We start from the raw sequence: 144,179 nt of genomic DNA, 5'->3' as shown, positions 1-144,179 counted from the left end.
ATTCCTTTTATGAAATTAATTATTCCTAATATATGATAATTTATTTATAAAATTAATTATATAGGATATTTATAAAGAATTAAAACATAACAAATTGAAATATGATAAATTTTACAAGTATTAAACATGGATATATAATAATTTTTTTAAAATATGAATATTAATCATTAATAATAAATTAATAAATTTAATTATATAAATATAAAAATTAAATATATTATGAAATACCATAAAATATAATAATAGTATTTTAGAATATTTTTACTATATTGATATGTATTTGTAGTTAAATATTTAATAGTTATTAATTATATTTAATGGTTTAAAATTATATATTAATGCAATTAGATATTAAATGAAAGAAGTTTATTTTATTAATTCTTGAGTTCATTTCATTGTGTTTAATTTTTTTTATTATTATAATAATTTTTAAAAATATATTTTAGTTTTTAATTAGTATAGTTTGCATATCAGTGCATACTAATCTGAGATGCTGAGACTGAGGTGCCTTAGGAGCTCCCGAGTCAATGACCGATACTGCGGCTTTGAACCATGGTGTCACCCAAATATGTGACATGTCAAAATTGATAACAGTACGCATATGGTTGGAAACCATGACCCCTCTACCAAGTAAACCAATATAAGTAACATCAGAAGTGGTCAAGGAACTTGTCTTGATCTTAAGGAAGCATGTGCTTGCTGAAGTTGGTCTAGTAAAGAACTATTGTTTGGAGTGATGGCTTTTACATTGAGCACCAATTCTTCCCCTAATAGCTAATATGCATTAGCTCAATCTTATGGAAACATACCTGGATGGGATTACTTAGATTCTCTGACTGGTTCTTTTTTCTGGGTGCCTACCATGTTTGGACTGGTTTGAACTGGGAACTTACTTTGTATTTTACTTATCTAAATTGATTTCTGTCCATATATTCCATTACTTTGAATGGTAACTTAGTATTTTACTCTTATGCTACCTTTTTTCTCCTGATGACTGACTGCATTTTGTTTCATTTTTCTGGAAATAAAAAATAGTGGGCCGATCAGTGTTTGGGGGGCTTGGCAACATCTCTTCTGGTTCACTGAGAACATCACTTGATAGCACATGGAACAATTTCTTGTCTCAGGTTAGCATGTTTCTTTTTGATTTGATTCTTCCAAGTTTTTATAGAATTCAAGTTGCAATATAATTCTCATTATTGCAAGCTTCCAGGGATTCCATGCATCCCAGTTTTTACTTTCCTGGTGTGACTCATTAATATCTTGGTTTATATCCTTATTGTACATGGCAGGTTCAACAAACCATCGTTTATGTTTTAATATAATACTTTGTTCTGTGACTGGAAGTGGTTGAAAACTTTTATTCTTCAAGATTCTCTAACACTTTGAATAATAGAAGTTTTCTTCCACATTTCAAAATGGCTACTACTTGATGTTACTTACATTCATTTAAAATGGCATTAAGTAGCCATTTTATGCATTTCATATGATTATTCTAGTTAGAGAATGTCTGCAGAAACATGCTCACTGTTGGACATGGGCATGTCTGAAGAACAGCTATGAGCATATCCCAATTTTGATAGAATAATCCAAGGATACTTTCTTGCAGTGTTCCTTTGTCATGTGGTGCTATGTTATACAATAATTTCAAAATGAATGAATTGTCCATGTAGGACATGCTATATTCACTAAGCACTTAATTTCACCCAAGAGTGTGGCATGACAAAGGAAAATTGAACAGTTTCAATTTTCTGTAGATGTTTTTTTGTGTTCTAGCAATTCTGGTTGGATGAATTAACACCTAGATGTGTAACTGCACACAGTACATATTCTCAGGTTCACCATCCATTTAGTATAGAATTAGCCAGCTTCTACTAGATTTCAAGAACTTAGGTCATTGAACAAGTTGATTAATCAAGTTAACAAATTTCATCTTCTTTTTCAATAAAAAAAACAAAAGGAAACCCCTGCAAATGAGTTCAGCTAAATTAGTTGCTTATAGTTCCACCTCTGATTTGCTCCAATAGTTGTGTCGTTGATTTGTCTTACAATTTCTACAGCAGCAGCAAAGGACTTTCATACAGATGAGGACCGTTCTCAAAGTTGTGGACAACTCAGGGGCAAAAAAGGTGATGTGCATACAAGCTTTGAAGGGGAAGAAAGGAGCAAGACTGGGCGATACAATAGTTGCATCAGTGAAGGAAGCTCACCCCAATGGAAAAGTGAAGAAAGGAGAAGTTGTATATGGTGTGGTTGTGCGTGCTGCCATGCAACGTGGCAGATGCGATGGTAGTGAGGTCAAGTTTGATGACAATGCTGTAGTACTTCTTGATAAGCAAGGCCAGCCAAGAGGGACTCGAGTATTTGGGCCAGTACCCCATGAACTAAGGAAGAAAAAGCACCTTAAGATTCTAACCCTCGCAGAGCATATCGCTTAATGTCAGGATGTCTCCCAGGGATTATGAATTTTCTGTTTTTTGGTGTTTAAATGTTTTAGATTTTGTTGTTTAAGAGGAGGAATTTTGCCCATAGTCTCTTGGAAGCTGAATTTGATCATGGTCATTGTTGGAATACTAGCATATGATGCCCTTCTCTACACATTCAGGATTGTATCCACTTAATAATTTTGCTTATGATTCATATTTCTGATACTTCAACCGTCCTGTTTCTGTGCTAAGGATTAGCAGTGCAGTCCAAATCATGCAGAGCAGAATGACCACAACTCAAACTGCTCGTGATAAAAAATTCTCCTTTGCTAAAGGAAAAGAAGCCAGGTAGCAGTGGTTTGTTTGACATTAATTTCTTAAAGCAAAATGAAGTTAAAAATGCAGCAAAATAATGAGTGCACACCCATGGTAAATCTAGGAGTAGACACCCCCACTACTCCCTGCCAATTCTTTTTACCTCTTTCATGTTTAGTAGGGCTTTACTCTGGACCAAATGGTCATCTAGGCTTAGGAATCTTAATTGGGGCAGTGCATTCAGGCTTGTGCTTGCAAAGCATTTCTGAAAACCAAGTTAATAAAACACTAAAAACAAAGAGGTAAATGCTATAAAAAGAGTTGTGCCCTTTCAACCTCAACGTAACCCAAGGCAACAGGGTCACTAATCCAACACAAGTATTTTAGAAATGGCCTTGTCCATCCAGAGTTTGATATTCTTGTAGTAGGGGTCCTAATAAAGAAGGCAAGGTACTCATATCAATCTCAATTTTATTGAACTAATAGCAGTTGGTAGGATTCACACCACCAAGTAAGGCAGTGTGACACTAGCCCTTTACTCAAACTGCATGTCTTTATCTGTCATGTGTTCCTTCTATTTTCATACAGCTTGGTTCTTTTGTAACGAGTCTGGCCTTTTCTCCCAAAACCTTAACTGCAATGTTCTCATCTCCAACATCTTCTCAACCTCCTCAATTGGAAGCCCTTTGGTTTCTGGAACATAAATTATCACAAAGAACAGGGCCACAACTGATATTACTCCAAATAGCAGGAATGTCCAAGACGTCCCAATGGCTTGTGTCAAAGAAAGGAAGGACTGGGCAACAATGAGGTTGGAGACCCAGTTTGCAGTGGCAGCTATTCCCCCACAAACCCCTCGAAACCTTAAAGGATATATCTCTGAATTCACAATCCATGGGACAGTACCCATTCCAGGGGAGAAAAATATGATATAAAGAGCCAAGCCAACTACTGCAAGCCACCCGTATTTGCTTGGACATCCGCTTGTGTACCATAGACTATCTTCTTTATGGCACAGATCCTTCACCGTGTCGTTTGAGATCAAACATGCCCCTGGAAGCAGCTGCAACAACAAAAGTAATAATTATTATCAATAACAAGAAGAGCAAACAATGGATTTTTTGAAGCTATAGTATCGTGATTTTTTTTTTCTTTATTCATTGCATGTGTTGTATTCATAATTTTTTGCTAACTCAGCGGGGAATGGAAATTCTGAAAATAATGTTCTCAGTTTTGAGACAGGACTTCTTGCATAAAAATTTGGGAAGGAACCAATTCTGTGAAGATTTCATTCATGTTTAATAGCAACCAAGAAGATAGAAATACATACAAAAAAATGTGTTTTACCTTGTTAGCAGCGGAGGCGCAGAACCCACAATCTGGAGATGAAGCTTTCAAACACTTCATGCAGTCCCAAGTAGCATCTTCTTTGGCTGAACTGTAATCCGGGCAGGTGTAATTTGCGAAGCGTGATGTTGCTAGCGGGCTAACATCTGGCGAGTGTGATGTTGTCTCATGGAAGATTGCTGATAGAAGCCCAAGTGAGATTATAACACCAATCAGACTGATGACCAAAAGCTTCTTCCTTCCAGTCCTGTCAATGAAATATATGCTAACAATGGTGCCCAAGGCATTGAGTCCAGCAGTTACGAGCGAGAGAAGGAGTGCAGTTCGGTTTGATGCAAAACCAGCAAACTGGACAATGGTGGGGCTGTAGTACATAACTGTGTTTATGCCCACAAACTGCTGGAAGACTTGAAGCCCCACCCCTGCAATGAGTCCCCTCCTAACTGTTTTGGTTCTCCATAGTTTGATGAAGTTAATCTTCTCAGAAGATCCCTCTTCGTCAATCTCTTTTTCAACCGACTCCTTTAGATCTTGGATCTCTGTTTCAACCTCGTGGGCTGGGTATATTTTCCTTAGTATGGCTTTGGCCTCTTCTTCTCTCCCCTGTTAGATAAGAAAATATTGATTATGCTGGAACTTAAGGTTATGTTTGGTTCTGGAAAGTACAAAAGAAAGAAAAAAAATGTTAAGAAAAATGATTTTTTCATGATTATCCTATAAAATATTCTAAAGAAAATTAAATATAATTAAAATTAGTTAAAAATTTATGCCTTTTAAAATTATTTAATCTTTATATTGATGAGTTAAAATAAATAAAATGAGTTTGAAATAGTAAATAAAAATAATTTATCATTTATAATTCTATATTTTATTTTTCTTCACTTTTTCTTTCCTTTTACATTTACTCTCTATTTTCTTTTCTTTGCATTTTCCCTCTCCGATAACCAAACTAAAGGAATAATTGATTGGAATTTAGAAGCTCTACAGTTTTGAAGTTTGTGAAAGGAGAACCTTGCGGAAAAGCCAACGAGGGGACTCTGGAAGAAGGATCATCAATATGAACTGCACCAAAGCAGGGACTCCAGCAACTCCAAGCATCCATCTCCATGTCCCTGGTGCCTATATTTTGACACAAACAAGGTGGATTAGTGTCTTCTCATATGTTTACGTCTTCATGCTTTGAGCAAACTTCAGGAACAAACAACTTCCGATTCTTACCCCATTTACATCATCTTGTAAACTTTACTGATAAGTAATAAGGTATCCAGTTGTTCAATGGGAACCAAACCAATCCAGTGTATGCAGGGTTCACTTTTCCATAGCTCAGTTCTACTTGATCTAGTGGCCCATAAACATAAATGATAGACTGAATTTGAGAGGAAGTAGCAAATTCAGCTTTCAAAATATCGATCAACCAAGATTTTCTGACACTTCCTAGAGGATTTCATCAATTCCTGTCTTCATATTTTTATCTTTGACCGGGTATTGATAGTTCCATATTTAACAATTATGTGATCAAATAAATATTTCAAACTCCTTCTCCCTAGGTCCTCCAATTCATGGAATTTAATGATCAGAAGTAATTTCTCAAAAAGAAGTCTCTACCTGAAGTGGAAGGTTTTAAGTTCAGTTTCTGTGAAGTTGCTTACCGTTGGAACTCAATATTTTCAGCCATTAGAAACCATTCCTCATGGTCGACGGCCATCTTGATTAAGTGGGTTGTATTTCCTGACTTGTAAGAAATAGAGAGAAAAAAAAAAAAAAAAAACAAAACAAAAACAGAAAGGAAAGAGTTTTTTTGGTTGCTTACCTTGGTAAAGGCCAAGTTGATAAGGTAAGCCAGAAACTGGCCTCCAGTGATGAGAAAACCATTGGTACTGACCAGGGCACCTCGAATTTTTGCTGGAGAAGCTTCTGAGATATACAGTGGGGACGTCATGGAAGCCATTCCAACACCCAGTCCAACAAATACTCGTCCAACGATGAGCGTAGCTGGGTTTTGAGCTGAAGCCATGATCACAGCTCCAATGAAGAAGAGGAAGTCTGCAATTAGAATTGCAGTTTTCCTTCCATACCGGTCGTTCATCCATCCACCTATTGCAGCTCCTATAATTGCTCCGGCCACCGCCATGCTCACTATGCTTTCCTATATATACATATTTATTGTCATCCATACTAATCTGTCAAGTATATTCATCAATCCCCGTGGAAAATTTAGATGGCGTAGGAAATTTAATCAAGAAAGACATTTTTTTGGCTGCATAATGTGGGCTTCACATGAATTCTTCCTTGAGGATCATTGAAAAGGGTATTCATCCTGATAATTTACTCAATTCAAAAATTGATTTCATTTTTTTTTTCACGTGTATCATGAAAACTCCTCTCATTTAATATTTCATCTTGTAGAGAAATTTATTAACTTACAAATATGAACACAAAAATCCCAGAAAGACCTGGGCAGCATGAGTCTTGTCATAATTTTTTCCTTTCCTTTTCTTTTTTTTTTTGTTTGGAAAAAAAAACCCATCACGAGTTCATGAATCCAAAGTGAACCAGTGGAAAAAGCTTAGATGAGGGAGTTGGGCAATGAGTGGAAATTGAGTGGCTGCTGCTTCTGAGGCGTAAAGATTGGAGGGCAGTTGGGTCAAACAGAAAGCCGACAAGGGGTAGTAACGTCCAAGAGGATCAATATATAAAAAAGAAAAAAAAAAAAAATTGAAGACAAGTACCTGCAACACAGTCTGCTTATCCACAGAATCGAAGTCCTCTTTGATATAGAGAAGCGCTCCCGATATCACTCCTTCAAAGTTCAAACCCATCACAACGCAGTGATCAACATCTTTCATAGATGTAGTAGAAGAAGAAAGACGAAAGAAGAAAGCAGAAAGCAGAAAGAGCTTCTAAAAATTGTACCAGTATCATATCCAAAGAGAAGGCCACCGATGCCGGCGGAGAAAGCGAGACGAAGAACATACGGGTTCTTCCAAGCTAGAGAGAAGCAGTCCCTGAAAGCCGACGTTTCCGCAGGGTGTATCCCTCCTTCCATTTTTTTTTTCTTTGTTCTCCTGTTTATGAAATGTATCCAAACACACCCTTAAGCTACCATGAAAGGGGGTGAGAGAGAGACAGAAACGGGAAGCAGAGACTAAGAGAGTGTTTGTTTGATGGGGAGTCAGAGAGAGGAAGCAAGGAGAGCGGCCACTTTCCAATTCTCAATGCCCTCTTCCAGCTTCTCACTTATACTGGAAAAATGAGACTTTCATTTTCACACGACCTTATTATTATTAAAAAATTATGTCATTTTTTAAGGCCATTTAATTAAAATAAATGCGGATAATGTTGATTTCTGTTCCGCCCGCAGTCAACAGTCAATTAACCTTGTCGTATGCTAAACAGGATGACGATAATGATTGCCCCCAGTCGACCTTTACGGCGCGTGCGATGCACCCCCAATCATACCAAAACTCTCACCCCCAATTCCCCACTCCCAAAATAATTTAACAGCCCCCTGTCCTCACAAACCGAAACGCCTTTCAGTTTCCGTTACGGCCTTCTCAACATCTCCTTTTGGATTCTCCCTTCTTAATTGCCTCCTCATTTTTCAAATTTCTTTTAAATTTTTTATTTATAATTATTCTATTTTATAAATTAAAATTTTGATTATTAAAGAATTTCATTCACTCTACTAATTGTTTTATAAAATAAATAATTAATGATAATAATATTAACAACATATATAAAAACAACATCAATTTTTTTTTAATTAAATATCTAATCAAATTTATTATGTTTAGTATTGTTAAAGCTTTGTGATCGGAATTCTATTTAGTCCAATCTAAAAAACTCGTGGTACAACATATTTAATAAAATTAAAATTATGATATTTTTTGAAGAGATCGGCCTTATCTCCCATCCCTTCTTTTCTTTTGGACCAATTTTTGATATAATGAATTTTTTTCTACTCTATTCATAATTTTTTTTATTTAAGGTTTTTCATTGTAAATCATAATATTCTTATTACCTATTCTCGTTATTTTATAACAAGTATTATTGGGAACCTATTATTGTAAATATATTTATTTAATTAAAAGTACTATTCTTAAATAAAAATAAAATCATCAAGGACTGGTTTCTTAACTATTTTAAGTTATAATTAATATTTTTAATGATATATTAAAGTGGTTTGTCCAAAATATATAATAATAACAAACTAAATAAAAAATGTTTTCAAATAAATTATACTAGAACATAGAGTTTAAAAATTATGACAAATTTTTTTTGTGTGGGACCATGCATTTTTTATTTTTTGTTTGTATAATAATAAGAAGTTCTTAAGTTTGTCCAATTTTCCTGCTTTTTCTTGTCCATACCCAAACAGTGTCTCAAATTTTGTTTCCCCTAAAGTGAAACTGCTTTAAATCAAAAGTAGCAACATGTTTTTGACAAATTTAGCAGGGTGGCAATGATACAAAAAATTTATTCCTGCATCCACCATATTTTATTCTATCATAGCAAACTTTATGTTCAAAGCATATGTATGATATTTATTAAATTTTAGATTTTAAAAAAAAAACAAATAAAAAGAAGGATTTTTAATTGACATTGTTAGTGACATTATAAAAAAAAGAAACCAAGGGGCTGTTTGGTAATTGCCTTTGAAAACAGTTGTGGAAAATAATTTTTGAAAACTGTTATTTGATGTTTTATTGAAAAAAACCTATTTGGAAATCTAAAATGTTTTTAACTTATTTTTAATATTTTTAAAAATAATTTTTACAACTATTTTTTTATTTTTAATCATTATACATATTTGTATAATTATTATTTAAAACAATCATCTAAAAATAAGTGAAAATAACAAAAAAAAAGAATTAAAAATTATTATCCAAAAACACCACATTTCTGACCTTAAAGAACAAGAAATAGAAAACGGCTTTTGATTATCCAACATGTTTTCTTGATTTTTTGATTTCGAGAATAAAAAAAACAGTTGCAAGCACAAAAAAGTTAGGTTGCTTATGTGATCATTTAGGCAAAAACAAACAACACAATTTTTTTTTTTAGATGGAGGCAAGTTAGGAGAAATGAATAATTTAGGTGAATGTGTGGAAACATTGCAAGTATGAGTAATATAATATAATTTAATGATTATAAAATTGTAGCTACTGTTTTGGGAAGAAAGATGACTTCATTTAAAGATTAAATTAACTTGAGCCTACATTTGATTGATAACTGCCATGTGAATCCACTTTCCTCTTAACAATAAAGTTGTGATGAACATGGCATGGGTTAAGTGTGACCAACATAGTAGCTTAAAATTTGGACTTGTAACTTGGTCACAGAGGCCATCCCATCTACCCTCACCCCCACCATTTAATCCACTTTTGACTAGTCCCACTGCTAACATATGGGGTATGAGGGGGTTTGTAGAAATTTAGGGATTTGGCAAAGATAATCCCCATATGTAACAAATGGAGGTCATCAAGTAAGGGGTCTCAATCCTCTTTTTTCAATGGACAAAATATCTAATATTCTACACCATATGCAAATGTCCAAATAGTTGCCTGTACATGAATCTTCCCAGAGTGACAGGTCAGGGTAATTGAAGCCAAATTTCAAGCCAAAAGAGCCTCTTAAAAACAGACATGTCTTTCTCTTTGCTCAACCATGACAGCCACCATATATGCCAAATAGGTATTACTTTTCTTCTATTAAATAAAAAGCAGAAGCAAAAGCAAAAGCAAAAGCAAACGCAACGGTGCCCCCTCTTCCCTCTCCTTTGGAACCGAACCATTTTTTGAGATCACCTATTAGGAGCCAGGTCAAAGATGGTGTGAACCCTAGTTGGTAGATGTCACCATCCACCTCACACACTTCATTAGAAAAACCCACTTGATCAATGATATAACCAGAAAGTTGTCAGAATGGATATGATCACCTTGCTTGAAAGCAAGCGTATCTAAATTTTGTATTAGAAAATTTGGAAGAAAGCCCTTTGATGGAATTCATCAATGATGCCAAGAAAAAATGGGGCACAAATAGTAACTGCAAGGGTATATGTGATATGATCAATTGTAACGAGAAGACAAACCATGTGGGGTAATTATGATTGGGGTGGGGGTCTACCTCAATTAGATTCAGCAATGGTGTGGTGGTGGAGAGAGAGCCCAAAGAACTTTAATAATATGGAGTCAATTGGGAATTGGGATAGAATGGTGAAAAGAGAGAAGATGAGGACCACAGCTTTTGATTCATTAGACATTATAATTGCAGTATCACTACCTACCATTCCATTTTACATGAAGACATTCATGTGCTCTCTCAGTCTCCCTTTTGGTCTTGATATCATCTTCTCTTCTTTGCTTAAAGTTGCTTTGGAATCTATCATTCAAAAAGGTCATCCTTATTTGCATGAGGATCATGAATGTGATTAGTGGAAGTTACTTTATATTTTTCAATTATTCTTCTAAATGTGTATTTATAAATGCATGAATTTATTTTTTGAAAGAATAAATTTTGTTTTGAGAGTTGATTCGAAGGAATTTAAAAGATTTGACTAATTTTTAAAATTGTCTTTCACATTTTAAAATTACAAAAAATTGTATTTTGTTTTTTTATTAGATAATTTAAAAACAATCCATTGGAAAAACAAATTTTGGTGAGGAGTGCTGAAGTGGTCCTTATGAGCACTGAAGTGCTTGTAATCAATTTACATATTTTTGTTAATTTTCTTGTACATATTTTTGTTCTTACAAGCATTCAAGTGCTTTGTTATTAGTTCACACATATATATATATTTTAAATTGTAAGTGTATTTTGTCTTTTCTTAGACAATTTTTAAATAACAGGTTGGAAAAATGAATTTGTGAGGAGCGCTCAAGTGGTCCTGTTAGCTTTAAGTGCTTGTAATCAGGTTACATATTTTTGTTAATTTTCTTATTCCAATTTTTTCATGACATCGGCCCAACTTGTTAGGTTTTTAAGACTATAAATATACCTTATGTTATTGATGTTAGGTGCACATCATAGAGTAGGTGCATTTCTAACACTTTCGAGAGCTTAATTTTTGATCGAGTTTAGTTTGTGGATATTGATTTCATCCGCTCAAGTTGTTGAGGAGTTCACTTAGGAGCATGAAACATTGCAACATGAACATGAAAACAAATGTAGGTACTAGCCGTGTAAGACCTTTAGAAAAAGGAAACATGTAGTCCATATAAATTTGAGTACTTGATTTTTCATAATTAGTAAATTTACTCTAAAGTTGATTAAACCTATAATTTTTATATCTATAGGTTTTCTAGTGGACCTTGCAAGTGGGTTTTTCACGTAAATTACACACATATATATAGATTAAGAAAAATTACAATTATGAAAAAAATTGAATTTTTAGGCTTAAATATCATAACAACCTATTCATTCCCTCGCTTAGCTAGTTTTAGAATCAATATTGAAAGTTTCAATTAGTATTAGAATATGTTGAATTTAAAAAATTAAACTTTTTCCAATTCTTGCATAATCTTGATTCATGGAATCACAAGAAGTGGGAGCATTTGTAAATAATCCAACCTACTTTAGTGGAAATAATTATCCCTATTTGACATATGAAATTCATTTTGAAAAATGTAAGAATGAATTTAGAATGCTGTTGATTTGAGTTAGTGACTTTCATTAAAGTTGTATAGAACTGGTAGATCCATAGGAGAATTAAAGCCCAAATAAGAATGAGATAATCTTGATAACAAAGGCAGTTAGACTAACGTTAGGGCCCTTTATAGCATCTTAAATGGTATTAGTCCTATAAGATAAAAATTAAAACTATAGTTTAGATAAATATTTGAAGAAGATCTTTGTAACTTGAATTACAATCCTTAATGTTAATAACTTTTTGTAGGGAATTTCAAATTTCTCCATTCTTTATCCCAAGCTTAGGTTAGGTGCATGAAAACTCCTTAGGCTATGGAAGCGAAAATGCAAAATAAAGGATTAGAAAAGTGTTATAGAAAACTTTAAGTTTGATTTTAATGTTCTTAAATCAAATTCATTTAGAGAATATTAAATTCGAAGTCGCCGAAAGCCTCATAAACCCATGTTCTTCCACCCTATGATTTTACCTTGATCCTTGATACTCAAGTGGTGAGGTATTTAGAATGGTGCTGGCTAAAGCTTTCTCTTCTTTTTGGATGGTGAAAGACGACTAATTAGAAACTTTAACCTGCTAAGGAGGATATTTATAGGGTTCTTCATTAGATTTAAATGACTTGAGTCACATGAGCTTAGATCACTTAATATAACCTAAAAAAACATCCTAATTGATTAATTTACCAAACAAGGCTATCCAAGTAATTAATTAATCTAGTCTAGAGATGTCGTTCACTAACCCTTGTGTAACCTTATGTAATTACTAAAATGCCCTTATGCACATAAGTGGACTTAGAACTTATCTAACCCTCATCAGCTATGTCATCAAGGTGTATGAGTTCGAATTGGGACCATTAAGACCCACATGAGTACTGACTCTATTAGAATCCAATTCTAAAGTTGATTCAACATCTTACTATAAACAATCAACTATACTCCAATATCTTATGTAAATAATAACGAAATAAAGTTCAAGTTTATGACTTACTATCCATTGTATGCAGATTTCCTATGAATTGGTGCCATAATCTAACAAAGTAGTGCTATCACCTATTAAGATTACCTCTCCAATCCTTAAGTTATAGATCTCACCTATTATGTGGTTAATTAACATACTTTACCTCCAAAAAAAATATGTCAAATTTTCACTAAAAGAAATGCTATGACCATAGTTTACTATATCACATGTCAATTAGACCACCAAAAGGAACACACAGTCTTAATCCCCATGAGATATCATGGTGCCTTCATTGAGAATACCTGTTGCTACTAGTTTCTATTAATAGTGACCCAATCCATAAGGATGTATAACCACCTTATCATCCATAAGTCAAAACCTCTCGTTGACTTTAACACATGCTCAATATCCTCTAAAGATAAAAAATCCATGCAATATAATAGTTTGGTCAATCATAACAATTGATTCCCTAACTTCATGACTCACTATAAGTTCTATTCAATGTTTAACTATATATAATAGTACACTCACTACGAGAAACTCATCTCGAAGGTTAAGACAAACCATCATTCTAATTAAAAGGTAGTGCACTATAGTTTTTTCTTGATTGCCACAATCCATGAACTGAATATGAATGACTTATCATTTTGCAAGAAACCTATAACTTATATTCTCTGTGCAACTCCTAATGCACCAAAATTATTTATAATAAAAGTTATATGATTACGTATGCTCGGATAATCAATTAATGCATATGGGATAGTAAAGTGAACAAGATACATAAAAAAATAAATTTATTAATGAATTTAAAACTATTACATCATGTCATGCTTTCCAAAGCTTTATCCCAATACTCCATTCTTTAAAGAAACTATTAGAGTTTCTCATTATTCCACCTTCCATATTTTAAGTGTAGATGAACAACAAGAACTTGATTGAGAGAAAATAGAAGAGATATGAAGAAGATCAAACCTTCTGGAGTAAAGATTTTTGGACTCACCTATGAGCTTACTATTTATAAGCAACATTTTTTTTTTTTTTTTTGTGAAAGATAAGGATTCCAAATTGAATGGATAATTATCTCCGTTCTATTTTGAACCAATTTAATTCAAAAACAAAATTTGAATTTCATGAAATCTTATCTACTTGTTCATCATCCTTTTATTTATCCCACATATGGACGGTGAATTTAAAATAAAAAAACATTCAAAATTCTAACATCTCCCACTTGTCCACATTGGATAAAATCTTTATTTATTTTTTTTAAAATCTTGCATCAAGTCCTTTTCTTCATAGAAAAATTGGAGTGTGCGACATGATGAGAAGTTGTAAAGTAGGAGCGTTTATGACAAGTGTCCATCTCACTAGCATAACACATCACTCAAAATAAAATTTTTTGTTTATACCTTGGCTTGTCAATCACACTAGTTCAAGCACCTTCAAAAACCCTTAAATGAGTCATATCTCAATTAAAAATGCTTAAACCTAACTTACAGATATATTTATATTCATAATTATATTGAATACAAAGTTAATATAATTGTCCAAACTATGAGCTATAAATAGTGGTGTGTTACTAACAATTTTCCCTAACTATTCATGCTAATTCATTTAGGTTTGACCGCTTTCCTGACATATTCCATTGGACTATATCAATCATGATCCCTCGGTTACATGTTAAAGTAGTGACATCTTACCCTTACTTAATGACATAGTCCTAGGTTCAAGGGTGTAGAGTAGACTTTATAGTAGTAAGGGTTCACATAGTGTTAGAGCAGAGATCCATTTAACCACTCATTTTAATAATCGCAAATAGCACATATAGTCTGATATCTATGTTACGACAGAGTTTTCACAAGAGTGGGTGTGTCACTTTCTAACACCGTACAAATCTTAGCTAAGTCACCTCCTTAAGTGCTTATTATGAGTTTCTTAGCACAATCGCTTATTAGACATTTGCCTAATATCTCACATTCGACTTTGTTAAGGCAATATGAATTTATGGAATAAAATCATATTTGACTTTTATATGTCTCATCTTAGCCTAACTAAGGTGATGTTCCAAATATATAGTTAGCATAAAAAGGAAAAAAAAAAAGAAATCATCTCATCCTACTTGCCATCTAAGCATTAGGGTGATTGTCTATGTGAATAGACCAATCTAAGCCTGGTGACAATCAAATAATGTATGTTGTTGGTATTAATCAAACTAAAGGAATCCACATCTAAGAGGAATAAATGTATAAGGTACCCATAAAATGTCAATGCAAGAAGTTTCCCAAAATAAAATACATATCAAAGTTTAAAAAATCCTAAACTCCTCACATAAGTCCAAATGATATCTCTAGTAGTGACTTTAGTAAGTGGATTAGCCATCATTCTACTGGTCAAGATATGTTTCAGGACTACCTCCTTTTGTGCAACAATGTCTTGAATGTAGTGAAAACGAACATCTATATATTTGGTTCTATCATGGTATTTAGGATCCTTACTATATGTAACAGTAGTCATGCTATCACTAAAAATAGTGGTAGGCTCTTTGGCAAAAGTTGTGACTTTTAGGTGTTGGAAGAATCTCCTTAACCCAACAACCTCCTATACTACTGTTGAATAAGCAACATACTCCAACTCCATAATGGATAGAGCAATGCAAGATTGCTTCTTGCTACACCAAGTAATAGCGATACCATTGAGTAAGAAATCATATCCTATAGTGGATTTATGATCATCTTGATTACTAGCCTAATCTACATCATAATGTCCTCTTAATCTCAAATCTCCACCTAGATAGTAAATGAAAAAATCTTTAGTCCCTTGGAGGAAACGAGAAATCCTCTTAACTGCTCGCCAATGAATAGGGCCTGGGTTACTTTAGTAACGATTGACTAATCCAACTACGCAACATATGCTAGGTTTAATACACAACATAACATACATTAGACTTCCAATTGCACTCACATAAGGAACTTTTGTCATTCGTTTCCTTTCCTCATCATTCCTAGGGCATTAATAAAGGTTTAAGTGTAACCTTTCTTGATAAGGGTATCAATAGGTTTGCAATTTTGCATCTGAAACCACTTTAGAATCTTCTTAATACAAGTCTCTTGAGATAAACCAAGAAGTCTTCCTGAGCAATCCCTTAAGATCTTAACTTCAAACGCTAAATTTACTTTGCCCATGTCCTTCATATTAAAATTGGAAGACAACCACCCTTTGGTGGTGACAACAATGTTCATGTCATTTTTAGCAAATAAATAGAGCATTCTTGCCTTTTCAAAATAGAGTAAATTGTCCTAATCACCCTTAGCAAGTAAGAAACACACTTATTGCAAAATTCACAAAAACACCTCACAAAAAACCCAAAATAACCTATGAAACACAATAAGATAAGAAAAAACTTGCCAATGACATCATCAATGGTAGTAGTGGATTAAGGCTCGTCTAATGGATTAGAGGATATTTTAGTGGTATAGTCATTGATGTGGAAAGGATTAGAGCAATTTGGTAATTGAGTTAATGGTTAAAAAAAAAAGGTTTCTAGCCATAAGGTTTGTCTGACAAAAAAATCAAGGATTCTTATCGATGAGTTATTTTTAACTTTGACTTTTTCTATTTAACAAAAAAAAAAAAAAACAAATACCACCTAAAATTTATTCTACTTATCATGAAGAATTCATGTTTGTTGAGAAAAATAATTAGATATTCGAAGGAATAAAACCTATCTTTTAAATTTGGATTTCAATAGTTTTGATTGCATTAATATTTCAAATCAACTTATAAGAAAAGAATACGTGCCTTAAACCAAATTTATGTCGATAAATATATTAATTAACATAAGAAATTTTTTGATATCTTAGCAAAAAAATTTAATTATTATTAAAAATGTAACTATTTATAACATTTAAGATATTTAATTTATTCATCTCTTTTTATAGATTTTATATCAATAAAAATTATTGGAGGCACAAAAATATTGATTCTCATTATTTTAACTTTTAATTCCTTTTTTTTTTGCAAAGTTTAATAAACATATCATAAATGTATTAAACTTTCTTGATTCTGGATTATTCCAACAGATAAAATGGTCACCATCAAGGACCACTGTTGTCATCTTTTTTGACTTTTATTTTTGTCCTCCTTTCCAACTTTTTCTAAAGCTCACGATTTTGGTAAAGGGCATGCCCCTTTAAAGTAAAAGTTTGAATAATCAATTTTTTGAAAGCAGGGTCCTTATTAAGAACCCCACGGGGTCCTTATTAAGGGCCCCACCCTAGGGGTTCCTCTTAGACTGTAGATGACGAAGAGTAGAAAAAAAAGAAGGTAAAATTAAATTATAAAATAAAAAAACTTTATGTATCTTCAAATTCAGTTGGTGGGCGAAGATTCCTTCCATTTTTTAACTGGTCTCCTGAAAAATTGGGCTTTCGTGCCCATTTGGTTAGTGGACCTGGTTTGGGCCTTGCATGGGTCAAAGAATCAGAATTGGAACTATCTATGGGCCTGGGCCTAACTACCAAGCTTGATTTATTCATGCAACCATGTAAGATAGAAGCTGAAATTCAATTTTTAAAATTCGACTTCCCCAAATCAAATACAAAGGGTCTGTTTGGAAATTGTTTTTTTCTCTTCTCTAGAAAAAAATAGGAAAACATGTCTGATAATGAGAAAACCATTTTTTTTATTCTTAAGAATATAAAACAGAAGGTTTTTTAAAAAACATTTTGTAATTGCTTTCACGTGCTTTTAAAAAACAATTATACAAACATGTAGAAAAATTAAAAATAAAGCATTGGATATGCAAATTATTTTTAAAACATATTTAAAAAAAATACTAAAAATAGATTTAAAATATTTTAGATTCCAAACAAAGTTTTGTTTTACAAAACATTATAAAAGATTTTTTTAAAACTTTTCTCAAAATTATTTTCGAAAATAGGAGCAAAAATAGACATCTATAATTGGTTTGGCCGCCCCAAACGGATTGGATTTTGAGAAGTGCCTATTTCAAGGGACCGTTTGTGGAAGTTGGAAAAAAATGAGATGAGAAGGGCGGATGGCATGTAACAAAAATTAACAGAAAGATTCTAAACTGAGAAACTATGATTGGGAATGCTAAATCATTCCCTACAAAGAAGGAAGAATCTACCAAAAATCAGGACAAATTCCATTGACACTGTGGACTAAATATTGAAGACATCATGACCAAAATATCTCTCATTTGTCCGAGTTTATAGCACCCTATCTTAAAGGATGATCCACCAAAAAAATCAGTGGGTTAGGTGAAAACGCCCTCTCATGCATTCATTCATTTCCAACGTCTCTCTCCCAACTCACAACAAAGAAAACAGAAAGGACGATCACTGATACCAACCCCAATCCCCTCTCTCCCAATTTTGATTTCGTTATCCAGTATTCACCATGCATATATGCATCCAACCCAGATAAAAAAAACCCCATTAAACCCCATCAACCTGTAGAGAGACCTTCCTCCTCCTCCTCCAGTATGCCTATCTCCACCCTCAGATCATACCATAATGGCTTGTAATGATGATGGAGACAGAACTTCACAGCCTAGAAGAAACCCTACCTGCTGCAGTATCAAAACTAAAGAGACATTCTTCCATCATCAGGGATGGCGAGGAAAGTGATGCACTGGTAAAGTACACAAGTTTGAAAGATGTGATTCTCAACTCGCCAAGATATAATTCGTACGAGGGAAATGCTTTCGATTCGACCAACATTTCGATACGGAACCAACTGGTAAAGCATGCAGCCTCCGCCTACCTCCAGTCAGCTGCAGTTCTCTCCAGCCGAAACCAGAACTGCTTGGTTCGTATGTGGAGGAGAGTGAAGAACAATGCTACATTGCGTTCATGCTGGTTCGTCTACGTTAGGAACCCCTTGGGAGCTTGTTTCCAGCCGATATGTCGGTTTCTTGGTTGGACGATACATGAAATTGGAAGGTTTTGGACTAGGAGGATCACCATAGCCTGAGACTACGTACTACTGTGAACATGCAATCGATGGAGTTAATTCTTTCCAAGCTACGTATGCATTCATTTTATCATTTTCTCGTCTTTTTTTTTTTTGTCTTCTAAAATGATCATGTAATAAACATGTATGATCAATTTCAATTATTGATTGTAATTATATTATTCCCTCCGATTGCAATTGTAATTATGTACTCGGCGTTTGGGGCAAAACCTATTGTAAGATTTCCAGGTTTAAATGCAAAGCACTGTAATTTCACCATCCACAACTAAAAGGGAAGCAAAAATTGGTTGAGAACTAGGAAATTAGATTTTTTTCAACCTATTTTATGTTTTTTCAAAGTAATGTTTTGAAGTGTGGACAAATTGTTTTTAAAAATAAAAATATTGGTTTTATAAATAGATTCTTGATACTATATAATTATGAGTCCCTCTTAACTCTGTAGACTCTGTAGATGTATTTTAAAACCATGATATCCCTTTTGAGTTTAAAGCAGACAATATCACACGATTGGTTGTAGGTTGTTATAAATTGTATCAGGGCCAATCATCAATTCCGATGTAAAAGTTTGTTTGATCTCGTGAGGAGTGTTTGTCCCTAGTATGAGGGTTTGTTTGACCTCATGAGGAGTGTGTCTGTTTAGTCCTATAATCCCATGTGATACAAGGATAATGTTGTATGTGTATAGAGGGGTATTTATGATGTTTCACATTAGATAGGGGAGAAAATTTTTATACTATATAAATATGAGTTTCTTAACCACATAGATGCATTTTAAAACTGTGAGGTTCCTTTGGATGGGATAATATTTATACAGTTGAGTGCGAGTCATTATATTCAAAATAAGATAACTATTTTGACTCAATACTTAAAATTATTTTTGACTTTATATTTAATGACTTAAATTATTAAGTCATATTACATTATTAAATTGATTTGCCAAACACTCTCTAAGTCTTTTTTTTTTTTGGTTATATACTTGAACAGGGAGAAGTCTTCAACTCGTGCTAATGACATTGTAAAATAAAGGAAGAAGAACAAACAAGATGAGAAAGAAATTGAAATGTTAAGAATAATGTATTTATTCAATTAATAGGTCATCTTTTTATAGAAGGTCAGGAGATACCCCATATATACAAAAAAAAAAGAAAAAAGTAGATGATCTTCAATAATTGATGATACTTTCAATCCTAAGGCTTTTGCCAATTAATTATGAATTAAGACTTTTTGAATTGATGAAATATGATCGTTTCTAAACACGATCGATTTCAATTTCGTAGGAGACAGTGAAGTCTGTTTAATTAAAAAATAATAATTTCATTTTAAATAAGATCACATCTTTGTGAGATTGGTCCATGAGCCATGTGGTAAAGGGGGGACGAGGAAGACTAAGTGGCCTTCTTCAAAACGCAGCGTTTTAGTCCATGCTATAGGCACCATCTACGCCTGTCAAACCCCAAAACCGAGAGGGAGCAAATCAAAAGATCCTCTCGTCTTCCTTCACTCATATCCCCATCATTTATTTTTTCTAAAAGAAAAAAGAAAAAAGAAACCGTTATGAAATTTGGCAGAAGGTATATGTCCTCAATTTTGTACGGACTTGGCATAATTTTATTCCCACACCCTCTTTTATGTCTTTGCATGGTTATTGCATGCCATTAATCTAATCTCCTTGATTTCCGGCCGGCAGGCGGTCTGTGATATCCGGTCAACCAGTCGGAAAAATGGAGATTCAAACTTATCTGATATTCACCACTCAATTCCATAGATAGTTGATTTCATATTAATTGACATCTAATATCCCAAATAACATTCATCTTCTTGATATGAGCCTTCCAAAAACAAACAAGCTCAGTTCACTGTACAATTATGTATGTCTGATTATGATCATAAAAAGACGGGTAAAAGTGCCACCATAATAGGGAAATTCTAGTAATAGGAGTTGGATATTCCGGTGATGATGAAGTTATAGCCAGAGAGCTCCGGCAGCTTTCAGGAGAGGGACCAAGGTGCCGTTAATGTGACAAGCCATGAGAGTTTCGATACCGCCAAGAACTTGCCACCCACAAAGACAGCCGGGACAGAATGCTGGCCGCCGGCGAGCTGGTACAGGACGGATTGCATTTCGGAGCCATACTTCTCCTTGTCGAGCTCCACGATAGTGGGTCCTACTCCAAGGCCGAAAAGCAGCTGTTTCATCACGTGGCACATGCAGCAGCCGCTGATGCTGAACACCACCACCGCATTGCCGGAGCCCAGCCTCCTCACCGCCTCATACGTGGTCTCCGGCTTCTCCTGGGCTTCACCGTCCATCCCAAGCTGTTCCTCTATCATGCCTGATTCCTTCATTTGCATGCTTTCTGGTTCCGAACTGCAATAAAACTACAGAGGACAGAAAATAAATAAGTAAATAAAAACCCTAAGGATTCGCAAAGCTACTTTTCTGTGTTGGAAGGCAAAAGATTGAAGGGGTTTCAACTTTCAAGTTCCAACTGTTGCTTTTGATCACGTATGATGGGAGAGAGTACCGAGTGGCGGTATTTGTAGGGTTTTGCAGCAGTAGTACAAGCTACATATACAAGAAACAAAAAACAAACAGTGAAATACAGTGAGTTGGGAAGCAGAAAACAGCGGAATGCATAGGAAATGTTGCAGAGCAGTAGTCCAAAGTCCAAACGACTCCTAGGGTTTGCAGATAATTAAAGGAAGAAAATGGAAATAGAGAGAGAGAGAGGAGGAATCTGAAGAGAAGAGGAGAGAATGAGAGGGACGTGGGGGAGCGTACCCGGCAATATCTGACGGCTGCGCAGTGCTGGAGGTTGAGCGCTCTCAGCCTCTCTCTCCTGCTGCTTCTTATCCTCACAGAGAGTACGGACTCCTAATCATCCGCTCTCAGGCACAGCACGCCATGTCTCCTTCAACTCTTGGCCTGGGTATCCTCTGCCTCTATGCTGATGCTGATGATGGTTAATGGCAATTTTTTTTCCCTTTTTTATACAGTTACCAGGGAGACACGCGCCTTCCACGCGCCAACTAACCGGGACCCACGGAGACCACTACTGCAACTTCAACAGAATTGGCGTGAGACGACCTGTACGGAAATTTCAACGGCAAGACCCAAGGGTTTTGGACCATTTTGTATCAGAGAATCACGTTTTCTCGTGGAGAAGAGCAACCGACAGGCCAGACAATGCAACGTCTTCAACGCCGTCGTTTTGGCGGTCAGTGGATCGGTCTATATACGGAGCTTGCGCAGGGGCCCTGGTCATCGTGCTAGCCCTTGGGACAGTAACGCCGTCTGATATATGTTATATCGACAGGGCTTGTAAATTGTAACAACGCCTTTCCGAATCCGAACCACAGAAGCTAACCGCTAGTGGTTGCCCCCGGCATGGATAAGAGCAAAAGGAAACGGTCAAAGACGAGGTTCTTTTAACTTTTTTATTTTATTTCATTTTTTTTGCATCGAATATTAATGAAATCCATAGGACCATGATTGGGTACATCCAAACAACTCCTTAGGAATGATGCTATCGATTGGCTCATTGGGTATAACATTGCATGATATAGCCCCTTCGATTTTGCCAGTTACCTTATAACATAATTTATTGCTTTTGGTCGCATGGGTAAAGAAAAAGTAGGCTGTGGCTCTCCAATAAAGGGAATTGCAATATTTTCAAGGATATCATATTCTATTAGCTTAATTTTTTTTTTCAAATAAAATTTATTATCTTTCTCTATATTTATTTATTCATATCTAATAATTTTAACAAAAAATATAGAATTAATAACTAATTGAGTAATATGGTAATATAATAATATAATATTTGTCGTATAGTATATTAATAATTTATTTTCATATTTAAATATTTTAGTTTTGATGTATAAATAGCAATCAAAATTTTTTTATTAAATATATATTTCTAAATAATAACTACATCATTATATTTTATTTTAAAAATTCCACACTTAAAATTTTATTTTATTTTATAAGTTAAGATAACATAGTTTCGATACAGAGTTTTCATATATGTTAGGTACCGTGCTTTTATTGTGCAAAAATTTCATTAAATATAGAAAATAGAACATTTTTAAAAGTTTTAAAATTTAAGAAAAAAAATGGTGGATTTTATTATTTGTATGTTAGTGATGTTCAAAATATTTTTTTTTTGAATTTTTATTTTTGATCATTTTTCTTAGGTAATTTATTTTTCAAAGAAATTTAGCAAAAACTATAAATTTATAACTAAAATTGAAAAAGTAGATTTTGATTTACATGAAAGGAAGTTTTAAAAGTATTTTAATTGGATTCAAATGGAGGTATTCCATACCCCTATTATTTATATTGTAAACCTAAAGTAAATAGAGTTATAAATGAGAAAATAATAACCATTTACTTAAATGTTTATAATACAAATATAAATAAAGAGCCATAGAGTAAATAAAATTGTATAGAAATATAGATTTGCACGCCAAGAGCTCGAACCACTTGTGCAATCTTTTTTCCTTTGTGTTTAACTTGGTTTTTTTTTTTTTTTTTTTTTTAACATTTCTTTAAATTTTGCAAATGACCATCTTCCTTCCTTGAGAGACCTTTAGTACCTTCAAACTTTCTATTGTAGGAATCATGAAACATCTTGAAAATTTAACTAATAATCAAATCCAAACAACACCAATCTTCTCAACCTAGAATATTGTAATTCTACATCATGTTGTTCAAGTTATTTGTATACAAATATAACTATGACATGTAATTATAGTTCTTTGTTTTTCTTATTATTACAAAATGTTCCAACATCCAAAACATCTATACCATAAAAACATAGCATCCCAAATTCCTTAGTTGTAACATCATCTTCCTTCTTGCTTCCCTCTAACTTGGTCTGTAAAAAATAATTTTACATAAAAAAGAAAAATATACAAGGCAAACAAACTCATAAGAATGAGTGCTATTGATGTTGCATAAAAAGACATTGGACACGTACTTGTACTTCGAAACGTTTAGTTGTCCTTTACCAAGCCTTATAAAAGGTGAAAAGAAAGAAGGTTGTAACAAACTTCATTGATAATAATGGAATTGAAGACATAACTCACTTGGATGTGTTCAATTTTTTTGAAGATCCTAGTGACAAAATTGATCATTTAATTGGAGATGAACATGTTTTTTATGATTGATTGTTATGCCTTATATGTTATGTTATCTTCATATGTTCTTTCGTTTTACAAACATTAACTTTTTTTTTTGAGTTCTTTTTTTTTTTCTATGCATGATATTTATTTATTTATTTTGTCAAATAAATAGATGAATCATCTTAACTTGACTAATTACACAACACATCATGAAGATGTATGTCTTGCAAATTGTGTCACAATGCATACAATTCTTCTAGATTAAAAGTATTTCTTGAACTTAACATTTGTACCAAACATTATTAGTATAATATTAGGTTCTATAAAATCTAATTCAAAGATCTAGAAGAACTACTATTGTTTTAATTACCAGAATCAAACTTAATATTGATGATGCATTATATTATGTCAAATTTAAAAGGAATTTGCTTAGTTTTAAAGATATTTGTCAAAATGGATATCATATTGATGTTATGAATAAAAGTAATATAGACTTACTTTAATTGTTTCTGGACAAAAGTATCTATTAGAGAAACTCCCTACTTTTTCTTGTGGATTGTATCACGCAACCATTAGACCTATTAAATCATATGCTATAATGAACCACAAGTTCTATGACCTATACCTTCATGCTTTGGCTTGAGTGATTTGGTCACCTTAGTTCATCTATGATGCGTTGAATCATTTGTAACTCTCATGGGCACCCTTTAAAACACCAAAAGATTCTTGTGCCTAATAATTACAACTGTGTTACCTGTATTAAGAAGATATATATATATATACAAGCCATCTTTTACCAAAGTTGTCTCAAAATTCCCAACTTTTTTAGAAAGAAATCATTAGGATATATCTGGCCTCATTCATCCTCTTTGTGGACCATTTCGGTATTTTATGGTCTTAATAGATGCCTTCACTAAGTGGTCATATATTTATCTCATTTTCATTCGCAATATTGCTTTTATTAGGTTACTTAAATAATTAATCTAAGAACACAATTTCTAGATTACCTTAATAAGAAAATTTGTCTTGATAATGCGGGTGAATTTCCATCCCAAACTTTTATTGAATTTAGTATGTCAACTAGAATTGACATTGAGCATGTCTTGTTATTCATGTTCATACCTAAAATGGTCTTGTTAAATATCTTATCAAACGACTTCAATTGATTGTTCTACCATTACTTTTAAGAACACAACTACCTCCTTTTGCTTGAGGTCATGCTATACTCCATGCTACATCCTTAGTCAATATTTATCTCATTTTCATTTGCAATATTGCTTTTATTAGGTTACTTAAATAATTAATCTAAGAACACAATTTCTAGATTACCTTACTAAGAAAATTTGTCTTGATAATGCGGGTGAATTTCCATCCCAAACTTTTATTGACTTTAGTATGTCAACTAGAATTGACATTGAGCATGTCTTGTTATTCATGTTCATACCTAAAATGGTCTTGTTAAATATCTTATCAAACGACTTCAATTGATTGTTCTACCATTACTTTTAAGAACACAACTACCTCTTTTTGCTTGAGGTCATGCTATACTCCATGCTACATCCTTAGTCCATCTTTGGCTTTTCATTTATCATGAGGATTCATCTTTAAAACTTGTACTTTGTCAACAACCAAATGTTTCTCACTTAAGAATTTTTTGTTGTACTGTCTATGTCCCTATTGTTCCTCCTTTAAAGACTAAGATGGGTTCTCAAAAGTGCCTTGGGATTTATGTTGATTTTGATTCTCCAAAATATCATTTGATATTTGGAACCCCAAATATGTGATGTTTTTATGACATGTTTTGTCGATTGCCATTTTGATGAAACAATTTTTCCAAAAGAATGGCGTGAAAATAATATAATTACTTAGAATACAATGATTTTATCTGATCTTGACCTTTAAAAACAAATCAATGTGAATAAAAAGTTCAAAAGATTATTCATTTGTAATAAATCGCAAATCAACTACTAGATACATTCATTGATGTAAAGAAAATGACAAAGTCATATATACTAATTGCAAATACTCTAGCGTAGATTGATGTTCTTATAGGACAATTAACCAATATAATATGAAATGAATCTAAGATACGCATGAACCATGATAGACCTATTAGCTCAAATGATATAGTTCATTGGAAAAGAAAAGTGCAAGTAAAAACACATAAAAACATTGACACTCTTGTAAAAGTTCAATAGAAAAATAGGCTATTAAATTTGACTAATTAGTCCTAGATTAATAATCAAATGACCCTTAAAAGAGGCTCAAATTATACAATTAGCCTTTAAAGAGACACAAATCCCTCAAAATAGGAGATCTCTATTAGTTATCTACATACAAGAGAAAAATGAGATCAAAATACACTCTACACAATATTTTCTTTTGAAGTGGCTATCAACATCATAAAAAATGATGAGAATCCTGAACTAAAAGTTGTGGATGAATGTTGATGAAGAAATGATTGATAAAAATGGAAAGAAGTAATCTAATAAGAATTAAACTTGTTAATAAAACAAAAAAAATATTTGGACCAGTAGTCTAAACTCATGTAGATGTAAAGTCTATTGGATATAAATGGGTTTTTATTCGAAAACGCAATAAGAAGAATGAAATCATAAAATATAAAATGCGATTAGTAACATAACCTTTCTCCTAAAGACCTAGTATTAACTATGAGGAAACATACTCTCTTGTTATGGATGCAATCACATTTTGATTTTTAATTTGTATGAAAGTATTAAATGGACTAGATATGCATATCATGAATGTCATTACGACATATTTATATGGATCCATAGATAATAATATATACATGAAAATCATTTAATGATTTAGATTGCCTTAAGCAAATAATATTAATTCTCGTAGCATGTACTCAATCAAGTTACTACAATCATTATATGGATTAAAGTAATTCAGACACATGTTGTACAATCACCTTAGCATATACTTTCTAAAAGAAGGGTATGTGATTAACCCTATATGTCCATGCATTTTCATTAAGAGATTATAAATCAGATTTGGAATTATTGCAGTTTATGTTGATGATAACTCATAAAAATTGCTAATTATTTGAAGAGAGAATTTGAAATGAAAAATTTGAGGAAAACAAAATTATGTCTTGTCTGATCGAGCAGTTTTCAAATGGAATGTTAGTTCATCAATCAACATATACAAAAAAAAAAAAAAACGTGAAGTGTTTTCATATGGATAAATCACATCAACTAAATTCTTCAATGGTAGTTCGCTCACTAGAAATAAAAAATGATTTTTAAAAATCCTAAATAGGATAACGAAGAAATATTTGGAGAAATACTTTTATCTTAATGCTATTGGTGCACTCATATGCCTTGTAAATTGTGTATGATTAGACATAGTATTCTTTGTTAACTTGCTTACGAGATATAGTTTCACACCAACTTGAAGACATTGGAATAGTGTCAAGCATGTAGTATGCTGTCTCTATGGAATATCTAACATTGGTTTATTGTACTTAAAAGGATTATAGTTTTAGTTACTTGGTTATGCGGTCGTTGACTATCTTTTGGATTATCAAAAAGCTTGATCTCAAACAAGGTAGTATATATTTACCTATGGTGGTACAACAATATTATGGAATCAGTTAGATAAACAATGGTAGACACATTTTCAAATCATTTAAAAATATTTACAATTCGTGAAGCGGTCATGAGTGTGTATGGTTAAGATCAATGATCCAACATATTAGAGAGTCATGTGGCTTCATCAAAGATAATTTGACAAAGTTATATGAAGAAAATGTTGCTTGTATTGCATAACTTAAGGGAAGATTTATAAAGGATGATAAAGCTAAACATATTTGCTCTAAGTTCTTCTATGCTCATGAGCTATTAAAGAACAGTAAAATTGATGTTTAAAATCATGTGATAATCTAGGAGATCTATTCATAAAAATATTGTTATTTATTATGAAAAAGTTAAGATACAACATTGGGATGCAGAAATTGAGAGATCTACAAATTGAAACTTTGAAAAAAATATGATCATATACATATCAGAAAGAGGATATTAATATAGATATACTATACTCTTTTTACCTGCGTCTAGATTTTATGGTTTTACTGACAAGGTTTTTAGTGGGGTAACTTTGATGATAAAATCATTTAAATGAATATTCTACTTTTTTTTCCCTTTACTAAAGTTTTTCCTATTAGATTTTCTTCTAATAAAGTTTTAATAAGGTATATTTCTATAATCATCTAGGGTGTTATGATATATGAAATTTGGTATGAGAATATGCTACAATAAATAATCATCTATTTCCTAATATTCATCAACTGTTATTGTAATCCCTTCTTGATTTTATATATATATATATATATATATACAAAGTTTCTACTATCTCTTGTTCTATAAAAGGTGGTTCTAAGATGGAACACATAGTTTTATTCCTATTGTTTCTTCTTCCTATTCTTATCCTATTAAACTCTTCTTTTATAATAATATTATCTTAATTTGTTGTAATTATTTAATTAATATCTGAATTGTTAGTTCTTTTTTAGGATTTAGAATCCTAATTGGCTTTTATTATAATTAGATTTTATAATTGTTTTATTTATATTAAAAAAAAGTGTTTGTGATATTCTTTTATTTGTTTCCTTTATATATATATATATATACAGTGGTGTGTGTGTGAGAGTGGTTTTCTTTTTTTTTTTTTTTTAATTTTAAAAATTTAAAATTTTTTTTATTGTTTGCCAAATCCATTAAAATCTGTGCGGGAATGGGAGAAATGATTAGATCGGTGGAAAATGAAATCTGCTATGAAAATCAGAGGTAGAATATGAAGTTTTGACCATGGTTTTCCCATTTCCGGAAACAGAAACCCACCACTCTAATTTTCAAACTCATCTTTACTTTTGACCGTTAAAGGCTGTGAATGGACCATGGGCCATGACCCAGTGGAGTTTCTTGGGCATTTACAATGGTTAGGGAAGTGGAGAGTCTGACGTGGCAAAAAGACATTGGATGGGTGACAACATCATGCGCGTATCCTGGTGCCCCCAGTTTCTAAACCAAAAATAATGCTTTTTGTTTTTCTTCTTCATGCCTCAAGTAGCCGGACAACTTAAAATTATGGATTATTTATCGTTGGGTGCATGCCTCCACGTCATCATATGTCTAAACTTGATTGGATTTAAAAATTGGAGATAAATATAAATCTTAGAGACATTTATCATCTTATCTTGAATTACACCATGAACAAGGTAAGCGTAATACAAAATAATTAAAAAAAGAAAGCACTTAAGCATGCCAGGTGGCAATTTTTTTTTAAATGCCATGTCATTTTAAAAAAATCAATAATTAATTTTAGGATGTAATTGGGCATTAAATCCTAAATCCACGGTTTCCAATTACATCGACCGACCGTACATTGTTTAGTTTTAAAGGTTTAGTGTAGATCCATAGTTCTTGAAAAATCAAAGCTTCTGGAATAAAACCAGCAACTACCGCCCATCTTTTCTTTAACTTTGGCTCCTGCTTTCTCGTATATATACCATTTATGTTAAACAATTGATGATACAACTTACACAACTCAAATCTGCTTTTCCTTTTCTATTCATCGATTTTTTTTTTTTCCTGCAACCAAACAGAGGTGTTTTCTTGAGAAATCTAGGGCTTCTACACGCATGGCGGTGGTGAAATCAGAGATTGCGGAGAAAAGTCACAGACGCCGATGGGTTTGGGTCGTCGGGGCTCTCCTCGTCGTCCTTCTTGCTATGGCGATGAAACCAATGATCTCGCATTTCGGTGGCAGCAATAAACCCTGCCACTGTGGGAAGGTATTTTCTTTTGCCGTCTGTTTGGTTTCTGAGAAAATCGAGCAAAAGAAAGAAAAGTGAAAGTGAGGTGGTTGGTCTCTCGGATGAGTAGAGGGTTCCTTTTTCATTTCCTACATTTTCTCGGCAACCAATTACATGGTTTGATTTGAAATTTTGTGCATTTTGGTATCTGACATTTAGATTTTTCTCGATCAAAGAACTGGTTTTGTTTTATTAATTTTTCTCGAAAATATGAACTCTAACTTGAGAGCTGTACCTAATATCTGAACCACTTTTTTAATTGTTGAAAGGACTGAAATTTTATGAGTAATTATGATTTTTTATAGCTTTATGATTAATTATGTTTGTATGATAATTACTTTAGGTTATTGAACGATTTTGTTACAATTCTGAGCATAGTTACTCAACTGAGCTTGCTTTCATTGGTCTGAATGACAAATTAGACTTGATTGATGCAGCTATTTGTGTTTCGGCTTCTCATTAAAATTCTTTGCCCAAAACTTTTTCAGGATGCACATAAGTATAGTGGGATGGTAGAGGACTGTTGTTGTGACTATGTGACGGTAGACCATCTTAATGAGGAAGTTTTGCATCCAATACTCCAAGAGCTTGTTACAACTCCATTTTTCCGATATTTTAAGGTTGGTTTTAATTCCATACTGGCTAGAAGCAAGCAAATTGTCTGATGAATTAATACCCGGTCCTTGCTCTTCCATGTATTTAATTCTATTTTGAAGATGAGTTAGTGTGTGTGTTGTGGGGTTGGGGGGGGGGGGGGTGGCGCGGGGGAGAACAATATTTCGGGGTTTGAAGGTAAATTATTACATGTCAAAACTAATCTAGATGTACGATATTTCTGTGTTTATGACTTGTTTATTCTGTTATACTTCAATTGATATTGTGTTTTCGCTTATGCTTGACTGACCTATATCCCATTTTCTGAAGCCTGTTGATCCATTTCTATGATAGGCTAAGTTGTGGTGTGACTGCCCTTTCTGGCTAGATGATGGTATGTGCCACTTGCGGGATTGCAGTGTTTGTGAATGCCCCGAAAATGAGTTCCCTGAAACATTTAAGAAGCCCTTTAATCATGTCCTTTCATCAGAAGATCTTATTTGTCAAGAGGGAAAGCCACAGGCGGCTGTTGACCGTACACTAGATACCAAAGCTTTCAAAGGCTGGGTAGAAGTAGACAATCCATGGACAAATGATGATGAGACTGACAATGGTGGATTCTTTTACCCTGCACATTCTAACATTTTTCATTTTATGTTTAGTTAAACATTTTTGTTAATTTATTTCTTTTCAAGCCAATTGCATCTTTCCGAGAATGATAAGTCTCTACTCATATACTTGCAAATTTTAAAGTTAATAATGCCCTGGTAATTTATTGAAAATGTGATCTAGCAATTTAAGATCCATTGGAACTTCCAATGACATTGCTTAGTCAATAACACTCCATGTTTCTTTTCTTTTCTTAAGTTTCTTTAATGGTTTAATAAAGCTTTTGATGGTTCATTTTCATTTGCAGCGGAGATGACATATGTGAATCTTCAACTGAACCCTGAACGCTACACTGGATATACTGGTCCATCTGCACGAAGGATATGGGATGCTATTTATACTGAGAATTGTCCAAAATGTGAGTTCTTATTGTCTGCCATATCATGATGGATAATATTGTTTCTCTTCTCTTATGAAAGTATCCATGTTTGTTTATTTAGTTATTTCAATTTCTTCATATTATAAGCATCAACGAGGAGATGCCTAAGCCATTTCATTAGAAACGTTGGGTTTCAGTTGTTCGGTAAAATTAAGGTAGCATTTGGTTGCATTTTAGTTTTCTTGTTCTTGAAAATGAAGTGATTATCTAGAGAAAAGTCAAAATTACATAGTGGAGGAGGAGATCCCTGTTCAAAACTAAAACAAAAACAACAGTAGGAGAAAAGACTAATGGGACATGGTGTTCCCATTATGAGATTACCTAGTAGAAGCTTCCTTTTAGCAATCCCCTCCAAGCTGCTCATTCTCTACTATGATGATTTCTTGTTGATATTTGACCCATCATGCAGATCCATCTGGAGAATTTTGTCAAGAGAAGAAAATATTGTACAAATTGATATCTGGTCTTCACTCCTCCATATCAGTCCATATAGCTGCTGATTATCTGCTTAATGAAGCTACAAGCACGGTATTGGTTCTTGCTCATAGTTGTTTATTTAAACTTTGGGAATGGAAAATGTACTTGCTCCTTACGAAATTATGCCCTTTATTCATATGTCCTTAACAATGATGGAGCCAGACAGTTCAATTGCTATGCTACCACTTGAATTGAATTTAGCATTAAAATACTGTTCCTGGTATGTTTCATATTCTAAACCATCATCTTTTAGCTATTTGGACTTTAATTTGTAATGGTTTGTAGCATCATTCCTCCAAGTTGATCTTGGGAAACACTCATCATTACAACTGTTTGTGTTGATGATGGTGATAAAGTTCTTTGCCTTGGGTAGAAGTGGGAGTGCAAGGGTATGGTGACCGTGTGTTATCCTTGCCTTCTTGTGTGTTATTTGGAGGGATAGAAATTGTAACATTTTTTAGCATCAGGATCTTATGGGAAAATGCCACTTTTGATTTATTTTTGGCATCTCTTCAGACTCCAGTACTTCCCCTCTCCTTGGAAAAATTAAAACTGATGATTGTGCTTTTGAGCATCCTAGTCAGCTGCACATTCCAGGCTTGCTAAGGAGCATAGAGGAATTATATGGGCTATCCCAAAGTAGTATGTGCATGATTGAAGGAGATTCTTCTGTTTTCAGTTCTTAATTTCATCTGGGCTCCTATGGGTCCTGAAACATCTGCCTGCTTGCTGAAAGAGACTAGGGACATCTTATTGAGGTTGGGAGGCCAAGCTGGCTGGATATCAAGGGAAAAAGCTCAGCCGACCTCCTAGCCAAGAGAGGGGCTTATCTCTGGAACTTTGGTGGAGTTTAGAGAAACTTTATTCTGTGTTGATTCTTAGGCTGTTCGTATTATTTTCTTGAGATTTTTTTTGTCTTGTTTCTAGATGGATTCCCTGTCCTTTCTTTTTTCCTGGTATTTCTTGCAATTTTTTATTAATATGAAGTCTGTTGATGACATATCTAACAATAATTTTTTTTCTTTGCTGTCAGTGGGGTCAAAATCTCACATTGCTCTATGATAGAGTCATAAAATACCCAGACCGTGTCGGAAACTTGTACTTCACTTTTCTCTTTGTTCTTCGAGCTGCCACAAAAGTGAGTATCAATTCTGACTCCTTTCAAGCATCAAATTAAGTTTTGTTGAAAGCATACTGCTGAAGTACCACTTAAATAATACCATGTTCTCTTGGTGGAATAATTTCCTTCAATGTTGATGATTGCTCATCTTGTTGGCAATCTGCTCGTGTACATTTCAGGCAGCAGATTACTTGGAGCAGGCTGAGTATGATACTGGTAACCCTGATGATGACTTGAAAACACAGTCTCTAATGAGACAGCTGCTCTATAATCCCAAATTACAAGCTGCATGCCCCATCCCATTTGATGAAGCTAAGTTGTGGAAAGGTGAAAATGGACCTGAATTGAAGCAGCAAATACAAAAACAGTTCAGAAACATTAGGTCTTTCTCAAATCCTTATCTGATGGTTGTCTTATTTCAATATCAGTCTTGGACATTTTTACTTATAAATAGGAAAAAAAAAAACATAATTTTCCTGTGTCACTTTGCTCAAATAGATTTTAGTAAAAAAATAGGGAAAAAAAAAAACTGATTTTCCTGTGTCACTTTGCTCAAATAGATTTTAACTATTATTTCAAGATGTTTTTGAAGTTACTTTGAAATCAGTAATTTTCATTTGTTTCAAAAGAAATGCAGCAGAAGAAGGCAGAAACTTTTATCGGGTATCAAATATAAAGAATTTATATCTGAAGTATAACCAAGTAGCTTCGCTAATTTAATCACTCCTTATGTCTGGTTGCTTACAATAAATTTTCACTATGCATTTCAATGTGATCTTTGATTGCTGCACTATTATTGACTGGTTCATGCCTGTGCCAATGATACAATTATTTCTGTTTTCATTGTAGTGCATTGATGGACTGTGTTGGCTGTGAGAAGTGTCGACTTTGGGGAAAGCTTCAGGTTCTTGGTCTTGGAACTGCATTGAAAATCCTCTTCTCTATTGATGGTCAAGACCTCTTGGGACAATCTGTAAGTTTATTAAATTGACTTCAAATAAAAAATTTTTGTTTGTTCTCCTTTTACGAGCAATTCTTACTTAATGTGTCACTGTGCCCCTATAAGAGGACATCCACGTTTCTATTTGAAATCCACCAAATAGTTTTTCTCGGGATTCAGTAAGGTTATGTTTGGTTTCCGGAAAATACTAAGGAAAGAAAAAAAAAAGTAAAGGAAAATGATTTTTTTCATGTTTGGTTGTCTATGAAAAATGTAAAAGAAAATCAAATATAATTAAAATTAGTTAAAAACTTATATATTTTTAAATTATTTAATTTATATATCGATGAGTTAAAATAAGTAAAAAATAAGTTTTAAGTAGCGAATAAAAATAATTTATCTTTAGTCTATTTTTTATTTTTTTTCATTTTTTCATTTCTTTTTACTTTTTCTTGGTATTTTCTTTTTCTTGTATTTTCCTTCAAAATTTCTGGGAACCAAACATAGCCTAAATGTCTTTTGGTAGTATGAAAACAGGGAAAATGGTATATTTGATGTATGCTTTCACATGGTCAAGCATTTTTGGATTGACCATATAGATTGCCTACATCCTCATGAAATCATCCTTAATCACCCAACATCCCCCCGCTTTTTTTTTCTCATAAACTAAATTGAAGTCTGTTCGATCTTCAGCTGCAGTTGCAACGGAATGAAGTGATTGCCCTGATGAACCTACTCAATCGGCTCTCAGAATCACTCAAAGTTGTCCATGAAATGGGAACTTCAGCTGAAATGACCATTAAAGGGCAGATCTCTGCACCTGCTGCACAAAGCTGTCCATTACAAAGGATATGGGCATCCATAGTTGGAACCAAGGAAGGACAGAGCTCTGCACCCACTTCTCAAGGCTGCCCATTGCAAAGAATATGGGCATCTATCGTAGGATCTAGGTACGGCATTACTGATGTTCATGACGTGATATTTTTCTTTCAATATTTGATTTTTCTTTTTTTCTTTTTTTAATTGATGATGCTAACAAAAGGGAGGTTGTTGAACTTGCAGATAAGAGTCGCTAACTTGAGTAGACTCTGCTTCAAAGGAACACACATTTACTTATCTATTATAGGATTCTCACCGGCATTCTGGGTTTTGAAAACATTTTCACGGGAGGTATACGCCAGAAATGTTAAATTAAGAAGAATCTCAGAGAAATGTATAAGTTGGTGAAGATTTGTATTTGGTTGTCAACATTTCAAAACCCTCTAATAGCAAATTATTTAAGTGTTTTACCATATGATGTCTTATTTGATATGTTGTGGGTATGTCAATCTCTTCCACATCATATGTGGAGGGTGTGTTGAAAGTTGACAGTGAAGTCCAAATTTCGAACTATATTAATTTATGACAGCATACGTGCCCTTTTCACTCTGAATCGTAAAAACGAAAATCAGAACTTCTGTTTTTTGTCCTTATTCCAGAGACCTGAAAAGTAGGTTGCAACAAAATCTGGAGCTGAAAATGCCCCTGAACCTGATTAAATCAGTCCTATCAAGAAAAATATCTTATTGACCCGAGTAATTGCTTGCTGCCGTGGTTTAAAAAAGACTACAGCATGCATCAGCATGACCAAAATCCAGGAAGGAGAGAAGCAAACACTGAAGCGTTCAGTTCATAGTAGCTTTTATGCTCATTAAATTTAATTCCAAAATGTGCAAATTATGTTTGTTTGCCGAGTAATAACACCTGCTGGAGTTACCAGTAATTTGGGCAAGATTGACATGGAAAGGGTGATCACTACCATATGAATTGATGCATCTGTCTTAAAAGTACATCTGTAAACAGGAATGTAAAATATACAGTATACAAGTCGTTAACATCAGCAAAATCATGTAGACATTTTTGAATTTGGGCTTTCACTTGGCCAGAAGTCGCATCTTTTTCAAATCTCGATCTCCTTCTCCAATAAGTAGGAATATCATCTATCGCGTTTAGCTAACACACCAATGCTAATACAGATTTCAAATAGGTCCCTTGTGTTTAGCCTCTTCTCGTATCTGTAAGAACAAAGTCATCCAACGCTGCTTTTGATGCAACGTTGGGGATCGTCCTGAAACTCCAACGTTATTACTGCAGCCATAAGCACAAATGCTCCAACAACAAATAATACTACCAGCTAAACAATTAATAAAGCACTGGAGAAAACTTTTAGCTTGACAAAATAATGCCAAACTTTGGTTTCTAATTTTACAGAATGCAAGGCTTGCAACTACATAGCACCAGAATTGCAGGGTGCAGTGCAAATTACTTAAATACCAATTTTTTTGGCAACCTGCTGGATGTGTCTGTGGCACCACCATAGCCCATCCCACAGTAAATCAGACTGTGACACAAAATTGCAAAACATTGTAGTTTCACCCAAGAATTTTGAAGCACCACTTTAAGATTTATATCCGCCATTCAAGATAAGTTCTAAATCCAACATTCAAATTTACTTGCAAGTGCTAAGCTTACATTCAAAATGGCGTCTAGCGCGATTTCTTTATGCGTTTGGGGGGCCTCATTGTTTCTTTCCTTGAATCCTCAGTAGTTTTTATGTTCACACATGGCTGCAAACATTTTCAAGAAGAATTAGATGTCAGAACTGGTTGTCATAATCAGTCTTTCTGCATTTCAATAATCACTTTATTCTGGATTCCAAGAAAAAAGTGGCTAGTTATACTATGAATGTTTATCAACCCTTCTGATAGACAACTGACAAAGATGCTATTCTCACTCCAAACAGAGTTTCAAAATGGTGCATGGGAAGACTGATAATGTCTTAACAAACAATGTAGATGGCCAAGAATGACTAGGCCTTTATCAATCAAAATCCAATACAGGCCCTTCAAAACCAGTACAAGGGTATTTGGTGCCTTGTTACATCTTATAATGTATCAGAAACAGCCAGAATAAAATACTTTTTCAAGAAATGCTGAGCTCTCTTCTTTGAGGCTAGACAATTTTCATATCAAGCATTTTCATATTAATCATTTGCATGTTCAGTACCTCATAGGTTCCTTGGTCTTCCTTTTTTACACTCTATCAATACCCTTCTGATGTTTAGTCGGCCATCCTACTTGTTGCTTTTGTATGCTTTATAAGTGCTCTTTTTCATTTATAAAATTTATTACTCATAATAATTTCCATGCACAGCCACAAAATTAAGAACTGATTCAAAAAAAACAGAAGAGCAAAAATATATCGTAGTTTAGCATTCAGGAATTATTTGACATCAGAATTACACAGCATTTAGTATGAGAAATGCCATGGATAGTTTGCCCAAAAATCCAAGAATGAATTTATGTGTAACAGCAGTTATCCATGCTAAGTAAATAAAAAAACATTTGTTAGCATTCGATTATCATTAAACATAATTTGGGAATTATACTTCAGAAAGTATTTGCAAATGTTCTAGAATATATAAGGAATTATTTTAAAAAGGTATGAATGGAATTTTTGTTGTTTTGATTAAATGAGATATATTCAAGAAATTTCAGGAATAATGAGACAATTTGTTACTGTCAATTAAATGTACGCAATTATTAAAACAAGCACAAAATATAACAATAAAGTAATGTTTCTAACCTCTTCCCATTTTCTCTGGAGTTCCAAAAGTTCCTGACAGTATGCAAGGCACTCTGCGTGGTAGACGGCAGCTAAGTCTTTAATCAAAGCCTTCCTTCTGATGATGCCAATCACTTCAGAAGAACCAAAAAATGATAAGTTAAAGATTAGGACCATCAAAAAAATTTCTCCGGCTAGAAACATAAAAGTCCAGAATCATACATTGCCAAACTCCTTATTAATAATAACATTTCAGTGAGTTTGAGACACCATGGGATGGAGAATATATGTGCCGCCTTTATATGTAAGAACTCTAAATTATTAATTAATTTCTAGTGGGCAAACTCAATGGATTAGTTAAGACACAAAAAAGGTTCCACATTCTTGCTATTTTATTGATCATATCATATTCAATGTTTTAAAAGGCCAAAGGTGGTTCTGAGGTGTTTTGATCAAATGAAAAGGTTAAAGCCTTGAGGCAGAACAAGGTATAAGTCTCAACTTTAAAAATAAATAAATAAATAATGAAAAAGAAAAGAAAAAAAAAGACTAATAAAATCAGATGAAAATTGAATAACAAGAAAACCACACAATTCTTACTAGTCAAATTAATTGTTTGTCATTGTCAATAGTTTCTAATTCATCTTCCTTTCTACTATAATTTAATTTTTTTTATGACTTCATCAAATAATCTTTAAAACATCACTATCATTAGTACGATTTTCCAAGAAATCGTAATCATATCTAATAGCCCTATTATGCTCTTCATTAGTGTTAATGTCCACCTATTCTTTTTCTTCATCCATCAATTCTTATGACTTTTTTTCTTTATCCTTCAATAATAATAATAATAATTATATATGAGCTTAGTCACTATAGCGGTCAATTAAGCCCTTACTTTGTATAAGGTTTAATCATAGTCTTCAATCGAAGACAAAACTTGTAAATCTATATCAAAACCCTACAAAAGGTTATATATATATATATATATATATATCTACAAATACACATACATACACAAAAAGCCCATCATTAAAACCCTTTGAATTTTGGGGCTTAAGCCTTGAGGATATAGCTTCAAGATAGCAAGCCTCAATAGGGTGAGGCTTAAGCCTTTATTACTCCATATTAAGGCCAGCCTTAAGGTTGTAAGCCTCAACAAGATGAGGCTAAAACCTTTATTGCTCTATATTGAGGCTAGCCTTAAGGCTATAAGCCTCAACAGTGTGAGGTTTAAGCCTCAATTATCATATATTTGGGCTACAGCATCAAGGTTAATTTGCATAACCTCGCCTTGGGACCCTCAATAGCCTTTTAAAACACAGATATTATATTATCATTGGAGAACCTAACCTACATTTTTTTATCAAAGAATCTAACCTACAATTTTTATCATGAAATTTCTAGGCTAACCACATGAAACTTAATTTGACAGAACTTCAATAAGGATACATGCATACATACATACAAGTATTTTATATATATAAGAACAATAGAAATAGTCTCTGATTTGGTTTATAAAACTGTGAACACAACAAACATCCATTGATTTCCACCACTTACATGAACCAATTCTGCGAGAGGATAGGAAGCCCATCAATTGACAGGAGAGCACTGTCATACACAGTTTTCTAAGGCGCGCTTAGAACACATCAAGGCAGCCAATCCCTAGTCATAGTGCCTTGCTAGACAAGACACACACCTTATTGAAAAGGCGCGCCTCATCTGCTTTACTCTTCCTTTTTAAACACTTTTATTCTTGAAATTTAAATAATTTCATTACTTTTTTTTTGTTGTTGAATGCTTCTTTCAAATGTTTGGAATCTTAATTTTTTTATTGCTTGTATTAGATCTTGGATCATATTTTATAAAGTTGATATGCATCCTAGGTCCGGTTTCACTTCACTCAGGTGCACACCTTGTGTTGCGCCTTGCGCCTAAGCTATTGGAGACTTTTGCGCCTTAGGTGTGCCTTGTGCCTTTTAATACTATGGTCATACAAACAATCTATACTACAAATTCACATGACCATCATTTTTAGCTTTCATTCCAAAAGAAAAGGGCCACCATCATCCTATTAATTTTTTTTTATTAAAAAAATAACCCTTGTTCCTTTGTATAAATATTAAGAATTGGAACATTAATTCTCTAATAGGTTGTTATGTTGAAATCAACAAAAGCCCATATACAATCACTGCGACTGCAGAATGTTGCAACATAACTAAATTCCCACAAAATGCAAATGTTTTCTCATGTTTCACCCTTGAGAAAGTTTCAAAATCGGGCAGTTTCAACTAGCTTGGGCAAACCTTTTGACCAAGATAGAAGACATTAGTACATAACCAACTTAAAAAGGCTCACAAGGCCAACATAATAAAATTGCTATTGTCCCTAAACAATCAAACCTAAAACAAGAAACCCTAGCACCCATCAGACACTGCATTGAATTGAACTAAACAAGAAACGATAAAATCCAATTAATACACACACGAGAAACAATCAAAAGAAACAAAACCCAAAAAACAAGTTCAAAACCCTAAAAAAGAGTGTTACTTCGGCTGGGGTCGAATCGATGCGGAGGAGGAAGATCGGGTTGTGTTGGGGACGGCTCGGGAGGAGTAGGATCGGGTTGTGTGGCAAGTTCAGGAGGCGAAGATGGAGGATCAGGTTGATCCGCCGGAGGCGGAGGAGGAGGAGAAGGAGACTCCGCGTCAGCCATAGGAGGTGGTTTGCTGTTTGAGAGTTGAGTGTTTTTTTTATGCTGGGAATCTAACGTGGAGAAGCCAAAGGCTTTTGCAAAAGTGCAGTAATTTAATAATAATAATAAAAGGTTATTTGATAAAATCATCCATTTGCAAAACTAACCGATCATTTTATATATATATATATATATATATATATATATATATAAAATTAAAAAATATTTATGTCAAAAATAAATTAATCTTCAAATTAAAAAATAATAAAAATTAATTTTACAAAAAGCGTGAATTGTTCAACATGAAGCATTGCTTATAGAGAGTCTCTGTTATTATTTTTTTATTAATAATTATAAAATTTATGTATAAAATTTTTCCCATGTAATACAAATTAATTAAAAAAAAAAAGAAAAATGTGATATTAAGCCATAAACCTTATTCAATATTCATTTCTCGGGGTTATCTTCATGAATATTATTTGTATTTTATAATTTTTTTAAAAAATTTTCATATATTACTTTTCATTTAAAAATAATAATATTCACCAAGTAAGCTCATAGTGTAACCGTCTGGATGGACCAATAAAAGGGAATCCATAATTTGCTGCATAAAATTGATAAAAATAAAAAAATAATAACAACTTTAGAAAATGAAATAACTTCTTGATATTTACTTTAAAAGTAGAATGACTTTTCAAAGTTGTTTAAAAATAATTAAGCCTTTAAAAAAAATTTAAACTCAAATTTTTAAAATTTTAAAATAATTAAGTTGATATTTTTTATATAAATTTTTTAAAAATTAAGTTCATAATTTTTATATAAAATAGAGAAGTCAAAAAAAAATTATTCTTAAAAAAACAAAAACAAAATATGTGCACTATTAAATTATTTTTAAAATAATTAAGTTGATAATTTTTATATAAAATATAGAAGTCAAAACTTTTTTTTAAAAAAGAAATAAAAACAAAATATTTATCCAAAGTAGCACTAATAAATTATTTTAAGCAATAGTTTGAAAAGAAAAAAAAATCTATCTCAAAAAAATAATTTCAAAATTTTAAAAATTAATTTTTATTATTTTACGAAAATAACATAAATTATTTTTATTTGGAAAAAAAGTATATTTTATTTTTAAAAGCTACCATATAAAATATACCAATAATAACTATTTTTTATTTTCAAGAGAATATTTACGGCTAATAAAAAGCTCTTAAAAAAATTCAATAGGATTTTTGGAATCAAAATTTAGAAATAAAATATTTTCATATAATGTAAAAATAAATGCTACTATATAAAATATAAAATATAAAATTAAAAAGGATTTTCTAAATCTAAATTTAAAAATTAAATTGGTAAAAATAAAAAGATAGAATATAAAATATTTTTTATTTTTACAAATAAAAAAATAGTAGTTTTTAATTTTTACATATTTAATATTTAAATTTAGATTTAGGAAATATTTTTGAATTTTTTATTTTATATTTTATATGGTAGCTTTTTATTTTTAGGGTAAATGGAAATATTTTATTTCTATATTAAGATTTAGAAAATCTTTTTGAAGATGCTTTTATTAAGAGCAAGTATTGTTTTTTTATCTATATAAAAAGCAATCAAGCCATCAAGAAACATTCATTATCCAAGTCGACTTCAATTATGGCAAACATAAATATGGTGAAAAAACAGAGCATGGGAAGACAGAAGATCGAAATAAAAAAAATTGAGAAGAAAAGTTCCTTGGAGGTCACCTTCTCCAAGCGTCGAACAGGACTCTTCAAGAAGGCCGGCGAGCTCTGCGTTTTGTGCGGTGCTGAGGCCGCCGTCATCGTCTTCTCTCCGGGCAGGAGGGCCTTCGTCTTCGGCCACCCCTCCGCGGACGCTGTCATCGATCGCTTCCTCCATCGCGAGACCAACTCTCGTGCGCTTGTTCCGGCGGGACAGGTGCACGGACACGTTCAGAGGCAATACTTGGAGGCTCTTGGAAGGCTGGAGGTGAAGAAGGAGCAAGAAGAGACGGTGGGGGAGATGGGGAGGGTGGGTTTTGGTGGGACGCGCCCATTGAGAACATGGGGTTGAATGAACTGGAGCAGTTCAGGGGTTCCCTTGAGGAGCTGAGGAAGAAGGTGGCGGATCGAGTGGAGGAGATGACCATGATGATGATGATGGAGAGCGGTCCTTCTTCGACTGCCATGGTTGAATATGCAGCGCCACCGCAGGAGTATAATTCTTCTGGTGGTGTTCTGCATGGCCATGATTTGGCTGCACATGGTGTTCCTCATGGTTTCGATTTTGGGTTCGGTTTCGACGAACACCTTTTCTGATGTACATTCCTTTGGTTTTTTTTATTTTATCTTTCTCTCGCTCCCTGTTCCGTCCGTACTTCGCAAAATAGTACTACCCCATATATCATTATCTTTCTCCTGAGGTATTCATTAGACTAGTTATGATGATGGATATCTTCCTTTGCCTTCCTAAGGTATTCTTCAGACCTGTGGACCTTTGCCTCGCCGGAGCACAAAATTGCAGTTTCATAACCTATCAAGGTCTAACTAGAGATGAAAATATCATAATATATCGGTGAAGATGGATATAAAGTTATCGGATTTTATCGGGAGATATGGGCGATATATCAAATCAGCATGGGCAAAAAATTTGCGATATATTGATGATTTTTAATGCTCAAACTCTTAGTGTAATCAACCTATTATGATTTTTAAATCTTATCTAATGGGCCAAACGATGGATGAAGTTATCCACTTAAATTTTTAATTTTGGTATAATAGTTAAAAGAAAATTTAGATCATGATCGGAGACATAAAACAGCACCCTCAAAGGGATGTGGGATTGTGCTCATATTTAGACAAAATGAAAAAAAATCCTATATATATAAGATAAGGACTATAACTCATATTTAGACAAATATATAATATTATTTTTTTTTAAATTAATTTTAAAAAAATGATAAAAAAAATTCCCTCCCACTTCATGGGATTGTTGTAACATCAAGACCACCAACGTAGAGCTTTAAACAAATCAATGATAGATTGAAACACCACGTCATTTAGTTTAAATATGCAAATGGAATATTATATATATATATATATATATATAAGTCATGTATTTTAAATTAATTTTAAAAAATAAAATTTAATAAATTATTAATATATATAATATTTTAAATTAACTAAGATAAAACTTGAAGTTAATTTTAATTATCTTATTATATATTATATATTTTTATATATTAATTAAATATAAAAAAATAAAATTATCAATATTTTTAAATATAAAATACTTATTTAAATATCATCCTTTATTTTTTCCTTAATATATTCAAATTAAATATATTATCATTTTAATGTTAATGTATTTTCAAATTCATTTATTATTTTATAATATTATAAATTTATTAATGTGATTTCAAACTTGTATATTACATATATCAATAAAACAATTTCAATAAGTATTGTTGTTTTTCTATCATTTTTTTAGAGTTTTTTTAAATATTTTTATGAGTTTTAATTTTCATTTCATCATCGATTTTTTTATCAAAATATACATTCATAATTTTTTATATACCCGTGTTTACCAATATTTTCATCCATCGGAATTCTTGTATCATCGGTGGCAATTCCATAGTTATACTGTTCCTCATGTGAAAGGGATTTCAAAACTAAGGTTCAATTACACATCTTCCATAGACAAATAACAGAATAACAGAAGATGAATCCTGAAAATGGCAATTTTCTTCAACGTTGAGAAGAAACAGCATACGAAGAAAATGTGATACAATTAAAATTGTTCCTTAAAACACTAGTATGAACTATGAATTAGTGCAAAGAAACTTTCTCTATGGGTTAGCATTATGGTAGTATAAAACTCGACATGTTTCCAACCTGCAATCAGACAAAAAAAAATGGCAGCCAGAGATGGTCCAGATGCCTGATGAGAATTGGAGAGTCTCTGATACATATTATGTACTCAAATCTTATAAGCTTTAAGCTTTTAAAAAATTGGTTGCTCATGTGTTCCAACCTCGACATATACTATTTCCTGTGTTGTCTGTCCTGAGGTGAACTCTGATCTCTGCTCTCTTCAAGGCCAAAATCAGTTCCAAGATTGTCTTCCCAAATCTCTAGCCTCCTTGATTTCCAGCTCCAGATTTCCTAAGATGGTATATATGTTGACCGACATTGGATGAGATCGATCAGCAACACGAAATTCATGCACCTGCCCATTTATCTCCAGCCAGCTACAGCCAGGGGTTTTCTTCAAACCACTATCCCTAAGAAAACTTCTCATCTTAGCAACTCCATCCCACTTCCCTGCTGCAGCATAGATGTTAGAGAGCAAAATGTAGTTTCCGGCATTTTTTGGTTCCATACTTACGAGCTTCTCAGCCGCAAATACTGCAAGTCCTGTTTCTGAATGCATCTTACAAGCGCTCAACAATGGGCCCCAAACCCGAGCATCAGGTTTGAAGGGCATAGTTTTTATTAGCTCTTCAGCTTCACTGATATGTCCTGCACGCCCTAGAAGATCCACCATGCAAGCATAGTGTTCCTGGTTGGGTTGGTAGCCATAGGTTTCTGTCATCTCCTTCAAACACTCCCACCCTTTTCTCACAAGACCTGAATTAACACAAGCAGTCAATAACCCAAGAAAGGTTACTCGATCTGGTTTCAGTCCTGATTGCTTCATTTTGTTGTACAGCACAAAGCATTCAGACCACTCTCCATGCTTCGAATATGCACTGATCATAGAGTTCCAAGTGATCACATCCTTACCATCTAGTTCCTCTTCATCAAAGAGGTTCCTTGCCATATCTATGCACCCACATTTTGCATAGCTCATGAGGAGTGCTGAATTCATGGAAGATGTTGAGTTTAGACCGGATTTGACTGAATATCCATGAAGGTATTTCACTTGTTCTAATGCCCCCAGATTCACGCATGCGGGCAAGACATTAATTATTGTAACACGATCAACTTTAAAACCATCCAATTTCATCTTGGTGAAGAGTGACAAAGCATCATGAGATCTCTCATGGCTTACATATCCTTTGATCATTGAGCTCCATGAAACCACAGTCTTGTCTTTCACCAAATCAAAAACTTTTTGTGCAGCTTCTAATCGATTGGATTTACAATACATATCAATCAAAGAATTATGAACTGACACTTGATAATCCAAACCATTCCTTATCACATGGGCATGCATTTGTACTCCCCATGCAAGACATTTCAGTTCTGCAATGGAAGACGTAGCTGGAATTGCAGTAAACAAATCGGCTCTAACCCCACATCTCCCCATCTGGATTAAAAGTTCCAGGGTTTCCTTAGGGTAGCTATTTTGGGAATATGCTGATATCATTATATTCCACACAACACAGTCCCTTTCAGGCATTTTCTCGAATAACAACCTGGCATCCTCCAAACTGCTGAATTTAGAGTACATACTCAACAGAGCAGTATTCACAGACAAATTTTCACACAGGTAGCCCACAACAACCAAACAGTGAATAAATTTTCCTGCTTTCAATGAATTCAAAACCACGCTGGATCTTAACAAATTGATTACAGTAACTGAATCCGGTTCAAGTCTCTGCATTCTCATCCTCTTGAAAACCCGAAAGCTCTCTTGAGCATTTCCATTTTGATAAGCCTCAAAAATTAAAGAATTCCAATAAGCCAAATCGTTAATAGCCTCTCCCTCCACCGGTTCTTGCAAATTCCCAGAATCTCCACAACGCCGGTACATTTCCACCAAAGCATTACCCACCAAATCGTAAGAATCAAAGCCCAGTTTAACCACCTGCCCGTGAACCCTTTTTCCGTATTCAACATCCGAGAGACGAGAACAGGAATTCAACACAAAAGGGTAGGTACCTTCATCTGGATACATACATTTCATAACCATTTCTTGGTACACCAAAAGGGCTTTCTTGGATTCACCAAACTTTGAAAGGTTTCTGAGGATTGCGTTGTGGACAACCGAATCTGGGTTGGAGATAGAAATGAAAACTTGTTGGGAGAGATTGAGGTGGCCCAGATTGGCATAACAGTTAATGAGTTTGGACGAGAGCAAGGGGTTCTGGTGGAGGCCATGGAGGATGAACCTGGCATGTACTTGTTGAAGAAGCTGTGGTTTGGTGCAGAGGTCTAAGAGAGAGGAGAAGGAGCTGCTGAATGGTTGTGTTTGGATGGTGGGAAAGTTTTTGAATTTTAGAGGGAAAGGGTTGAGGAGATTTAGCGAGAGTGAAGTTTTGAGCATGTTAGATGAAGGTTTAAGCCCAAAGTAAGAATGTGGATGGTCAGCCTACCCTTCACCATGATCCCTTCCTGGCCATGTCATGTAAGAGTGAATATAGAAAGATATTTGGAAGGTAATTAACTAATCACAATTATTAATTATTATTTAATTATCAAATATGGCAATTTTGTTTCATAACTTCATAATTTAAATAAAAGCTAAATTATTTTATTTTTCAAAAAATGTGTTCATTCACTTCTAATATTAGCCTGTTAATGGGAATGCAAAGAATCCAAAATATGTTTTTTTTTTTCCTTTATTTTTTCTTTTCCTTTTTAATTACATTTTATTCCCAATCTTTTGTCAACAAAAATACATTTTTATTCTTATTCCAACTTTATACTCGTAAAAACAATCAATTATAGTAAATATTAAGTTAATCTTAAAATTATTTTTGACTTTAAATTATAATATTAAGTTATTTTATCAAACATGTTTAATCGAGTCCGTTTGGCAGTTTATAATCTTTTTAATACTTTTAAAATTTTATGATTAAGATTTCGTTTAATAAAGTTTTTAGGAAATATTACCAATATTTAACATTTAAATTTTTTTTATTTCAAGTATTTAGAAAGATTAGAAATGTTTTCATGAATTAGTATGAATGCGTTTGACGGTAATTTTAGAAAGTGTTTTTAATATTTTTAATACTTAAAATTTTTTATCCTTCAAGCATAAAAAAAAGACCAGAAATACTTTCTATAATAATTTTGGTAGTGATTTTAATAAGTATTTATAATTTTTTTAACACTTGAAAATTTTTATCTTTTAAGTATTAAAAATGTTAAAAACACTTCATTAAAAATCGCAGTCAAATACACTTTAAAATTGCGTTTAGTAATGATTTTAAAAAATGTTTTTAGTTTATCTAACACTTAAATGATAAAAAATTTAAAAACATTTCCTAAAATCACTATTAAATGAATTTTAGTATTAAAAATGTTAAGAAACGTTTTCCTAAAATCACTGTTTGGTTTGAGAGATTAGTTCATTGTATACCCGAAAACCATAATCTTTCTAACTTAAATTAAATCATTAAATTATTTACCAAACAACTTCTTCAACCTTTTGAAACGAACATCCACTTAAAAGTTACCTTCGATGAGATATATTGGATAGGATAATGGGTAAATATTATAACTTATGAGTTTGAATAGTGTCTTATTAAATTCTATATAATAAGGTTGTATTTGTTTCTCTTATTTGATTTTTTTTTTTAAAAAGAGTTTGTGTGAAATTTGAATAAAAGATAATACAAAAAAATTATTCAACACTTAAACACTGAATTTGAGTTAAAAATAAAAATTTTAACAAAAATTAACTAATTTAAACAATTAAAAAGCGTCATAAATAGGAAGGTTCCCCTTCTTTGATTAGAGGAAGGTTCCTAGAAGCAACAACTATCCATTATTTTTCTATCTATTTTTATTTGGTCATGGTTTCATGTCATATTTTAGGACAATTTAGCTTAAAGTAATTTAAATAATCTTTGATATAAAATACTAAAAAAAAGAAAAAAAGAAAACCTAAGGAATAGTATGTAAAATGTTCATGAAGTTTTAGGTTTTATTTGATAATTATTTTTTAAAATAATTTTAAAAAATAGTTTTTAAGAATAGTTTTTAAAAATTGTTTTATGATATTTTATAAAATAAAAATCTGTTTAAAAATCTAAAATATTTTTAAATATATTTTAAAAATGTTTTTTATGTCCATAGTTTTGTTTTTAATAATTATATATATTTGTATAATTATTTTTTAAAATAATTCTAAAAATAATTAAACTATGGTTTTTGAAAATACCCTATTTTTTATTTTGTGAGAAAAAAAATAGGAAACAATTTCTGATTGTCAAAAGTATTTTCCAATTTTTTTGTTTTAGAAAATTGAAAATTCTTCTTTAAAATAGTTTTCCAATATGTTCTTATATATTTATATTTACTTTTTAAAAATAATATTGAAAAAAAAAAATCCGTTCAAATTAGGTAGAAGCACCTTTGCCCGAAAAAGCGAGGCGACAAAATTGCGGGTCGAAGCTCCCATTGACCGGGAACGCCTCAGGTGGCAAGACACCAAATAAGACCTGGTTGGGGTGCAGGTTAGCCGCACCACACATTCGGTGCACGATAGCACTTGTCTTCATCACTCTCCTTCGGATTCTGCAGAGCTTGCTTCTCTTCAAGCCTGGAATCAAATCTAGATTCCCGTTTCCTCTCCATCCAAGCAATCCAATCTCTCTCTCTACCTTTTTTTTTTCCTATGATCCGGTTCTAATCGGACCGGTCAAAGTCAGGAATCAATGAAAAATTTGAGTTGATTTTCCTGGTGCGATTCTTTGCTCTCTGTTAGGTTACTGAAAAAATACGGGGAAACAAGAGAGATTGAAATGTGGTTGTAGAGAAAAGGGAGCGGACGTCACTAATTGACCCCTGATGCCCTTATTTCGTCAATCGAGGTAAGTTTCTATGTTTCGAAAACGTAAATCCAGAATTTAATTTTCTTTGCTTTTCGTACGAGAAATTGCAGGAGTAAATTGATATATTGAGCATAATTCAACTCTACTCAGTTGGCTTAGAACACTTGATTCAATGTTTACAACTATTCAACTAGTATCTGACATTAGATTCTATCCTTGATTTTGTCAATTTGACATTTTTTTTTGTGAATGTTTTCTTGCCGTGAAAATGTAGGAAAATAAAAGGAATTGAGAAGTTGAAGAAATGATTTTTGGTTGTGTACAACCTATGAAAACAGAGAATTTAAGGGGATTGGGTCTAATAGGACAACATAAATTACAAGGTCCAAAGTTTATTTTGCTTATCTTCTTTTCCCCAGTTTTCTCAGCAACCAAATTAGAGTCAGGGTAACAGTTGGCTACAGCAGCATGTTTAACTGAATTGGCTTTAAATAAGCCTATAAATGTGGTTCTCATTTTTCAGTGTTATCAAAGGCATTCGCCTGGCTCGCTTAGGCCATCAGGCCAGGCGAGGTAGATAAAAGTTGCCTCTTGAAGACCCAGGCAAGGTGACTTCAAAGAGGCAACGCCTGGGCAATCACCTTGGGATAAGGTGTAAGGCATACAGGCAACCTCGCATTTGATCATGAGTTAAGATTAAACATACTTAGATTATAATTTTATTCAATCTAACATTGGATTAAACAAAGTATAAGATGAAATATTATATTATCAATCATGGAGATGATAAGATGGATGACTATCAATCTAGTCTTGATGGAAGCGATAACAATTTTAATTTCAATGATGACTATGATGATGATGCCTAAAGTTTCTCTAGAATGTTCAATCTCTTATTTTATTTTATTTTATTTTTTTGTTTTGTTGTCTAGATGTTTGAAAAATTAGAATATGCATTTAGACATGATGAATATCTCTAAACAATATGATGTTTCTTATGATATAGGGTATAATATTTAACACTTTTAATAATTATTACTATTTTGTTAATTTTATAAGACATCATGAATGATGAAAAATTAATAGTGTTGATTATTGAAGACAACACTTATATTGGTTAAGTATCAAATAGGTAAATATATGTATGTTTTTTATTGTCTTACCATAGTTAGGCTATTGCCTTGTTTTTCGCCTTTTGCCTTAGGCTAAAGGAGTCTTATCACCTTGATGTCACCTTTTGCTTTTGACAACACTTCCATTTTTGGTGCAAATCTCTTGAACAGGGATTTCCCTTGTTGCAATTGTCACTAGGACTGAAATTTTGGGGGCAGCACTGGTTGAGCTGAAATTTGGAATCAATGGATGCAGATGGAGGGAGTGCCTCAGCGGTTGGTATTGAAGGCCGACCAGTTTCCCTCCATTCAGGGCAGCCAAGAGGTGAAATTTCTTTTTGGAATTCTTGTTAAAAAATTTGGTTCTTTTAGATATCCTATGAAATTTGAATGGGTCCATTGTGAAAGGATGAAAGGTCTCTTTTTCAATTTTTCACAATCAATGACCATTCCAATTTTGTGTGATGCCTCCATTCAAGATGATACAAATTCATATGTAAAACCCTATGGGCCAAAATAATTTCCATTGCATGTCTGTTCAAGTCCTTGGTATTTTGGGTGATTATGTATTAAAGGTCTTAAAAATAAGATGCAGAAGACGAATGCGATACACTTTTACCAACTAAAAACAGGCATATGTTAAAACAATACATTTTCAGTGTCATATAAGAATAAATCATGATTTTAGTCAAATTTTTTAATTTTGTTTGATTGGAAACTGTGAAATAAAAAATCTCAAGTTTTGAGATGGGGAATTGTGAATTAGAGACCCCTGAGAATAATGAATTAATTGATAGTCTCTTAAAGTTAGCCGATTTTTGTAAAATATGATCCAGAAAATTCTTAAACCAAGTGAGGCAGATCTTTTGTCAAATGCATAATTACAGATCCTTTATATTTTTAATTTATTTTCCAATTACACTTTTATATTTAAACAAGTATTTCTGCGAGCCACAAGGTGGTAGTTTAAGTCCTCACCTCTTCCTTGAAAACTCTTTTATTTCTTCACAATCTTCCTCTCTCTAATGCCTGGATGAGGAACTTCTTTTTGACATTACTTTTGGGCTTATATGGTCCCTTTTCCATTATGGCAATCTCATGTCTCAGCAGGTCATTGATTCTTTTGGATTCGAAAGATGCATCAATATGTAACCCAGATAGTTAACGGGAAGCTCTTTCACCTTCCATTCCAAATCCACCACCAGCTCCTATGCTTCTCAATTACCCTGACTCATTTCACAATCTTCCTTGGGTTGATTTCCAGGCTTGCAACTAACTTTAGGGTCTGATTGTCCAAGAATGCATGGAGGCACCTGCAACTGCGTATGCAAAACAATAAAGTGGCATTAACAAATGATATTTGAAACAAATCCATCCTTATCAATGACACTAAGCCCTTCCAGAAACTGTCCTTCCTCTACCTTCAAATAAGTTATGCTGAATCTCCTTGACCACAATAAATAGAGGAGATGCAGCAATGGGCTTCCCTGAGTTAGCTTACCATATAAGTTTGGAGGCCCTGGATCTAGCCTTCATTTGGCAATTCCTTTGGATTTTTTTCTCTTCATATCTTCTGGTGAACAGCTGATGCAAATCTTTTATCAAATCCATCGTGAGCATGCTCTGATTGGCATTTTTTTCTAAAAATCTCTGCATCCTTCCCCAAGACTTTTTTGACCATTTCCCTTAGCATGTCTTAGATAACTGGTCTTTAGTATTCCTTCCTTTGGTTCTTGCTAATTTAATATCATGAGGTCCACTGTTTGTGTGTATGCATATAATTATTTAATTTCAATATGATTTGCTTTATTTTCTTGCATTAACATATAAGTGATCTCATTATGATGGTTTTGCAGCTCTATATCAGTTTACACAGCAGAGTCTCCCAGCATGTAAACCTGTATTGACACCAGGATGGGTTTGTGCTTGAACACAAGTATTTATGCCTGAATCTATAGTCCGGTCTTCATATTTATTTTTGTGATGTTAACTTTCTTTTTTACAGGTTATTGCCATGTTTTTGTTGATTGGTGCCATTTTTATTCCTGTTGGTCTTGTTTCTCTCCATGCCTCACAAAATGTAATCTCCCATTTGGTTGCCATGGATATATTATGCAGCTGCTTATTTTTTATTTTTTTTCAAATTACTCACTGTTGTGCAGAGAATCAAGCAGTATATTAACCTGACATTTTATTTCTAGGTTGTAGAAATTGTAGAACGTTATGATGCTGAATGTATACCAGAAAAGTACCAAAGCAACAAGGTTGCTTATATCAGAGATAGCTCAATTCCCAAAAACTGTACTCGGTACTTAAAGGTGATACTCTTTTCTTCTTCTCTGATGTTAATTTGATCTTTACAGTGACCATGCATACTTGCTATATTATAGATTTCATCTTGATTCATGAAACAAGATTTAAAGGGTATTTCATTAAAAACATAATCTCCCTTTCAAGTGGTAAGACTTGATCCGGATTGCATAGCCTTTCCACTTAACTTAAGAAGAAAGAGGGGCTTGCAAGTTTATTTAGATCAGTGATCTTATGTATGGGAGTCCTAAGTTTATCATATCTCAAGTTCTGTATGACCATAGTCAAATAGATATCTCTACCAAGCTATGGTGTGCCGGTCTCACTGTAGCAGGTTTCATGTGGTCATGTTGAAACTTGAACATTGATATGAGACATATGTTAGTTTTTTGATAGCTTCAATTTCCTCGTGGTGGTAAGAGTCTCTCTTCTGGTCTTGGACTTGGCTGTTGATTAAATTGAAGACACCCTTTTAGGAGAGACATCTTTCTCAAGTAAAGACAAAACTTTCCTGGGGAAAACCTAGTGGCATCCAACTTAAAATTCAACTATAGAAGCAATAGCTCAAACTAACCATCAGCCATGTTATTCTGCCTTTGCTCCTGATCATATAACTGCTGTTTGCTTTATTGGAGGCAAATGAACAGTCATGAAATGGACCTTTCTAGTCAACATCTTTGAAACCCCTGGTCTTCAAATGTCCATGCCAACAGTAGAAGATTCCTCTATCATAAGAAGAATGATGAGCTTATTAATAACATTCCTGGCATAAGTAATATCTGGAGATGTAGGGAGTAGATCAACAAGTTTACAAGTCGCAGGAGTACAAGTATTGCTGATAGCCTGACCATTTTTGTTATTGTTGGTTTTGGCCAGTAGGAGTTATAAGTGCTCTGTATCAAGATTGCTAAGTTGATTATAGATCAATAACTTATCCTCCAAGAATTGAAGATCGCTTCTTTGATTTTGTAGGTGCACAAACATATGAAAGCTCCGATTTACGTCTACTACCAACTTGATAACTTCTATCAGAACCACCGCCGGTGAGAGTTATTCCATTTCCACTTCTTATGCAGTGAGGAGCCCTTTGCTTTATGTTGATTTAAAATTTACTTGTTTGCCTTGTTCTATTTATATTTTGTGTTCATTTCTTGAATGTGTTTTTATTCCATTTCCGCCTCCTGTTTTAAAGATTTTGATAATGAGCTCTACTGCTGCCATAAATTCATTTAGGAATTATCATGGAATTTCTTACAGTAGCCTGCAGTCTGTACCTCTAATTTTTAACATTGTTCTTTCACTTCATGCTTCCATTCTGTGCTTCAAGAATTTTCAAATATTTTCCAGGTATGTCAAAAGCAGAAGCGATCAGCAGCTCCTGCATGGACTGAAGTACAATGACACAAGTTCCTGTAAACCTGAACAATTGAACATTGGTCTCCCAATTGTCCCTTGTGGGTTGATAGCTTGGAGTTTGTTTAATGACACATTTAACTTTGTCCGAAGGTCAGAGGAAATGAAAATTAACAGGAAAAACATTGCATGGAAGAGTGACCGGGATCACAAATTTGGCAAGGAAGTGTATCCCTTCAATTTCCAGAATGGGACTTTGATTGGAGGTGGAAAGCTAGATCCAAGGATTCCTGTAAGTCTTTTCCGTCTGCAACAGTTTATTAGTTCATCCTTTCCAAGTCTCTAGGTCCCTTAAAGCATGATATCTAATTCTTTAATTTGGCACCACTTGTTTATGACTTGCAGTATATTTTTGTAACCATCCCACTTGTGGTAGCTGTACCATATTTTCTCATCTTGTTTCTTTGATCATCAAATCTTAATAACCTATAAATATTTATGAAGGTTATGGAGATAATGATATAGTTTTACAAGAGATGTCATTTTAAGAAATTTGGAATACTTTTCTGTTCGTTAACTTCTGAGAAAGGGTAGGCCAGATCAAAGACCATTGTCCCAGAAGTCCTGTGGGATATTTGTGTGAGATTGTTTCTGAGTTGTTAGCTGGGATCTGGAGAAAAGTATGGGAATGTGGTTTATTTGAATACTAAAAGTATGTGGATGAGAAGCAAATCTTGGATGCAGTATTTGCCCGGCTAACAAATGTTTGGACATTATATTGAGAAATTGGCTCCTGGCTAATTTGTGAGCTGGATGTTTAGATGCCTTATAACCTTGTAAATTGGGAATTTCTTCCTTGCTTGTTGAGGAAGATGGCCCTTGGGGATAAGTGAGATGAAATACTTGCATTTTGATAATGTTGTTCTTATAAGTGGAGCAGGTGGATTGTTCTTTTGTATTTCAACAATGTTGTTCTTTGTTGTGGTGAATGGGTTTTCTTGTGGCCTTCTATAGAAAATTTTAAGAGGATTAAGGCAAAGAGATCCTCTCTTTCTGCGTTTGTTTATGGTCATTGTGGAGGCTTTTTGTGGACCAATGCTAAGGATGGGCGAAAGAACTTTGTAAAAAGGTCCTGAAGTGGCTGGGGCAATAGCTGAGGAGAGAGCACATGTTATTTACTTCTATGTGGATGATAGCTGTGTTTTAATCCGTAAATGCTGAGCAACTTATATTTTTAAGAGGAGGGTTGCGCTAGTTTGAAGCAGCCATAATGTTAATTGAATAAGATGAGTGCTCCTAATGGGTCATATGCATTTGGACGTGCTAGCTAACAGCCTTGGAATGCATCACTTGGGATTTTCTTTTATTTTGGATTTTAGTTGGTTGCTTTTCTAAAGGTAGATGAGTTTGGAATTTGGTGATGGGAAGTTTGAAAAGGAGTTTAAGTGGCTGAAATAGTGTACCTTTCAGGAGGGAGGCAAATTATTTTAATCTGATGAAGTCATAAAGTTCTTTCATTGGCTGAATATAAAATGAGTTATTGGCTGGATGCTTAGCATGGGGAGATCCCTATTATGGAGTGCTTTGCAAACTTTTATGAAATTGCTTTAGCTACAGAGGCATGTGCACATGACAATGTGAGCTGTGAGGCACAAGAGGGTGATTGTAAAAGTTGTGATATACTACTTTGTAAAAGTTTCTTTTGTTAGGAGTTGGGTAGGGTTGATTTTGTCTTTAACAGCTCTATTTGACAAAGATAAATAGATGTAGGGAAGAAAAAGTTAATTGGCACAGGAGTTTGAATGGGGCTTTTCTTTTTTGTGAATCTCCTTTTTAGTTTGTCTCCCAGGATAGAAAGTACTTTCCTAGCCAAAGAGGTGTAGAATATGTTGGTTCTGGAGTTGGCTGACTACCACTGTGCATTGGAAAGTGGTAATGGATATGTAGAACTTCTATCTCTCTCTGGGTTATGGTGGGTAAAAGCTCAGTGGATTGATGGACTGATGTTTCAAATACAGTGGCATTGCCACATGCTATTTTGTGGTGCATCTGGAAAAGAAATTGGAGGCTTTTGAAGAAAAAGAGGTTTTTACAGTGAAACCAAAGTTGTATATCAGCAAAGCCCTTTCTTTGGAGTAGCACAGTAGGCTTTGGGTTCATAGACTTCTTAGTTTCTTTAAAATTCTGAATTTTATTTTCTATTTTATGTGTATACCTTGCATACATATGGGCTACTAACTCACACTCTTTGTTTACTTTAATACGATTTTTTTTTGTTCTTTTGGTTTAAAAAGTAAAAAAACAATTATGAATATTTATCTTCCTTTTGTAGTGCCATCACTAAAACCTATATTTCATCTAATGTTGGTGACAGTATAGCAGTATCATATGGTTTTGAAACCATTTACATTCAGTGATCATGTGCAAGAGCATGGAACAATCCTAGACTAGAACCATCCTAGGATTTTTCATTCTAGGCCCAAAATCAACACCAAAACCCTTCCAATGTATTGGATTGCAATTGCAAATAAAGTGAAGAGAAATATAGCCCTGATGAGCTTCTCCATACATTGTAGATTCTATTATTTTTATTTATTTATTACATTTCCAGCTGAAACCTGAGGTTGACAAATTCTTCTGATTTTAACACTCTTTTTTTGCTTTTGCTGGGGGCTGCTGGGCCGCATTGGATCACATCAATCAGCTGAGCAATCAAGAGGATCTTATTGTATGGATGCGTACTGCAGCACTCCCTAGCTTCCGAAAGTTATACGGAAGAATTGAAGAGGATATAGAGGCAGATGATGTTATTGTTGTTCACCTCAGTAACAACTACAACACCTACAGTTTTGGTGGGAAGAAAAAGCTTGTTCTTTCCACATCCTCTTGGTTGGGAGGAAAGAATAACTTCCTTGGGATAGCATACATTTTTGTTGGTTCTTCCTGTATATTCACGTCAATTGTCTTCATGTTGCTTCATGTGAAAAACCCGAGGTAAAACTTCATATGTCCAGTATGAATGATTGAATTCCTCCCTTATTCGTCTTTTGTTGCATGAAATTTAAATACCATACACTTGTTTGAAAAGAAAGTGTTGTTGACTAATGTAAAAGGAACTTTATAGAGGAATGAGGACTCCCCCTCACCAGTGCCTAAGTTCTTATTAGGTTATTTGATTGGGTGAATTTTCAAATGACAAGCATGGTCCACGATGCATTGTTAATAGGGCTGTAACTTGGACTGGTTAAGGGTTAATTGAAGCTCAACTCAAATAAAAAAACAATCAATCTGAGTTCAACTCGATCCAAAAGCTTAATTGAACTTCATTTTTTTAAACTAAGCTTGAGTCTGGATTGATTAAGTTAGACTTGGATCGATAGGATTGTATGATTTGGAATCCATTTATAATGTTTTTTTTTTTTCAATTTTTTTTTTAATTTTTTAATTATATTTATATTTAAATTTAAATAATAAGTGAGACAAAATTTAATAAAATAGTAAAAATAAATTTATATATATTTTAAAAAATAAAAATAGGGTAAAATATTTGAAAATAATTATAATATTATTAATTTGTAAGGGTTAATTTCATTGTCTCCCAATAAATATATTTAATTTCTATTAGTTTGAAATTTCTTGAAGGCTGCCCTTCTTATTTGTTATACCTCCCTTTTAATTTAAAATTAGGAAACTGATTAAATATATTTAATCCAAATTTTATAGGAGTGGAGTGAAATTTATCTTAATTTGTGATGAATTATTATTATTTTATTATTTTCATTTCTTACTTTTTAAAAATAAAAATAATTATTATTTAGCATACTATGATTTGAATATTGTTTGAATGGATGCATTAATATTTTAAAATTTCACTTCTTAATACTATATAAAAAAAAACATTCTAAATAAATACTGTTATATTATTTAAACATTGTTAAAAGGTGCTTGAAGTGATTATTGTGAAAATGCTTTTGATCATTTGAGTTATACTAACAAATATTAGAGTTTATTTAAAAAATTTATCATTGATCCCCGACATTGTTGGATTCTTCTTCTTTTCTTTTTCGGATTTTGTTTTTCTCAATCTAGACAAAAATGCATATGATAATAGAAAAATAGATATAAATTTTATAATTAATACATTTTTTCCACAAAAAGATAATTAATTTGAAAATACTTAAATTTAATATTTATCCGAAAAATAGTTTTGTATTCCTTAAATTAATCTTTTATTACTACATTCGCTTACAATTTTAAAAATATTTAAAACATCCTTCCAATTCTTCTTTCCCACACTCATTTTCTTCTTCATCTTCCTTTTATTTGCAATTAATTTTCAACTACAAATTAAAAGAAAAAAAAATCATGTTCTTTGGAGCTCATTTGATAAAAAAAGCTTTTCGAAGTTCATAACCAATTTTATTTATTTATTTATTTTTATGCATTTTGTTTGAATCCATATAATATATTACAAGAAGATCTTTTAAGTTTTATTGTTTTGTAATTTTTAACATGAAACTTATTGTAAAAATAGTTGAAAAACAGTTAGGAGAAATTTAAAAATGATTTAAATTATGAAAAAGTGTGATAGAAATGGTTAAACCAAAAAAAAAAAAAGAAGGAAAAAAACCATTCCATAGTGATTGGACTTGAAAGGTCAAATGGTGTGGAAAGGTGTGGACCAAAAGTCTAGATATTGAAAAAATGTTAGATATCGGAAGGTAGGACATAATAAAAATATTTTGACATATAAAGTAGGATAAATTTCAATTGTTTGGCAAATAATATGTCTGAAACTATAAGACATTTATAAAATACCCAACCTATAACATTGAACACTATTTCCAAAGGCATTTTTTAACTTCAACAAATATGAAATAGAAAAAATATTATAAAAAAGATGTATTTTAATACTTGTTCTATCATTGCAGATATAGTCATTTCTTTATCGACGGATGGATGAGAAACACAACTTTCTTAATAAATTTTGTTAGGATCATGAAGAGATTAGAAGAGAAGAAGGGACAAAAGAAGAAAAGAGTAGTTTAAAGGACAATTTTATCCTAAAAATTTACTAAAGGGTGGACGAAAAATACTAACTTGATGGATACAAATATAATTTCCCACTTCTGCCACATATTTTTTGGCATTAGCTTACATTTTAGGGGCATCCTCCCATACTCATGCAGTCCACAAGACCTGGTCAAACCATTAATTAATGGTCTATATTTCGAAGAACCCCACAAGATCTTTCTCTCCAGTTCCCCCTATATCACATCAGCCAGCCTCTTCTCCTCCCATCTCTCTATCTGTTAAAATCTTTGTATATAGAAACCAATTAACAGAAGCTTTTTCTTCCAACAGGAATGGAAAAATAAGAGATATACATGAAAAATTGGGCTGAGATTGCACCAGCCCTTCTCGTGTCTCTCCAAAAGTCTTCCAATCCTCATTCTAAGTTAGAGACCATTGAAGAAGAGGGTGGTTCTCGAAGCTTGGAAACCATGCACAAGCCACAACGTTTCTTCTTCCTTTGATAGTCTCCATGGTTTTCTATTTTTTGTTATACAAAGAAGTGAATTGGTGTAGAAAATTTTTCCATGAGAGGTGAGAAAGCTCTATTTACTATTTAGCTACTTGAAGGTTGGAGATGGAGAATGTGAATAATCAATATCTAAATCCTCAACGTGATCTTATCCCATTTATTGTAACCAATATTATGAATTTTGTTTCAAAAATATTTTTCAAGAATTTTACCATTATTCCTTTTGCCCCCTCTTGTCCTCCCTCTTTAAAGGTCATATGGTTAAATGACATTAAGATGACGGTTTGGTAAAACCTAATACTTAATATGTAAAATTAAATTATACTTAGTTTATAAGTTCATCTTAAGTCATTAAGTTGATTTATTAAAACTATTTTTAATTTTAAGTTATAAAATTAATGTATTTTATTAAATATGTTTAATTTATTTTGACTATATTTTGTTATTGAAAAGTATTAAGGAAAATAATTTTCTTATAGATAGTTTCGTTATGAAAAATACAAAACAAAAAAGAAAAATAGTTAAAATTTAATGTATTTTTAAATTATTTAATCTTTATATAGAAGATGAAAAATAAGTAAAACTATTAAAATAATTTATTAACTTTTAAATCTATTTTTTATTATTTATCTTCATTTTTTTTTTCTTCTTTCATTTTTTCTTTCTATTGTCCTTCCCTTTTCTTTTCCCATAAATTTTCTAAGAACTAAATATAGTTTTAGAATACATAGTAAATGCATATCCTAAGATATAATTTTAATGAGATATGATATTCTAAGTTAGCATATTCAATGAGATACGTTATATTGTATTTATATTTAAAATATAAATTATATTACATTTTAATATTTTTTTATTTAAAAAAAATGAAATTTCTCTTACATTTAATAATATTCATGATTTAAAATATTTAAACTTTATATTATGTTATTCAAAATAATATATATATATATAACACATATTAATATTGTTCTATAATATATTTTATAAATATTTTTTAGTTGTTCTTTTTTAATTATAAATTTAATTTTATAATAAAAAACTTTTATTTTACAAATAAGTAATATAGAAAAACAAAAAAAAAAATTTAAATTTATAATCTATGTTCTATATGTGAAAATGATATAAAAAAGAGGATGAATGATATATCACATCACTTATCTTATCGTATTTGATTGAATATAAGATAAAATAAGTGATGAGATAACCTATCCTATCTCATCACCAACCAAATATGAAATATGATATAATATTTTCTTTCTTATAATATTTCATACTATATTCAATCAATCAAATATGATTTTAATGATATCATACTATATTTAGTTAATCAAACATGATTTAAATTAAGTTATTAAGAATATGTTTAATAATATTTTTAGCTTAAAAAATATTTTTGAAGAAAAATAAGATGTTTGGAAAAATTTAGGAAATACTTTAAAAAATTTGAAAATTTAGTTGTAATCTTGAAAAATCTTTATATTTCTTATTCTTGTTGTCTTCTCGGCACAAGCATGAACTAATATTCTAACCCATGATTTTTCATTGGAGAGGAGAAATAAATTCTAACAATTGTTTTATCAACAAAGCTTATTTACCCACTTGGAATTGGAATACCTCTGAATCCTAATACATCATTGCCTCACACCTCAAACAGATGGGGCTTTTGTTCACTTTCTAATTCCAATCTTTCCTTCTTTCAATGCAAACAAAGAAGGTAAAAAAAGGAAAAAAAATCAAACTAGAAGAAACTGAACTCTGGGCATTCCAACTTCTCTTTACATTCCTACCGAGAAAGAGGGAGAGCAGAGCATGTCTTACATGCAATTCAACCTGAAGACAAACAAGTCCCACACCCAATTTCACCCTCAAATTCTTGTGATTCACCACCCACCTCATGGCCTCTGGCATTTCTGTTCTCTGCGGGCAATTCAATGTTGACACGCTCTCCACTTTCAGTCCCCTAATACAATTACTTTCACCATAACATCAAACCAGTCATTTCATCAAACACCATTTCTATACAACAACAAAAAAGACACTAAAGAAACAAGCACTGGAAGAAGAAACAACACCACCACCACCCTTGTCTTCAGATCATCCAATCCCTCCGACCCTTCTTCCAAAATGGTCTCTAACTTTGGACAATTTGAAGATCTCACCGGACATATCAACAGGGACGGTGCCACTTCCACCCAATTCTCCACACTCCTCATTCTCAGCTGCTTTGCCATCTCAGCTAGCTTGATCTTCAAGACCCTCTTGCAGAGAAATAATGGAGTTGGTATAGAGAAAATGGTGATTTAAAGATTACAGAGTGGTGATAGGCTTATGGTGGGTGGCCTAAATTTATAGGAGAGGTGGTTGGGCAATGGGTGATAGAAGGTAGGCCACGTGAGTAACATTTGAAAATGTCTCGTAGCAGATCACTATACGGGTTGTTCAAGGGACAGCAGAGCAACAGGAATTGCAACAACGTGAACAGAATTGCAACTTCACGTGGCCCAAAGAAGGAGCGCACGTGGATGGGGTGGTGCACGGGGTTTGGTCACAGCCTCACTGGTCTATTTGGGAAGACACCTCATTTCTACTGCCTACAATATTCTCTTTTCCAATCAATAATGGAAACAAAAGAAAACTATAAAAAATACTTTTGGGAAACAAATTTGTTCAACCGTGTATTGATTAGGTGCAGTGATATGTTTGTTTGTTCAAAGTGAATAGGAAAATCTAGCATTATTAATTAAAACATAATTATTGATTTTAATTTTAATAACATTATGGCCTGTTTTATTCCACTGTTTTCTATGCTTGTTTTCAAAGATAGTGAAAATGAAGTTTGAAACCATGTTCTTAAAAGAAATAAAAAATTATAGAAATAAATGATGCCACTTAGAGTGTATGTGGTAATGATTTTAAGATATGTTTTTAGTTTTTTTAATATTTAAAAAACAAAAAATTTAAAATATTAAAAAACTAAAAACATTTCTTAAAATCATTAATAAACACACTTTTAAACAATATCCATAATATAAAAAAAAACATATATAGTATCTAAAATGCATTTTTTTTAAAAAAACTATATCTAAAAAGTACAAAAAAAAAAAGCTAAAAAACTAGAAAATATTTTCTAAATTAAAAAAAAAAAAAAAAAAAAACTTAGGGTTCATTTGGTCATATTTTATGAAATTTGTTTTTAAAAATTATTTTTTATTCTTTAACTTAAAAATAGTTTTTAAAAACAAGTTTAAGAAAACATGGTTAGATGGACTCAACTTTTCCTTTTGTTTTTTTTTTTTTTTTAAAAGTAAAAACAATTATTATTTATTCTCTAAAAATTATTTTATATTTCACTTTATTTTTAAAAATTATTTTTAGAAAACAATAATCAAACAATGTTAGAAATTAAAAAAAATAAAAAAATTTCTATTTTTAAAAATAGAAAATTGTTTTTACATAACACAATCAAACGGGGTCTTAGGGCCTATTTGACTATGTTTTTTAAAACTTGTTTTTGGAAACTGTTTTTTATTCTTTAATTTAAAAACAGTTTTTAAAAACAAGTTTCACGAAACATGACAAAATAAACCCATATTTTCCTTTTTAAAAAAAAAATTGGTGAAAACAACTCTTACTTATTTTTTAAGAATTGTTCTTTATTTCACTTCATTTTTAAAAATTATTTCCAAAGAACCATGGTAAAATAATATTAGGTATTTTTAAAAATAATTTTTTATTTTTTAAAATAAAAAAATGTTTTTAAATCATATGACCATACAGACTCTTAATATTTCATTAAATTATAAAAAATTTGAAAAAGGTGAAAACAAGGCAAACAATTAACAATATATATGTTTTTCTAGATTTATATATATATATATATATATATATATCAATCTCCTATTAAATATCTTTCCAACTGCTGTTTTCAAGGTTGAAGATATGATACCTTGAAAGATATGATGCTTATATGATTTAAATTGAGTGGATTAGAAGGTTGAGCTTATCTGATTAATGATTGTGACAGAAGCAATCACGTCCACATTTTAATTAAATTATGGATACCAATTATTATTTCTGATTTTTTTTAGGTTGAAAATTTGTATTTATATTAAAAGAACAGGTTGCATTGGGACACAAACATCCGGATTTTTCTCAATAGTATGGTAATTTAAAAAAATTATGCTTAAATTACTGTAGTAGAAGAAGTTATTACAAATATACGGTAATTTTTGCCACCTAGGAAAGAGGATTTGCCACTTAGGAGAGAGGAGAGAGGAGAGAGGTTCAGCGGATAATTTTTTTTTTAAAACCAAAATCATTTTTTCAAATTTCAAAAGTCAAAGGGAAATCGTCTTTTCAAAAGACGAGTTCCATGAAAAAAAAATTAGTATTTAAAAAAATTCCCCATTTACAAGGGAACTCGTCTCTTCAAGAGACGAGTTCCTTGAAAATATATAATATATATATATATATATTTAAAAAATCCCAAATTATTATTATTTTTTAAAAAAACAACAATTCCTCGAGGGAACTCGTCTCTTGAAGAGACGAGTTCTCATGGGAAAAAAAAATATATTTTTCAAAAATATATTTTTTTAGAAAAAAAATTCCCAAATTAAAAAAAAAAAAAAAAAAAAAAAAAAAAAAAAAAAAACACAATTCCACAAGGGAACTCGTCTCTTGAAGAGACGAGTTCCCATGGGAAAAAAAAAAATTTTTTTAAATATTTTTTTTATAAAAAAGTTCCCAAATTAAAAAAAAAAACCAATTCTTCAAGGGAACTCGTCTCTTCAAGAGACGAGTTCCCAGGGGAAAATGTTTTTTTTTTTTTAAATATTTTTTTTATAAAAAAAAATCCCAAATTAAAAAAAAAAAAAAAAATTCTTCAAGGGAACGGGCTAGCTATGATAGCAAACGGGTTAGCTATGAAGAGACGATTTTCCTTTTGGATTTTTTTTTTCTTTTTATAATTTGGGATTTTTTTTTAATGAAGAGACGATTTCCCTTTTGCAATATTTTTTTATTTATTTTTTTTATATTTTGGGATTTTTTCAAAAAATATATTAAAAATATTACTTTTTTTTAAAGAGACTATTTCCCCTTTGAAATTTTTTATTTTTATTTTATAATTTGGGATTTTTTTAAAAAAAAAAATAAATATATTTTTTTATGGGAACTCATCTCTTCAAGAGACGAGTTCCCTTGAGGAATTGTTTTTTTTTTTTTAAATAATAATTTGGGAATTTTTTAAAAAATATATATATATTGGGAACTTTTTTTTTTTTTTTTAAAAAGACGAGTTCCCTCGATGAATTGTTTTTTTTTTTTAATAATAATTTGGGAATTTAAAAAATATATATATATATTTTTTCCATGGAAACTCGTCTATTGAAGAGACGAGTTCCCTTGCGGAATTGTTTTTTTTTTTTTTTTTTTAATTTGGGAATTTTTTTTAAAAAAAAATATTTAAAAAAAAAAATTTTCCCATGGGAAACTCGTCTCTTGAAGAGACGAGTTCCCCTTGTGGAATTGTTTTTTTTTTGTTTTTTTTTTAAATTTGGGAATTTAAAAAAAAAATATTTAAAAAAAAAAAATTTCCCATGGGAAACTCGTCTCTTGAATTTCCCTTGTGGAATTTTTATTTTTTTTTAAATATATACCTTGAGGAATTTTTTTTTTTTTTTATATATATTTTTTTTCATGAAACTCGTCTCTTCAAGAGACGAGTTCCCTTGTAAATGGGGAATTTTTTTAAATACTATATTTTTTTTTCATGGAACTCGTCTTTTGAAAAGACGATTTTCCTTTGTTTAAAAAAAAATTATCCGCTAAACCTCTCTCCTCTCTCCTCTCTCCTAAGTGGCAAATCCTCTTTCTTAGGTGGCAAAAACTACCGTATATTTGTAATAACTTCTTCTACTACAGTAATTTAAATATAACTTTTTTAAATTACCGTGCTATTGAGAAAAATCCACAAACATCCCATGTGGGCCTCAAGCGTGTGAGGGTCCGTGTGAAAATAATATATGGATACCACACTACTCAATGCCATGTTAGTTGTTGCTTTCGTTTGCACCGTGTAATTCATTTGGACTTTATTATATTTAATAAAGAATATAAAATATAATTAAAATCAGTTACAAATTTATGTAATTTCAAATAATTTATTTTAATTTTATATAGAAGCAGTAAATTAAGTTAAATGAATTTAAATAAATTTATAAAAATAATTTATTAAATTTAATTTTGGGAAAGTGAGTTATGATTTATTAATTTGAAAAAAATATAAAATTTTATAAATAAAATTTATCTTTATCTATTTAAAAATATTTTAAAATACTTATATTTTTTTCATAAATCAATAATTATTTGTTATGTCAATAACACCGATTAAGAAGTAGATAGATACCAGTAGTGTTTAATTGTAACTAATTGATCTCTCTTTTAGTTTTGGTTTATTTTTTGCAACTATGAGACTTGATTTAGGATTTTTTTTTTCTCTCTTACGAATATTGAACAACAATAAAATAAAAAATTTTAAAATACAAGTAAAACTAAACTATTTAAAAATTAAATAAAATTAAAACAAAAAAAATCTTTACAAAATAAATAAAGTAAAATATTAACTTTTATTATATTTCTCTTTCCCCGTATCTATATTTTAAAGTAATTTACTTTACAAGTGAAGTGAAATTCAATATTTTATTTTTATATTTTTAGCTTTTAAGTTTTTTTTTTTTAAATTTCTTATTTTATTATTAATGTCAACCAATAAAAATTTTATTCAATTTTATTAAAAAAAAATAAAGTGATTTATAGAATATAAAATATAAAATCATTATTAATTAAAGGATTAGAAAAAATCTTATTTATCAATTGAAGATATTTACCCATAATGATTGGTACGTCACATTATAGAATTTTATAATATATTTATTTGTAAGATATTTTTATTAATTTAAAATTACAAATTAATTTTTTGATAGTTTTATTTAATATTATCAAGTAAAGAGTCATGTAAGGAAATAATTATATGATTTTTATGAAAAAAAATGCGTGTATTTTAAAATATATTTAAATTGAGGAAGATAAAATTGATTTATAAAATTTGAAGTTTTTTTTTATATATTTTTAAATTAGTGAAGCAAAACCCACTTTTTTCTTTAATTTTTCTTTGCTCTTCTTTTCTATTATTATTATTTTCTATTTTTCCCTTACATTTTTCTTTTTCAAAATTTTTGATAACCAAATATAGGATTAACATTCTTTTTTTCCTTTCTTTATTACGATTTGAAAAGGTCTCTCATGAATGATTCTTTCCTTAGAAATTTCCGGTTTTTATATCTTTCTCCTTTAATTATTTATCAACAAACAAGTCAACTTACCGATAAGAATAGATCCATCAACACTCTCCCTAAAAGTAAAGTAATACAATTTATGTGCAAATGAAAAAAAAATAGAGAAAATAAGACAATGACACCGAGATTTGATGTGGAAAATTTATTGAAAACTTCTATTATGAAGAATAACAATTGAGTCACAGGGTTTTATCTAGCTTAAGTCTACTAATACTTCCTAGACCACTTAACTAGCATCTTTCAACTTCAGTTACTCGCCTTTTTTTTTTTAAGTATACTTAGAGTCCATACTAAGCTCTTTTTAAATCTACACAAGAAGAAAATGGGTTTAATCCAAACCTAAACAAAATGAGAACAAAATAAATTAATGGAAGAAGTCCAATGAATCAACCTTTTTTTTAAAAAAAAAATCTAATAGGAAAACTAATTTAAAGATAAAAAAAATGGGAAAGATTTTCTTAGCAACCAAACATACCCATTATGGATTGAAGAAAGAGCTTAAGAGGAGTGAGTGGATCATTTTATAGTGTTCTCCATAGCCTTAAAATGAAAAAAAAAAAAAAACCCTAGATTTAAATAGGAAGGAGAATCTTTGATCCAATGGCTAAAAAATGATATAGCAATATTGTTTGGAACCTCATATTTCTCCATTCCTTGTCCTTAGATCTCATAGGATGCATGCATCTATCCCTAGACATCTCTATGTCTATCACAATGAAATAAAATGGTAATAAAAACTATTATTAACTACATATGTAGAGATATAATACTCATATCTTGATCGGGAAGTTCCCAAATTAATTCTTGATGGTGAAGAACATGCGTGAAGATCTTGTACACCCAAAATCTTCCACTCCATGACTTGAATCCTTGGCACTCCAAAGTATGAGCTTTGGAAGAGAGGAATCCTAGGCTCTCTTTCTCAAGAGGTGGAAGATGACTTTTACACTCAAAAGTGATGGAAACCCTAATCTGGGTATTTATAAGGTTCCCCTATTTGGCTTAAGTAACTTGAGTCACTTAATTTAGTAAAAAATGAGTATTAATTAACCAATAGAGTCATCTAATTAATCAATTAGCTAAATCTAGAGAACTTATTTATTGTCTCCTATGTAATCCTATGTAATTACCAAAATGCCCTTATGCACAAGAGTGAATTAAGAATTAATCCAACCCTCATAAATCATGCTATCATGGTATATGAACTCAGAGTGGGGACCATTGGGACTCATAGGAGTATTGACTTCCTTAGAATCCAATTCTGAAGTTGATTCAACCATATATTTCATGATCACGTGTTGTTTGAATCACCTAAGATGACACACTATCTCAAACTTATGAGATATTATAGTGTCTCTATTTAGAATATTTGTTATCATAAGCCTCTATTAATAATGACTCAATCCAGAGGGATGTATGACAACTTTAGGGTTTTATCTATATGTTAAAACCTCCTATTGATTTTGACATAAGCTCAATATCTTCTTAAGATTGAGAGTCCATGCAATATAGTAGCTTGGTAAATTATGACAATTAATAGTCTTACATCATGATTTATCCTAAGTCCTGTTTAATGTGCATCACATATGTTAGTGCACTCATCATGGAAAACCTATCTTGATGGCCAAGACAAATCATTCCTTAAACTTGTATACTCATTTTATAGTAATGAGGACCCCTTGAGCCGAGAGCGAATAATATCTACACGATTGGATGTGGGTCATTACAAATAGTATCAGAGTTAGGTTCCTTGATCTTGGTGTGAGGGTTTGTTTGACCCTGTGAGAGATGTCTATTTATTTGGCCTCGTAATCCCATGAGACACAATGAGAATGTTGTGTCTGCATGGGAGAGTACTGATTGTGATATCTCACATCAAATAAATGAGAAAGTTTTTAAGACTATATAAGTATGAGTTTTTCTTAACTTTGTAGACATGTTTTAAAGTCATGAAGACTTCTTTGGGTCCATAATAAACAATATCTACCATAAGGGGTGTTTGTTTGTTTGGCCCCGTAATCCTATGGGACATAATGAGGATGTTGTGTTTGCATAGGGGAGGGTTTTTGATGTCTCACGTCAAATAGGGGAAAAAGTTCATGGTAATGGACTTCTCTTAATCATATAAACGTGTTTTAAGGTCATGAGAACCTTATTGGGCCTAGAACATATAATATCTACATGATTGGGTGTGACTGTGTGGATCATTACAAAAATATCAAAAAACAATTAAAGATATCTCAAAAATTATAAAACTCTTGAATCTTAGACTTGTCAAACTCTTCTTAGGGCTTAGGAGGCCCAAAATTGAAGTAGGGAAAGCTAGGAGGGCTTGGTTTGTGTTTTGGAAGTTGAGTTTGAAATTTAGATTCAACTTTTGCCCTTTAAAGTTTAGTTTAAAATTCTCTTGAATTTCGAATTTAGCAATCGCCCATTTTGCGTAGTTGTCTTCAAATGGTCATACCTCTCTTATTTTAACTCTAATTTATGTACCATTTGAAGTATTGAACTCCTGACTTCTTTAGCTTCAAAGTGATATGTATCTTGCCCAAAAAATCTTCCATAAAGTGGCTTGAAATTTAGTGCAAATTTAGGTATGTTGCAATAACTTTTGTTTAAGTTGAATCTTCATTTAAACTTGAAAATGTGACCTCAAAACTTCTTCCTTCATGGTTTCTTGCTCTCTAACTCTATTTACAACATTCATTGCTAGTATTTAATACCCATGACTCACTTATTTCACCCTTATTTAGACTCTTTATGGTTCATAAGTCTTGAGTATCTCATTTATGCATATTTAACCCCTTTCTCTTCCTTAGTTGAACCTAACTTTTGTAACTAGTATTTTTTTTTTCTCCCTTAAACCTAAAATTAAGCTCAAAATAAATATATTAGATCTATAACAAGGGTTGTAGCACCAAGTCAAGTTAAATTGAATAATTGAGTCTTTTATATTGTATATATTATATCATATATATGTTATTAGAGCACATATTTGATTCCAATGGATGTTCCTTTCTTTCAGTTGAAAAACCTTTGAGTTGGGTCATGTAAACTTCTCTCTAAATTCTTGTTCAAAAAGATGGTTTTCACATCCATTTGATATAACTTTAAACTCTTTAGGATGATGAACATTTCTAGACGAAGAGAAAAGTATCTATATATTCTTTTCGTAAAGAGAGGACCAATTTTGAATAAACGTTTTTATCCCACTTTCCATTAAAATTAACAATTAATTAGTTATCAGCAAAGTTGACCAATGGGATTTTCGACCAATAATTATTTATTTATTAAACCAAATTGAGCATTGTTACCATAACCAAAAAGTGGCATGTGGGCCAAGTTATAAAAATACGCTAACAAAGGCTTCCAAAAAAGCATAGAATAATTAACAATAGATTCAGCCTGAAGCAAGGCGTGAAGTAAACGAGAAGACAAGAGAATCATATAAACCTAATGTGAACAATGACTTTTGTCATATAGGAAAGTACAGCAACATCAGTTAGCTGGTCTTCCAGTAGTCAATTTCCTATGCATACTGGCCGTTGTGCCTTATATGAGGAAGAAGACTTGGTCACTTCAAAGAAACACTGTGTCTGTGAAGACAAAAATGCCCTCAATGGAGCCGAGGGTGTCTCATCATCTGTGTCTGCAGTTTCTTCTTCATGTATTGTTTCCAATCTCATTTGAATTTGGAGCCTGGACACGTGAAGAAAGCGAGCTGGTGCAACTGAGGAGAATGGTTTCCTGCATGAGTTCCTAGAGGCTTGTTTCATGGTCACAGATTGGGAGACTAGAGGTGGCTGCAGACTGACTGGAAAAACTGGCGCGGACAGCTGAGTATCAGCCATTTCTGGAATTTGGACTGCGATCCTTGTTCTTAGAGGAGAGGGAGGTGGCTTGGCCATTTTCACATGCCTTGTTGGTATATATAGAAGTAGACTCAAGTAGAACAGACTTGATTTTAGCTAAAATAACAATTATACCACTAGACCATACTAGGATACATACTATGTATTGATTTCCCCAACAGATAGGTTTAATAGGCTACAGATCATATGATATCTCCTTGGTCACACACTTACACATAATATAGACTCACATTTTTTTCCCTTTCGTAGATTTCGAAGATCAAATACCCATTTATTTTTGTTTTCTGAAAAATTAATATATAATATTTTAATAAATATTTTTGAGAAGAATGGTTATTTATTATTCCTATCCTTACATAACCGGATAACCAAATTTTGGTATATGTATAGAAAATCTAAAGTATCTGATCTCATTTGATGGAAAGTATGAAGGAAAAACTATGGTGTTGCTAATAATTAATGAGATTCTACATGATCAAGAATGGAAGAAAAACTATGGAAGTATGATGTCATCCTTTTCCTAATATTATGTTGGGCAGCTAAGAGTTTGTAGATCTATGTAATTAATGGAACTAAATGAGGGTATTTTAGCCATGTAGATCTAGAAAGAGCGGTGGCTAAGACAATGTTTAGCCATGTTCATTATGACCCCAGCAAACAATAAAGGTAAGCAACATGGCTGCTTTATGAATTAAATGCTAGATTGGAGGTATTTTATGGGTCTCTTTCCTTGATGAGAGCTCTTTGGAAAGGGTGGTTTTCGTTTCAATCCTCCTAGTGGATCAGTCTTTTTGACATTTTGTTACAAAAAATGACAACACTCTTTGAATGATCGATTAAGAAAAGTTAAATTTTTGTGAGAACAATTGTAAGAAATTGCTTTTTGCAGAGTTAAATTGAATTAGCTGGTGACCCCAATTTCGTTTTTGAACTTAGCAATTTGATCCTAAGCTTCTATAACCAATACCATGACTCCAAAAACCCTAGTACCACTTGGGTCACGATGGCTATGGATTTCACATCATCTGTGCATGAAAGCCATCTAAATATCTAGCATGCATGCATTTGGGTATTCTATATTTGACACCCATCTCTTATATATCATAGCCGACCTTCAAGTGGTCTGGCAGCAGGGTTTCGGGAAGTTGTTTCAGTGGATGAAGGCAAAGAGTGAGATTACTTAATTAGAGTTAAAGAACCCAAAAAGCACTTTTAGACTTTTTCTTTTAGAGGTGGATGAAATGTGGACCTTCATGACTGGGAGCATGCCCTAGACAGGAGGCAACTGCGAAAGAGATATAGACTGCTATCAGCCAAGACAAAAGTTGGGGTTTTGGATGAAGCCTTCGCTCCATGACCTTCATGTAAGGGATGATAGCAAAGTGACATCCTCCATATCTCTAACATTATTCATCTTGTACGTCAGTATCTGCGACTTGTTGAGCAAGTGGTACTGCCGGCTGTTCTATTCTCTTTCAGCAAGACCTTTTGACTTCAGGGTCCCTTAATGTCTTGTAGTGAATCCCATTTCTAAAGCCAATAGCCTCCATTGGAATACAGATGGACCTGGACCTAACCAGTGGTATAAGCCAGCAGCCTATCTCAGCAGGGAAGCGTAAATGTCTGGGTCCATAAGTAAGAAACTAATTCATCCTTCTCAAAGAGGATGATGAATAGACTGACTTGTGCTTGCTGTTTGTTCATAATTTTATACGGTTATACTCGCCTACTTTAACATGAAATAATGCACACAAATACTATAGATACGTTTATTTGATTATATTTTCAAAAAATTACTTAACAAGATTTTCAGGAACAAAATTTTCGATAATTTTCGATAGGAACCTATATATAAAGGATAGTTTTATTCATACTGAAATCTAGGCTTATGAAGGAAGGGTGAATGGCCAAATTGGAGGTCTTCCCTGGCTGTGCTTATTTCTCATTTCCCACTTGTCTCCAGTGGGCAGCCCCAATCAGTTTCCACCTAAAAAGAAACAGTTTTGCACATGTAAATGACTAATTCAAGAAAACGCGTCCGTTTACTAATTCAGAAGTAGGATTTCTTCGACGAAACGGCAATGAATTTTCCAGCCAGTCCGCCTCAACTCACTTGCAATGAGGTACGATCAGCCCGAGAAATTTCTTGGTGACATCATTGGTCACTATACATGCATGCAAAGCAATTGGGAATTCCTTTTCCACCAGGTAAGACAACCAAGTGCTCCCATCAAGTCCGCTAGCTGATATATGAGTCTATGACATTGTAACCGATAGGCTGGTCCCTTCCAAATTGATCTGAAAAGCGAAAAAGTAAAATGAAGCAATCGTACAAGAATAAACCTTCAAGAGACATCCCTTTTGTGACCATGCTTTGGCACATAACAATGCAATCCCTGTTGGGTTAGGTTTTTCGACCCATGAAGAGTCTCTTAAGCCCATATATTGGGCTATTTTTTTGGGTGCATTTTTCTAAACCCAAATATAGGCTGTATGTAGGGTTTCTTTTGGAGTATTTGAAAAAGCAAAATTGGTAGATTGTGGAAGAGGGGGAAAGAGGGAAAGATGAGGGCTGTTTTTATGGGCATTATTCTAGAGCTCAAGGGTGTGAATCAAGGTGTGAAGAAGAAGCTTTTGTGTGTGATTCCTTGGACTTTACATGTAGATGTTCTTGCTTCTACCATGAGTTCTTACAAGCTTGAATCATGGGCTAGGAAAGAGGAATTAGCTTGCATCATGGGCTAGGAGAGAGGAGGTTGTAGTGTAGTGTAAACAACAAAAAAATCTTCCTCCATAAGAAAAATTCATCCAACAAAAAGAGGAAAAAAGACTATGAAATAAATAATTAAAAGGAAAAAAATTGTCTATCTCACCTTCTATTATTTTTCATTGCGTAGAAAAGCAATCATAAGAATCCAATTCTAATAAAAACCACATTCTTAATATAATTAGAATTCCAAATCCTAAGAAGCTAAAAACTCAAAGATTAATAAAATAATTCTTATAAACTAACTATAGTTTTAATTTAATTAGGACATCTCTATTGCCTCTCTTAAACCATAATATGCAAGTTTAATCATTTCCATCATTTTCTTCAACTCAAGCAATGCTTCTACCTTGACTTGTTTTATAAATATGTCTACAATTTGATTTTTTGAAGAACAAAATTGAAGTATAATTTCTTTTTCTTGCACCAATATACGAATCCAATGAAATTTGATATTAATGTCTTTGCTTCTTAATTTCATAAAAAATTGGATCTCGATCAATGCAATTGTTGATTTATTATTAGAAGAAGAAAAATCTTTGTAGGTATCTTTTTAGTATGCTTCAAATCATAAGGCATATGATGCAATCACATTTCTTGAGTAGTGCCACTAGCAATTGTAGTATACTCAACTTCTACTGTTGACAAGGAAACCGCCTATCATTTCTTTGATGATAAAAAAACTTCTGAACCAATATAGAATGCATAACCTAACATACTTTTCGTATCTTTACATCACCTTCTCAATACTATTTATGTGTATAACATGCTTAATCATATCAGTACATTAATAAAAAATACCATTACTTTTCATACCTTTAATGTATCATAGAATACACTTTGCTACTTGAGTGAGACTAATGTGAAGACTCCATGAATCTTAAACTTTACCATTTTGTAGAAATTAAAGTCTCATTTAACAAAAGAACATATATATATATTTCCAACCACATATATAATTAATACAACTTGTATATAAATTAAAAGACATGTACTTTCATTTTCACCTTTATGTTTTATAACTCGAAAATGATCTTGATTTGATCTTTTGGCTCTACATTTAAACTTGTAATAATAGTATGTTTTTTAACTGTAATTTTAAAATAAGATTTATTAAATCTTAGACTTGAAAAATCATCTCTTCCTTCTTTTCGGACACATTTGGAATTTCCCCATCCATTCTTCAACTTTGATAAATTTTATTTGATTCAAAATGATCATGACTCTTTCACTCATCCAAGCTGTGAGAACCCATTAAAAAACTGGGAAGGGCCAATATACATTTAAGACTTAAATAAGGAGGAATGAGCTGTGGACCAAAATAGCAGGGTATGGCAGTCATTCATGCCCTGGATCAGAGGCCATAGTACTGCAGGGAGAGATAAAGAGATGACAAGGAGTGATTGGAATGTGACTTGTCTCTAATTTAATTTACATTTTGTGATGGATGCTTTCGTGCATGTGATTTGTTTGGCTGGGCAAGGACAAGCATCAGCACGGCTGTTCAACTCCCTATTACCAAGACTTCTGACTTAAGAGTCCTTTTTGCCAAATGGACCAAGACTTCAATCATATTTGATGCACCAGTTGAAACTCACCTTCCCAGGGCATGGCAATGATTTCTAGTCAAGCAGTGAGGTGAGGTGACATTGTGAAGAGCCTGGCTGGTGCCCTTCAAACTCGCCCGGAAAGAGAAAAAGCAAAAAAGTGGAAGCAATTGAAGCAGACAAATATCTTAAGAGATGCATCTCTTTTGCAGCAATATTGCTTTTGAGAAACAACAGTAGTACTGTACAGTACTCCTTCCAACGAGGGTATTCTCCTGAAGTGACTAGCTTGGACGTAAGACTCATCAATCCCATGCTTGCATGTGAAACTTTTAAAAACTTGGTCCCCTTTGAAAGCTTGAAGGGGCACACCTAACTCTCTTCACCCATAAATGCCTAATTCAGGAAATGAATTTAACTAGCCAGGATTGAAATTCAATCCAATGGCTCAGATTAATTAAAAAAAAGGTAAAAATTTATTTGTTGGGGTCGAAACTCAATCAATCCCATATCAGTCTAAATCTTTGTAAGTAATAGTTGAGATCTATTGATATATTGGATTAAAACATAGGTTTTGATACCCTTTCAAGTTTATAACCTATTTTTGATAATATATATATGATTAAAAACTTTCTTCTTGCCCTATTTTTTGGATTGTTGAAGGGTATGTTCAATATTTTTTTACCATTATTTATACAAATGACCTTGGAAGGAATTTGTAAACTTTCTTCTTACCCTTTACAAAACTTATCAAAATGAGTGACCCCTTCGAAATCATTATCATCACCTACCAATTTTTCCAAATATATACAAGCAAATCACAAGGCACCGCAGTGATTTCTAATCAAGAAATGAGGCGTGAGCCTGGCTGGTGCCTTTGAAATTGGTCCAAAAAGTGCAAAAGCAAAAAGTTGAACCACACAAATATCTTCCGAGATACATTCTTTTGAGGAAAAACAGTACTGTAAAGTCCTTCCAACGAGGGAATCTCCTGAAGTGACTTGGAACTTGGAAGTAGGACTCATCAATCCCATGCTTGCATGTGAAATTTTACGGAACTTGGTCCCCTGTAAACTGATCTAAAACCTGAAAAAGCAGTACTTGACCTAACAAAAAAGATGTCTTTTATTACCATGCTTTTACCCATGGTAGCTACCACTGAGCGTAACCCAAAAGATGGCTTGGAAGTTCCAGAAATCAATCCAATGCAGTCTAAACCCTAAAACCCATATAATTCTTTCTTTTCTTTTTTTAAGTGTTAAATTATTAAAAATGAATACTATTTGGTATCAAAACATATAAATGCACCTTCTCAAAACAAATTTCATTTTGTTTTTTTTTTTTTTGGCTTCTAAAAAAAAGCATCCAACTATCATGACATACTACAGCCAACAAGGTTTAGAATGTAAGGGTTAGAAGAAAAAGACTACAGAGTCATATGATCCCAACCTAAATCATGACTTCATAATATGTGAAACCACATCTCATTAAATGATTCTATTTTACATCTTCCAGTAGTTAATTTCCTGGCACAATGCCATATTTGATTTATACGAGGAAGAAGGCTTATTCACTTCTAAGAAACACGCTGACTGCTGCGAAGACCAAAATGCTGCCAATGGAACAGGGGACGACTCGTCATCTCCTTCTGCAGTTCCTTCTTCATGTATTGTTTCCAACTTTTGCTGCATTTGGAGCCTGGACACTCGAAGAAATTGAGCCGGTGCAACAGTGCACAAAGGAGTTCGTCCGGAGCTCTTAGAAGCTTTCATCATGGGTTGGATAAGAAGAGGTTGCGAGGTGACGGGAAGGACTGCTGGGGTTACCTGAATATGATCCATTTCTTGATTTGTATGGAACCCCAAGTCTATGCTTGGTTCTAACTTCTAAAGAAGGCGGTTGGCATGGCCGAGTTAGCATCCTATGTTGGTATATATAGAAGTAGAAACAAGTATAATAACCACGATTTTTCTTAAAATAACAAGGGTGCCACTAAATTCACTAGTGTATATAATTCATCTTCACTATGTTTACAGCCAAACTATATGCAGATGTCTTCACATTGCTCAAAGCCAAATTAATCCCACCTCCTGCAACTTGAGCTTGTCCTCCTTAATAATTCGGTTTTTTCATTCAGTCGGATTTAGCTCAAGTTAAACAGTCCACAGCAAGAATGAAGATAATGGCAACCAAGTTCTATCACTCACAATGATCAATTCTTAATCCCTTTGTAAGAATCACGAATCATACAAATTATCATTTTATTATAAGTTAGGATCAATTAATCTTCCCTGTTTGTTTTCAGAAATAACATAATGATCAGTTTAAGTTTGTAGTATTTCTAGGAGGAATAATAAATACTACACTGACTGACTATATGATAAAATTCTAGTTCCAAAAAATTTTCCTTGGTTATGACTGCAAAAATTTATCTTCCAATGCTATCTATTCTTCATAAACTCCCCTTCACAGAAAATAAAAATGCTATATATCACCATTTTATTTGTCATTTCACTTCGATCGCCTTCCTTTTGCAAGTAGAATTAAAGAGAGAGGTTACTGTCAATAATTTTCATTCTTTTCCCTATACACCAGTGAATAATGATGCAGATGTAATTTATGGAACCAAACAAGGATGGACTGGGGATCGAGCTCAGAACGCGTAGTGACTGAGATGAGTCCATGGCCATATGCTGAAAGGCCTTAGCAATAAAAAGGATGGCAGCATGGCTGCTTTGTGAATTAAATGCAGGTTTGGAGCTACCCGCTCTCTCTTTCAATAAGGACTTTTTGCAAGGACCACCTTTCAGGATGTTTGGACCACTGAATTCAAATGGATTAATATTGGATACGGATGAAATTTTGGCAGTATTGTTTTTGCTATATACATACTTTGGGCAAATAACTCACTATTCCAAGAGCTAGAAAGATATAAACCACTTGGATTACAAGGCTTATATATGGATTCCATATAACCTGTATATCAAGTGATACGAATTTCCTTCAGGCATTTGCACGTTCTCTGTTGTCACTGTTTTATGTAATCCATGTTTCACTCTATGCTATACACAAACCTTCAATATATACAAATTAGCCCTTTTAACCACCCATATCGTATATCGGATCTAGTCACTTCCCCTACTGTTGTCTGATAAGCCATGCTCTTGAGAAATCAGTTTCAGTCGGTGGCTAAAGCATGTGGATGTATATGATGTGAAAGAACAAAAAAGCACTTTAAAGGGCACATTTAATTAAAAAAAAAGACATTTTCTTTATGCAGGGTGAATGAAATGTGGACATGTAGCTGGGAATGCGACTGCTATTGCCCTGGCTAAGAGGCTAATGTGGGAGAGAGATGGATAACCATATCACCAATACATGGATGGGCTTTTGGGTGCAGCCATGAGTCAATGACGATAGGATGATTGCAAGGTGACGAGAGTACGTTTCCCGGCCCTTCATGTGTTTGATGCTTTTGTGCATGTGATTCGTTGGGCCACACGCTGCCTGTTTCTCAATCCTCTATGAATGAAGGACATTTTGAGTAGCTGGCATTGTCTTGTTGAATGTTTTCTCATTGGTCTGAATTTGGATTAGCTAGCTCCAATTAATGAATGTTTGTAAGGAATTTTTAGATACTACAGAACTTGTATAAATGTATAAAAATGGAAGCTGTATATAACTTGCTTACTGGAGTTCTTAATGTAGTTTTGTGACCATATTGATGTACCTCTCTTGTATATTACAGGCTCATGAACAAACAATCTCTCCTTTAAGGATTCACACAAGTTGAACAATCCAATAATCGTATTACTTTCTTTGTACATAGAATTTATCCTTCAAGCAGAAAACCTGAAGGCATGAGCTATATTTTTCAGATATGAGAAACAATAATGATGGTATGGTCCTCTATGATCACTCAATGTCAAGAAACTTTAACCTGGCCCGTTCGTTATTGCTCGGTGAATTCTATTTCTAAAGCCCCAGCAGGTCCAACAATGGAATGGGAAATTACCAGAAGCCAATAGAAGTTGGATAATGAGCCATTTATAATTGATGTTCAAGAAGATAGAATTAAATTTTCTTTCTATAAGTGCAGTAGGAATGGTGTTGCTAAAAGTTCATCCTTCTCATACTGCATGGCACATATCCGTTTGAAGACTGCAGAGTAGGGATGGTGACGCCTGATCTCAATTCCAGGAGGTAAGATGATCAGTTGGTGACATCATTGCTCAGGTATGCATGATTGATGATAAAACTAGTTGGAAAACTCAGCCTCTCACCCAGTAACAATAGTCTCTAATCAAGCCAATTAGCTAATATATGATCTCAGCAGGATAAGGTCCCCTTTATGATCCAAAAAGGGAAAAAGCGGAAGTAATTGAACCAAACAAAAAGCGTATCTTCAAGAGATATCTCTTTGTAGCCATGTTTTGACGTATAGCGCGGCCTATATTCCACCAGTGGGCGCCTCTCCTGAAGTGATCGACTTTGAAGTATGATACATTTAATCATTTCCCGTCAATGGCAAGTGTGGGCGTCGGCACTACCCTATAAAATTGATTAGGCCTCCTTGATTCGGACTTGGGAATAATTCAAGCCTAAATATAGTGATATCGTTGGCTGTTATTTGAGCAAAGGGAATTAGAGATGATAGAGTTAGTGAGTTAGATTAGTCATTTATAAGTTGATAATTTTGCTTCAAATAATACTGGTCAGAAGCTTACTATATATAGTGACAGGTTAGACGTGGATATCAAAATCATCACTGTCCCTCCTATTTGAAGTTTGAACTCAATAAGCTTCCTAATCAAGGAATATTACCGTCACTATCCCCTACTCCCTTCCATCAACAAGCTCACGATGTAAGATATATACTATAATCACTAGTTTTTACTTTCTTTACTTTCTTGTCCTTGTACCTCCTCACTCTTTCCGGTATAGATACTGTCCTCATGACAAGCACAACGAAAATGTCAAGTCTCATGGATTGTAGGGCTAGTTAGAACACTTGAACTCCTACACTATAGCCACGAATAAACTCTAATGTTATTTGTAACAATATGCTCCCCCCTTATTAATATTATACACTGGCCTAATGGGTTATTGTGATTTTAAAAGGCATAACTACAAGAAGACAATTACATATTTGTCAAGAACTTCTAGCCAACATAGGATATCATATTGTCAATTTTAGGAGCAAAGTTGTAGAAGAGTATTTAGAAGTAGAGTAAGATATGTAATTAGGACATTTTAGTAGGCTAATAACAATACGTGTAATATCAATTCAAGGCACAAAAATAAGATAACGAAAGCTCGAATTAGAGTTGCACATTAAATGAGGAAAAAGGAGTGAAGCACTTGAGCACTAAGTGTTTTCTTGAAAAATTATGTGTTTAATGATGCATCCATTAAGTTATATTGTCATTACCCTATCCAGCGGAATTGCTCCAAACTTTTGACACTTTTGATGAGGAAAAATTTTCAAAAAACTAAGATGAAACTTGTCACTATACAAAATAAATAGGGCTATATCAACACTATTTCTCCATCATGAAACAAAATAAGAACCACAATGTATGTAACAATATACTTCAAACTTTGAATAAATTCAGTTGAATTTGAAGTTTTTTCTTTGATTTTAGACAACATTAATTCCAGCCTTCCAAACATGACAAATGACTCTCATCTTGTTACCTCTTAAACCACAACTCGTCTTCTTGCCTCTTAAACCATGAAAAGAATTAAGATTGTTTAGAATAAATTGTCTCATTTCTTGAAGTGATTAGTTTGAAACTTGTAACTTGTTTGATTTTGGTTATTTTTCATCTCTTTTTTTTTTCTTTTTTGAGATTTTGTATATTTATTATAACAGTTGTCGTCTTTTGTAATGATTATTCATTGCAAGTCTTTTAAAATAGATCCCCCACAAAATACAATATATAATTTTTTTTATTTTGCCCAAAAAAAAGGAAATATTACTTGAGTTATGAAAGAATGATTTCAAAAAGAAATGGGTCGGATTGATAGGACAGAGTTTCTATCCAACTATATGTGTTTATATATATATATATATATAAAGTCTTATAACTAATTTTTTTAAGGTTAGAAAGTCTTAACTTAATAATTAATTCAATAATGTTAAAACTTTTTCAAGGATTTATAAGTTTTAATATATATCGATCACCTCTTAATAAAAATAATTTTTCTTTACTTCTGAGAATTGATATACCCACATCTAAGGAGGCATCGGATTTGAGATAGTATGTTCTCACATGTCTCACCCAACACCCAACTTTTCTTATATTTGTTAATTTTATTTTTTGTAAGTATCATTTGTTACATGTGGTCAAAAAATAATATGTTTTTGTCAAATAGGAAATTTTCTTCACAATTTGTATCCATATCATAATCATTTTTTGTTCAATATAAATTTATAAATTGTCCTCATACTTTTCTTTTTTTTTTTTTTTTTTTTTGGAAAGACATTTAAGATGTTTTCTACATATGAAATCCTTTTAAAAAAAACAATTTTAAATGGTATCATGCATATTCTTTAAATATTTTATAAAATATTGCATAATAATATTTTTAAAAATATAATATTATTTAAATTAAAAATCCAATCCAAACTTGAGGTTGTAGCTTTGGTATGCTATCCAAAATAAGTTCCCATACCTACTCAATAAGAACCACGTATCACCCATTGCACCAATGCATTTCAACTTTAGACTTCCTCTGAATTTTGAAAATATATATATATATATATATATATATATATATAAAAGGACAGAAAGAAACTGTGGAACCGGGAGGCGTGGAAGAATAGAAGCATTTCGTACAAGATTGCATTTGCACCTCATTTGCAATGCCATGGATAAGAGGGAAGATATCGGATAGAGATGCCAGTCTCTATCTCAAGAAAAGTCTTTATTTGTTTTATTTATGAAAGTCTTTGGCAATCTAAAGTAAAGTCTGAGCTTTATTTTTATGAAAATCATGGACAAGGCATGAAATTAAAATGACTAAACTCGTATTTTCATTAAATAATTTATGAAGAAGTTCTACGAAGTGGGTCAAAAAGATTGATTTTCAAAATGAATGGGACAGCATTTTCTTTTCAAGAAAATTTAGGCAAACCGATAATTCTAAAAAGTGAGAAATGGAAGAAATCGATCCAAACAAAGGGCACACCTGTATGTAAGGTACCTTTTGGTATAGCCAAAAGTTGACACATTGCATTTCCTGTGGTCCCAACAATTAATACCAAAAGCAAGAGGCGGCACTACCTGCTAAGAATGATTAATACTAATTGACCATGACTCGTGAATTATTTTCAGCCAACAATTTTCCTTATAAATCGTACCCAAATGGTGCATGCTTCTTGCTCATCCACAACTGCTTTCTTGCCTTCCCAATCTCTTCTGCTGCAGTTCTCTCTTCACCTCTTCTCCTCCTATTATCTTCCAGTACCCAACCTCATGGCAAGTTCTCGAGTTGCTAGGTTTGCTATGGAGGTTGCACCACCCCAATTCATCACTGTCATGAGGCACAGAGCCACAAAGATGTTAGATACAATTACTGAAGAAGAGAGAGATATCAGCACAAGCAATTCGGCTTCAAAGACAGCACCTCCTGCTGCTGCTGCTGCTAATTCTAATTACTTTTTCCGAAGAGGTTCAAAGACCTTTTTCCATCTTCAGTAACTACAATCCTTTGTTGCAAACGGATGCACTGTTTTCTATTTTCATGAGAAGTCACTGATTTCAGAGGGTAGTACCCTTTTTTTTCATCAAAAATCTCAATGGGTTTTTTTTTGGAAGGCCGTACTCCTTTTTTCTACAAATCAATGTGCTCTCTTTTAGTTCTGGGAAATGGGTTGAAGACTAAGCTTTGCTGATGCTGTAGATACACCCTTTTGTATCAGCAAATCGTGTAATAAAAACAAGAAGTTGCGTTGTAGTTTCATCTTATTGTGTTCAAGAGCATTCCCTAAGCATCCAAGTACTATATGGTTAAAATACTTTGCATATATTGCTTATTACTAATCTTCACCTTAAGGGGGAAATTTTTTTGGCATAATGATGTATTCTATTATATATTGAAAGGTAATGGCACACATGATGGTAACTGTTCTACAGGGAATATAATCCTAATTTATATATATATATATATAAAGATTTACGAAGAGAACACGATATGAAAAAAAAAATAAAAAATTATATAAGTAAATTCTTTTCCCAATTGGGATTTGAACCTAGAACCTCTCACAAACCCTCCTCATCCCTTTACCACTTGAGTTTGGCCTCAAGGGCAAAATGATATGAATAATAATTGGGTTAAAAACATATACCCACATTAAACACAAATCGTGTAACCTATCTAATACATTCAATAATTAAATCTTCATATTTATTAATCAAGTTGAGTTAGATCTTATATAAATCTATATGATTAATGTACCAATCAGATATATTTATAACTCAATTGACCTATTCATTAAAAAGCAAATTTAAAATGAGTCAAATATGGTTTAAATAGTTTCAAATTATAATTAAGTTAATCAACATGATTATTAAATGGGGTTGATTCAGGTCAAATATATTTTATACAGGTTGACCTAAAAACTACCTATTTATTAAATAGGTTATACAAGTCAACACAAATTTGAGCCAAACACGATTATATTTAACCCAAAGCTGCGAAAAGCATGTTGGATTCAAGAAATAAGCAGTATCTTTTTAAAGTAACTTTGAAGATTATAGAATAAGAAGAAAGACTGTTTTCAGAACTTTTTAATAAGGTTCAAGTGGGAAAACCAGCCTCTATACTAGCATTTTATGCACAAATCAGTTTGGTAAAGAACTAGTACCCTAGTTGAAATAAGAGCTAGCTGTTGCAATTTGATTGTTGGTACCTTTTTTTTTTCTGGTAACACCAAAATTCCAAGGTATGATAGCTTCAAACTTCAATCCAAATTTCATTGATTGGTAATTGTTGCACCCACTGCCTCAAGCCAAAACCAATACCCTAGAGTTGGTAATGCCAAAACAAAAAGGGGTGAATGGTATAGTCTCCATTGCCAAACATGCCCAGAATTTTTCACAGTATGAACACCTTCAGAAGATAAATGAAGAGTTCAAGATGTTTCATTTCAAAAAGACTCCAAGGAAGTGGATAAGAAAAAGTGAATATCATCAAGTTGTTGAGGCCAAAAGAGAAGGGAATGAATAATATATAAAAAATTATGGAAAAAAAATGCCACTTAAACATAGAACACACTCTCCCCTTTTGTAAAGGAAGCATAGCATCCCAAGAGAGAGAGAGAGAGAAGATAAAATAACTTTTCCAAGCTGAGAACTGAGCAGAGAGAATGGCCTGAAGAATTTTTTTTTTTTTTTTTGATAGGAAACGACAAAGGAATATATTGATAAAAAGAAGGTACAAATAGAAGGATGAGGAATCCTCCCAACAAAGAGAAACAAGACTACAAGTAATCAAATATAAGAAAGTACAAAAAGAGAAAAGTAGACACTCTAGTTACACGCCGCTAACCAATCAAGTTGTAATATGTTAAGAGGAATCCCCTTAAAAACCTTAGAACAAAAAGCCCAAAAAGAAGTAAGAAAACAAATAGAATCCCAAAGATACTCGGCATTCCTTGCTTTGTCCTCAAAAATCCTTGCATTTCTTTCCCGTCACACCACCCACATTAACGCGATGCACGCGTTTTGCCATAAGACAATCCATCTCTTGGAAGATCCAAAACCATTAAAATCACTAGATAACATGTCAGAGATGCTCCTTGGGGAAACCCAATCCATCTTTGCTGATTGGAATAATCTGTGCCACAACCCCATCGTCAAAGAGCAATGAAGGAAAAGGTGATTTACTGTTTCTCCATGCTTCATACACAACTTACATATGTCAGGGCTAAGTGCTTTGTAGGGTCTTCTCAATTGTAGCAAGTCATTAGTATTAACCTTCTTGTGAGCCACCAACCAAACAAATGACTTGACTTTGAAAGGGACTTGAGCATTCCAAACAATCTTGGTAGGGAAAACTGGAGGTGACTCAGAATATTGGGATAAGACCAGAAAGAAAGATTTGACTGTGAAAAGACCTGAAGGAGATAAGGACCAGGATCTTTTATCTGGAACGGAAGGTGATATGCGAAGACGATCAAAAGATCGCATAAGGCCCTCTAAATCTTCTATCTCAGAATCAGAAAGATTTCGGCGAAAATTGAAATTCCAAGAGAATGGGTGGGTATATCCAAGAATTGATGAAATAAGAGCATTTTTATTCGTGACTACGCTAAGTAATCTTGGATATTGGACTCCCAAAGGTTGTTCCCCCCACCACAAGTCATCCCAGAACCGAATTCTATCTCCATTACCTACCACAAACCGAGTAAACTTTGAAAACTCTTGGTAGACTAGTGCAATGGCCTTCCAAGGACAACGATGAGACCATCTAACTATGTTGTTGACATCCCAGCCATTGGAATGTGATCCATAAATGCTTAAAATAACCTGATGCCACAGAGCTGAACCCTCCCTAGGATATCTCCACAACCACTTCCCTAAAAGAGCGACATTCCTTATAGATATCTTTCCAAAACCCAATCCCCCTCTCAATTTCGACTTACACACTACGTCCCAATTAACCAAATGGTCTCTTTTGCCTTCCCCTACGCCTGACCATAAAAAATCTCTTTGCATTCTCTCAATTTTTGCTGCCACAGAGGCGGGAATCTTAAACAAGGAAAGAAAGTAACATGGCATATGGGTGAGACAAGATTGAATGAGGGTTATTCTGCCTCCAAAAGATAAATATGCCTTCTGCCACCCATCTAATCTCCTTGATATCCTCTCAATCACAAGATCCCAAAAGTCACACACCTTAGGATTCCCTCCCAGAGGAAGACCCAGGTAAAGTATAGGTCACCCAGAAGCCTTGCAGTTAAGCATCTCGGCCAACCTAGAAAGGTGATTCTGCTCAAGATTAATACCATAGATATTGCTTTTGTCAAGATTAACTTTCAAACCGGAAATATGCCCAAACACTAGCAAGACATTCTTAAGGGTCATCATATCCTCCTCCCGAGAGCTGGAAAAGAAAATGGTATCATCTGCAAATTGTAAGTGGGAAACCCTTGTTCTGTTCCTACCCACCCTGAAACCCTCCAAGACGTTTCTCTCCTCAGCTTTCAATAACATCCTACTCAATACATCTGCCACTATGGTGAACAAGAACGATGATAAAGGGTCTCCTTGTCTTAAACCTTTAGATGCCTTAACCCACCCTTTCACATTACCGTTCACCAAGACTGCAAAAGAAACTGAGGACAAGCAACCTCTCATCCATTTCCTCCATCTAAGACCAAACCCTTTCATCTCCAACACATGATCCAAAAAATCCCAACTCACATGATCATAGGCCTTTTCAAAGTCAATTTTGAATACAACTCCTTCCTCCCCTGATCTTCTTTTCTCATCCACTATCTCATTGGCTATGAGAACTGCATCCAAAATTTGTCTCCCTTGAACGAAGGCTCCTTGAGTAGAATGGATGGTCTCGTGAAGTACCCCTCTTATGCGCCCTGCTAACACCTTGGCTATTATCTTGTATAGACTAGTGATCAAGCTAATAGGTCTAAAGTCTGAGATTCTCCTTGACATGCTTTTTTTGGGTAACAGAACTATAAAGGAAGCATTGGTGCTTTGATTAATAATTCCGCTCCTATGAAATTCTGCAAACACTTTCACTAGATCCTCTTTTATCACTTCCCAACAATCTTAAAACACTGCAATGGTAAATCCATCCGGCCCCGGAGCCTTATCCCTGTCCATCTGAAAAATAGCCTTAAAAATCTCTTCTTCAGTAAAGGGGGATTCCAACCTAAGCGCACTCTCTCCAGATATAGGGGACCAATCTAAGCCTTCCACTCTCCAAGGCTCTCCAGGAGGACTCGTGTAGAGCTTTTCGAAATACCTTAATATCTCCTCTTTTATGCTCTCTGAATTATTCATCATTAGGCCATTTTCATTCTCCAACTCCTTAATAAATTTCCTATTTCGCCTACCATTGGCCACCTTATGAAAAAATTTTGAGTTGCAATCCCCTTCTTTTACCCATTTCACCCTAGCTTTTTGTCTCCAATGTATTTCTTCCCTCAAAATCAACTCCTCTAGCTCCCCTTTTCTTAAAACTCTTTGGGCTAAAAGTTCATGGGATAGGCCCCCTTCTTGCTCCAACAAATCAAAGTTAACTAAATCAGATAAGATATCTTTTTTCCTTTTACTTAGCTCTCCCAAAGAAGCCTTATTCCACTCTTTCAATTTGGCTTTAACAAACTGTAATTTCCTCATGAACTTGTGCCCTTCCCACCCATTTCCTTGAAACTCCCTCCACCATCTTCCAAAACTCTTCTTAAAACTAGGATGTTGCAACCACATATTCTCAAACCTGAACGGCGTTGGACCCCACTTGAACGGATTAGTTTCCAAGACAATCGGCCAATGATCCGATGTCCATCTTGGCAGTACTCCTTGAATACTTTGAGGAAATACTTGTTCCCACTCATTTGAGTACAAGAAACGATCTAATCTCTTGCAAACTGGATTCTCTTGCATGTTTGACCAAGTAAATGATGCACTCCTTAAAGGTAAATCTATCAATTTGCAATCTCTTATGAAATCATCAAAATCCTTCATGCTTGGGGTTAATCTAGAACCGCCCAATTTTACTGAACTTCTCCTTATGACATTAAAGTCGCCGCCCACACACCAACGCGGATAAGCAAGCCCACCAATGTCTGAAAGCTCCATCCAAAAATCCTACCTGAGAGCTGAGTTGTTTGGACCATAAACTGCAGATAGCCATACAGATTCGCAATCGTCCAATGCGAACTTGATTGAGACCGAAAAAGAACCTAACACTACCTCCTCCCTGCACAAGTTTTAGCGTCCCATATGATCAAAATCCCACCCGAAGCCCCACATGCCGGAAGGGCTGCCCAATCCTTATTTCTGGCTGTCCAAACACTACCCACGAATCTTCTATCACACTCCTTTTTTGTTTCCTGAATCATCACTACATCCGGCTTTTCTGATCTCAAAAAATCCTTAACCACCCTTCTCTTTTTCTTTGAACCCAAACCCCTGGTATTCCAACTGATTATCTTCATGTGAAACTCTCTGACCCTAATCTCCGAACCAAAACCAATTAGTCTCACAATCCTGTGGAGCATCTGCTCTTCCTCCTGGAATATACCTTGATATCCAGAGTCTTTAAAACCTCACGTACTTTTGCCATTTTCCTAGGGGACAGTCCTTCTATTTGGAACTCGCCTGAAGGAGAGCCCGCAATACCTCCCAAGTTAACTGTATCCTTATTGGACTCCTTGACAGGAGATCTTAAATTAGTTGAGAGAGAATTGACACTCTCAGGCATCTGGTAAGGACAAGCAAGTTGGATCACCTCCATTTCCATTTCTAAATTAGGGATATCAACAGGAGTTTGACCATCATCGTTGACTTTTTTGAAAAAAAATTCAGAGTTTACTCGGTTTTCCATAAGTACCAGAGATTGAGAAGCTGAGTCGGAAAGCAAGGGGGTAGGGGGACTCAGAATGTGGACGGAAGGATTCAAGAGGGATTTAGTGGAGCCACTAGAAGGGGGTATATATGGATGGGTGGAATTAAAAAGTGAAGGCGTTACCTCCAGAATTTCCGCAACCATCGAATCACAGTTCCCCATCAAGCTAGGCCCTTTACCTCTCGTTTCTGGCGAAAATGGCTTAACCATGACTATTGAGCCACGAGAATCAGACCCCACTCGGCCCAAAAAACCTTCCATATCTTCGTCGGATGAAAAAATGTTCAGATCTGCTTCCTTTCTCGGCGACGCATCCCTTTCCCCTAATTTCTTCTTGCGAAACCTTGGAAAACACGGAGAAAAGAGAGGGCTTGCATTTAATCCTCTGTTCGCCTGAGATTCGGCGCCTAAATCGTCTGTCTTTAGGTCCTCTTCGCTGTCCACCTTGATTTTTCCACGCGAAATGGGCTCGCTACTGCACCGGATACCTTGTCGGTGCTCTGAGCTTGGGGGAAAGAAGGTTGACCACAGCTTCCTTGAACCGTACAACACCTTCTTCTCTGCTAGCCTGCTCGACTGAAACTCGAGGAGTCCAGGAGCTGATTTCCCCTTTTCGATTGCAGAAGATGAGTCTTCTTCTTCCTTGCGTAACGACACCACTGTCTCAACTGGGGTAGCCTCTTCTGGGCTTAGTCCCAAGCCCAGCAGGCCTTTAAGCTTGCAGCCCATTGTAACTGCACTTGGATCAATATTTGCCAGCGACTGGGCCTTCCTCTCACGGGCCCGACAGCCCACATCAGCGATGGCCTCATTTTCTCCAGCCCAATCTCCTCCTTCTCCACCAATCCCGTCCATCCCATCTATTGACTTCAGACGAGACTGCGACGGGAGTTGGCAGCCCTTACCCCTTTCTCCCTCCTTCCAATGTCTGCTATCTTCCCCAACACGGTACCTTCCCTCCGCCGTTGATCTGCCGCACTCCCCTCGTCTTCCTCCACCCGTCCCCGTGTGAGAAGCGACAGCCACCCGAGTCGACTCACCCTTTTCACTACCTCTCCGTCTTTCTTCGTCTCCGACCACAACGACGACGACTGTAAACACCCAATCCCCATCAGTCACCTCTAACATAGCTGGAAGTATTGCCCTATCCTTCATTACGATCTTTAACCTCGCCCTGCTGAGATCATATAACTTCAGCGTACGCCAATCGATTTCATTTACAGACCCCCATTGCTCCACAATCTTCTTCAGGTGAACCTCCGACCATAGGTGAAATGGCAACCCCCTTAATTCGATCCATCCTTCTCTAAATTTCCCGTCTAATTCCGCATTTTCCTTCGACAACCATCTTCGCAACTGAATGATGTTCCTTTCCCCAACCCTTAACTTCCTCAAATCATGGAGAAATATGGCTTCCTCGGTTGTTTCAACGAAAAATACACCCTTTCCAGCTGAAATGGGTACGATCGTTACCACGCCATTCTTCCCTAAGCTTCTCGCCACCAATCTTCCAACCTCAGCCCAATTCTCCCTGTCAAACTTGCTTTCACATACCACAGCTCACGCCCACCTCCCCACTGGAACTAGACCGCCTCCTCTTGGTCCTTCGTCACTAACTGTCTTGGCATAGGATCTGTGCATCGAACCCACTTTGTTGTGAGGCCAACTTTCCCCTCTTATATTCCTTCCTTTTTCTGCTGCACTCGGATATGGGACCACCAGCATTGTAGCTAACGCTTTTTTGATACTCTCCCAACCTCTGCCCTTGTCACCCTCAGGAATGATTAGAACGGAAGGTTTTCTGTTGGTAGCGAACTCCGAGATCCTTATGAACCTTCCATGGTTGTTAAAGCCCACTTCCAACAGATGAGCCCTGCATTTTCCCCTGAATTTTTTGTTGAAACCCATATGACTCTTCAATGCTAAGGCTTTCATCAAGCATTCAACCAACCACCCAACTGCCTCCTTTTCAAAACCTAATGCAAAAACAGAGCCTCTACTTATCTCTGTCATCGAACACCATTCACCTCCTTGCTCGCCTTCCAACCTAATCAAGAAGGTCTTCCTCTCAATCAAGACCTTCACCGTCTTCCTCTCAACCATTCTCATCCTGAAGAATGGCTATCATCCAAAGAAAGAAAGGGTTGGGAACAACCTCAGGCCCTCCGGTTAATTCATCGAAGCACTAGTATGAAGGGTCCCCTATCTCTACATCGATTTTGTATCTTTCAGAACCATGATCATTTATCTAGAACATCTAAATGGGTAGGTGTCATCCTTTTCCATCCGAGTTATCTCTAATAATGAAAGGGAACAGGCTGTGGTTTCAATACTTCAGATTAACAGGCATGCCCTTCAAGCATGGTCGAGTGGTAAGGGGTTGAGGTGGGAGGTGGGTGCTTCTAGGTTGAGTTAGATATTCTTCATTAGATATTCTTCATTAGCACAATTTTATCTTCTACAACGTGAAGCAACTAATAACAATCATTTCTATCAAACATGATGTAGTAAGATTACATCATCACTCATTGCAAAAAAGATATATTATCATTTACTTTAATCATTGCATGTTAACACAGATAATATTTTTCAATACCAATTGAAAAAACATAAACAGTTAGTTTTGTTTGATGTAATTCCTTGTTTCTTCTACCCAAACTAGGGTTAGGGCATAAATCATTTTTGAGCTATGTCCTCTTTTTTCCTTAGACATCCCCTTTCTGAGAAAAGTTAGTAGAAAGGATGTTAACTTTTAGGCTGCAAGCAATTCAATATTGTCAACAATGGTAACAACAATTCAAAGATACAACTAAAATACAGAATATACGGCCAAAAACAGTAGTCCTCACCTCCTATGTCCTGCAAAATGGACTTCATTACAGGAAGACTTCCTGCTTATGAAACAAACTATTCCTTCAAGTGCTTTTCTTGTTTTCTTTTATCTGCTCCTGAAGACTTGAAATTGATTTTGCGCTTCCTGGTTGTTTCTGATACAACTGTATCTTTCAGTTTCTCCAATGCTGATTGAAAAGAAAGACCAGGTTCAGTGTTGGTAAGGCATGCAATAATCCCACTCCATCAAAAAGGAGAATTCAAGTATTATTCACTTGGTCCACACTCCAATAGGATGACCTTTTAAAATGTAAGGACATAGAAGTCCCCATGCAGCACAATACCACCAACATGATGCACCTATTAAAGTTCAGTTGGTGAACCTTAAAACCTATTTTTACCTCTTCTCCTTGATAAGTGATTAAGAAAATTAGATTATTGAGGTAAACCATCAAGGCAGTTCAAATCATGCAAACTAATCAAGTTCCCTAATCTTGAATATCCTCTAAGTGAGACCCTGAACAGATTCCCTGTAATGACTCTAATGCTAGTAGTTTATCCAGTCAATTGCTGACTTCTTTATACAAAAATAAGAGCAGAGAAATTACCAGAAACGTAAACAGAGTGAAGTGCCTCAATTGAATTTGAAGCAACAGAGTGAACAGGACATGAGTCGCTGTCAGCTTTCTGCAACAGCTGCTTGAAACGCTTATCCTGAATCAATTGAAAGAGATGATCATTTACACAATTTTATGGAAATGATAAGAGTTGAAATAAATAAATAAATAAAACATGTTTCAAAGATCACTTTTGTTTTCCTTTAACACCCAACAGATTAAAAGGGTTCTCTAAAGAAACATTGACCTAGCTTCAATTTAGTTTTCCAGTTTTGGGGGTGGCATCCCTATTCAAGCAAACAATGATCGAGTAAAACAGAATAACAACCTAAGAGACACCCAACCAAACTCCCCTCTCTCAAAACACAAAAATTCCCGTCATTTTTGGCCTAAGGGAAGAAAGGTCTACCACTCTCTTTTAGCTCCTCCATAATATTTTTAGTATCAAAAATAGCCAAAGATTATGTGCACAATTTTGCAAAGAGGTCATGTGCATCCAAATATGAGACACCAATGGCTTTTGAGATCAGTACTAATAAATACCTTGATGCAGACCATCCAAGTACTGCTCTCATCCACAAGAAAATGTTAAGATTCAAGTATTAGCTTCAGTGATCTGCGGACCAAACAAGGATGCAAATTAATCTGACTTTGCCAATCATAGCCAGTTCAGACTGAGCCACAGCATACCGAAGCAGCGTTTATTTAAGCTGGCTTATCTCAGGAACAAATTTCAGGCACTTGAGTTTAAACCGTCAGGACTCTAGCAAATAAGTTGATATACATTGTTGGCCTACAACCTAACAACTTAAATTTTTGGGAAAGTTTATAGCCTAACATAGTATTAGATCTTTGGTTGTTGGGAGGTCATGAGTTTGAACCTCACCATATGTTTATTTCCCTCAATTTACTGAGTCCATGCGCAAATCCCAAAAAAAGCTGCCCAAGAGGTAGTGTTAGGGCTCTATCCCAAATTAATTAAAATTTTTGATATACATTGTTGGCCCACAGCCTAATCGCTTAAGCTTTTAGGGTAATTGGTAGCTCAACATACACTAAATTCAGGCAAGCCCTACCTTTGCTGAAATCTATCTTGCCTCAAAATTTAAGAGAAAGTGTTTTTATGTTTCCATCATATATTAGATATTGTTATGAAAAACTAAATTCACTGATGAAGCTTAGCAGGTTTTATCCTGGGCTATAGCCCCTATATTTAAGTCCAAGCCAGCCTTGAAACAGGAGCATATCTTGTTATAGCACAACGCTTTTAGCATCAACCTGGAATGACCAACTTGGCTGAAGACTCATCCCACTAGATGCACTGAGCTTCATCAAAGGGAAGTGGGCTGAAGTCAAATAAGGCGGAGCTGGAACTAAGGGTCCACCATACAGGCTGGGGATGGACTGAACTTGACCTGGCTCAGCCTGGTCTGAGTTGAGAAACAGGTCAGACCCTCCAAGAGATGAAACTCTTAAGAAAGTCAAATGGGAAATGTTATTTCAGATAATACAGAAAGATTATAATCAGAGGCATAAGATGTAGATGGGTACAATATTTGATAACAGACTAATATGGATTCTGAACACAAAAATTGAAGAACATATGTAACTCCATTAGCACAGAAAATAACTAAAAATTGAAGGCTGGGGGAAAGGCAACATACCTCATCTTTACGCAGTAGTGTGAAGCAACAACCAGTCTGGCCTGCTCTTGCAGTCCGACCAGCCCGATGTATATACGTCTTGATAAATTTAGGCACATCATAATTAATAACATTTCTCACCCCTTCGACATCCATTCCACGGGTCATTCCATCAGAGGAAATCAGTACTTGTATTTTCCCTCCACGGAACTCCTCCAAAGTCTTGCTGCAAGGCAAATTTTCATTACTATTACAGTCAACTCCTGTTAAATTAATCTATAAATAACCACAGAAACCTTCCAACATGACAAACAACTGCCTCAATGGGAAATAAAAGCCAAATCAAGGTTATGTTTTCCACATATGGAGGACAAAGGTTTCCTTAAACATCTTGGCACAAAGAGGAAAAATGAAAAAAAAAAAAACAGAAAACAGAAGTAAAAGAAAGAAAGAAATAACAGCATTGGGAGAATCAGGATAAATGGAGAATGAGTAATGGAGGAGGCAGAGATTCCAACAAAGATTGTAAACTACTTCAAGCTGCTATTGTCAGAATCAGTGGGGAAGTGGAGACCAAATATAAATGGCATGTTTCTCAAATTGTTGAGTATTGAATGCCTTCAATACTCAATAATTGAAGTAAAACTCTCAAAATTCAACAAATCAAACTCTAATCTCATATTTATATATAGCACCCACATGCAGACTTTTAAATATCTTTTACTTGTGTACCTCTTTAAAAACAAGACTAATCAGTATTGAAATCAAATAGGACTCAAATTTCTATAAAATAAAGAGTTCCTTAAAACTCCTGGTGAAACCAGTTTGTGACCTCAAGTTCCTTGAAACTCCTAGTGCTTGAAATAAAAACTAAATAAAGATTGAAACTCATAGAGCATAGAAAGTTTTAAGTAGAAACTTCTTAAGTTCCCAGCTTTACAAAGTCTAAAAGTAGGGGCATTTCCTAGTTCATTCTGCAAGGAGATACAGTGAATATAATTAAGAGAGGACCAATGCATCTCATAGACCATGTGGGGAAAATTTTTTATTCATCATCTATTTTTGGATACTGTCTTTTTCTTAAGACTCCCATATCAGCAAAACCAGATATGGTTTTAGCTAAGAAGGGCTCCATGATCCTTAGTGGAATTCATGGGCATCATGATTTTAGGGCATTTTTGTCACTTTGTTGTGGTTCTCTTTTTTATCCAATTCTTCTACAAAAAAAAATAAATAAATAATAAATGTTGAGAAGCCTCTTTCTCTGGTTTATCGTCCTTTATACAATTCAGAGAAAAACAAAAGAGGAAAAGAAAATTTTTGATATACAAAGCACAAAGAAAAAGAAATTCTCAACATGAAATAGCCTTAAGCTTATCTAGTGTTGATTGCTTAGAGGAGGCTAATTCGTTATAGCCTTAGAACCTAAGACGGGATTGAGCTGACCATAGAATCTGCTTTGGTTGAAATTCAATGGAACTAAAGATTCCCAATAGGTCAGATCTCCAAATTTTACCTTAAGCAATCCATTTTGTAATTTATTCTTCAACTGACACTATCCTAATCTGCAATTTGTTGTGCATGGTTTCGTGTTTCAAAACCATACATAAGACAAATAAAATGGAATATGCAAAAGAAACTGCATTTTCCATTTCTTGGACAGTTTTCATTCCCAATTATTTTTAGCACCTCCATCCCTCTACCTCTCTTTCTCCCCCTCACTCCTCCCTCTCTTGGTCGCACTCTCTCTCTCACCCACATTCACCCCAACCTTAATATATTAATTACATGGGTTTACCACCATCAGAGATCAGCTTATTATTCTTAATCATGTGGGTTTACCATACCAGAGATTGCCCTATTATTAATATTAATCATACAGATTTGCAATGCTGAAGATTGACCTTATTGTTGCTATTAATCTGTAGGTTTACAACTACAAGAATCAGTCCTTATGTTGTTATTAATTAATCACAAGGTCTACCACTGGCAAAGGTCAACCTTATTATTACTGATCCACAAAGGTTCACACTATCACAGATGAACCTCATTATCATCATAATAGTACATGTTTACCACTACCAGAGACCATAATGTAACATCTACAGTTCAAAAAATAGATACCATGAAATTGAAATAATTAATATAGAAAAAATACATATCAAAAAGTTGAATTAATTAATGTAGAAATAACCTTCTCACACGTTGATGTTGAAGACCTGAATACTCCCCAATCTTGATTTGCAAATCACCAAAAAAATTCAGTAAGGTACATAGCCGATGAGCTGACTCTACAGATGATGTGAAAACAATGCATTTCTCCCCTCCTAAATCCCTTAGAAGGGCGACCAAATACAGGGGTTTAAGTTTAGATTCACAAATCTGCAGAAAGGGAAAAGAAAGGCTCATCATACATCACTATGAAATGAAATTTCTGGAACTGAAGATGAAGCTTTTAAAGCAGCACTTGGGTAACAAGTTAACGTTGCACATATGCAGAATGAAGGGGATTTGTTTCCAGTGGCTTAATAGTTCCCAAAATGCTCAAAAATCCTAACCATCCAGACAAGAGGGAGGGAGGAAGAGGCAGAGGAAGAGCACACTAGCGACCAAGTGAGCAAGCAAGAGAGAGAGGAAAACATCCAATAAGCAAAAAATCTCTTAATCACATAAAATGCTGACAGGTAAATATTTTTCTTAAACATCCACAGAGACCTATAAAGAATGTTCATCATACAATTGCCTAGAGAAAGGGGACAACACCCAAGGAGCAACCAATTTATTAATCATGTAAATTGCATGACCAATTTATTAATCATGCAAACTTCACTAAAACTGAATAAAATCAAAGCTTCTTGATTGCTCAAAATAGAAACAGATACAGGCAAACTTTCAGTTCACCAAATTAGGACCTTGCCCTACTGCCTCTTGAATAAGAAAAACCACTCTTTCAAAAAATAAATAAATAAATAAGCTAAAAGGTTTATGCAATTTTGCGCTTACTATGATGAAGTTGAATTTTTTAACAGAACCTTGATATCCATTTATTTGACAGGTTTCAGATCACCCAGTTTTTTCCTAGCTTTTTTGATAAACTTCGATCTTTTCTTCAACTTTGATAATGACCAACATGCCAAAATTGAAATTTGAAGCCTTCAGTATCCAGTTAAAGGTAAACATCTTGTTACAAAAATTTTTTAAAAAAAAACTGCCAGCATGGTCAGTTTGTGTGTTCAAATTTCCAAATATCCATGGTCTATTTTTTTGTCAAGAAATTTCCTTACTTGAACTCAACAAACTGTATATTTTTTACACTCAATTTCAAAATTTTTGAAATTTGTTCTGATTTAAATAAGACAACAGGAAACACTGAATTCAGATAATAGATTTGAGAGTTTCTTAGTATCTAGAACAGTAACTAAAGATACTCAGCTAAGACATAAGCAAACTTCTTTAGACAAAATCAAGAGTTGATATTGAACAGTATATAAAATGGATGGATAAATACTAAGCACGAGATACTTGAGGCATTTCCCTATTCATTCAAATTCCTGGTTGCAATGAAAAGATCATGGTCAAGAATTTGAAAGACCAAGAATTATGCTCACAATGTATCATTTAATTTCATGATAATAATTATGAGGGCGTACCAGCCTAAAAGATTTTAGTTTTTCTGGGAGCTGATAACGCCTTTGCCCTGCCGTCAAAAGCAAAGGATGATGCAGATCAAGCAGAGCAAGCTTGCTTGGATCTTGAGTTAGTGTGGCAGATAGTACTATTTTCACAAGCCTAGGGTAAGATCTACCCTTAAACCCCCTTTCAACACCACTGCAACAAAATAAAAAACATTCAATGAGCAAGTTAAAAAGTTTTATGGAAAATGACTCTTAACTTTGAAACATCCCATGAGAGGAACTCTCAAGAGAAAGTAATTCCCCACAATGCCTCTAATAAAAATAAATAAAAAAATAAAAAAGAAAAAAAAAAGGAAAAAGAAAAAGAAAGAAAGGAAGATAAAGAAGAAGAAGAAGAAAGAAAGAAAGAAAAGGAAAAAAAAAAAAAAAAAAGGAGTAATCCTGAACCATGCTCTCATTGTTGGATGTCAGGATCATTAATACAGTCTCACCAGAGTTTTTTCATCAAACCAATGACCCCTTAATGGGGATGGTTCTAAGCATTGGTATCTGCTTGCTTATTGGCAGGTCCCAATATGACTATACCAGCCAAAAAGCAATAATATGCATAGTGAATGAATTAAAAAAAACCAAAAATTATGGCAAAAATAATCATTATCTAGTGAAATAATGATTAATAGTGAAAATTTTAAACCACCCATATAATCAGATGTTTACTAATCAGAAAATATTCTAATGCATTTGGAGACACAAATTAAGCATAGCCAAAACCAACTATTGATGCATGGTCTGGAGATACATATCAAGCATAGCCAAGGATAAAAATATCGGTAAACATGGTACTTGGATTTTACAGATATATAGAAAATATCAGTAAAATATCGATAAATATTCTAACAAAAATATTGGTGGGATGGAAATTGTTCAAAATTCATGGAAATGCTTGAAAAAACTTCAAAAAATGATAAAATAAGCAAGAATACTTATATTAAAGTTATTTTGTAAATATAATTGGCATAGATAAAAGATAATATTTATCAAATTCTTTTAGAAAAAATTAGCTTAAATTCCTTTAACATCTTTATATTCATTTATTTTAAAAATTAAAAATTACTTTTATTAAAACATGTTTTATTACATTTTAAACAAAAAAAATTAAATCGCTTTATATAAAATATTTTATTTGAAATTTAATTTCTAAAATTTTATTACAAATTTATGGTGGTAACTTTTTTCAATTAACATTAATTTACTTAAATAATTAAAATTGTCAAAAATTATATTAATAATTTATCTTATCAAATTAATTTTAATTTATAAAATATTAGGACTTCATTAATTTTTTTTTAGATTTTATCAATTTTTGAATAAATTTACATTTTAAATATTTTAAAATAAAAAAATTAAAATTAAATAAAATTAAAAAGATAAATATAAAAAAATTAAAAGATAACAATTTTTTAAAATAGGATTAATAAGATAAATATGAAAAATAATTAAAAATAAAAGGATAATACAAAATAAAAGAGTAATATAAATTTAAAATAAAAGATAAATTAGAAAAAAATAATTAAAAAACAAAAAACACGGATAAATATCAAAAAAAATATTGGCGTTTTTTAAAACCGGAGATTTTTAATCATCGAAAAATAGGCAATATTTTCAAAAAAATGGCTGATAAATCTGTGATTTTTTTGCCTCGCTCGCACCTATTCCTCTAGTGCCAAAAAATCAGCGATTTATTGGTCCAAAACCAATATTTCGGAAATTTTTCACAGATTTTTTGTGCAACCGTAGCTGATTTCATTTCGACCCTCCCAATATTTAATATTTCAATGAAATTTCCCGACATTTTCGTCCATGAGCATAGCCAAAACCAACTATTGATGCATGGTGTGGATTAAAAAGGCATTTTAAATCCAAGTGTTTTAAGATCATCCAATGCAATACAAATTGCAACCAGGATTGTCTGAGACTTCAAAACTTGCTTTTGGAACCAGGCCACCAGGATAAAATACTCTTTACAAGTAGACATTAATAAAGAGGAATAAATGAACTTAGAACTCACCATCTCCTTATGGTGTTCATGGAACCAAATGTAGAAGGAAGAATGGTCTTGCCACAAGGGAACAGGCTTTCATCACTAGAGCGAGTCAACTGGAGAACGGTGGGTAGCCAGGACTGATATGCCTCCCTGAGTAATCTATCTGTTTCATCAACAACCTGAAACATTTTATCTTATCAGCATAATGAACAACAGTTAACTTTAAATCCAATTCCTGAATTCATTATTTAGAGTTAAGTTTGATTCTCTAATTTCATCAGCCAATTTATGTTCAATGATTTCAAGAAACACAAACCATCTGATTTTGACTGCTTGGTTTGGGTAACCAATTCAGACAAATATAATTTCCTGTGACCACTAATTGGATGGTCAAGACCAATTAACTAACAGAAATCATAAGACACAACTTATATCACTGTAGCATTATAGAGACAGAGATCTATAAATATTCCCCTTAGTTATAATAATTAAAATGAAAAGGGACCCATGTTGATGGAGAAACCTTGCATTTCCAACAGCTCTGGATTCTCCTAACCCTCAATATTGGCAATGTAATGTTTCAGCCAGATGAATAACATTTGAGTCAAACATAAGAGCTATCTATACTTTAAGACAATCACTGAAAACGGCAGACCTTGTCAGGAGCTTTGGTTGCAAATAAATTAGAGGCATAAATGAAACACCAGAACTTCAATCTTGCAATTTATACATCAAAAATGAAACTAACGTGATCTGCTACTCACAAGATAACGAAGATGCTTAAGTGTAAAACCCTTAGTGGTATTGATATGGTCCATCAGCCTTCCAGGTGTTGCCACCAATATGTCTACTGAACTTTGTAATTCCAGTGAAATATCTTCTGGGTCATAACAGATCCCTGCCTCAAGCTTGGGTCTTTTAATAAGTTCTGAAATTTCATCAGCAATTGAAGTTTGACCAACTGCCAGGCCAACGGATAAGCCCACTGCAGGTGCAATAGCAGCAAAAACTTCTTTAACCTGAACAAATAAAGAAAGAAATATAAACATCTCTCAAGCAAATGCATGAATATTAAACCAATCCAATTTAATTTTGAAACCTTCGAAATGATTGAACTTGTTTCTCGTTTCTAATAGGATATCATTTGTTTTCATTTTCTATGACACTTATTTTCTGATTTTTAAGTGAATGAACTAATTTTTTTTCATCATCATTGTGATGATTTCGAGGAAGATTCTCTTTTACATGGTAGACCTGTGTGTATAAATGTCATGGAAATGACTCCACTTCCATGTAGTGTCACAAAAACTCTCGATGTAGGACAGTTGGTCTCCATCAACTCTATTAGTAAATAATCCATTTTTTAGCATTCCAGCTGTAAATCTCCTCAAAACAATAACAAAAGGATGAATAGCAAATTCTGGTTCACTGTGGCACAATATGAATATTTGTCCCTCCATTACAAATTTTTTTGATATATCTAATCTTGAATTTCATCTGATTCAGCAGCAAGTTGAAACTTGACCGAGTTGAGCAAACATCATAAACCTTTCAAAGAGCGTGTCAAGTATTTAACAATGGTACAAGAACATCCCCTAACCAGTGTTTATTATGTTTTTTTTCCTTGAAAAGTAATATCATTCCAAAAGATAACCCAGAGATCACATAAAGCACTACTTACTGGGATATTACAGCATCTTGAAAGATCTTGTTGAACGAACAGAAAACGAAAAAAAAAAACTACACATAAAATTTAACCCATATCCTCAAACCATTTAAAGATAGCACCAGTCAAAAAGCATGACCCAGAACCTTCATTAGTTGTCATGCTTGCCACGGTTCCAAATAATATGTATCAACTTCCTCCCAAATTCCTCAACTAATAGCAAAAGGAATCAAGTGCAATAAGATTATGCATTAATTTGGTAAGGCTTTCTGCAAATACTCCACCACCACCATCTTCACATCCCCTTGTCTTTATGAATCCAAATGGGTAAGGGGAAAGCCAGAGAGATTGAAAATACAAGAAAAATTTACTTTCATATACAAGCAAAGAAAGGATGTGAAATGGATTATTTCCAAAGCTTTGAGGTCTCTTTGCTAAACCTTGACTCAATACTTTTCAGTTTGCAACATGAATTTATGCTAGCCTTAAGAATGTTATTTTCCCTTTCTCTTTGGTGCTTCAGGCCTTTTTGAGAGTTGTTTTTTTTTATAGGTAATAAGATTTGTATTAAGAGAAAGAAAGCATACAAAAAGGACAAAAGACAAAGAAAGGCGCGAAGCATAAAAACCCGCTACCGTGCCCTAACGAGAGCCTACCCAATCCACAAAATCCAACAAATATAAAGAATCATCCTCAATATACAATCGAACCCAATGAAAGTTATGGAATGCCATGTCTTCAAACAAAAATGAAAATGCAAAACCTTAAGTTCACTTCCATTTTTTTCATCTCCCATCAACTAGCACTCACTTTCACCAGTACTATAATCCTAATTCTGAGAACATGTTGAAACCATCTTCCTTTTGAAGTCCTTTTTTTGATAGACAACAAGATCATGTATTAAGAAGCGCCTAAAAGGAGGGGGTACACCCTACATATAGAAGCAATATACACAAAAACAACCAAAAACAAGCAACAAACAAAGATGCTCTACACAACAAGGCAAAGTTAATCACAATAAAGAGCATCTAGGAAATTCAACATAGAGGAGTTCTCCAACTCCAACAAATCCCTAGACCACTCAAAAAGCATCCAAATGAAAAAATCCTTTAATCTTTGGTCGAAAAGCTCTTCATCTTCAAAAGTCCTTCAATTGCACTCTTTCCAAATACACCAAAATAAGCAAATGGGAGCCAAGCACCAAACTGCCCTTTTCTTCTTTTGAAGCCCCTTAACTTTCCATTGTAGGAGATTTCTAACTAAGGCCAAAAACACCCAAACCAAGCTAAAGAGGGCTAATGAAAAAGTTCATAGCTCTCTTGTCTTGTCACAATGAATCAAAATGTGATCAGCTGATATGTACTTTGAAGTCGTTTGTTCATCATGTTTGGAGTTAACCCTAACATATAACCAAAAATGGCACATTTATGGTTTTTTTTTTTTTTTTTTTAATCTCCATACACCCATCTTAAGATCTACATGTCAGCTAAATTTTTTCTGCAAAAACCTTCCATTTGTCTTTATGGAAATGCACCAACCTCCTAACACCATATTTGAATGACTCTAATTTCATAGGCAATGCCTTTCTTCATCCCCACACCCATTTAGATCATTAAATAAGGTGCCAACTACCAAGCATCAAGCATCATGATCAATTTACATTCTCTTCCAGCCATCATTCTTGACTATTACCCCACCTCCATTATGATGTTGAATTGCATCGACTGTAAACTGTCCTTGTTTGAGTCTGGACCCCAAAGCATTTTTCCTCAATTCCAATTTTGAATGTAAAGTGACCATCCCAGTCTCATCATTCATCAAACATGACATCTCTTACAAGCAAAGGATACCAATAAACCTCATTATGAATTTGAGCAATCATGTTTTCCCTAAGCACACTTGCATAAGGGTAGAAGAGAATTTTTCACGAATGGCCAACAGAATGGATACTGATATTCACCCTTCCATTATGGTGTGACTTTTAATAATCAGTTTGATGGACTGAAGGTCTTAAAGATGCTCTTGACTAAAGTGAACTTAAGGGAAAAAAAATGGGTTCCATCCATAGCTCAATCCAATAATGAAATTTCTCCATGAGGCGTTGGTTATATATTGTGAAGCGACATATAGCGACATATAGACAATGGAGATGAATGTTCTTTAATAAACAGATCATGCTACACAGAGAAGTATTCCCATAAGGAAAAACACAACAAACTGAGTACAATAATGGCAGATGATATACATAAGTAGACATGTAACCTGCAAGGCCAAATCACGAGTAGGCAACACCACTAAGGCACGTAGACACTTAACAGCACGACTTGACAGCACGTTCACTATTGGCAAAGCATAAGCTAAAGTTTTCCCACTTCCGGTTGGTGAGTTTATACAAAGGTCTCGCTCAAAAGCACCAGGTCCAACTGTCTCTTGCCAAACTGCAACCTGCACTGGAAAGAGTGATGAGAAGCCCATGTTCTTCAAAGCCACCTCCAACCTAAGATCAAAGAAATCAAAAATTGACTAAGAATCAAAAAATTAAAAGATCTAAAAACAAAAAGTGGTAAACTGCCACATCAACATATAAACAGATGCTCAATGCTTTAATTTCATAATTACCAAAACTATTTAAAATCTTCAGACTCTGTCAGTGAGAAGCAAAATGTGAAAAGAAAGGGAATTTGAAAATGGATTCCTAGCTAATAACTATTTTTGCTTTCTCTCATCCCTTCCAAAAAATATGGGGGCTAGTAAACAAGTAATTGTAATGAGCCTTTAAACATAGCTATCAATGCTTTAGTTGGATAAACACTAATGATATGTTTGGTTCTAAGAAAGTACTAAGGAAAGAAAAAAAATGGTAAGAAAAATGATTTTCTCATATTTGCTTTCACTATAAAAAAATATGCAAAAAAAAAAAAAAAACCAAATATAAATAAAATTAGTTAGAGCCCGTTTGGTCGTACGATTTAAAAGTAGTTTTCTGTTTTTAAAATTTTCTAACATTGTTTGCTCGTTGTTCTCTTAAAACAATTTTCAAAAACAAAGTGAAATAGAGAATAATTTAAAAAAAAAACAAATAGGAGTTGTTTTCACCAATTTTTATAAACAAAAGGAAAACATAGACCCGTTTGGCTATGTTTTCTTAAACTTGTTTTTAAAAATTGTTTTTTATTCGTTTACTTAAAAACAAGTTTCAGAAAATATGGTCAAACAGGCCCTTAGAAACTCATACATTTTCAGATTATTTAGGTTATGTTTGATTCCTATAAAGTACTAAGAAAAAAATACTAAGCAAAATGATTTTCTCATATTGGGTTGTGCTATGGAAAATACCAAAGAAAATCAAATATAATGAAAATTAGTTAAAAACTTATACATTTTCAAATTATTTAATCTTTATATCCAAGACTTAAAATAAGTTAAATGGGTTTGAAATAGGATATAAAAATAATTTATTGACTTTTATTTTTTATTTTCCTTCACATTTTCTTTCCTTCTATGCTTCCTCACTGTTTGTTTTCCCTTGCACTTTTCCTCAAATTTTCCGAAAACCAAACATAACCTTAATTTTTATATAAAAAAATTAAAATAAGTGAAACAAGTTTAAGAGTTAATTTCATCTTGAGGTTTAGTGCAAAAACACTAAACCACTATAGGTTTCAAATTTTGTCAATTCACAACCCTATATATTTCATGTATAAAATTTATTTTTTAAAGAATATTAAATACACCTACCTAAAATCATTTCACCTTGACATTAGCACCCCATAGATGTATTTCATATATAAAATTCATTTCTAAGAGAATAAAATTTATTTTTTAAAAGAACTATTAAATCTCTTTTTATTTTGCTTCACCTTTTTTTCTTCTACTTTCCCCTTTATCTTCCACTTTTTCTTTCCTTGTACTTTTCTACTGTATTTTATTTCCCTCAAATTTTCCAAACCCAACATAACCTAAAACCCCATGAAGGAAAAGGGAAAAAAAACACCAAGAGAATTCAAAATGAGTTCATTTTCAGAAATTGATTTCCTCTGTTGAGAAAGATGAAATATAATAAAAGTCATTTATCATAGTCCTAAAACACCTAAGTTCCATCTATATTAGGCCCTACTTGAGTTTTACTCGCACTTTCAAACGGGCATTGGTCTTTTAAGACTGTGATGCAACGAAATCATCAATTCGAATTTGAAAGAATTAGAATTCAAAAATCAAATTCAAATCAAAACACAGCCTCACATAATGATTTCGGAATTCCCTTAAAACTCATTACAGAAGCTCAGATAGAACAGCATTACAGTCAGACTCAATGAATTGCTGAAACCAGACGAAGAGGAATAAGATTAGACCTGGGATCGAGACATGGAAAGAGATGGAGAGGACACTCTTCGAAGAGACTGACATCAATAGGGCTTCTCATCCATGGGAGTACAGGAACGTTCTTCTTCTGCTTTGCTTCCTTCATTCCCACGGCAACTCAAGCGAGGTTGCTAGCTTCTAGATACCGTATTCTCTCCTGCGGCGGCTACGGCTTCTATTTCAACCACAGGATCTTTCATCCAAGAATCCAACGAGGTCGTTCTGCCCCAACTCCCTGAAACTCCCAACTCTCCCGGCCAAGGGGCAAAGGCTATCAATTTAAATGAGTTCGTTAATTATTAAATTATTATATCAATTAGGGTTGCAACTTGCCAGGTTGAACCCATCCAACCAAACCGGTTCGAAGTACGTTGGGTTTGGGACTATATATAAAATTTATTTTAAAAAAATATTTGATTAAAAACATTTCAAATTTAAAAATAAAAATAAAATTTATCAAAAACTGTTTTTAAAATTAGTTTTAAAAAACATAATCAAACACACCCATCATTACTCAAATTCACATACATTCAAGCTTCTTAAACCAATTCAATTTGGATTCAATTTAACTCTGGGTAACCTCAATCTAATCATTCAATATTTTATAATATTTATAATTTATTTAAATATATATATATATATATATATATAATATAAATAGAATGTGGGTGAGCTCAAATACAAAAATCTTCCTAGTAAACTCGAATCATCACTCTATTTTGTTAACCATTTCGGGGAAAAAATTAAATTAAGTTGAAATTTTCTGTCAAAATTTAAAAAAGAATAAAATTAAACTTTTATTAAAATTATATCCTCTTTATTGAAATTTACGGCTCATTATATTTATAGTAGTAAAATACATCTTTTTAAAGGCAAGCTAATTAATCATAATAAAAAAATTTGTTAGGATAACTAAAACAAACTACTAATTATAATAACGAAATATATATAGAATAACTTAACTAAAAGTTAACCACTAACTACAATTTGTCACATGTCCCCTTAAGTGAGATGGGGTGTTAACCATAGCGAGCTTGTATTTAAAAACATTAAATAAAACTAAATAGAGTGGCTTAGTGAATATGTCAACAATTTGTTCCTAAGTAGCACAAAACATCAAACTCTTTTAGTAAGAACCCTTTCATAAATTAAATGAATTACTTTAATTTCTACATGTGTGAAAATTGGATTGGAGGTGAAAGATCTTAGTAACATTATCCCACTAGAGATAGAATGGTAAGAAATTTTAATCTTTAACTTAATAAAAAAAAACTACACCTGAATTAGTTCGAATGAAACTTAAACTAAACAAAAATACTCATATTCAATAGATAAGTTTGCAATGACCTTTTTCTTTCAAGAACTCAATTAAATAAGATTTCCTCCTAAGTGGGCACGATATATATACACTAATTATCGATTTCCAATCATCAAGGTTGTTGCCTAATCAACAGCAAAATCCTTTTCTAAGAACATGTTGGTTGTAGGCTTAAAATGTGAATCAAATCTAATTTTGCCTTTCAAGTATCTAAGTTATCTTTTCCAAGCTTATCAATAGTTAGTTGAAAGGTTTTGAAGAAACTGAACTTGTTGACTGCAAATGACATATTTGGCCTTCTTATTATTAAGTTCCTATCAACAGTGCTTTAATACAAAGAAGGCGAGAGAGAAAAAAAAAAAAAACCTTCTACTTTGCTAAGACAATTTGTAGTTAAGTATCATAGGATTTAGTTCCGACTATGTCAGTCATGGCAAGTAAATCGAGCAAAAGTTTTATTTGAGTGAATTAAATACAAGTTGAACCCCTAAAAGCTTCAAATCCTAAAGCAATAATTCAAACACCAATGTGTCTTCAAAGCAAACTAATTTTTTGGATTAGCAATAAAATGAGTTTTCCTTTCTTTTTTTTTTTTGAATTATTATCGGTCAATAAATTGTGATCCTCATATACTAAGATAATGAGCAACAAATGATTAATTCTATACATAAATAGAGAATTATTAAAAATTAAATTTTTGAACCCGTAATTTGGCAAAGTAGTTTTTAGTTTTTCAAACCAAAATTTTTGGAGCTTATTTAAGACTATATAAAGCCTTATATAAATTTAAAACATGATTAAGATGATGAGCATCAACAAAACCCTCTTATTGTACGTAAAGGAATTAGCTATTGGATTAAATGTTTTAGAATAGTCTAACTTGGATGTTTGTTAAAATCCCTTAACTACAAGTTGAGCTTTATATCTTTGTATAAAGCCATTTGATTTTTATTTTATCAAAAAAGAAATAAAAAAACTCACTTTTTACTTATAATATGAAAGGATGACACACGATTAGATAGAAAGATAATGTGAAAAATTAACTACATATAGGAATTTGTTTTTTACATCACATGTATACACCAAAAGATAACCAAGAGAAGCTATAATCATACAAAAAAAAAAAAATAACCAACTTCCTAAACTTAAGGAGAATAAAATAGTTTATAAGATTAATTTGACAACTAATAATCCTAATCATGCCCCCGTAAAATGATGATTCCATGAAGAATACCAATCTTGTCACAAAAAAAAAAAAAAAAGTTGTTGTCATTGCCTAGATAAGGGTTTATTAGTGCATTTGCAAGTTGATTGAAGGTGGAGATGTGAGAGACACAAAGTTGACTGCTTCGAACTTTATTACAAACAAAGTGAAAGTTGATCTCAATATGTTTCATGTGAGAATGAAAAATCAATTGGTACAAAGATATGTTGTATATACATTATCACAATAAATTGTAGGTTATTGGGATAATAAAACACCAAGTTTACAAAGTAAGGATATGACCTAAATAACTTTAGATATTGTGGATGTAACAACCCAATATTTGGCTTCAATAGATGAGCGAGCAATAAAATGTTATTTTTGAAAACTCCAGGAAATGGAATTATGATCGAAAAACAAAATGTAGGCACTAGTAAAAGTCATGATCATCGGTGTTATTGGGGCATTCTCATCATAAAATACATGAAGGGAGAGAGGCGAGCCACAACAAAGGAAGAAACCATGATGAGAAATACCATGTAAATACCAAAGTAGTTGCTTTATAGCAGCACAATGGGTCATTAGGACGATGCATGAACTAAGACAATTTGTTGATAATGAGAGCAGTTTCACATGTGAATAGTAGGTATTGAAGACCATCGATGAACCCCTATGTGATCATAGCCAATGAGGAGCATGTGGAATTGAAAGCGTCATGAGGTGTAATTGTTGGTAGTGAGTTTTAAAGAAATCTAATTTGCAACATTTATAAATATAAGATGTTGATTGTTTTCAAAGGGATTAATTAGGATAAGAGGTCGAGACGAGGCACTAGTAGTAGGAATTTTTGGATCATCCATTAAAGAACTTAATGGAGTTTGGTTAGGCTCTAATACCATGAAAATATGACAAATGGCATTGGATAAAAGGATAATATGAAAAAAAAAATAATTGCATACAATATTTTGCTTTCTACATCATATAACCACGAGATAACTAAAAGAAGCAACAATCATGTAGACAAAATAACTAATTTCTTAAATTTAGGAAAAATAAAATAGTTTACAAGATTTAGAAACTAATAATCCTTATCACAATATTCATGTTAAGAGGAAACTAAGCTCCTAGTACCATTGTTTATAAGAGCCATCAAGCATGGTTTGCCTTCCAAATCAAGGAAGACATACTTAGCAAAATTTGGTTTGGTATTCATATCACACACTAAGTGTTATGAGGTGATTTATAAGTTTTTAGTTTAAAATTTCCTATTGACTCAAGTTGTCATGGGATAGAAAAATAATAGGGTGTTAGTTAAGTCATAGCAAAAAAGACAATAGGTTGAGATGTTGTCTTAGTAAAAGTATTTGGTGAAGGTGAAGGTGAAGGAAAAATTATATTATCTACAAATTAAGGTAGAAATAAGAACCAAATTAAAGTGAAGAAAAAGTATAAAATTTGTGGACTTGATAACTTTGAATAGAAGCAAACATAGTATAGTTACTTCAAATACAATTTTTTTAATAGAATTTGAAGTAGGCAATACAAAGTTATATACAATAGGAAAACATACCTGTTAAGAGTAACATTCCAAGCAATATAAATTATTCTGAGGAATGTAAGCACCACTAACCTTTACGATAAAGACTATCACCAAGAAAACCAAGAAGAACATGTGGTAAGGTTATAAATTCTAGTTTACGATTATTTTTGGGTCTTAAGTGATCTAGTGAACAAGCCAAATAAGTGATCAAGTTAACAAGCTGAATCACAAGTTTAAAAAAAAATATGGAGGTAATGTCACTCATGATTGAAAAAACCAAATAATTGATAGTCTAACAAGAGGGTAAGAGTTCATAGTAACTTAAAAATATTAGTAATAATTTTGTTTTTTTATATCAAATTAAATCTAAATTTCCATGAGTACAAAGTTGATAAAGATGTAGTGTCTAATTAAGGTTTGAATCAATTGAAGATACAGTCTATAAAAAAGGTTTTGCTTCCATAATTAGATTTGAGTCAAATAAAATACTACTTGTCTTTGCATACGTTAAAGATGTTATCTTATGAATATTAAAAGTATATTTTAAATGGATATACTAATGAAAATGTATGGTTGGAAGACCTTTCTTTTTTACAAGTAATCATATTTTAAATTAAAAAAAAAAAAAAAAACTCTTTATGATATAAAACAAACTTTGAGATCATAACATAAAGAATCCAATAAATTACTTATGGAAAATGGTTTTAAAATGGCAAAGATATACACAACTTTGATACAAAGTTAAAACCAAAAGAAACGTGTTGGAATGGTAAAACTCTGAATTTTATTGATAAAGAAAAAGACCTATAAATAGGCTTTACATCAGAACACTTCATCCTAGCACTAACCACAACTCCTATAAAATAGGATCACACATAAGCCAATTTCTCAGCCATGAAATCAAGTAACCAAATATCTAAAGACTCGGACAAACTACCAATGACTAGAACTTCCAATAAATATAAAATAAAACATTTAAATCTTAACACCCTCCCTTAAACTGAAATCTGCATAAATTAGTTTAAAAGAAGATCAACCCTCTACAAAGTCCTCATTTACAGCAGCATGTGAACAAACTGCATAAATTTGTTTTGAAGACCCACTTTACACCAATGGTTTTGTGTCTTTTCGGAAGATCAGTCAACTCCCAAATATCATTTCTTTCAATGGCTTCAATTTCATCATCCATCGCCTTCCTCCATTTTGCATCTTTGACGGCACTTTCAAAAGTTGTAGGATCACAATATGAAAATAAAGCAAAATGAGTGAGCGGGTCTTCAGATTGATAAATTCCAGTCACATCATAATCATACATCCATGCGGGCCTTTTTCGAATCTAACGATGAAATTGAGCTGTTGTATCAGTAGCTTCTGTAGTTGTTGGCAAAATTTTAGCAGTTGTTGAAGTTGCTTTTAATGAATTTTCAGGCATAAAGATTGCTGATGTTAGCTCTCTTTCAGAATCATTGTAAAAAAAAAACTTGAGTAGGCTGCTACCTATTCCAATCCTAAGTGTTTTCCTCATCAAAGACAACGTCTCGGTTGGTCACAATCTTCTTGGTTAGTGGATTAAACAATTTATACGCCTTGGATACTTCAATAACACCAAGAAAGACACATTTTCCCCCCTTATCATCAAGTTTCTTCCTTTTCTCATTCGGGATATGTGCATAAGCGATGCAGCCAAAAATTTTAAAATGATCTTCAGTTGGTTTCCTTCCACTCCAAGCCTCCTTTGGTGTCATATTTTGAACAGCAAATGTAGAACTTTTGTTCAAGATGTGAATACTCCAATTTACTGCTTCAGGTCAAAAGGATTTTGGAATTCTCCATCTTGTCAACAAGTTTCTCACCATATTGAGGATGGTTCTATTTGTCATCTCTGATACACCATTTTGTTGTGGTGTATAAGCAACCATCAGCTCTCTTCGAATGCCATGATCTTCACAAAAAACTTCAAATTCAGTTGAGCAATATTCTCCACCACAATATGTTCGAAGGGTCTTAATGGTGTTTCCTATTTCATTTTCCACACGAGCCTTGAAGCTTTTAAATGCACAAAAGGCTTCTGATTTTTCCTATAAAAAATAAACCCAAGTTTTTCGAGTATAATCATTAATGAAGGTAATTAAGTATCTTTTACCTCCATTAGAACATGGTGTTATCGAGCCACTATATATCGAAATGAATTAGCTCCAAAACATCTTATGCTCGCCATGACTTCCCTTGGGGAAATTGGGAACGATGTTGTTTGCCAACAACACATTCTTCACAAACTTGGGAAGGAATACTAATCTGAGGAAAAGACCTGCCACCATATTTTTCTGTTGGAGGGTCTTCAATCCACCAAAACTCAAGTGGTCATAACGAAAATGCCACAACCAAGAAGAATCTTTTACTTCAGCTACCAAACAAGATTTCATACTTGTAATCTTCAATGGAAACAACCTATTTGAACTCATTTGCACAACAGCAATGGCTCCTCTAGTAGGATCATAAATCTCACAAACACCTTTTTGAATAGTGATTACATAACTCTTTTCTTGCAATTGGCCAGCACTTAACAAATTGTTTTTCAAGTTAAGAACGTAAAAGACATTAGAAATTGTTTCTACAAAACCATTCTTGGTTCTTATCTCTATATCACCCTTTTCCATCACCTTCACAATGGAATAATCACCAAAACTTACAGTAAAATGAAAACGTTCATTTAAATAGGAAAAAGAAGACTTACTTTTACACATGTGGTTACTGTAGCTCGTATCCACATACCAAACATCATCTTCAGGTTCCTAATTAGCTTGAACAACCATTAACAAAGTTTCCACTTCCTTCATTTCAGCAAAATTCGATTGTGGTTCCTTTTCTTTGTCTTTAGGCAGCCTAGTATAACATTCAGAACGATAATGTCCAAATTTATGACATCTAAAGCACTCTACCTTGGATTTGTCAAAATGTTGATCTTGTCTTTTGCCTTTGCCCTGAAATTGACCATCATCGGCTTTGAAATGTCTGTTGCCATCTCTATTGCCTTGATCTCCCCTTCCTCTACCTCTACCTCTACCCATTCCTCTAGAGTTTGAGAAATGAGTAGAGGTAGAAGCCTTTAAAGCTTGCTCCTCTGAAATTGAACTTCTGTTCATGGACCAACAAGGAGCTCTACAGTTTATCAAGAGAAAATGCATCTATGTCTTTTGATTCTTCAATGGAACACACTACATAATCAAACTTTGGTGTCAGGGAACACAATATCTTTTCAACAATGGTGACATCTTCCATATTCTCACCATGAAAACTCATTTTGTTGCTAATCTCCATAGTCCTAGCACAGTAGCCGATGATACATTCTCCATCCTTCATTTGTAGAGTCTCAAAATCTCTTCTCAAAGCTTGAAGCTGTGCACACTTCACTCTAGCAGAGCCTTCATATTTTTTCTTCATGGAATCCCAAATATCTTTGGAAGTTTCTTTACTAAGAATTGTTTCCAAGATGGGACGATCAATTGCCTGGAAAATGTAATTTTTTGTCTTCAAATCTGTGAGCTTTCTCCCTTCCAACTCTGTTTTCTGGGCATCTGACAATACTATATTTAGCTGGTACTTGAATTCCAGATTCATCAATCGACCAATACTCTTTGGACCGTAGAAAATTCTCCATTAGCATACTCCAATAGTCATAATGACCATCAAAACGTGGGATCACCGCCTACACAAAATTTGAATCTGAAGCCATCAATGTTGTTTCTCTGATACCACTGATACAAAGTTAAAAACAAAATAGACGTGTTGGAATGGTAAAGCTCTGAATTTTATTGATAAAGAAAATGACCTATAAATAGGTTTTACATCAGAACACTTCATCCTAGCACTAACCACAACTCCTATAAAATAGGATCACATATAAGACACTTTCTTAGCCACGACATCAAATAACCAAATATCTAAAGACTCGGACAAACTACCAATGACTAGAACTTCCAATAAATATTAATAAATATAAAATAAAACATTTAAATCTTAACAAACTTTATGTACAAAAGTTCTAAAAAAATGATGATATGCACATTATTCAAATTCTTGTTGATGACATCATTTCTTAATTTACTTATGACCACCCTTATCATACATACTTGAGACTTTTTGTTTAATAACAAAAAGGACGAGAAATAGTATTAGATTGTTATCTTGTAATTAAGATATATTTTTTAGCAGTCCTATAAATATTTATTATATCAGTTTGAGAACCCTTAATATACTCCTTTAAGTTTCTTAAATGAACCTTATATATATATATATATATATATATCAAAAGGATCATACATTAAGAAGAAACATTTTATTGATCTTTATTTTATTTTTATAAAAAAAAAGTAGATTATTAGCCTAAGGTTTAATTAAATCTGAATTTTGATGATAAGAAAACAAAATTTTGAATTTAATATTTAATTTTAAATATGATAGGCAAGGAAAATTCCATGAATCAATCAAGAAAATGATATATGCAAAGGAGCTTAAACGATCTTGGTGAAAGTAAAGGCAAACATGTTCAAGACTTGATAAAATGTTAATAGTTATAAGCTTGTTAAGAAGGTTTTGTGCAATCAAATGAGGATAAACATGACTTAATATTTGTTTTTTGGATGAATAGAAAAAACCAAAATATTTAGCTTTTTCTATTTAGCTAAAAGTAACCTGATGACATCATCCAACATAACTAAACTGAACCCATTGATAACAAGTTCACTTTAGTTATGTTGGATGATGTCAACATGTTATGTTTAGCTTAATAGAAAAAGTCAAATATTTTGACTTTTTCTATTTAGCCAAAAAACAAACATCACCTTAGTAATGATCTTAAAAACCAAGTTTGTTTGAACAAAAAAGAATAAACTTTTTAAATGACATTTTAAAAACATTTATTTGTGTAGTGAGTTAGGACTACCTTGCATTTCAAAATTGTCTTGGTCTTATAATTTTTCCGGAAAAAAAAAAAATCTTAAGCTAATTCATTTAAATAATATTGCAAAATCTTAAATTAAGAAAAGTGGATCATTGCAAGAATCGACAAAAACCAACCTTTTCCAATGCTCATTAAAAATTAAGTGGTTTTCAAAAAGACAATAAAAATTCAAACCAATTGGCCATTGAAGTTTTTATGGCTTGTAAAATTATAAAATTATAATTTTCTAAAACAAAGAGTTAAGTTGGTTAACCCAATTCAATAGGGGGAATGAAAGTGGCTTTGGTAATGTATGTCGGTTGTACTATCAACTGAAATGAATCTCAACCAATTAACATACTGATCGAACAGTTATTGAATCGATTAAGATTTTGCCTCCAACAATCACCTACAAATCTCCAATAAGTTATTAAGCAGTCGACTGTTTGAGGGGAAAATGTGTCTAATTTTAGTTTTCTAAAATACTTTAAGTATGACTATTAAAGTTTATTTATGAGAAACTAATGACTTGCATATCATTATTACTTCAAGTCCTAACCTTTCTTAAGTATTTATTATGCATCAAATCCAAACTTGTATATACTTTGATTGCACTAAGATCCAAGCCTTTTTCACTTGTATATCTATGGTAAAGGAGAGTTTCATTTTATCATTCTTCAATTGTAAATTTGTGAAAGTTGAGAAATCTTTGTGAAAGCTTTCTTAAAGCTTGTAAAGGTGTGAGAATAGCACTAAGAACTTGTATAATGAGTTTTGATTAGAGTACTCTTAAAGGAATAATGAAAATTATATAAGGTTTGAAAAAAGTTTGAAAGGGGAAATGCAGGTGGAACCATGATAAAATCCTTGTTTGCATATTTTATATTCTCTATCTCTTTAGTTTATTATACTTTATTACTTATATATATATATATATGTATGTATGTATGTATATATATGTATGTATGTATGTATGTATGTGTGTGTGGGGGGACATTTAGCACACCCGTCTTATTATTATTTTTTATTGCATCTCGACAACTAGGTTATATATATATATATATGTGTGTGTGTGTGTGTGCGGGGGCATGTAGCACACCCGCCTTATTATTATTTTTTATTGCATTTCGACAACTAGGTTAGGTTTGAGAAGAATATATTTTAGGGATTTTTCTTTTTTTAAGATGATAACAAATAAAAAAAAAATGAAAAAAATGATTTATCCAATTTAATGGTTTGGTTTGATTTGGTTTTCCAATAAAATTATAGTTGATTTGAATTTTTAATTTTTACTACATATAGATCGATTTGTCAATTTGGTTGATTTTTTAACTAAAAAAACTAATCTTACCTTATTTATATTCCTAATTTTAGTTTTTTTCCCTTCTATATATAAATTAAATAATTTAAAAATATATAAGTTTATAACTTATTTTAATTATTTTTTTTAATGGTAAATCAAATATAAGCAAATCATTTCCCTTGATTTTTTTTCCTTTCCTAAGTATTTTTCTAAAAATAAACATAATATTAATATCAACTTCACTACCAAACAAAATATGTTATATAAAAATCAGATTTGGAATATAATATAAATGTAGACTATATATATGGTAGAATATTTTGGGATATGACAGTAGTAAATATTATATTCCATGAAAATGATACTTAATAGGATGCATGTTTATATTTGATTCCCAAGAAGAAACTAAAAAAAATGGAATAAATAACAAGTTTGAGAGGGTGAATGCAGGTGGGAACCATGATAAAATCCTTGTTTGCATATTTTATATTCTCCATCTCTTTAGTTTATTATACTTTATTACTTATATATAACTTTATTACTTTTATATATATATATATATATATATATATATATATATATATATATATATATATATATATATATATATATATATATATGTGTGTGTGTGTAGGGGGTAGGGTGGGGGCATTTAGCACACCCGTCTTATTATTATTTTTTATTATTGCATTTCGACAATTAGGTTATATATATATATATATATATATATATATATATATATATATATATGTGTGTGTGTGTGTGTGTGTGTGTGTAAGGGGTAGGGTGGGGGGCATTTAGCACACCCGTCTTATTATTATTTTTTATTATTGCATTTCGACAATTAGGTTATATATATATATATATATGTATGTATGTATGTATGTATGTATGTGTGTGTGTGCAGGGGCATGTAGCACACCCGCCTTATTATTATTTTGTATTGCATTTCAACAACTAGGTTAGGTTAGAGAATAATATGTTTTAGGGTTTTTTTTTTTTTTAAGATGAAACAAAAAAAAAAGAAAAAAAAAATGATTTATCCAATTTAATGGTTTGGTTTGATTTGGTTTTCTAATAAAATTATAGTTGAGTTGATTTTTTAATTTTTACTACATATGTCAATTTGGTTGATTTTTTAACTAAAAAAACTAATCTAATTTACCTTATTTATATTCCTAATTTTAGTTTTTTTCCTTTCTATATATAGATTAAATAATTTAAAAATATATAAGTTTATAACTTATTTTAATTATTTTTTTTAATGGGAAATCAAATATAAGAAAAATCATTTCCCTTGAATTTTTTTCATTTCCTAAGTATTTTTCTAAAAATAAACATATATTAATATCAACTTCACTACGAGACATAATATAAATATAGACTATATATATATATATATCTTAGAATTTGTTGGGATACGACATTAGTAAATATTATACTCCATGAAAATGATAGATACATGTTTATATTTGATTCCCAAGAAGAAACTAAAAAAATGGAATAAGCAACATAATACATTTCAATATTCATATATATATTTTTTAAATAATACATATTTATATATATATATATGTATTTTTACATTTTATTGTTAATAATATTCATAATTAAAATATTTAAACTTATAAATAAAGATATATTACATTATATTGTTAAATATATAAAAGCATTTTGTATACCTCAAATATTATATTAAATAATATTATATATTATCATTATTTTATATTGTATTATACACATTGTTTTAATTATTTTCTTTTTTGAATTAAATTTTAAAATTTTTTATTTACAAGAAAAATAATGCAAAAACTTAACAAAAATAAGAGAATATACAAGAGTAATAAATTTATGATTTATGGGAACAATTATCGTAACTTTATAAATACACAAAAAAATATTGGATAAATTACCGTATCTTCAAGCAAATATGACATAATTTTATTTGATTGTATATCTAACCAAACAAACATGTACTAAGGGCTTTCATCCTAACTTTCTTTTGGTGAAAATATAAGAAAAGCTTTGATCGGACTTAAATTTTTTTCAAAATCTCTAGCATTAATACATGAAATATCTAACTAGGAAAGGTCAAGATGGAGAATATTTTAGTTTTTCAAAAAATCTTTGTTGATTATAATTATTGTCAAATGTTTCGATTTGAAGTAAAATTTAAGGTTTTGCTTGGTTTGGAAAATATTTTCTATTTTCATTCTTTAAAATCAAATTTTTTTCTACATTTTTTTTTCTTGCAAATACATTCAAAATATTTCAAAATCTTTAGCATTAATACATGAAATATATAACTAAGAAGAATCAGATCGAAACTACTTTAGTTTTTCATAAAATCTTTAGGTTTATGATTATTGTCAAATATTTCTATTTGAAATAAAATTAAGGTTGTGTTTGGTTTGAAAGATAAAAAATAAATTAAACAAACAAACCTAAACATTTTCTTATTTTATTTTATTTTTTATAATATTTCATATTGAATGAAGGAACCAAATGTTTGACATTACATATAGTGCTTATTTTAAAGCAATAATCAAACTTAAAGCATATAATATTTACATGAAATGGATCAAACCGTTACAATTTCAATCCTTATACAAGCAAAATAATTTGAAAATCACTTATAAAATCTAACTAAATCATGAGGCAAAATTTTATTTAAAATTGAGGTAGGCTTAGTTTCAAAATTGCATATACTCCAAGTTATTTTCTAATTTAGCTACTTTTTTCTATATATATAAACAGTAGCACTTTATGGATTTTAATGAGGAAAATTATTTGGAAAAAAAGGCAAATTTGGTATAAAATTCATTTATTAAAAAACTTAATCTGATAAAACTAACAAAATTAGAACGAAAAAAAATAGTAAACCTAAGAAATTAAAAAAAAAAATTAGAAGTCAAATATGGAGCCTTTTAATACTAATAAAATATAGTGCTTATTTTCTCTTGGTTATGTCATGTGCTCATCTGTTGTTGAATTCTTGCTCCATGGATATTTAATAGTTGGTTGACTCATTCCAACAAATTTCAAGGTTCATTTCCCATGATTTATCATTAAAATTTCACGAATTTTTTAAAATATAAATCGACGTAGTTCATTTAATTTCAAGTTTTTTTTTTTAATTTTTATCAACCTTTGATTTTTAAAATAGTATTATAGAGAAACAATTTTTGCTAATTTAAATAATATATTTGATGAATTTTTTAATTGAAAATTGTTTTATTTTTATTTTTAAAATAGATTAAGATATTTTTAGGTATATATTTTTTTTAATGATATTTTAATAAGTAATTAAACACTTCCTCGACGTTTCACGAAACTGTTATGTTAACTTGCAATATAAAATCGTGACTAGGATTGAATAGACATGCAGTTCACAAAAATTTTGCCGCCCTATTATAATAATACGATATAAATTATATAATGAGCAATAATACAACTTCAATAATATATTGTGCAATAATTGAATTAAGTGCATCTACAATTCGTTGACAACAATGTCTTCAGGATTTTTCTGACACGTCATTAATTCCATTTTTCTGTGGCCCACACCTCCTCCCTACCTCATCGCCGTCCGATGCTCTTTAGTCAACAGTGTCTGCACGATACGTTATGTCAACCGTACTTCCGCAAGGCACACAATCAATTCCAACCCCTCTGTTGGTTTCTGACACCTCAGGTAGGGCCTCGATCCTCTGCTCCTCCCTTTAGCCGCCTATCTTGCTACCGCCCCTCTCATTTTCTAAAACGATTTTTTTTTTTAATAAACATGTTTTTTATATACACTACGTAACAAATCTAACCCCGACTCATAAATATTATTTGTTGGGTACTAGAAAGAGTAAGAAATTTTTTATTCTATTACACGTAAGATATCACAAATACTCTTATACAGACAATATCCCTAATAAGGATGACGCTTGTTTAATCAAATTATCAAATATATTATATTATATTAATTTGACAAACATGTTCTTTTTTTTTTTTTTCCTCTAATCAAATAAATTCAACATCACATTATTGACATTTTCAATTGCTTGATTCCTTAACCAACATAAAACTTCCGCAATAATAAATACATGTGCAAATAAGAATGTGAATCCATTATTGTCTTCAAAATTATTAAAATATTTGTCGCTTTTCCGGGAAAGGTTAAACAATGGTAGGCCAATGGTTTTGAAATGTCATATTTCTTGTATAAGGTACTTTTATTAAGAGGAAGAAACATATAGAGGAGACAACCTTTCTAAAAATTTAATAATGTCATTGTAAGATGGTGTTTGGAGGCACTTTATGTTTTTTGCTTTGTTTTTTTTTAATAACTAATAAATAAAATGTAAAAAATCTTAAGGATTTACCTTAAAATATAATGATTTGTAAAAACTAATTAAAAATCAAATAGTGAAATTTAAGCAAATAAGGTAAATTAAGTATTTCATGAATCGAGTTATGAGTAGGTCTAATTTGAAACAGTTTTCTATTTTTGACTTCGACTAGAGTAAAGTCGAAGTCAAAGTTATAGTTTTGAAAATGTAATATTGGTATTATAAAAATTATATTAAATATATGTTAAAGTTTAATAACCCAAATTTTATTAAGCTTTGAATAGTGCTTTTGACTTGTCATAGCTTGATCCAAACATTTTCCTTTCATGCAAATGGCTTTAATTTTGCGTAGTTTTCCTTTCATGAATCATTTTCCAAATTTGTTAGTGAATAATTAAGGAAAAAAATATTTATTTATTTTTAAATGGTTAGGTGGCTATATTTTATTGGCCCTAGCATGAAAGTAAACGGGACTCACCTCAGGGAATCCAGAGCCTACTTCCTCATCTGCGCAATATTAAGTCTTCCATACTCCAATTATATCGCCGAAGATTCAGTACTCTCTATGAAAGCATCCCTAACCCCAAAGAAATAGACGTCTACGAATCATTTTCCGATCAGATCTTCCTCGGGATCGCCGTAAAGTCGAGAAAGAAATCACAACTTTCCACTCGCAACAATCCAGCAAATCCTCCGTTTCTTTCGTCCATGTAAAATCTATCGGCTTCCCTAAAAATTTCACGTTCTTTTGGCGTTCTTGCATACCTGTCCCTTGATTCACCGACTTCATGGGGTTATCGTTTGATCCAATAGCCGATACCATCCTCCGAGGATTTTATTCATCTGATTAAGACTGGAAATTAATTGAGTTTAGGGTTTCTATAGTTGTGTTCTCTTGTGTTGTTTTTTGTCCTAAGATAAAAGGAAGATGAGTGTGGCGAAGTCTCAGGTGTGGCAACCTTGCAAGAAGAAGAGATCTTGAGAGAGAAGATTAAGAAGAAAGGGAAGTTTCCGGGGCAAGAAAGTGCGGGAAAATCATGGCGTCACGGTCAAGTACTAGCAGGACACGTGTGGGGAAGTATGAATTGGGTCGAACCCTAGGGGAAGGGACGTTTGCAAAGGTCAAGTTTGCGAGGAATGTGGAGACTGGGGAGAATGTTGCTATTAAGATTCTCGACAAAGAAAAGGTTCTTAAGCATAAGATGATCGGTCAGGTATTATTCTTAGTTCCAATTTTTTCCCTCCGATACATGTGGGGAATTTTTGTTTGGTTGCTGATTTTTTCTGTTTAAACTCCGTTTGTTTCTCACGAAAACCTTTGCCTGAGAAAAAAACAATAAAAAGACCAATTATTAGGCAAGTAATGGCTGATTAGTCCTGTGATTGATTAATTTGGAAAATCGAAAGAAGTTCCAATAATTATAAACAATTAGACAATTGACTTATTTTTCCTTTTGGCGCATACAATTTTTTATCATTTTCTTATTTGTTGCTTCTCATAACCTTTGATTGGGTCCAAGAAAGCCAAGGAAAAAAGACGGGAGGAGATTAGATGATTCAAATTTTATTTAGTTTTGTTTTCTACTATATCAGGAGGTTCTACTGGGCAGACAGTTGTCCTTGGGTTATTATTTTGTAAACTAGAACAGGAAATTTGAGGGTTGATTTTTCTTCCCTTTTTATTTCTTCAGCTTCTCAGTAATCAAAGGAACATTTGAGTTAATTAGCCAGTTGTCCTGTTTTTACTGCGTAATGTGAACTTTGTTTGTATTCACTTGATGATTCAAAAGTTTTGTTATGCTCTGTTGCCTTATTGTTATTTATGCAAATGTCATTCTTGCTCACACTTTCAAAAATGATTTTGATTGTGAGTGTGAATTCTTTTTTTCTTTAATATGTGCTTGCGTTTGTTCATTGCAGATTAAAAGGGAAATTTCAACCATGAAACTGATCAGACATCCAAATGTCATTCGAATGCATGAGGTTAGAAGGCAGTGAAATAAATTATTACTGTTACTCAAACACTGTAGCTTAATTGTGTTTTGATTTGCCTTCCTTGTGCTTTTTAGCTATTTTTTGCACTTGGATGATCCCCAGTTCTCTTTTTCTCTCTATTTTTTCTTAATCAGATTATTCCCATATTTGTCATTGAATTAATGGTGACCCTTTTTTTTTTTTTATCTTTTTAAATATTTTCTGCACATTTCCATACCTGTATAGTTCTTTGGAATTTGGACATGCACTTGCATATTGCTTTCCATAGCATGCTATATTTTCATCTTTAGAGCATTGGTTCTATCACTTTTCTTTATTCATGAGATAATCCAAATTGTTCATTTGGATGGTGGAGATGTTGGAGACCTTTTGGCGAAAACTTCAGAGGCAAGTGGTGAGACAGGACATAGAGTATGGACCATGGTCAGATTCAAAAGTGGAAAGTTCTCAGTTAGAGCTTCCTACTCATTTTTGAGACTAATAGGATCAGATCCTTTTCTAGCTGGAGCTGTTTAGAACTCACGGATTCCGATGAGAGTGTGGTTTTTTGCATGGGAAGCAATGTGGGGAATGATATTGACTTTGGACCAGATGAGAAGGATAGGAATGCCTTTAGGAAGCAGATGTTATATACTTATACATTGTGCATTTGTGAGAATTTTGTGGGCAGCTGGTTTTTTCTATATTTGGGATGAATTGGGGGATGGTTGGAATGGGCACTATGTCAGGAAGAGTTGGAAGAGAGCATTGCTGAGTGCCTTTGTGTCTTTTTTTGGAGGGAGAGAAATCGAAGGGCATTTGAAATTGTGGAAAAGTTGGAATGACCGCTCAAATTTTTTTGTTTGCGGTTTTTTGGAATACGTTAGACGTCTTGCAAAAGAGACATCTACGTTTATGATGAATTTTGTTGATTGCTTTGGTTCAAAGTAGGTGTGGGAAGGCTTTGTGATTTTTCTTTTTCTAATCTTTTTGCTTGGTGCCCTTTGTGTACCCCCTGTGTACTCTGGGGTGCCCTTGTTGTAGCTCTTTCTATGGCTTCTCTTATATATATATTTGGTGTGCTTATCAAAAAATAAAAAATAAAAAAATCCAAAGGGTTCATTTATTCCTTTAGTCACTTGATCTCTTATTCTGGCTGTAGGTGATGGCTAGCAAGACAAAGATATACATTGTTTTGGAATTTGTGACTGGTGGTGAACTTTTTGACAAAATTGTAAGATGGCTTTTTACTATAGTTTTTGTTTGCTCTTTAGAATATGACAAACTTATTATATGCAACTAAGAATCAAGTGCCTAAATTACTGAAATGACTATTTATATATATATGTATATACGTATGTATGTATGTATATATATTTATCTTTCTCCCAATCCTGTTTATTTCCCTTGACTCAGGCTAGTAAAGGAAGGTTGAAAGAAGATGAAGCAAGAAAGTATTTCCAACAGCTAATTAACGCTGTGGATTACTGCCATAGTAGATGTGTTTTCCATAGAGACCTAAAGGTGGGACTTTTAATATTATTTTTACTATTGCTGCTTACAGTTTGTCATAATGTTAACTCAAAATTTGTCTTCAATAAAGTATAAGTGGTGGTGAAAAAAATGAATTAGTTATATATAACCTTAACCTCAGTGGTTTTTGAATGGCAGCCGGAGAATCTATTGCTTGATGCTAATGGAGTTCTTAAAGTTTCAGATTTTGGATTGAGTGCACTACCTCAACAAGTTCGAGTATGATTACTTAGTGTCTCATGTGCAAGTATTTTCTAGTGTACAATAGATTAAATCCACAGTCCAGTATTATTGATATGTAAACCTCTAGATGCACTGATTCTCATTTTGTTTTACCAATATCATACTATGATGCATTGCTAGATTACTTTTCATAATTTAATTGTTGGTAGTCAAATTCAAACTGATTGTCTTGAGTCTGCTCCTTTAGGAAGATGGGTTACTTCACACAACATGTGGAACTCCAAACTATGTTGCTCCAGAGGTACATTTGCTTTTTCTGCATTATGGCAGTACATTTCACTTTTGAATTTCTGGTTTTTCTTTTTCTTTTTAATCATAATTTTGGCTCTTTATGTTTCTAGGTGATCAATAACAAAGGCTATGATGGAGCTAAGGCAGACCTATGGTCATGTGGGGTAATCTTATTTGTTCTTATGGCTGGCTATTTGCCTTTTGAAGAATCGAACCTCATGGCTTTGTATAAAAAGGTGCCCATTTCCCCTGTTTTTTATGTGTTGTGTGTTTGTTGTAATGCCCCATCCATCCCTCTTTTTGCTTTGCAAAATGTGAAATAGTTATAAATTTACTTTTTGTTCGCTAATGTCTAAGGCAAGTCCAAAAAGCGGTAGTAAAAGATTTACTTCTAATTTACATCAAGGAAACAATACAAATATGTTGGATGGATGCCATTTAGTAGTGGGAATGTTGAGTTATGATTTGCAAAACAACAACTTCTAATTTGCAAAACCTTCATCCTATCAATGATCCCCTTTATCTGTCAAAATCCTATCTCATAATTTGCCTAGAAAAGAAGGAGAAATTTTGTTCTAGATTTAAATTGTTTTTGTTTATGAGTTATTATAAATAGGGGCATAGAATTGTGTCTATGAAATATTGACTAAGCTTTTATTATGAACAAGTTTTGTGCACTCTTATGTGATTTATGATTGCATTATAGATCATATAATTATTGTAAATGAAATTATAATATTATTGTATATGCAGATTCTTGTTTCTAAGAAGTCAAAACGTGATTTTATGGTAGTGGAGAGTGATGGATGATGCTTTACAATTGGTCCCTCTAATTCCTCTGATCTGGTTCATTTTCTTCTTTTGATGTTCTAATCAATTATTGCTTTCCAACTTGATATGAAGGTCTCACTTGACGAAAATGACAGTTGGAAAAGAGTACTAGGAATGGTGCATATGAACTTTAGCATCAAAAGTTTGCAAGAAAAGTATTTTGGATAGTACTATGGATCTAACTTGGTTTTGCTCCCTGGCAAAGAAGGTGAATTTGTGGTACTTGGATATTCTGCAGCCCATGTTGTACAGTTTATGGGGTTTCCTCTAACGGCATCATTGTTCTGAACATCCTAAGATCAATGGTGGAGGTGATTCCAATAGTGTGCACTTATGACGTCCCCATGAGATTACTTCAATGGTGCAGTTAGCTCTCTAAAATCCAAAATATGATCAAATTCTGAAAATTAGAAAAACAATGACGGAAAATTGATTAACAGATCTAAAGAAATCATGAACTTTAAAAATAAAATAAAATTGATTAATGTTAAGAAAATATTGAAAAATAAGTAAGAAAAAAAATTCTAGAATTCTAGCTAGTGAAAGTTATATTAAAAATTAGTGCAAAGTAAGGTTAGTTTCTTGTTGAGAGGCGATGCGAAAGAGAATTTACCATCAATCAACTTATTATGAGATGTTGGAATTTAGTTAATTACTACTGCCTTTGTAAGCAAACTGCTGAGTCTGCAAACCACATACTGATCTTTATTTTTCTATTTAATTAAGTGGCTTGGGTGCTGCCTCAAGTGGTTAAGGAAGTTTTACAAAGTTGGTAATGTGCTTTTATTGGTTATAGTGGCAAAGCAGTTAGGAGATTGATTCCTATGCTTGTTTTGGAATGTTTGGAAGGTGCAAAACATTACCACTTTTGAAGGAAATGAGAAGTTGATTTTTGCAGCAATTTTTTTTTCTTTAAGTCTTGTTCTTGTGGTATAATGGGGGAGTAGGAACTGTAATGCTCTTGTTTGTTGTTTTTGTAGATAGGCTTCGAGTGTTAGGTTAGCATGTTGGGTGGTTTTTTCTTCCTTTTGTTGCATCTTGTATAAATTGTGTTTACTTGGTATACACCCTGTTGGCTAGGCACTCTTTTGTTAATTTATTTTGTTTTTCTTATTAAAAGCAGCATCATCATCAACAACAATACTATTAATAAAAGAACATTAGTAAAGATTTGAGTGGACTCTAGAATTGACTATTAGAAAAACATGTTGAGCTTGGATTGTGTTATTAGGCTTTTAAACCCACTGTCAAAATACACTATCTCAGTTTATTGTTTAACAAATAAAATTGAATTAAACATATTCTGCTACCTGTTTTTTCATCTTTGGTTTTTCTTGCCCTGAGGATGAACACTACTCATGTGACTTTTATATTTTGAGTTTTAAAGAAATCTTATGGAAATTGGAGAATGCATATGTAAAATTTGCCAACATAGATCAACACAACTACTTGTAAATGGTCAATGAAGAAAGATATATGCCATAGATACTATCAAACTTACAAGAACTAGAGTTTTAAATGGAAAAGTGCAAATTTATTGGCTCATCATCTGTATTTCAAGAGATATGTCTTGTCATGATTTGAAGTAAGATAATCTGATTCATAAGCTCTGCTTTTACAAGGTTATCTTTATGTTTATCGAATGATTCTCCTTAATATAATGCATTTATAAAGGCAAAACCTGGTTATATAAGGACTTGATGTTATTGTAGATATTCAAGGCCGACTTTACGTTTCCTCCCTGGTTATCCTCAAGTGCAAAGAAGCTAATTAAAAGAATCTTGGACCCTAACCCGGAGACGGTAGGTCCATCCCCTTTTGTTCTTTTGCCTTGAAATATAATAATCATATTTTCTATTCTAGTAAAATTTTGTACATATATTGTATAAAGAGTTTACTAACCTTATCAAGAAGAGAAAAAAAGGTTTTTCTTCTCTGTCTTCCTTTTATTATTTTGGTTTGGGAGGTGATTAGTTTGGTGTATCTGAGATCATCTTTTAGTTGCATTAGCCATTATTTCTCCCATCGCTTATAACTCATGAGTTACGTGGTATTGCTATGGTTTGAAACAGAGGATTACAATTGCTGAAGTCATTGAGAATGAGTGGTTTAAGAAGGGATATAAGCCACCTAGTTTCGAACAAGCAGATGTTAGTCTTGATGATGTGGACGCCATCTTTGATGAATCAGGGGCAAGTATTCTTGTTGTTGTACCAATTTCATTAAACATATTTTTCTTACACTTCTTGGTCAATCTATATGTCAATGGTTCGTTAGGGTGTGCCATTGTACTTGATTTACCTTTTGGTGTATAGGACTCTCAAAACCTTGTTGTGGAGAGGCGTGAAGAGCGACCTACGACGCCTGTCACTTTGAATGCTTTTGAACTCATCTCTACATCTCAGGGTCTCAACCTCGGTACTCTCTTTGAAAAGCCAATGGTACATTGTAGCTTTGATTGTTATCAAATTCAATGACATATTAAGATCTAAGTTTATTTGTGTGTCAAGTTACAGCTCCTAAGTGATATCATCAGGAATATCTTAAAATGCTTGGGATGATCTTGAAAGCATCTTACCCATCACCATTTGACTGTTCAAAAGCCTGTGTAGATGATTCTATTGTTGTGTTCTGATATTTACTTGTAGGTTCTATTATATAATAACTTATGAGATTACGGCCTGGTTGATCTCTCAGAAATAATTTTTTCACCCCTCCCCCACCAGCTGCACAACAACAAATGTTAAGGAGTAACCATTGTCTCTCATAAGTCATAACATATGTTGCTTCAAAGTTACAACCAGATAAATAAATGAGCCTTAACTGAATATTTAGCTCTGATCTTATCTTGAACTTTCTCATAAATATGAAGCCTGCATCTAACATTTTTTTTGGTCACCAGGGCCTTGTTAAACGGGAGACAAGATTCACATCAAAGCGTCCTGCCAATGAGATTATCTCAAAAATTGAGGAAACTGCTATGCCTTTGGGGTTTGATGTAAAGAAAAATAACTTCAAGGTCAATAAGTACTCTCTTTTTCTATCTAAGATGCAATTTGCCATAACTCTTCTTCTTTACACAACTTTCCTTAGTGATTTAGAAAGAAAGTTTATTATTAATCAAATTTGAGGTCTAAGATGAGGATTTGTAGAGTGGATGAATTGTTGCAAAGAATACAAGTATTGCATGCACTGAATCCTGATTTCTTTGCTTGTGACCTTTATATTATCTTCAGTGGGCTTGCTCCTAATTGCTAAGTGTCGAAGATTGAATAGAACTGATGTACCTTGATTAGACTTGGTTATAGTTTTCTGACTTTCTATTTGATTTGCAAATAAAATTGACTTGGCATTCTTGACTTTTCATGTCCAAAATCTTAGTCTGATGATAATTTCCCAATGCTTAGTTTAGTTTGTGGCTTGTCTCAATCACAAATATACTTGTGGGATTTATATAGAACTGAATGCTTGGCTAAATCACAAAAATACACTGGGATTTTCGTGGAACTGAGTAGTCAGTGATGAATCTCCTTATTTGTTTGATAAAGAACCCTAACATCGTTGACAAAGTCATATGGTATTATTCTGCTCTGCTAAAACCTTAGTTTTTCATTTCAGATGAAACTTCAAGGGGAGAAAACTGGACGCAAGGGTCATTTATCCATTGCAACAGAGGTATGTCTCTTCTAGTTACCTTGTTCGTAGGATCCCCTGACTATGAATTCATTGGAACATTAATTGAAGATGTCTCAACCGAATGTTAATAATTTACTTGTATAGATATTTGAGGTGGCCCCTTCGCTATACATGGTTGAGCTTCGAAAATCTGGGGGAGATACTTTGGAATTTCACAAGGTATGGAGCTACTATCTCAATGCAATTGTCATATTAAATTAGAATGGATATTGAATTTTTATCCAGGGCATATTGGTGTCCAATATTTGGTTTGATACTATACCCAAGCCCTACCCTCTTATATGTGTTTTTTTTTTTGATAAGTAAAAGGATATGCATTAATAGAGAGGCGGAACGCCACAAAGCAACCTGCCCTCTTATATGTAAAGCCATGTGCTATAAAATGTAGTGCTGTTTGTGCTAAAATAAGCTTCTACTACCAGTCACTAATTTATTCCAAAAGTAACTAGACCCCTAAATTAGGGTCTCTTGGATGATAGGACCTTAAATTCCGTATAAGACGAGTTTTAAGTTGGCTCACTATGGAATTGGCACCCTAAGCACAATATTATTTTCCCATGTTAGGGAAACAATCTTTTTTTCCCTACAAATTATAAATTCAATCATTCACTGATTCTGTCTTATGTGCAGTTCTACAAGAACCTCTCAACTGGGTTGAAAGATATTGTTTGGAAATCAGGAGATGAATCAAAGGAGGAAGTGAATAATGGTTAGTGTGCATTATAACAGGGATTAAGTTCATATCTTGCTTGAAAATGATTGTTCCTTTAATGACTTTGAAATGATAGTCAATACTGAATTGACAAATCTAGCCATGCAAATGCCTAGGCAGAAAAACAAATCATATACAAAACTTGAAAATCTTTCAATGCACCTTCATGTTTGCATTGTTAGAAAATGTGACTTATAACATGTTGTCATACAGACAGATGGGAAATTTTTGGATGGTCCCGTGGTGATACAGTAGATGAACTTTAAACACCTTAGAGATTTTCAATTTTTTGTTCTCAATTTTAAAAAGGAATAAAACTGGAGAACAATGGGAAAAAATTTATTGAGCTTAAAACTTGTTTTTTCATTTTTCTTTTACTTTTCTTTTTCCTCGTTTCTTTCTCCTATTCTTTACCTTTAAAAACTGGACTGGATTGGCGGGTCTGACTGGTCAAACCATCGACTGCTCTGGTCCCTTGGGCAAAAGGGTGGAAGCCCAGCCTACAATAATAGGCTGGGGATGGGCTCTCTTACACGTCTAAGAAACCAATAAATAAGAATTTAAAGGCCCTCTTGTCCTCATCTGCTTTGACGTGGGATGGGGGACGGGTTTGAGCCATAGACCATTAGATTGTGGGATGGGCCTGTTACCATTTTATTGCTAATGATTTTTATTTAAAAGTTGGAAACCAAAAATAAATAGGATAATTATTGTAATTTTTTTAAATAATAACTAATATGTAAAAAATATAAGTAAAATAATTATAATTATAAGAATTTTCTTCTATTTTAATATATTTCTTTATATTTAAATAGTATATATTTTTTATTTTATTAAATTTAAAATATTGATACATTTATATTTTTTTATGATTTATGATTTAATTTTGATAATATGAAAGATAAAAATAAATGTTATTATTTTAAATTTTTTATTTATATTTAAAATTTTATAATTACAATTATTTTATGTTTTAATAACATATAAATTATATATTTATGATGTCACTGATTGGATCATGGTTGAACTATCGATTTAACCATTGAATTATGAATTGATAATTTTTTTAGTTTAATGACTGCGAGTCATGAAAACATTGAAAAATCGTAATGCACGATATAACATAACTATCTGGAGTGTTAGGTAGATGAGGGAAGGTGGTAATCAATATTATGCTATTTCAGTGAATTGTTTTGTTAGTCATGATGTATTTCAATTTGGACATATGTTTTTTTTCATTTAGATCCATGGGTTATTCTAAGATCACTAGCATATATGACTTTCTTGTTTGGGTTGTCTTTCTACAGGGTCTGGTGTGGCATCAACTTGATGACCGGGTTCCTCTTGTAGTTGGTATAATGAAGTTTAGACTATATGACATTTACCTCAAAGTATGCTATATGAGACTTGAAAGATTATATCAAAAATGTTTTGAAAGACATAATGTGATTGTATCAAGAATTGTTTTGAAAGGTACAAAGTGATTGTATCAAAAATGTTTTGAAAGATATAATGTGGATATTTGATCTCTAGATACAAGATGTTTTGGCATTTGCTTTGTTTATGTGATGATAGGAGCCCATATATAGCTTCATCTAGGAACCCCAACTCATTGAAATAGACCTAAAATCCCCTTCCTTATGTTTGTAGATGACTTGTATCATCTTTAGTGAAGCATCTCAAAATGCTTGTTTCAATATTAATGATTTTGAATAATTTTTGTGCTATGTCAAGACAGCTTGTGAATTGTGAATTTTCATAAGTCTTTAGTCCAGATTTCTAACAATATTCAAGGGGCTATGAAGAGGAGGCTAAGGGAAACTCTATACATTCCTATTTCCAGTGACATTAGTAAATATCTTGTTTGTCCAATAATTCAAGGTAGAGTTAAAAGAAGAATTTTTTTTTTTTTTGAAGTAATTCTTAATCCCATAAAAAGCTTGCATCTTGAAAAGCTCGTTTCCTTTCAAGAGCTTATAAAATAGTCTTAGTAAAGGCTAATTTGACTAGCTCTCCTCTTCATGTTATGGATTGCTTTAAACTTACAAAGAGAAATAATGAGGATTTAGATAAAATCAACAAAATGTTTTTATGGAATGGGGTTTAATGAGTCTATAGGATTTCCTTTGGTAGCCTGGGAAGAGGTTTGTAGACCTAAATATAAAAGACAGTTAGGAATTAGGAGGAATGAAGATGTTAATAAAGCTTCAATTATTAAGCTAGGATGGACAATTCTCACGAATGGTGATAGCATTTAGTCTATAGGATCATAAGAGAAAAGTATGTTAAAAACGACAATTTTTTTAGGATCTCTAAAAAAAAGGAGATTTCATTGTCTAAAAGGAAATTATTAATCATAGAAAATATTTGTGCATAGGAGATGGGAGGAAAGTCTACTTCTTGACAGATTATTGTGTTTACATGATGTCTTTTATTTCTTTTGTAGATGAAAATCATTTACTTTGTAGCAATTGGGATACCAAACTTTGTCTTTATCAATCAGGATTCCAAGGAGTGGAATCTACTGTCTATTTCCTTAATCCTTTCTCTAAGTGTTTTGGTTGACATTAAAACAATCCTTATTCCATCCTCTCCTTTCTATGATAGGATTTTTTTGGGGTTTCTCTCAAGATGGTAAGTTCACTCTTAAGTCAGCTACTTGGACAATGAAAAAGTCTTTGGTACACCTTATGTTCAAAATTCTACATTGGATTTGGAAATTAAATCTTATGCCAAAAATAATTTTTTTTCCTATGGCTAGTTATTAGAAATGCCCTCCCTTGCGAGTACCTAATGGCTAGAAGATTGGAAATTTCAAAATGGCGTTGTCCATGCAATCAAAATATTGAAAATATTGACCATATTTTTTAAAATTGCATTTTTGTCTAAGGAATTTGGGATCACATCAAGTTTAATTGTCCTATGAGTTTGAAGGTGGTTTTTTTTTTTTAATTTGGGATTGAAATGGTGTATAAAAACTAAAAAATTAATTGCAAAATTTTCAGCCATCTTATGGAAAAAGTTGTCATTATCTTGTGGAATGTATGGATCTATAGAAATTAAAGTGTTTAAGAAGATTTAACCCAACCCATTTCTCGTTATTGAGAAAACTACCTTAAACTTTCAAAATCTATAGGAATATGTAACTAACTCTCATCTTCAAAAGGAATGATGTAACATCTCTCGAGTGATTGAAACATAGATTCATTGGATTCCTCCAATTAGTGGAAATTTTAAATTAACTTTGATGTTCTAGGGTAGAGAATAGAAGTGCATTCGGATGGGTTATTAAAAATTTTAATGGTATGATAAAAATGGATGCAAGTAGGCATATGGGAAATGTGTCAATAATTATTGAAGAATGTATTACTTTTAGAGATGACTTGCTAGTTTAAGAACAATGAGTTTTTAAATCTAGAGATTGAAGGTGACTTAAAAGTATTGATGGATGATTATAATAAAAAGAGTAATATTCCTAATTTTATTATATTATTGATGGAAGATATTTGGAGGATAACTCAAGACCTTTATATTTATATTTGTTGTCATATTTATAGCAAAGCAAATAGAATAATATATTATTTAGTTAAAAAAAGTATTTGTAATTTAGAGTCTATCATTTGGAGGTTAGATTTTCTTAGAAATTATAAAGTTTGGTTTTGATGATTATTATAGTTCATTTTTCAATCAAGTTTGGTTTTGTTGATTATTATAGTTCATTTTTCAATCGAATGTGTAAATACTCTATTTCATAAGTCTTTCTATAAAAAGAAAAAAAACCCACAAGTGACCGCAATTGTTTTTTATATAAACTAACATAGAAAATGTATAATGCTAGGAATTAAATTCTATTGCTACTGTAGGAGTGGCATCTCATGGTCAAGAGTCCCATTTTTTGTGTAATATTTTATTTAGAGTATGTTTGACAATATTTTTACTCAATAGTGTTTTTAAGGAAAACATTTTCTTTGGAAATGTTTTTAAGAGAATCATTTATCAGTGTTTCTCCAAAAAACATTACAAGCGATTTTTCTATATTAAAAGTGATTTTTTCGATTTTTAAAAGTGTTTCCATGATTTTGTTAAACACCTATTTTTTTTTAAAAATATTTTTTAAGTTAAAAACACTTTTTAGAATCATTATCAAACAGACTCTTATTGGGTAAAATATGAATGATAGCCATTAAGATACAATGATCTATTAAACTTCATTTGTAATTTTTTTCCTCTTTTATTTGAAGTTATTATTTTGGTTATGTTGGTTTTCTGAAAATTTGAGGAAAAAAAATGAAGGTAAGAAAAATTAAAAGAAAATAAAAAATAAATTTAAAGTAAATAAATCATCTTCATTAACTAGTTCAAACTTATTTTATTTATTTTGCCTCATCGATATAAAGATTAAATTTGAAAATGAGTCTTTAATAAATTTTAATTTGATTTAAAATTATTGTTATTAATTTTGGGAACCAAACATAACGTTAGAGAGTAGTGCATATTTGCCATTGTAGCAAACGTGGCTGATAACTCATATCCTGTGGAAAATGAATTTGTACATTTCCTATTCCAAAGAAAAAAGATGAAATTAAAATTACTAAGGGTTTGGATTTTATTTTTATTTTTTTAAGTTAATTTTTAAACTTAAATGCGTCAGGAGGTTTATTAAGGGTTGAAACTTGAGGTTTAGTTGTTTATGAATTTTTAATGTGTCCAAACATGATTAAATATATATATATATATATATATATATATATATATATATATATATATATATATATATATATATATATATATTCTATTTTACACTCTTGTTTGAGCTTTGATTTGAATTTAGGTAAAATCAACTTTGAATTAGTAAATTTAAAATGAAAATTTTCAAATTCTTTTGAAATATAACAATCATCGGTTTTGATTTTTTATTTTAAAGAGATATTCACATGATTATTCAAATTTTTTGCATGCAACTATGAAGTGTGATAATCAATGTTTACAAAATCGGACCGACTATTGAATCATAAAAGTTGTCGGTTCACGATTTACTGATTGAGTCGGCAATTGAACTGTGGTATATATTTGATATATTATTAAAATTATTTAAAATGTATTAAGAATTTATTTAAAATCATAATGTTTTCATTAATTTAAATTAAAATTATAAATTTTAAAAATCATAAAATTTAAAAAATTACAATTGTAAAATAAAAATAAATAATAATGAAAATAAACAAATAATATATATATATATATATATATATATATATATATATATATATATATATATATATAATATTAAAATGTGAGTGAAAGACTCATAATCTTGTGTTTTTATATTTAAATATTATTTCTTTGTATTTTTATTCTATAGTTCATATTTAACCACACGAATAAAATGCTAAGATTGAAATATTCATATATTATTGAATCACTAATTCACTATCTTATTATTATTATTTTTAATTTAACCATGATACTAAAAAAATAGCTTTTCTCTATCACAGATCTCTGTTTGAATCAATGACAAATTTATATGTATAGAATTGGTATTTTCAATCAATAACAGTTATATTTATATAAGGCAATTCAAAGATCAAGATTTCTTTGACTCATTTAATGACCAAATTTAAAATTCATAAAATTATAGCAAAAAATTTAGTCATAGACTTTGACATTTCCATATTAAAACTTAAGAAGTTTCAAAAGTCTATTAAATTAATCCTTATGAAAAGTTTCAATGTTACAACTTATGGTCGGGACGTCGTCGTCAAGATGACATCGTCATCAAGATGGCATCGTAGAGATGATGTCATCGTCAGGATGGCGTCACTGAGATCGTCAAGATGGCGTTGTCGTCAGGATAGTGTCATTGAGATGATGTCGTCGTCGAGTCGGTGACGTCGCGAACTAGATCTGGAGGAGAGTGATAATGGTGCAAAGTAGCGACATGAAAGCATAAGGGAATGAGGTGGGTTTAAGGGACAAAACGACATCGTTTTGGAAAAAAAAAAGAAAAAAGTCTTTTAAATCGTTCGATTCATCCAAAACTGTCCAGGTTAGATGGTTCATCGATTTGATTGCCAGTTTTGGCGATTTGATTGCCAGTTTTGGCGATTAGAGACTGGTTCAAAGGCTGATCGACTCAAAAGTGCGAACTAGATCAGAATGATGGTCGACCAAGGGTCCAATCAGTCGGACCAATCGGTCTGGTTTTTAAAACCATGGTGATAACTTTGAATTTGAAAAATGAGTTTTTTTTTTAAATACATTTTTAGCCTTATTTATTCACTAACAAGCTATTCATTGATTTTTTAAATAAGTTTGGGGAGCAAAATACTGAATTTTGAATGTAAGAGGCAAAATGTAAAATATCTCAAAAGTTAAAGGATAAAATTTATTTAGACCTTAAAAGTTTGCTATGAGGAAGTTTTATACTTGACCCATGCCTTATGTTATGTAAAATTTTTATGGCTTATTTTTTTTCTTCTTAATAAATCACCATATTTGTCTTTTAAATCAGTGATGATAGAATTTGACCTTCTTCAAGGTATTGAGGTGTATATTATATTCTTAAAGCAAAAGAATATTGTTATTGCTTAAGTAGCAATACATAACCATCTTTGGAAAACAATAATGACTAATACATTTTTGATAAATATGATAACGATAATTTCATATCTGAAACTATTAATAACAATAATAAAGATTTGATATTTATAGAATTTAAAGTATTTGAAACACAATCCAATAAGAACAAAGAGAATGTTGTAGACTAAATTGAGCCTTACAACAAATTGGGAGTTAAATTCTCTTATCCCCCTAATTTGGAAAGGTTAATATTAGTTAACTTGAAGATTTCATTGGTAATTTCTCAATGGATGAGTCATTTTTAATGGTTGAAGGTGTTCTTCCAAATTAGATATGAAGGTATTTTCTCACCCATTCTCTTGATTTTCTTAACTTTTTCCTTTTGCTTTCTTATTGTTTGTGTTCTTGTAAGGTTTGTGCATTCTTATTGTTGAGGTGCTTCCTAAATCTTTCCCTCATTTAAATACAAGTCATGCTAAAATTGTATAGTCGCCTCTTACTAAAAAGCAAGATGGTTGTGGTAAAGGGAATTTCAAGGTGTTTAGAGTGTTGAATGAAGAGAATATTGTTGAGAAGGATTTAATGGAATTGGTCTAACAACTTAGAAGAATTGAGACCAATTATTGAGGAGAGTTTGAAGGTTACCCTTTCAAAATTAGTGAATGTAGATCCATAAAGTAGTTGTTAGGATAGAGTTATTGAAAACATGATATGTTGTAATAGAATAAGTTTTCATCAATTACTATTATGATTTCTGGTTCCCTATTCATATTCTTGTTTGGATTACTTGTTATTTAAGCATTTATGCATGTATCACTTGCATTGTACATAGCTTGAGTGTATAAGGAATTGAATGGAAGATCAATGTAATGGGTTCTTTGCAAGATGATAAGTAGTTCACAGTCGATTCATGGAATTAAGCAATCCATCAGAGACTATAGTGCACTACCTTTTAATTGGAGGGATGACTTTCCCATGATGAGTATACTAGTGTATATAATTACACATTGGATAGAATCTATGGTGAACCATGATATTGTCTATCGGGTAGTCATGATTCATTAAGATACTATGCTACATGGACTCTTAACCTTAAGAGAATATTGAGGTAGTGTTGAGATCTTTAATGGCTTTGGCCTATGGGTTAGGCTTTAAGGTAGTCATATATTCCCTATAGATTGGATTACCATAGTTCCTTTAGTAGAATTTGACATATGTTCTTTGTCGGTTAAAGTGTGCTAGTTGATTATATGATAAGAGGATGTGAAACTCAAGGATTAGAGAGATAATCTTGAGAGGTTGATAGTATCTACTTTGTTTGATTATGGACACTAGTTCAGGAGGAGTCTATATGTAGTGGATAGTAAGTCATGACCCTAAACTTCTTATCTCAATATAATCTCATAGGATATTGGAGTGTAGTGGAGTGTAGTTAACTCTTTTTAGTGGATTGTTGAGTCAACTTCAAAATCGGATTATGATTGAGCCAATATTTTCCTATGGGTTATAGTGGTTCGTGCTTGAGTTCATATTATTTATTGACACAAAGAATTAAGGTTTTATGGAAAATTAATCATTTATGTGCATAAAGGCATTTTGGTAAAAGTACAAGGCCACACATAATTTTATAATTAATTATTTTTTACTTATTTGGATTGAACTAATTAATTAATTAGGGTCTAGTGGGCTAGATTAAGTGACTTAAGTCCAAGATGCGCTCAAGTCACTTAAGCCCACAAGGAGGTCCTTATAAACCTCCTTAGGTGCTTAGCTAGATGCACTTGACCATTGTTGTCTAGAGAGACTTCATCATTTTCTTTTTCAAGAAGGTTATGTAACCACCTTACACAAGTGCCAAGTTCCAAAGAACAAGTGAGTGATCAGGTGGAAAATCATCATGGTAAATGAGATGATCTTCTACAATTGGAATCTTGATCTAGGAACATTTAGATCAAAACTATGTTTTCCGTCTAGATCTATAATATTAGTGTTATATTCACTTTTTATTTTTTATTTTATTTTTATGCAAATCTAACATCTCTAGGCTTTTTGAGAGCATGCACCTATAATATGGGGTTATCCTAACAATTGATATCAAATCTCTAAGATAAAAAAAGCATTCTAGATCCAATCTAAGGTGTGTTAACTTTATTTTGCATGGTAGTATGATTCCTTTTTTATTTAGTTGGAAAATGCTCTTATTTGTTTCATTGAATGAATGTTTATTTTGTTGTTGGATTTGTTTCATTTTCTTAGATTAAGTTGTAAACTCCATAAGGAGTCTAGGTTTTAATTTTTGCAATGTAAATTTTTTTTCTTTAATTTAAGATAGTTTCTAAGCTTGATTTGAAAGACATTGATTTTTATTTATTTATTTATTTTAAATCTTGTATTTTAATCCATCTATAGTGATCCATTTTGAGCACTCAATCACTTTTTAGAGTGCTCAATCGTTGTTATGGTAGCAGTAGCAGCAATTTAGGGACATTTTAATCTTTTGGGTTATTGTTTGTTTCTAACCTTGATTTTTGGTTGTAGGAATATTCTAGTAATTTACTAGTTTTTAGAAATCTTCAATTCTAGATTTTATTACCAAAACTTATGATAGGATCCCTAAGGCCATGCGAATATTATTTTATTTTTGTATTTATGTTTTATGCAATTTATGTGTATTTTATTATATTTGGCATTTTGGCATAATTTTTTTTTTTTTTTTTTTTTGGGAAGGCCAACACATATTAATATGCATTAACTCCTAACATTCCTTAACTCAATATCCTTTAGCAGTAAAAGGCTTCTTAGTCATTTTACCTTTTATACAAGATTTGCAAACTCAAAGATCCTTTAAAATCAAAGAGTGCAATATTTAAGACTTAATCGGTCTTTGGATCTTGTATAGATTAATATGACTTAGGTGTAAGTGTCAAAGATATGTTTGATTAGTGTTAGGTTCCTTTCTTTTGAGTGAAATATGATTATTCTCATTACTTGGAAATAGTGATAATAAAGTCACATGATAAAGATTATCAACCAATGATTTTGAGCATATAAATAAATTATTCATTTTAATAATAACTTGATTATTAAAAAATACTAAATAATTTGATTTACATAAACTAGAAACTAAAATCAAGTTTTTTTTAGAGTTAGGAATATAAAGACAATTTTTGAGTTTTAAAAGACAATTTATTTCTAAAATAAGGGTAACATTTTCCGCTACTTGCACAACCATCCTCTCATCAGAAGCTAGATTTAGGTATATGTCCCCATCATTCAAACTTCTCCTTAACTGAGACCTTTGTAAAGAATTATAGATATGGTCTTGGAACATATCCAGCAAGAGTTAGTGGAATCCACTACTAAATCTTATTCAACTAAAAGTGAATGATGCATATTTGTCTTTTTCTTCAAGAATATAGGGATTTTTTTTTTCTAGTGGTCTTTCTTTCTACAAAGGAAGCACTTGCCCTTCCCCTTGCTCATTTTATTCACTTTCTTAAACTTTTTCTTTTGTTTGGTGTTTTCAAAATTGTTCTTTTTCTTCTTGCTAGAAGAACTTGAGGAACTCTTGATTGTCATATGAACACCTTTTTGGTTTTATAGAATTCCTTCAACTGTCTGAAGTTCCCTCAAAAGTTCTAGTAAGCTCATTATCAACTTATTCGTAGTATAATTAAGCTTGAATTGTTTGAAGGAATTCGACAAGCCTCAAAGACCATATCAACCTTAATTTTCCCATCGATCTTAACTCCAAGGATTCCCATCTTGTTAAAGAGTCTAATCATACATATCATATGATCTATAATGAGAGTTCTTTTTAACATTCTAGTGTTCATTATAGTCTTAATACTATTTTGTCTAGTTAACCTACCCTTATTGCCAAACATCTATTTCAATTACAATTGGATTTTGAGGAAACCAATATTTTCCTATGAGTCCTAGTGGTCCCCACTTGAGCTCCTAATTCGTGGAGGTTCTCTTATTGTGTAATAAATTAACGTGTTTTAATTCATAAAAAAAGAACTATTATGACCATAGTTTATCTGAACACACTTCTTTAAGATCACCTATTAGGACATACCATCTTAAAGTTCATGAGATATTATGGTGTTTTTATTAAAAATGCATATTACTACTGACCGTGTGTGTATGACATTTTGTGGAATGCTATAACTTTACTAGTTCAAAGACTTAAGTTGTACCACGCAAAGCTAACTTTAGTACCAATAGTGGTGAGATCTATATTATATTTGTCATTTTAGTAGTAAGGATAGTAAGGTATATGTTGTGTTTGCCATAAGTTACTTCATGGGAACATGTTACTACATTAATGATGTTTTGTCCTCTATCTTATTTTTCCAATTGAACAAGTGACACTAATGATCTTTTACCAATGGATAGAGGTTGACTTAGAACTTCATCGTAGAATTATGACTTTATAGGTATAGTACATTTTGAATTTGAAAGTGATTGATTCAATGTCCTTTGTGTGACACATGGAGGTATAACTCCTAGTAATGACATAAAATTGAATTAAAAAAGTTCTCAACATCCACAAGTAATGGACTTAGAGTTTTTCCAAGTCATTGATTTAAAAAACCACATAAGCGGTTCTTAAACACATTCCAACAAAAACGTATCCTATGCTTAATGTTATTAAGATATAAAACAATAAAACTTTATATATAGTATAAATAAATGAGATTTAGATGTAAAATTATGAGATCCGAGTTTTACACATTATACAACTTGATTGGTGCTAAACCTTTGGTATCCTTAATAACATTAAGGGAGAATCACATAATCATGCTCCATCTTAAAAAAGTTACATTTTTTAAAACTTTGACTTTTGGTTTTAAAAGGATATGTATTTTGGGGGAAATAACCCTTAAAACACACACTTAGATGCTAAAAGTAATCAATATTTCAAACTAACCCTCAAACCCTCCTCTCACTTGCCACCAACTACCATATTTTTATTTTTGTTTGATAAGACAGATAAGCTCATCATTATTATTATTATTGTTTTTTTTAAAACAACTTTGACACATGGCAATCACCATACCATAATTTTTCTTTTTCTTTTTTTCCTCTCTATTATATCTCAATTTTCCTTTTTGTTTTGTTTTGTTTTTAATATGTTGGCTTGATGAAATCTTTAAAATTTCAATTTTGATTTCAATTTTTTTCATATTTCATCTTTTTATATTTATTGATTTTAATTATTTATGGACATTTTAAACATAAAATAATAATATAGAATAAATAATTAGTGAAAATAAATTTAATATAAAAATAAATGAACAAATTTAGAGATTTAGGATATAAGATTTTATATATTTTTGCTAAATAAAATATTTATTTATTTTGTAAATCTTATTATATTGTCATATTATTTTATTTTGTTTATATATTTTTAAAATTTTAAATTTTCATGTGAAAATCATAGTTGATGATTATAATTTTAACTTTTTACTTATTCACTCTTTTATAAAAAAAATGTTTTAGTGCATTATGTATTTATTTTTATATTAATTATTTATCATGTATTTATTATTATTATTATTATTATGTTTAAAGTTTCTTTAAGTAATTAAAATCAATAAATATGAAAAGGTGAAAGAGTCAACAAAAATTAAATTTGAAAAAAGGTGAATTATTTTCCAGGTAAAATGAAGAAAAAAGCAAAAAAAAAAAAAAAGAAAACTAATGTGATATGTTGATTAGCATGAAATTCTTTTGACTCGTCATTTCAAGGTATAAAAAAAACAAAAAATAAAAAAACAAAGGGGTTGGTCGTGGAAGAAAAGAATTGAAGGACAATTTTGAAATTTTAATAATATTACCATTTGAGTCTACGATTATTGAAATATTTTATAAAAGATGTTAAAAAATCTATAATTTTGAGATAGGGCACCTTTACATAATTCACCCACAAATGAAACTATTATGGACTGTGAAGCAAGACCCTAATTTTGATCGTCTGATTTTTGGTTCCACGGTGACGTTGAGGATCAAAGCTGGTGAGTGCGAAATTTGAAATGGACTGAAAGGAGGACCCGACCCGTTGTGAGGGGAGGCTAAGTCCTAAGTGAAAAGATTATGGGTGGCTCCATATAAAAGGCGGGCACCAGCTCTATACTCCCTCTTATCACTCCATATATTTTTCTCGTTCTCGTTGGTCTCCAAATTGGGGTAGAAAAGAATGAGGGAGGAGGTTATCAGCTCCGGCGGCACCATTGATCCCACTCCTGCTGCCAGGTTTCTCACATCATCCCCCTTTCTCTCGTGATTCTGAATCTGACTTCCATATCTACTGCTGCCTCTGTCAATTCAATTCATTCTCTCAGATTAGGGTTTCTGATTTACATGCCTTTCCATTCGTGTATGTCACCAGAGTGTGAATTCATGGATTTCTGTTAAGGTTTTGGGTGTTTTTATGTTATAATTGTTTCGTTTACGTTTTGTTTTTTTGTTCACTTGCTGAATTTGTTTTGTTGCGGAGAATAAATAGGAAAATGAGAAATTGAGAGTTTGAATCCTAGGCTTTTCCTTGTTTGAGAGCTGAGGGATCAGAAACCTTTACTGGACTGAGCCTGACGTCACGGTTTTGGCTCAGTTGGGCCTATTGGCATTTCTGTGCTCATGCTAATTTCCAATCGTATCTTACCTCTACAATGCATTCTCGCTGTCCAACAGATGGAGTGGAGTGATGGTAGTTGGATGATTGTTCGCTTGGATCAATGAAATCAGAGGAGTGATTGGGTATTGTATAAGAATGGTCACAGTTTGATTGCAGGCAGGAGCTCACAGTATGGAGGTCAACTGGTTGAGGGGATGCACTGGATTAGTAATTATTTCATGTGTACTCATGCCATGTGTATGCACACTGCAGCCCCATGCTACATTGCAAATCAATAAAACTAAAATGGGCATATCCATGACATTGCACGTAAACATTATATACAAAAAATATTGGATTTTGGAAATATAAGTGCTGCTGGCCAAAAAGGTGGACTGCAGTGGCACTTCTGATTAATAACTCTTCAGTTATGTGCTCCAAGGATTAGTTTGGAGATGTGATTGTAGGTTGCTTGTTTTCGTTTACATGTATAATTTTTGTGTACCATGTATGCCCATGTATCCATTCTTATTTGCCTATCAAAAATAACTTTTCTAAGTATTATATTTTGAGTGCCTCTACTTCTGGGGTCTGGATCATGTGAGTGCTTCAGATAATGGGTCCAATTCTCCTTTTTTTATATATTAATTTATTTCTAAAATCTGTATGGTTTTCACTAACAATAATAGAAAATGAACAAGAAGCGTATGAAAGTTTGTACGCCCAAGCGGCCTATGATAAAAAGAAAAATGTTTTTAGTCCCAAGAGGTCACTTGAGGAGATACAACCCACACAAAAACCGCCTCTAGCAGGTTCTACAATTTCAAATTTTCATTGATGTTTTGTGGGAAACCCAAGACACCTAAGGATTGGAGGAGTATTTAGAGATCATGGTGCCATGGTAGGCTTTATAGATTAGTTAAGCTCAAAGTAGATGGAGGGAGGTTGTTTTTGGTTTTCTCTCCTCCTTTTTGCTTGTTGGTGCTTGTTGTATGTACTGTATGCACTCTTTTTTTAGGCGCTGCATATTCTCTCTATTGCCTATCAGAAAAAAAAAAAAAACGGTATTCAGAGATGATGGTGGTGTAACATTGAGAAATCTGCTAGGGAGGGTTTGGCCATTGAGGTAGAGGTACTAGCTCTTGTGGAACGCTTGAAAGGCGAAAGCTTTATGCCTTTCCATTCTTTGGCTGGAGGGTGAATCTGCTGTTGTCATTTGCGGGCATCTAAAAAGGAAAGAGGTTTGTGGAAGTTTGACATATATCTTCACCCAATTATTGCCTTAATCTTTTGATCCTATGCTTAGCCAACCATTTGGTGGATTTCTTACCTCCTTGCATAGTGTAGAGTGGAACTTTGTTTAGATGTCTAGCTTGTTTTGCCTCTTATGGAGCTATGTGGGCTTATTATGTACAATTTGAAAGGATATTGTATCCTTCATTATAATTCTTAGATCAATGCTATGAAAGGGGAAAAAAAGGAGGTACATGAAAAAGTGAAGCACAATGAATAATTTAATGAGTCATGGAGGCTCATGCCCTAAGAAATGAACTATCACTAAATAAAAGCTCCATATTTTTTTTTGATAGTTAATTTTTTGTCCTCATTTGGATTTGAACTTTGAACATCTTACAAACCATCCCTAATCCTTTACCACTTGAGCTAGGTCTCAAGGGTAGAAGCTCCATGATCCATTGAACATATTTATCAATAACTAGCTTCAATTTGTGTTTTACTAATTCAGAAATTCAGATAATCCACAGTGAAAAAATGGAGCACTGAAAATTAGTGCATATTTTTTTATTTTAGCAAACACAATGGATGATTCCAAAGCTAGGTGTGTGGAATTTGTAAAAAAAATTCTATTTTGGGGAAAAAAAAGAATTAAAAGGGTTCAACTTTTTCTAGTATAACTTTTAATATGTCAAACAATGGTTCAAATTATTGGCACCCTTTGTATCCCCCCATGCCCTTTGTATATATTAGTTCAT

At 32.5% G+C, this 144,179-nt stretch overlaps 12 protein-coding genes across 24 annotated transcripts in view; 7 read left to right on the top strand and 5 right to left on the bottom strand.

Annotated features, from left to right (window-relative positions):
• LOC117923526 (50S ribosomal protein HLP, mitochondrial) overlaps nucleotides 1-2,657 on the top strand; it is a 7,078-nt gene extending 4,421 nt beyond the window's left edge. For 3 of the 4 annotated variants that reach the window (XM_034841853.1, XM_034841854.1, XM_034841852.1), the window contains exons 3-4: nucleotides 1,036-1,127; nucleotides 2,061-2,657. In XM_034841853.1, coding sequence (XP_034697744.1) covers nucleotides 1,036-1,127; nucleotides 2,061-2,438 — 470 coding nt within the window. In that variant the 3' untranslated portion in view covers nucleotides 2,439-2,657. The remainder of the gene's footprint in view (nucleotides 1-1,035; nucleotides 1,128-2,060) is intronic. The other variant, XM_034841855.1, reaches the window with a different exon arrangement.
• A 361-nt stretch (nucleotides 2,658-3,018) lies between these two features.
• On the bottom strand, nucleotides 3,019-7,313 carry LOC117923524 (probable inositol transporter 2). The gene is made up of 6 exons (XM_034841851.1): nucleotides 7,002-7,313; nucleotides 6,818-6,888; nucleotides 5,899-6,234; nucleotides 5,100-5,207; nucleotides 4,089-4,691; nucleotides 3,019-3,804 (listed from the first exon to the last, which is right to left on the bottom strand). The coding sequence occupies exons 1-6, from the start codon at nucleotides 7,132-7,134 to the stop codon at nucleotides 3,322-3,324; spliced, it is 1,734 nt and encodes a 577-aa protein (XP_034697742.1). The 5' UTR covers nucleotides 7,135-7,313; the 3' UTR covers nucleotides 3,019-3,321.
• Nucleotides 7,314-16,981: 9,668 nt separating this feature from the next.
• LOC117923105 lies at nucleotides 16,982-18,932 on the top strand. The gene is given in 3 exon segments (XM_034841351.1): nucleotides 16,982-17,007; nucleotides 17,959-18,227; nucleotides 18,230-18,932. Coding segments are annotated over 3 exon segments (747 nt in total). The 3' UTR covers nucleotides 18,682-18,932.
• Nucleotides 18,933-20,443: 1,511 nt separating this feature from the next.
• LOC117924257 (glutaredoxin-C9-like) lies at nucleotides 20,444-21,342 on the bottom strand. Its single transcript, XM_034842849.1, is given in 3 exon segments — nucleotides 20,444-20,733; nucleotides 20,736-21,060; nucleotides 21,207-21,342. Coding segments are annotated over 2 exon segments (387 nt in total). The 5' UTR covers nucleotides 21,034-21,060; nucleotides 21,207-21,342; the 3' UTR covers nucleotides 20,444-20,644.
• Nucleotides 21,343-29,249: 7,907 nt separating this feature from the next.
• Nucleotides 29,250-35,239, top strand: LOC117923737 (endoplasmic reticulum oxidoreductin-1-like). Its single transcript, XM_034842168.1, has 10 exons — nucleotides 29,250-29,629; nucleotides 30,139-30,270; nucleotides 30,599-30,857; nucleotides 31,161-31,271; nucleotides 31,702-31,820; nucleotides 32,803-32,907; nucleotides 33,069-33,271; nucleotides 33,739-33,862; nucleotides 34,523-34,779; nucleotides 34,892-35,239. Exons 1-10 carry the CDS (start codon nucleotides 29,477-29,479, stop codon nucleotides 34,893-34,895), a joined length of 1,467 nt encoding a protein of 488 aa, XP_034698059.1. The 5' UTR covers nucleotides 29,250-29,476; the 3' UTR covers nucleotides 34,896-35,239.
• Nucleotides 35,240-35,602: 363 nt separating this feature from the next.
• LOC117923738 (uncharacterized proline-rich protein) lies at nucleotides 35,603-40,192 on the bottom strand. 2 transcript variants are annotated; one of them, XM_034842171.1, is made up of 4 exons: nucleotides 39,986-40,192; nucleotides 37,454-37,566; nucleotides 36,341-36,435; nucleotides 35,603-36,209 (listed from the first exon to the last, which is right to left on the bottom strand). In XM_034842171.1, the coding sequence occupies exons 1-3, from the start codon at nucleotides 40,149-40,151 to the stop codon at nucleotides 36,355-36,357; spliced, it is 360 nt and encodes a 119-aa protein (XP_034698062.1). In that variant the 5' UTR covers nucleotides 40,152-40,192; the 3' UTR covers nucleotides 35,603-36,209; nucleotides 36,341-36,354. The 2 variants fall into 2 exon arrangements, with proteins under 2 accessions (XP_034698062.1, XP_034698060.1); XM_034842169.1 differs by having other exon boundaries at nucleotides 35,603-35,936; nucleotides 39,986-40,191.
• Nucleotides 40,193-41,816: 1,624 nt separating this feature from the next.
• Nucleotides 41,817-42,448, top strand: LOC117923104 (agamous-like MADS-box protein AGL62). The gene is made up of 2 exons (XM_034841350.1): nucleotides 41,817-42,161; nucleotides 42,218-42,448. The coding sequence occupies exons 1-2, from the start codon at nucleotides 41,817-41,819 to the stop codon at nucleotides 42,446-42,448; spliced, it is 576 nt and encodes a 191-aa protein (XP_034697241.1).
• Nucleotides 42,449-43,877: 1,429 nt separating this feature from the next.
• On the bottom strand, nucleotides 43,878-46,445 carry LOC117923475 (pentatricopeptide repeat-containing protein At4g19191, mitochondrial-like). Its single transcript, XM_034841781.1, has one exon. It carries the CDS (start codon nucleotides 46,398-46,400, stop codon nucleotides 44,235-44,237), a length of 2,166 nt encoding a protein of 721 aa, XP_034697672.1. The 5' UTR covers nucleotides 46,401-46,445; the 3' UTR covers nucleotides 43,878-44,234.
• A 2,030-nt stretch (nucleotides 46,446-48,475) lies between these two features.
• On the top strand, nucleotides 48,476-56,853 carry LOC117924280 (putative ALA-interacting subunit 2). Of its 3 annotated transcripts, none has more exons than XM_034842877.1 (8): nucleotides 48,476-48,894; nucleotides 50,167-50,292; nucleotides 51,824-51,885; nucleotides 51,973-52,047; nucleotides 52,169-52,285; nucleotides 53,250-53,320; nucleotides 53,625-53,922; nucleotides 56,335-56,853. In XM_034842877.1, exons 2-8 carry the CDS (start codon nucleotides 50,214-50,216, stop codon nucleotides 56,626-56,628), a joined length of 996 nt encoding a protein of 331 aa, XP_034698768.1. In that variant the 5' UTR covers nucleotides 48,476-48,894; nucleotides 50,167-50,213; the 3' UTR covers nucleotides 56,629-56,853. The 3 variants fall into 3 exon arrangements, with proteins under 3 accessions (XP_034698768.1, XP_034698767.1, XP_034698769.1); XM_034842876.1 differs by having other exon boundaries at nucleotides 50,139-50,292; XM_034842878.1 differs by lacking the exons at nucleotides 48,476-48,894; nucleotides 50,167-50,292 and having other exon boundaries at nucleotides 51,822-51,903.
• A 25,038-nt stretch (nucleotides 56,854-81,891) lies between these two features.
• Nucleotides 81,892-105,406, bottom strand: LOC117923833 (DEAD-box ATP-dependent RNA helicase 1). 5 transcript variants are annotated; one of them, XM_034842307.1, is made up of 10 exons: nucleotides 105,114-105,405; nucleotides 103,024-103,258; nucleotides 99,860-100,114; nucleotides 99,120-99,274; nucleotides 97,067-97,244; nucleotides 95,611-95,798; nucleotides 93,438-93,642; nucleotides 91,765-91,870; nucleotides 91,174-91,344; nucleotides 81,892-82,261 (listed from the first exon to the last, which is right to left on the bottom strand). In XM_034842307.1, the coding sequence occupies exons 1-9, from the start codon at nucleotides 105,227-105,229 to the stop codon at nucleotides 91,232-91,234; spliced, it is 1,551 nt and encodes a 516-aa protein (XP_034698198.1). In that variant the 5' UTR covers nucleotides 105,230-105,405; the 3' UTR covers nucleotides 81,892-82,261; nucleotides 91,174-91,231. The 5 variants fall into 5 exon arrangements, with proteins under 5 accessions (XP_034698198.1, XP_034698201.1, XP_034698199.1 ...); XM_034842310.1 differs by lacking the exon at nucleotides 81,892-82,261 and adding an exon at nucleotides 82,532-83,839; XM_034842308.1 differs by lacking the exon at nucleotides 81,892-82,261 and adding an exon at nucleotides 90,924-91,081.
• A 14,848-nt stretch (nucleotides 105,407-120,254) lies between these two features.
• LOC117923746 (CBL-interacting serine/threonine-protein kinase 23) lies at nucleotides 120,255-130,538 on the top strand. 3 transcript variants are annotated; one of them, XM_034842179.1, is made up of 15 exons: nucleotides 120,258-120,981; nucleotides 121,688-121,750; nucleotides 122,904-122,975; nucleotides 123,158-123,265; nucleotides 123,413-123,493; nucleotides 123,705-123,758; nucleotides 123,859-123,984; nucleotides 126,292-126,381; nucleotides 126,652-126,771; nucleotides 126,895-127,020; nucleotides 127,482-127,598; nucleotides 128,198-128,254; nucleotides 128,360-128,434; nucleotides 128,906-128,984; nucleotides 130,295-130,538. In XM_034842179.1, the coding sequence occupies exons 1-15, from the start codon at nucleotides 120,805-120,807 to the stop codon at nucleotides 130,315-130,317; spliced, it is 1,368 nt and encodes a 455-aa protein (XP_034698070.1). In that variant the 5' UTR covers nucleotides 120,258-120,804; the 3' UTR covers nucleotides 130,318-130,538. The 3 variants fall into 3 exon arrangements, with proteins under 3 accessions (XP_034698072.1, XP_034698071.1, XP_034698070.1); XM_034842180.1 differs by lacking the exon at nucleotides 122,904-122,975 and having other exon boundaries at nucleotides 120,257-120,981; XM_034842181.1 differs by lacking the exons at nucleotides 128,198-128,254; nucleotides 128,360-128,434; nucleotides 128,906-128,984; nucleotides 130,295-130,538 and having other exon boundaries at nucleotides 120,255-120,981; nucleotides 126,895-126,997; nucleotides 127,482-127,574.
• Nucleotides 130,539-141,707: 11,169 nt separating this feature from the next.
• Nucleotides 141,708-144,179, top strand: part of LOC117923708 — a 17,804-nt gene continuing 15,332 nt past the window's right edge. The window contains exon 1 of the mRNA XM_034842130.1: nucleotides 141,708-141,827. Within this exon, the coding sequence (XP_034698021.1) occupies nucleotides 141,772-141,827 (56 nt within the window). The 5' untranslated portion in view covers nucleotides 141,708-141,771. The remainder of the gene's footprint in view (nucleotides 141,828-144,179) is intronic.

Source organism: Vitis riparia, chromosome 10 (assembly GCF_004353265.1).
Source record: "Vitis riparia cultivar Riparia Gloire de Montpellier isolate 1030 chromosome 10, EGFV_Vit.rip_1.0, whole genome shotgun sequence".
Classification (NCBI taxonomy): domain Eukaryota; kingdom Viridiplantae; phylum Streptophyta; class Magnoliopsida; order Vitales; family Vitaceae; genus Vitis; species Vitis riparia.
This window is presented reverse-complemented; position numbering and strand designations above follow the sequence as displayed.

What these genes read in the sequence shown, in the direction of transcription:
- LOC117923104 (XM_034841350.1), top strand. Translation starts at nt 41,817, where the DNA reads ATGGGAAGACAGAAGATCGAAATAAAAAAAATTGAGAAGAAAAGTTCC. An exon ending in CGGTGGGGGAGATGGGGAGG is followed by an intron (nt 42,162 to 42,217) that starts GTGGGTTTTGGT and finishes GAACTGGAGCAG; the next exon opens with TTCAGGGGTTCCCTTGAGGA.
- LOC117923524 (XM_034841851.1), bottom strand. Translation starts at nt 7,134, where the DNA reads ATGGAAGGAGGGATACACCCTGCGGAAACGTCGGCTTTCAGGGACTGC. An exon ending in ATAAGCAGACTGTGTTGCAG is followed by an intron (nt 6,235 to 6,817) that starts GTACTTGTCTTC and finishes ATGTATATATAG; the next exon opens with GAAAGCATAGTGAGCATGGC. An exon ending in GCGCCTCCGCTGCTAACAAG is followed by an intron (nt 3,805 to 4,088) that starts GTAAAACACATT and finishes TTGTTGTTGCAG; the next exon opens with CTGCTTCCAGGGGCATGTTT.
- LOC117923738 (XM_034842171.1), bottom strand. Translation starts at nt 40,151, where the DNA reads ATGGCTGACGCGGAGTCTCCTTCTCCTCCTCCTCCGCCTCCGGCGGAT. An exon ending in TCGATTCGACCCCAGCCGAA is followed by an intron (nt 37,567 to 39,985) that starts GTAACACTCTTT and finishes GTTCTTCTGAAG; the next exon opens with TGATTGGCATCATCAGAAGG. An exon ending in TCCAGAGAAAATGGGAAGAG is followed by an intron (nt 36,436 to 37,453) that starts GTTAGAAACATT and finishes AAATGTTTGCAG; the next exon opens with CCATGTGTGAACATAAAAAC.
- LOC117924280 (XM_034842877.1), top strand. Translation starts at nt 50,214, where the DNA reads ATGGATGCAGATGGAGGGAGTGCCTCAGCGGTTGGTATTGAAGGCCGA. An exon ending in CCATTCAGGGCAGCCAAGAG is followed by an intron (nt 50,293 to 51,823) that starts GTGAAATTTCTT and finishes ATGGTTTTGCAG; the next exon opens with CTCTATATCAGTTTACACAG. An exon ending in CTGTATTGACACCAGGATGG is followed by an intron (nt 51,886 to 51,972) that starts GTTTGTGCTTGA and finishes TCTTTTTTACAG; the next exon opens with GTTATTGCCATGTTTTTGTT.
- LOC117923475 (XM_034841781.1), bottom strand. Translation starts at nt 46,400, where the DNA reads ATGCTCAAAACTTCACTCTCGCTAAATCTCCTCAACCCTTTCCCTCTA.
- LOC117923737 (XM_034842168.1), top strand. Translation starts at nt 29,477, where the DNA reads ATGGCGGTGGTGAAATCAGAGATTGCGGAGAAAAGTCACAGACGCCGA. An exon ending in TTCTTCGAGCTGCCACAAAA is followed by an intron (nt 32,908 to 33,068) that starts GTGAGTATCAAT and finishes TGTACATTTCAG; the next exon opens with GCAGCAGATTACTTGGAGCA. An exon ending in AAGACCTCTTGGGACAATCT is followed by an intron (nt 33,863 to 34,522) that starts GTAAGTTTATTA and finishes TTCGATCTTCAG; the next exon opens with CTGCAGTTGCAACGGAATGA.
- LOC117923833 (XM_034842307.1), bottom strand. Translation starts at nt 105,229, where the DNA reads ATGAAGGAAGCAAAGCAGAAGAAGAACGTTCCTGTACTCCCATGGATG. An exon ending in AACTAAAATCTTTTAGGCTG is followed by an intron (nt 95,799 to 97,066) that starts GTACGCCCTCAT and finishes CCCTTTCTGCAG; the next exon opens with ATTTGTGAATCTAAACTTAA. An exon ending in CAACATCAACGTGTGAGAAG is followed by an intron (nt 93,643 to 95,610) that starts GTTATTTCTACA and finishes TTTGCCTTGCAG; the next exon opens with CAAGACTTTGGAGGAGTTCC.
- LOC117923746 (XM_034842179.1), top strand. Translation starts at nt 120,805, where the DNA reads ATGGCGTCACGGTCAAGTACTAGCAGGACACGTGTGGGGAAGTATGAA. An exon ending in TTTTCCATAGAGACCTAAAG is followed by an intron (nt 123,266 to 123,412) that starts GTGGGACTTTTA and finishes TTTGAATGGCAG; the next exon opens with CCGGAGAATCTATTGCTTGA. An exon ending in TGGACCCTAACCCGGAGACG is followed by an intron (nt 126,382 to 126,651) that starts GTAGGTCCATCC and finishes GGTTTGAAACAG; the next exon opens with AGGATTACAATTGCTGAAGT.